Consider the following 144,179-nt stretch of genomic DNA (forward strand, 5'->3'; position numbering starts at 1 on the left):
GCGAATTAAGAAATAGTTTTGCGGGAATTTTTATCCGTTGTCGTAGAGATTTACAAAATGTATATTAATTTTGTGACGGTTTACAAACTACCGCTAAATAGCAGCGAAATGAAAACGATGGCCGTTTTGTGGTGGTTAGAAACTGTTCGTACCCTGTCCCAACGATAAAGGCCCAGGTCCAAATAAAAGGCCTAATCTGAAGGATTAAGCCTAGCTAAGTACCGACCTTCACATAAGAAGTCGGTATCAACCACGACTTGGTCTGAAGAAGTCGGATGTGAGATTAGCTGGCAGATAAATACTCATTCGAATGAGTAACCGCCCCTGAAATCTCTCTAACCACTTCATAAAGCCATATCTTAACCTCCCCAAGATAATGGGGGCGGTTAACACCCTAAAGATACGGCACTACTTCAACGGTGGTTATTGGCTCACCACTATAAATACACTGACACCCCTCAGGTATCTCTAAGCCCAATACTCTCTAGACCTGCTCACACTCTTGCTAACTTAGGCATCGGAGTGTCTTTGCAGGTACCACCCCCCATTCACCCACGTATACAAGTCGGAAGAAGGCTCCAGCGTGCAAACCAACCCGGAGCTCACCATTCGTGGACGATTGGACCATCCCACACCATCTGTTCTATTGATCTCCGGTTACCCACCGTAACATTGGCGCCGTTGCCGGGGACCCGAGAGATCATCCATTGATGGCGGACAGATCCCACGAAGAAGGCCATGTGGAAACAGATTCCGAACAAGAGAATCTGGACATGAGTAATAACGATGCGGATCTAGCCCTACAACAGGAAGTTAATAATCAACATAGAGAAGGCACCTCCGGAGTGAAGAACCCGAAGGTAAATTCCTCAGATGGGCGCGAATCAGAAAAAGGCGGACCATCCCACGTAGCTGAACTAATGGGATTAGTCCACAGCCGCCTGGAACAATTAGAGCAAGAGCGGGAGAAGCAAAAGGAAACGGAAAAGTACCTCAAAGAGGAGATGGAGCGGCGAAAAGAGTTAGAAAGAAAACTCTTACAGCTAGAATCTTCCCTCAAGAATCACAACTCCTGCGACGAACAAGAAGAACAACTCTTGGGCGGAGACGATCCTTTCAGCGAGGACATAATGAGGGCAAAAGTTCCGAGAAACTTCAAAAGCCCTGACATGGACCTCTACGATGGAACCTCGGACCCAAAGCATCATCTAAGCAACTTTAAAAGTTGGATGTATCTAGCTGATGCTTCCGACGCTACTCGATGCAAAGCTTTCCCGACCACTTTGTCGAAAGCAGCAATGAAGTGGTTCGATAGCCTTCCCCCGAGATCAATCACTAGCTTTGAAGACCTCTCAAGGAAGTTTTTGATGAGGTTCTCAATTCAGAAAGACAAGGTAAAACATGCACCGAGCCTCCTGGGAATAAAACAGGAGGTCGGGGAGTCTTTACGAGCCTATATGGAAAGGTTCAACAAAGCATGTTTGGAGATCCAAGACCTGCCCACAGAGGCAGTCATAATGGGGCTAGTCAATGGGCTCAGAGAAGGTCCCTTCTCACAGTCCATATCTAAAAGGCACCCCGTTTCTCTAAGTGATGTACAAGAAAGGGCTGAAAAGTACATCAATATGGAAGAGAACGCCAAATTAAGGGACCTGAGCTGGCGACCTGGACCCCCTCCCTCAACTAAGGAGAGGGAAAGGGAAGCCAAGAAAAAGGAAGAACTCGGTCTCGAAAGGCCCAGAAAATATCACTCTTATACTCCTCTAAAAACTTCTATAGTGGACGTATACAGAGAGATTTGCCACACCGAAAGGCTGCCACCCCCTAGACCTATTAAAAATAAAAAAGGGGGGAGTCGCAGCGATTATTGCGAGTACCATAAAATATATGGTCACTCCACTAACGACTGTTACGACCTTAAGAATGTGATAGAAAAGCTGGCTAGAGAAGGTCGGCTTGATAGATATCTCATGGAAAGGTCGGACAGTCACGGAAAGAGAAAGCGAGATGATATGGATAGAAGAGATCCACCACCACAAACCCCAGAAAGGCATATCCATATGATCTCAGGAGGATTTGCGGGAGGAGGACTCACCAAATCTTCTCGCAAAAGGCATCTCAAAAGAGTCTATCAAGTCGGGGAAGAGTCACCCGACCTCCCCACTATTTCGTTCACAAAAGAAGATGGGCAAGGGATAACCCCCGGGCATGATGATCCCGTGGTGATAACTATGATCCTAGCCAATGCCCATCTCCACCGAACTCTCGTGGACCAAGGAAGCTCGGCGGATATTCTCTTCAAACCTGCTTTCGACAAGCTAGGATTAGATGAGAAAGAATTGAGAGCCTACCCCGACACCCTATATGGATTAGGGAACACGCCAATAAAACCACTAGGATTTTTACCCCTTCACACCACTTTCGGGAAAGGGGAAAAATCAAAGACTCTGAGTATAGACTTCATAGTCATTGATGAAGGGTCAACCTATAATGCCTTAATTGGCAGGACTACCCTTAATCGGCTCGGAGCAGTGGTATCCACTCCCCACCTCTGCATGAAATTTCCAACCTCAGCGGGAATAGCAACGGTGAGAGGAGACCAAAAATTGGCGAGGAAATGCTACAATGAAAGCCTAAATCTGAGAGGAAAGGGCAAATAAGTCCACACTATAGAGCTCAGTGGCGCAAGGGCCAGAGAAGAGCTACGACCTCAACCGGGAGGAAAAACCGAGGAGATACAAGTCGGTGGGGAGGAAGGAAAAAACACTAACATAGGAGCCAACCTAGGGGAAACCCTAAAACAAGGGTTGGCTGAACTCCTAAGAGCTAATTCCGACCTCTTCGCATGGAAGGCTTCCGACATGCCCGGGATTGATCCCGAGCTCATGTCCCACAGGCTCTCGGTTTACTCAGGATCCCGACCGGTACAACAAAGAAGACGCAAGCTCGGCATGAAACGAGCCCTAATAGTAGAAGAGCAAGTACAGGCGCTCCTGGAAGCCGGCTTTATTAGAGAGGTCAAGTACCCAACATGGCTAGCCAATGTAGTGCTGGTCAAAAAACAGAATGGTAAATGGAGAATGTGCGTCGACTATACCGACTTGAATAAGGCATGTCCTAAGGACCCTTATCCCTTACCAAGTATTGATACCCTGGTGGACTCCAGCTCGGGGTACCAATACTTATCATTCATGGACGCCTACTCGGGATATAATCAAATCCCGATGTACGAACCCGACCAGGAGAAAACATCATTCATCACACCCAGAGCCAACTATTGCTACGTGGTCATGCCATTCGGATTAAAGAATGCAGGAGCCACATATCAAAGGTTGATGAATAAAGTGTTTTCTCCCCACCTAGGGAGCCTAATGGAAGTATACGTCGACGACATGCTAGTAAAAACCAAGGATAAAGTCGACCTCTTATCCGACCTCTCACAAGTCTTTGACACCATAAGGATGCGCGGGATGAGACTAAATCCTGCAAAGTGCGCCTTCGCGGTTGAAGCAGGAAAATTTCTAGGATTTATGCTAACACAAAGAGGGATTGAGGCCAATCCCGATAAATGTAGAGCCATCCTAGAAATGAAAAGTCCGACTTGTTTGAGAGAGGTCCAGCAGCTCAATGGCCGACTTGCAGCCCTCTCCAGATTTTTGGCAGGATCGGCAATAAAATCCCTTCCATTATTTTCCTTATTAAAGAAGGGATGCCCATTCGAATGGACTCCGGAATACGAGGAGGCGTTCCAAGAGTTTAAAAGGTTTTTAAGCCAACCTCCTATCTTATCCCGACCAGTACCTGGAAAAGACATCGTTCTGTACTTATCCGTAGCAAACAGGGCTGTCTCGTCAGCCCTGATAAAAGAAGACGAGGTCGGACAACACCCGGTCTACTTCATCAGTAAGGTCCTACAAGGCCCTGAACTAAGGTACCACAAACTAGAAAAGTTTGCCTACTCCTTAGTGATAGCCTCACGAAGGCTACGACCTTACTTTCAAGCGCACACAATCAGAGTCCGTACGAACCAACCCATGAAGCAAATCCTCCAAAAGACGGATGTTGCAGGGAGAATGGTTCAATGGGCAATAGAGCTTTTCGAATTCGATTTGAGATACGAAACTCGGACAGCAATTAAAGCCCAATGTCTCGCCGACTTCGTGGCAGAATATGCAGGGGATCAAGAGGACAAGCCGACTACATGGGAACTCTATGTAGACGGATCCTCCAACAAAACAGGAAGCGGTGCAGGCATAATATTAGTAGATGAAAGAGGAACCCAAATAGAGGTTTCCTTAAAATTTGAATTTCTGGCTTCAAATAATCAGGCAGAGTATGAAGCCTTGATAGCCGGACTAAAATTGGCAGAAGAAGTCGGTGCTGCAAAAGTGATGATATATAGCGACTCACAAGTGGTGACCTCCCAAATAAGCGGAGAATATCAGGCAAAGGACCCTAACATGAAAAGGTACTTGGAAAAAACCTTGGAGCACCTTGGGCGCTTTGCAGAAACCGAGGTCAAACACATAACTCGGGATCTAAATAGCAGAGCGGATGCCCTATCCAAGTTAGCAAGCACCAAACCAGGAGGAAACAACAGAAGCCTGATTCAAGAAACCCTCCAAGAGCCCTCGGTAACAAAAACAGAAGATAAACAAGAAGTACTTGAGGTAGTCGGTTTAAACCTCGGATGGATGAATCCCTTAGTCGAATACTTGAAATTCGACATCCTCCCTAAGGAGGAGAAAGAAGCTAAAAAGATCCGAAGGGAAGCACAACATTACACTTTGGTGAGAAATGTCCTCTACAGAAGAGGGATATCAACACCATTGTTGAAGTGCGTACCGACCTCAAGAACCGCCGAGGTGCTGGAGGAAGTACATAGCGGGATCTGCGGAAATCATCTCGGAGCAAGATCACTAGCCAGAAAAGTGATCCGAGCCGGATTCTACTGGCCGACCTTGCAAAAAGATGCCACAGAATTTGTGAAAAAGTGTCAGCCGTGCCAGATGCATGCAAATTTCCACGTGGCTCCCCCAGAAGAGCTCATTAGTATCACTTCTCCATGGCCTTTTGCAAAATGGGGAATGGATTTGTTAGGTCCTTTTCCCCAAGCGCCAGGACAAGTCAAATACTTGATTGTGGGAATAGATTACTTCACAAAGTGGATAGAAGCAGAACCATTAGCTACTATCACCGCCCAAAGAAGTCGCAGATTCCTTTACAAAAATATCATCACAGGATATGAGATACCTTATTCCATTACCACGGATAATGGAACCCAATTCACCGACGCTACCTTCAGAAGCCTAGTAGCCAGCATGAAAATTAAACATCAGTTCACCTCGGTAGAACACCCACAAGCCAATGGGCAAGCCGAGGCAGCCAACAAAGTCATACTAGCAGGACTAAAGAAGAGACTACAGGAAGCAAAGGGAGCTTGGGCTGAAGAGCTCCCTCAGGTGCTATGGGCTTATAGGACAACCCCCAATCCGCCACAGGAGAAACACCTTTCCGACTAGTCTATGGTGTAGAAGCCATGATTCCGATAGAAATCAATGAGCAAAGCCCAAGGGTGATTCTCCACGATGAGGTCGGAAATGTGCGGGGACACAAAGAGGAGCTCGACTTGCTCCTCGAAATCCGAGAAGATGCTCAGATAAGAGAAGCAGCATTGAAACAAAGGATGACTACCAGGTACAACAAGAAAGTCATTCGAAGAACATTTGCCTCGGATGACTTGGTCCTAATCAGAAACGACATAGGAGTCAACAAATCAGGAGAAGGAAAGCTCGCCGCAAATTGGAAGGGACCATACAAAATCAAGGAAGTGCTAGGGAAGGGTTATTATAAAGTAACCGACCTGAACGGCACTGAGCTACCAAGGTCGTGGCATGCTTGTAATATGAAAAGGTACTACAGTTAAAAGCGAACTCTACTCCCTGATGTACTCTTTTCCTAACTTCATGATTTTTTCCCAAAAGGGTTTTTTTTTTCTGGAGAAGGGTTTTTAACGAGGCATCATAGTAGAGGCTAAGGGAAAATAGGCTATCAAGACCCTTAGTAGCAAGAAGGTACCTCCCCGATTAATAAAGATCTTTTTTATTTTTTCTCTTATAATATCCTTCTTTATTTTTCTAAGTCTTTCTACGAAACGCGCCGACTTAAGCTCGACAAAACGTGAAAATCCCATGAACCGACCTAAATGGTCGTCAGGATAAAACGACGAGGTACAAGTCGGCGTAAAGAGGTTGTATAAGTTGATCGTGAAAAACTCGGGAACAATCCGACTCCTAAGTCGAAATGAGAACCCGAGTAAAACAAGCTTGGAAACATTCCGAGTAGACGAAAAACGCATCACAAAAATAACCTAAGTCATAAAAACTCACTGAAGCAAAGTTGAGTATAAAGGATAATAAAAAGAGATTGGAAAACCTGAGAAAAGTTTAAAGGCTGCACAAAAGCCCTTAAACGAAAAGGCCCGAGAAAAAAAAAAAACGATACAAGCCAACAAAAAGGTTTTCAGAAAAAGGGTTTTGAAATATCGAAATTAGAAAAGCATACACGCACAAGGTAACTTAGGACCCCTATCCAAAAAGGGGCATTTATTTTTCTACACCCTTATTCAAAAGGGCACTTGTCAGAAATATTTTTGCTTACGGCCTTAAAAGGCCAAGAGAAATTGTTCACACAACCACCAAACAACACATAAATAAGTTTAAAAAGGGGGGACCCACAAGCCGAGCCCCCATATAGCCATGAAAAATAAAGTCATTTTTTCAGAGGAGTAGACGGATCACCACCACCAGAGTCAGGAGGAGCGCCACCGGAACCAGGAAGAGAAGCTGAAGAGGAAGTCGGATGAATGACGGAAGAACTCGGAGCATCTTTGGAGCGAGGAGGAGACTCTATGATCCTCTGCCCCCGAGTCTTCAACTCGGATTCAGAAACAATTTTGGGGACAGGAGGATCTACAACGGCGCCGTCAATGACAACTTTGTCAGGATGTAAAGGAGACAGATCCAAGTCAGGAGCAATAACTCTGACCTGCTCCAGAAAAATCCGCCAAGATTCCTCGGCGCCATCGGCAATGGAGTCCTCTAACTCCTCATACGCTTTCCGAGAATTAAACAGGTCAGTTTTCACGGACACAAGATCCTTGAATAAGCTCTGATAGCTAGCCTGTGCCGTCTTCCTCAATTCCGTCTCCATGTTACATTGGGCTTGCAAAGCTTTCCCTTTCTCCCGGAGGGTGTCTCTCTCCTCCTTTAACTTGGCGATCTCCTTTTTCAACTCTCCCTCCTGCTCTTGATATACACGGAGCCTCCCTTCCAGCTCCTCGACCCTCGAGGTCGCCCCTAAAGAGCTGAGAGGAGCCCTATCAAAAATATCTAAGAGCTTGCCGCAGACCCCCGCCGCCTTAAGGCTCTCCTCGACCATGGTGGTAAGGTGGCTCCGAACAGACATATCATCCATGCCTATACGGGCATAAGGATAGATATTCTTTCGGACGAAGGCAAGAGCATCCGCCTTAACCTCCCCAGAAGAGCCAGACTCTAAAAGCTTGCGCTTCTTGGGATCGGGAGAAGGTCAGACGACGGAGGACGGCTGAGAAGGAGTTGAAGAGGAAATCACCATAGGATTGGAAAGAGTTCCAACATTACGAGGAGGAGGAGGAGGAGAGATAACCCTGGCACCACCAGATCGAGCGCGAGACTTAGCTTTAGCCTCCTGGACCCTTTGAAAAGATTCTTGAGCGTTTGTCTTTGCCATTTCTGAAAAAGAAAACAACAAGCTAAAGGATCAAACAAAGTCGGAATATTAGGTTAACAAGTCGGGAATTCAGCATACTATAAAAAACTACCTAGCTGAGATTGGACAAAGGTCGGAGACCCTTGGAGAAATTTTTTAGTATCCAAATAGGGGGCCCTCCCCCACACTTCTCGGAGGAACCCCACGACGGCAGCCTCTACCTCATCCAGGTCATCTAAACTATATTTCTCGCAAGGGGAGGCCTCCAGCTAGTATAAAGGAAAGCAAGGAAAAGATTTCTCATCCAAGAAAAAGGGATGGTGACCCTCTACAGCTTGCACTTTGAAGAAGAAATTTTTAAAATCATGAAAAGATTCATCAAAAAGGGAAAAAATCCTCCGACCTTGTATGGCTCGGAAGGAAACCCATTGTTGTTTATTATTCAGCCCACTAAAAGGTTTGGTCATATGAAAAAGATGGAAAAAGATTTTTAAAGAAGTCGGGAAATCCAGAGCATGGCTAATAAATTGATAAATTTTCAAGAAACCCCAGGAGTTGGGATGAAGCTGGGTAGGGGCAACGCGACAATGCTGCAAAACAGACATCTCAAAATCTGAAAAGGGCAGAAAGACGCCCAGTCGGGTGATCATGCACTCATACATAAAGAAGAAGTGGGGGGCCGTTTCATTGGCTCTCCCATGACAAACCCGGTCCTCTAAACCGGGAACAAGCAACTCGTATTTAGGCTCATCTTCCTCCGAAGTACAGAGCCGATGATGGGTGCGAAGGTGAGTAATAAACTCCGCATCCACCAAAGGCTCCTCCCCCAGAACTGTAACGTCAACCCAATCTACGGAGGCCATTTTTCTTTCTCTAAAGGAAAATGAAGGAAACCTACAAAGGGAAAAAGAAAAAGAAAAAATCAAAAAGGTCTCTAGAGAGAAGAAAAGGAGCCGAGCAAAAATCTACAAAACTATCCCTCTACAAAATCAAGTCATACAAAGAAGAAGAAAGAAACTAACCTCTTTTTGAAAATAAAGAAGCAGAAGTCTCCGGAAGTATAGTACGTACAAACACAGCACGAACAAAGAAAGAGGAAGTTTGAAAGATTGCAGAAACGGAAAAAGGAAAGAGAGGGAAAGTACTTATAAACATGCTAAGGGGCATAATGGTAAAAGCGGAGCAGTCATTAATGAGATTGCATCGTTACTAAAGCCCTCAATGCTTCCCTAACGGACACGACACTTGAATTGACGTAACTGTCAGAAACAAAGGGTCGCGAAAATCACGTCGGTTTATAGGACCCATGTTCTCTCCAAATAAGTCGGCTACGAACCCGAGTTAAATACTTGAACCCAAACTCTAAAGAGACTTTGGGCTCAAGTAGGGGTACTGTTCGTACCCTGGCCCAACGATAAAGGCCCAGGTCTAAATAAAAGGCCTAATCTGAAGGATTAAGCCTAGCTAAGTACCGACCTTCACATAAGAAGTCGGTATCAACCACGACTTGGTCTGAAGAAGTCGGATGTGAGATTAGCTGGCAGATAAATACTCATTCGAATGAGTAACCGCCCCTGAAATCTCTCTAACCACTTCATAAAGCCATATCTTAACCTCCCCAAGATAATGGGGGCGGTTAACACCCTAAAGATACGGCACTACTTCAACGGTGGTTATTGGCTCACCACTATAAATACACTGACACCCCTCAGGTATCTCTAAGCCCAATACTCTCTAGACCTGCTCACACTCTTGCTAACTTAGGCATCGGAGTGTCTTTGCAGGTACCACCCCCCATTCACCCACGTATACAAGTCGGAAGAAGGCTCCAGCGTGCAAACCAACCCGGAGCTCACCATTCGTGGACGATTGGACCATCCCACACCATCTGTTCTATTGATCTCCGGTTACCCACCGTAACAGAAACTATCGTCAAATTTCAGATTCCCATTAAAGTTTTAGTTTTTTTAGGTTTAATTACTCTATTGGTCTTTATAGTTTCGTAAAATTTTCAATTAGGTCCTTATACTTTTTTTTCTTTTAATTGAGTCCTTGCGCCAAAATTTGTTTTTAATTGGGTCCTTATATTTTTTTCCTTTTATTTAGGTCCTTATACTAATTCTTTTTTTTTAGTTGGGTCCTATAAAATTAAGTCAATTACTACTAAGAGAGACTTAATTGAAAAAAAAATTAGTACAGGGACCCAATTAAAAAGAAAAAAAGTATAGGGACCTAATTAAAAATTTCAGGAAACTATAGGGACCAACAAAATAATTAAACCTTTTTTTATTATTTTGCCTCTTTTATAGCTATATGTTTATTCAACTTTTATTTATTAGTTACTGGTTAATTTAAAGAACTTCTAACCAAATAAAACAACAAAATAACATAACAAACCAAATTATATATATGAAAACATAACATATATAATGTGATTGTCATAAGTGCATCGTTCAATATAAAGAGTAGAATTCGATAATTTCAAGAAAATAAACTTAAAACACTAAAACAATTTAAATTCAATAGTATTCTAATAACATTGACTGAAAGTCATTGTTTTTGTTGCGGGTCATAATTGCCAGAAAAAAATGGCCTTGCGTGCGATAAGGTTGGTGTACTGCCCAAATAATCCAGCTCTACAGCAACATCAGCGGGCAAGTTGTCTCCTTGCTGTCGGATTAGATATTCCAAAAGCTTCTCTATCGAATGTCTCGTCACATTCTCTTTTGCTACCTTAGCCTTTAATCTTGCAATCGTCCTTTGATACTCTTTAGTTGGCACACCAAAATCCGACAGTTGTGCAGCAGCGTTACCAAAAATTTGGGTGGTACATGGTCCAACATTTAATGTATGAACTCGTCCTGGATGCTCCTTTCCAAAAACTTGTACTAGTGAATCATTTGGTAAAAGGTGCTTAGAGAATTCATCTCGTCTTTCAATATTCGCAATTGCTTCCTACAGATATACAAAAAAATGAGCTATCATAATTTAAAATTAGCACGATATATATAATAAGCTAAGTTTAAAATTTTCAAACATTACTTACATCAATAAGTATCAGCATGGATATACGAGCTATTTTTTATGAGTGTTGATCCACAACTTTTCTCTACTAACGAGCCTTTCTCGTACTTTCTCCTATAATATTGATATCGACACAATTATATAAATAACAACATCATATTCAGAAAAATTAAACAAAAACTTAGAATAAAGCGTTTAGGACGATTCTAAATTAAAAATTACATCAGGGACGATTTCGATTCTGACTATCAACGTTAGGAATCAAAATAATACTTATCCCTAATAATTTATTATTACTTCATCTTTTGTTCTTGCCAATGTTTTAGAGCTCTCAGTGTGTAAAGTTGCTTACTCAAATTAATTTTTGAAAAATAATTTTTATTTTTCAAATTAATTTATTAATTTTATAACTAATTAATAATCTATTTTATTATTTAAAACTAATTTAATTTATTAATCAAAATCAGGTTTAGTTTCTTTGTTAATCTTAACCATGTGCAAACTTATATATTAATAACAAGCTTGAAAAGTAATTATATTTATAAATTTTATTTTAATATAAATATTATTATATTTTGAAATTTTTTATTACTCCAATTTTTTTTTTTTAATTTTGCCACCAATAACATGATGACCTATCATAACAATTATTTTGTGACATGTAATATTAATGTGTTATGTCATTATGTAACGTAATATGTTATCATCTATGTAAAAAAAATAATTTGAGCTACAGTTATATATTTGATCGTTAATGTGATTAACAAAAGTTTTGAAAGACTAATTTGAAAATGAGGTTTTGAATATTTATCCAAATAAAATTTGAATGATTATTCTAATAGTACTCTCGTTGCATTGGGTTTGCCAAATAAACTGAAGCCTAAGAGTCCATCCTAAAAAAATACGTGATCACTTAAATGAAGGCATTCTCATTCATTAAAGCGAAAAGAAGAAGAAAGGGTAGGGTTACATTATATTCTTTCTTAGGTCTATATATAAATACATCCCAAGTTACCAACTTATTTTCATTCTTAATCACCCAAGAAAATGTATGGATCACCATCATCATCACCATCAATCAAAAGTTATAGAGGAATTAGCGGTGCGTCAAGCATTGAACTCAACCCTAACACTTCCAAATACACCATCACATTACGTGGAGCTGAAATTGAAACCACAGTCACCGACAAATCAACCGTTGTAGATCAATGGGTTCAAGACATGAACGCTCTATATGCAACAAATTCATCCATTGTTGTTGGCGTAGATGTTGAACGGTGTGCAATAAGAAACAAATCCGCAACATTGAATCTTTGCATTAATAAGAAGTGCCTTATCGTGCAGCTCTTCTACATTGACAATTTGCCTGTTTCTCTCAAGAACTTTCTCATGAACCCTAATTTCTTTTTTGCGGGGTTCGAGTTTGCTAATGATATTCCTAATATTAAAAAAGAGTATGGTCTCAATTTCTGTGTGCATGCCGATATTAAGAAGCTTGCCTTGGAAAAATGTCGCAACTGGTGGTCGGATCCGCCGAGTTTGAAGGATATAGCTGAGCATGTAGTTCGTTTGGAAATGAAGAAGCCTAAGCTTGTGAGTTTGAGTAATTGGGGAGCTAGGGTTTTGAGCATTGAACAAGTTGAGTATGGATGCATTGATGCCTTTGTTTGTTCTAAGATTGGTCACGTGCTCCTCAGGGATGATTGATCACTTGATCTTGATGATGCATGCTTAATTATTTTGTGCTATTGGGTTCTTTATTTTGTGTCCTTATTAATGATAATAGTATTCACTAGTGGAGTGATTAAGAAAAAAATGGTGGTAGATTTTGCTTATGTTATTAATCTTGATTAGGTTGTTTTGGTTCTTAGTACAAGTCTTTGTTTTGTTTAGAGATTGTGAAAAAGATCAATTAGAATCATCTTACTTTTGGAAGTGAATATATAAACTTATGCTTTTTATAATTGAATGGGTTTAGCTTATATATATTTTAAGTATTATTGTAAGCAATTATTTTTTATTTTTTATTCTAATAAATATAAAATAAATGCAACTTTAAAATTTGTATGTTTTTTATAAAGAAAACACTGGAGAGAGATCAGGATTTAATATTTTATTATTTTTTATTTAAAAGTATAAGTTAAAATATTTAACTAAAAAAATTGACTTAACTAAAAAGTGATGACTAAAAATAAAAAGTGATGACTAAAAATAATAAATGATAAAGGTTTTTTAATATATATATATATTAACTAATTAATAACTTTAATCTGTCTTTGAGAAAAAATAAATATAAGTTTGGATATATTTATTATATATCTGTAGATCCGAATCAGACGAGATTAAATATGATAAACACAAATCATGTAGTGATATACTTTGCTAGACCCAAATAGTTACTTTAAAAAATAAAATGAAATTACACATATTCTACTCTATCTCTTTGCATTGGGTTTTGCCAAAGAAAACTTGGAACAATAAGAGTCCAACCTAGAAAAATACATCATCCCTTAAATGAACATACATGCACTCAATCTCGGTCATAAAAACAAGAAGAAAAGGTAGGGTTAAAGTTATCAAGAAGGAATGCATCTCTCAATTTCTTTTAACAATTGAAAAAATAAGGTATGATCTTTTATAGTTAATTTTATGTGAGACAAAAAATAAATATAATAAAAAAATAATAAAAAATTAAAAATTACATTTTTTTACATTGTTAATTTTTTTTTAACAATTGAAAAGATACATTATTTTCATCCTTATCTTCACACTTTACATTCTTTCTTAAGTCTATAAATACATCCCAACAAGTTACCAAACTTTTTTCATCCTTATCCACCACCAATCTCCCTAGATATCTTATTGTCTCTTGTTTTTCGTTTTCATAACAAAATGTTTGGATCATCATCATCATCATCAACAATCCCTAAACTTGGAATTAGTGGTGCCTCCACCATTTTATTCAACCCTGACACTTCCAAGTACACCATCAACTTTGACGGAAAAGCAATTGAGACCACAGTCACTGACAAAGCCAACATTGTAGATCAATGGGTTCAAGAAATCGACATTCTATACGCAGGAAAATCATCCGTTGTCGTCGGCTTAGACGTTGAATGGAGACCACATGCGATTTCATATTTAAGCAACAAATCCGCAACATTGCAACTTTGCATAGATGACAAGTGCCTTATCGTGCAGCTCTTCTACATTGATAATTTGCCTCTTTCTCTCAAAAACTTCCTTATGAACCCTAATTTCACTTTTGTGGGAATTGAGGTTGGTGATGATATTTCTAAGCTTAGAAATGAGTATGGTCTCAATTGTGGTCGGCATGCGGATATTAGAGAGCTTGCAATGCAGAAATGGCCCGGCCGGTTTCGCCGGCCGGGGTTGAAGGATCTAGCTAAGGATTTGGTGGGTTTGAATATGAGGAAGCCTAAGCATGTGAGTATGAGCAATTGGGAAGATAGGGTTTTGAGAATTGAGCAAGTTGAGTATGGTTGCATTGATGCCTATGCTTCTTACAAGATTGGTCACAGTCTTCTCAATTAGGACTTGTATATTTAGTTATTTTATGTGGTTTTTAATGTTTTTAGTTATTGGTTATTACTAGTTAAGTAGTACTTATTAGTGAAGTAGTGATGAAGAAAAGTAGTTGTTGATTTTGTTTTTATTTTTAATATTAATTAGCTTGTTTAGGTTCTTAGTAAAAGTCTTTGAATGTTTTGTTTGTAGTAGGTTGATCTTGTCCGTCCATGTTATTACTCAATGGTTTAATAGTTTAATGTTTTGAGAGTAAATATGATCCTATTTATAATAAGGAAAAGTATAGGATACCAATATATTATCTATCAATTTATTATCAATAATTATTAATTATTATATTTTAAACACATATATAAAGAGACATATTCAAAAAATATATCTATAAAGACACTTCTATAAAGACATTTTTATTAGACACATCTACGAAGACACTTCCATTAAATACTCTTATAAATAAGAGTTGGCAGATGTTAGTGGTAACATAGCGGAATTATTATAATAAACTATTTGGAGTAATATTATTTTAGGAGTTTTTATTTGTTATTAGATATTTGTTTAACTTTGCATATCATCGTTTCCTCCCCTATCTTTCACTTATGGGATACATATGTTGGTCAGCAGAGAAAAATATATAAGGTTTAAATTAAATTAAAAAATAATCTATCATTGATGAGCAAGTTGATGAGTATGGATGCATGGATGATGAGTATGTTTCTTACAAGATTGGTCACAAGCTTCTCAGGGATAGTTGATCATGATGATGCATGTTTATAGTTTACGGTGTTTTTGGTATTAATTAGTTATTACTAGTAAAGTAGTGTACTTATTAATAATAATGGATTGATGAAGAAAAATGGTTTTTGATATTGTTTGTTTTTAATGTTACTTACATAAGGTTGGTCTTGTTCCTTCTATATGTTACTTAAGGGTTCCAATATTTTGAGTGATTATATAGTACTAGTTACAATTAATTATTTGGAGTAATATTATTTTTCGAATTTTTTTTTTTGTTAAATATATTAACTTTGCACATCATCATTTCCATCCTTTATTTAAAGCTTTTTAATTTTGGTGTTTTTTTTCTATTATTGTATTTTTTTATGTGAAGTCCATAAATCATAGAAGAGTTATCAAAATTAACTACCAATATAAAATACAGACAGATTTACAGACGGATTTAGTCTTTATTACAGACGAATTTTTGGTTACCGACGAAATTATCGACAGATTTTGTCCCTCTGTAAAAGTTCCGTCGGAAATTATTTACTGACAGATTTTTTTTCCGTCGGAAAATTACAGACAGATTTTTAGCAGTTACCGACGAATTTTCCCTCTGTAAATTTTCTATCAATTTTCCAAAGGCGACGAACTTTCCGACGGATTTTCCGTCTGTAATTACAGACGAATTTTCTGTCTGTAATTACAGACAAATTTTCCGACAGATTTTCCGTTTGTAATTACAAACAGATTTTTCGACATTTTCCATCTGTAATTTGAACTTTGAAAAATCATCCCACGTTCTGATTACAGACAGAAAATCCGTCTGTAAATCCGTCAGTAAGATAAAATAGAATTTTTTTTTAGATTTTTCCATTGCAAAATGAATACTTTAAATTTATTTTCTAAATTTACTCCATCAAACACTGTAAATTGAAAAAAAAAAGCCTAAAATCACATAAATAAACATAATATTCATTACATGATACCTATAAAATTGGATGTTATTTTTCAACATCATTGGCCAATATCTCATTGTCTTAATAAAAAGATACCCAAAAAAATAAGATGATCATCCCAATGTTACATAAATGTCATAAATTACACTTAGCACTTAAAGATAGGATAATCTAAAATATTAATAGATAACTAAGTTGCATTGGTAGCATCAAACTCCATATTGAAAGTTAATTTTGATATCTCCTGACTGAAATAGAATTAAAACCCAAATTAGAATTGGAATGCTTGAAATAGAATTAGAAGAAGAAGAAGAAGAAGAGAATCCCACCTAGTATGCAGGCAAAAATACAAACAGATAGAGGACATCCATTATATTAGCCAGACATTTCTACCATTATTTACAGGAACTCATACCCTTGATTATATAGAGATCTAACAAAAAGAAAATTGCACAATTGCAGCAAATTCACTATAAACTAAATTCAAATGGTTCCAGAGCAAATTATAATTAGCTTTCAATTCTAATTGTTCCAGAGCAAATTCGCTAAATGAAGCCAATTCTTGAAGCTACATTCTTTAGCCTGCACGAATAAGCAAATAATATTTTGAAGTTTTGGCTAAAAATTAAGGAATGCTAAAAATGAGATAAGTTTTGGCTAATTTTTAATATAAAGAAAATCAAAACAAACCAGATATTCCAACTACTTAAGGAGCACTGCAGCTTCAGCTCTCTTTTGTATTGATTCAGAATTTGAAAATAGCTTCCCCTAGTTAGAGGGGGAAAAGTCAAATTGTAGCATCAATTATCCTTTCCAGTAAAACATTAGAGATTTTAAGTTAATTGTAATTTATATACTTTTAAGTCTTAGCCATGTTTAGAAGGATAGCTAATGTCAGCTAATCCTATTGAATATTATTAGTCAGTAAAATGGTAGTTGGTCACTAAATAAGACAGCATATAGCAATTCAACAAGGGCATTATATATGTCAATGTATAAGCTGATAAGGGAGGCAGAGAAACACAAATTAACACTTAAATAAAGCAAATTATAGAGGTATAGAAGATCAAACTAAGTCACAAGAGTAACAAAATAGATAAATGCATCTAAGATGGACCCAGACTTGTTTTGCTTGAAATATACCAGTGTATTTTGATGGTGCAGCAAAATCCTTGCGTAGTAAAGCCCATGAAGATGTGGGCTCTAGTTGAACCTATCATTGTCAATGAATATGAATATTGAATAAAACATCATTTTTTGAGGGAAATAAAATAAACTTGAAAGGATGCAACGACAAAAGAATAACTTGTAATAAGCCTTCTTTATTTCCTGTTGTCATGTTGTTCTCTCTACACCAAGTACTTAAGAACAAAGAAGCAACAGGTCAGTGTCCAAAATATCAGTGCTCTTTGCGCATTGATACAAATCAAGAAATGGAAACGGGTAATGTCATATACTCATATCTCAAAGAGTAGATGATCACCTAAGTCTTGATTAAAAACTCGCATCTGCAAGAAAAAAGCTATTTAAAACAGAAAAGCATTCAAGGAATATTTTATTTATTATTAATTATAAGTTTATAACTAGCATGCCAGAAAAGAAAATGTCCTTAACACCAAAGTTGACATAAAAAATCTTAACTCAATGCATCAAATTGATCTATATTTTCAGTCTTCATAGGAAAATCATTCTATATGTTAAAGACACAAGTAAAAGAATAAATAAATCATTAAGAGCTTGAAGAAGAAAAAACTGACCTCCAATTAAATCACAATCCTAGGATTTATCAATCCCAGCTACTGCATGCATCATCAAATTTCTTCAAAATTCAAACAAAAATATGGATCATTGTAATTGTTATCTCCTGCTGCTACTATTTCATGTTTCAATGACAGGAAAGCATTATTATATATATAAGACCTAAAGTAGTAGTACTCTTTACTACAATGTTATCCATACTGTATGAAAATTGGAAAAAACCTCACAGCAAGCTAGCTTAGCATATAATAATAATAATATTGAATTTAGCATATAAATACAATAATAATAACAAAACAAAACCAGGGCACACATATATATATTTATAGGCATTCCTTGCTGGGTACATATGATAAACATTCTCTGTGGACTTGACTAAATTAATAATGTTAAGACAACACAACCACCTTACTCAGAATCCAAAGTACCAGAGACAACTCAAAGGCAAAAAGAGTATGGAGCAATCCTCTGTCAAGTGTAAATCCATAGAGCGTTATTCCCCCTTTGTTGTGCTGCAAGTATGTCACTGCAAAGAAAAATAATGGGACTAACATAAGCATCATAGAGCAAGAGGTTTCAATCTCTTTTTGAATGACATTCATATTTTTTGGACCAAACATGACTTTTGTCTTTATCATGTTCAGCTTCAGCATGTATTGCCAGCTAAACATTATTTCTTATGTAGGATTTTCAAACTTGCATATCTAAACAAATTATTTTCATAGAGATGGACTTATTGTATAAATTGCATGCCTGTAATGTGCACATTATGAAAACATGCACAAATAATCCAGCATAATCACTCAGTTATTAACAAGTGCCATCTTGTGGCTATTGCCACTATCCCTTGAGCTCTGTGTGTGATTCTTGCAGCACCCACCAGGCACAGCATGAACCCACTCAACTGCACTGCTGAACATATCTACATATATATATATATATATATATATATATATATATATATATATATATATATATAAAGTTAGGAATTCAAATTCAAGTCCATCTTTGATGAATAGATAAATAATAGAATGGTTATTACCAGAAGATCTCCAGAATTGAAGAAGGTCTTGTCAGATATAGAAGCAAGAACGAGCAAGAGAGCACCCAACTGGCTAACAGTGATGGTGACCAAGCAGCCAATGATGAAGAACCTGTATCTATGGCTTGTGAGCCACAACTGCTTCCTGATCCTCACATGTTCCCCGAATATGAGACTGGCGTCGGAGCTGCATCCTTCAAAGAGCTTGTGAACCCCTTCAAACCTCAGCCTCTGGAGCTCGCAGGTGAGTCTAAAGAGCACACAGAGCACCAAGAACACCAGTGTTCTGTAATATCATGTTAGAATATACAATGTTATCCATACTTAATTTATTGCCTAATGCTTGAACAATATCTCATTCAGATTATTCTCCTCTATAACATGGCATTTTGATGGTTCTTAAACACATCAATTAACCTGATTACATAATCCAGAGCAGAAAAAAGGCAAAGGATTTCACATCAAAATAGCAAACATCACCGGATTATTAAAAACTGAAATACATGCAAAGAAGAACATGAAGAAAACTCCATCAGCAGAGAACATACTAAGAAGATCAATAATCTTTTTACCTCTGAGAAAAATTAAACTTTATACGTTAGAAATGAAAATTCAAGAAATTAAAAGCCTGAAAAAACAAAAACTGAAAAGAAGAAAGCAAAGTAAGTTTATGTGCTAGGTTCTTACTTGCAATCAGCAGCAATTGCAGCCAAACCATCAGTGCTGAAACCATCACAATTTTGAAGGGAAATAGCTTTGAAGTTTGGAAAAGAGCGCACCAAGAACTTCAAACTCTCATCAATAACAGTCATCCTCTTAAGCCTAAGCTCTTCAAGAAAAAGGTACTTTTCAGCAAACACCACAAGCCAAAAGTGAATATCAACACCCCAATTTGCAGGAACCAAGTTGAAATCAGAGAAACGTGGCTTCCCTTTCAGTGTAACACTTCTTATGTTCGGGAACCTTTGGGTTAAGATCTCAGGGGACACAGAGTAGCAGTTACCTATGAACACGTTCCTCCTTGACCATCTCTCAGCGTTGTACCACTCCTTGCAAACCAGTGACACAGAGCTTTTGTCCTTTCTTGATTTCAGCATCCCAATAACACGCTCAAGAACCTCATTTGGAAAACACGATGAACCTCTTAGAAGGATCACTATCACACTGCAGCAAGAAGTAGCAGCAAAGAAAAAAGATAGTGCAGTGAAAGGAAACACTAAAAATTGAAAAATCATGAGGAAAAAAGTTTCAACAACAAATTTTAAATCAAACTAATTACTAAAATCAGAAAAAAACAAATCTAACTAAACCTAATCTAATCAAAACCTAAAAATCCACTATTCAGAACACAAATCTAACTAAACTAATTACTAAAATTAAACTAATTAAACAAAATTGATTGAACTTAACAGAAATTAAAAGAATTTTGAAACCAAAACCTGGAAGCATTGACTGGAGGAGATGATGGCTGCGGCGCTAAGAAGATATGCGAGCCAGAACTGAGTGGGGATAAAAGGAGAGAGAGAGAGGCGCGGCGGTGGTGGGGACAGACGTTGCTGCGGGTGGCGCCGGCGTGCTGGAGCTCACCTGAGACAAAGAGAATAGGAGCTTGAGCTTGATTTGTTCTGCGAACGAGAAAGAACGAGAGAGACAGGGGCTGTGTTCTACTGGTTCAGTGTTTAAAAGAGAGGAGAAGAAGAAGGTAGATGCGGTGGTTAGGGTGGCGGCGGTGGCGCTGTGAGTGAGGAAAGGAGAAGAAGAAGCTCATGCGTGCGACGGAGAAGTTCCTTGAAGGAGAGAGGAACAACTCTGATCTCTGATATTTTGTGTGTGTAAAAGGAGCTCGATAGGGTGGTAATAAGATTAGGGTTACCTAAATATTTCTGACGAAAAATTTAAATTACAGACGGATTTTCCGTCTGTAATAATTTAATAAAACGCAGCATTCAGTCTATTTAATTACAGACGGATTTTTCGTCTGTAATTATTTCTCACGAAAAAAAATTAATTTTACCGATAGAATTATCGACTGATTCTGTTTTCTGTTTGTAATTTATGCTAATTCATTTTTTTTGTTTTCCAACAAAAAATCTCTCTGAAATTCCGTCTGTATTTTCGTGGGATAAAATCCGTCGAAAATATCCGTCTGTAATAACTAGTTTTCTAGTAGTACATACTAGAATACAAATACATGTTAAAAATAAATTAAACTATACATGATATATTTATACACAAATACATTGGTGGCTGATTTTAGTATATAATTTTAGTATATAAATAGCATTTTTTTATTAGAGAATTAGATTTGTAATTTTCAGTTTTGTTAAAAAAGAAGTAATTCTAAGGGTCAAATTTGTTTTTTATTTTTAAATTTGTTTAATCATATCAATTTGATCTTTAGTTTTATATTTATTAAAAAAAATTAAAATAAAAAATGAGAGTTCAATTTGTTATTTAAAATAAAAAAAAATCATATAAAAAAGTACACTAATTAACCGTTACACTGAAATACATAATCTTCTTCCATTTCTAAAAAAATTAACCTCTATTTATTCGATGAATTTTTGTTTTATTTCATTTGTTACTATATCACTTTTTGGTAAATTTTTAAATCAATATATTTAAGTGTATATATATACTACTTAAATTGTAATTTTTAATCAACAATATCATTTATTAATTTAAAATATTAAAATTACTACTAGCTAATTCAAATTATTTTTATTCTTTAGCATTTAGTAAAATCATAATTTTAATTATTTTATGGTTTTAATTAATATGTATTTTAAGGACATATATTAATATTACTATAAATTAAAATTTCTTGAATATTTTACTTTAACAAATACAAATAATGCTTTAAAATTTTTATATTTTTTATAAAAACTTTTTCTATAAGTAACATTAATATGTACTTTTAAGATCATTTTAGAAAAAATATAGATTTAAATCTATTTTGCTATGGGTCAGATTTAAGAATAATAGACCACTTAACTTATTTCTATGCCGATCCTAATAATTCTGATGAGTTAATTAAAGATATTTTAATAAATGATTTTAGAATGAAGTCACTCAGTGTTAACATTATTTTTTATAAGATGCTACTTTTCACTTTTATAATGGTGTATAATATTATTTTTATTCTTAAAAAATAATTTAAGGAAAAGTTTAGGAAACCAGCAATTTTATTGAATTTTGGCCAGCATGTAACCAGCAGAGAAAGGTGAACCATTTGATGAAATCTCACACCAATCTCACACCATTAAATCATTATTGATGACTATTTGATGGCTATTAATCACAAAAGTTGCTGCCCCTAACATTGCTCAAAATTATCATTAAAAATCGATTCATCTTATAACTATAAGAAAAATTTGATTGACAAAAATATTCTCACATTACATTAAATTTATGTTACTACATAATTTTTAAATTATCCTTTAATTTCCTGATTTTCGACATCCCTTTAAAACTCACTATAACTCTACAATATTAAAAAACTATTCAATCCTAGATTACTGCAATAAATTGGGATCGAAATCCTAAGAGTCGATCCTAGAAAAATACATAATCACTTAAATGAAGATACATGCATTAATTCTCAGTCATAAATATAAAAAGAAGAAGAAAGGGTAGGATTACATAATTACATTATATTCCTTGTTAAGTCTATAAATAGTTAAATACATCTCAAGTAACCGAGTTATTTTCATTCTTAATAATCGCTTTATATATCTATTTGTTTTCTCTCGTTGTTCATATCCATTAGGAAAATGTCTGGATCATCATCACCACCATCATCATCATCAATCCGTAAGTATAATGGAATTAGCGGTGCATCAACCGTTTCATTCAACCCTGACACTTCCAAATACACAATCAAATTTGATGGAAAAGAAATTGTAACCACAGTCACTGACAAAGCCACCATTGTGGAACAATGGATTCAAGACATCAATGCTATATATGAAGCAAATTCATCCGTTATCGTTGGCATAGATGTTGAACGGGGACTGGTGAGTGGAATAGGCAGCAAATCCGCAACATTGCATCTCTGCATTGATAACAAGTGCCTTATCTTACAACTCCTCCACATTGACAATTTGCCTCTTTCTCTCAAGTACTTTCTCACGAACCCTAATTTCTTTTTTGTGGGTTTTGGGGTTGATAGAGTTATTTCGATGATAAAAACTGACTATGGTCTCAAGTGCGGTGTGCATGCCGATATTATGGAGCTTGCCAAAGAAAAATGGCCCTACCAGTATAATATCCGGTCGGGGTTGAAGGATCTAGCTATCAATGTGGTTGGTTTGAAGATGAAGAAGCCTAAGCTTGTGAGTTTGAGCAACTGGGAAGTTAGGGTTTTGAGCGTTGAGCAAGTTGAGTATGGATGCATTCATGCCTATGTTTCTTACAAGATTGGTCACAAGCTTCTCATGGATGATTGATCACTTGATCTTGATTATGCATATTTAATTAGTTTTTTGCCATTGCATATATATGTCAGAGCAATTGGAAATCTAGGGTTTTGAGCATTGAACAAGTTGAGTATGCTTGCGTTGATGCCTATGGTTCTTACAAGATTGGTCACAAGCTTCTCAAAAATGGTTGATTGATGATGCATGTGTTAGTTAGTTTGTGGTGTTGTTGGGTTAGTTCTTGTGTAGGTAGTTCATGTGGCTCTTAATCTTAGTTATTAATTACTAGTGGAGTGATGAAGAAAGATGGTGGTTTGTTTTTTTAGTTAGCTTGTTAATTTGTATCTTAGTATGTAGTTCTAGCTTCTAGCTAGCTAGGTTAATTAAGGGCTTAATACTTTAATGTTCTGAGAGTAATTATGGTACTAGTTATTATAATTAAGTATTCTTGGACGAGTTAATATATAATTTTGGAGATGTTTTCCGTTATATATTTAACTTTGCAAATACTGATAAGCAGATAAAAATAATTATTAGCTATGATTAAATTAAATTTAAAACATAATCCCAAATGAATGTGTGAATCCTATATCTAATTAATGATACAAAAAAGTCTAAAATATTGTAACTGCTTAAACACAACCACGAAGATCATGTAGTCCATGAATGAAAGACAAGCTCATTGTTGTTTCATATTTATGACCTAATAATCATACACCAACTTGATTGCCATATATACTTCAACGTCCAATGCCAATTAACTTGAGCTATAACAGCAAACAATTGAGATCATACTCATTTCTAATCTTAGAAATATCATCACCCACCTCAACCCCAACAAAAGTGAAATTAGGGTTCATGAGGAAGTTCTTGAGAGAAAGTGTCAAATTGTCAATGTAGAAGAGTTGCAAGATAAGACACTTTTCATCAATGCAAAGTTGCAATGTTGCGGATTTGTTGTTGTCCATGTAGCGAGAATAATTTGGCCTCCATTCAACATCTAATCCAACAACAACTACGGTTGATTTTCCAGCATATAAAGAACATTGATTTCTTCAATCCATTGATCTACAACAATGCCTTTGTTTGTAACCGTTGTTTCAATTGCTTTTCCACCAAAGTTGATTGTGTATTTGGATCGGAAGCACCACTATTATTACTACTACTACGTACTATTGCCAAATCTATGGATCCTTGATGATGATCTATACATTTTTCATATGTAAAAGAAAATGATGAGACAGAGTTTGGTAGATCAAACTAGCTAGAATGAATGTGATTTGCAACCGAGTATTCATCAAGTCGAAAGTCCAATGATCATTTTTTTGTTTGTGTTTTGGTCTAATTAATTAATAAAAAAATGTTATTTGTACACTAAAATTAGTCATTAATATATTTATATATAAATATATGTATAATTTAATTTATTTTTAATATATATTTATATTTCAATATATATTTTATATTGGTGGTTTTAATATTAACTATAGTGAATATATCCATCGTCATTTAATAAGTAATGATGCATTTTTTTAGGATGGACTTTTAGTGTTTCCAATTTCATTCTTATGCCAATTTATGAAGCATGGAACACTAAAAGGATATAAAAATAAAAAATTATATTTAACAGATAAATATAAATAAAAATATTATGTCTTCACTCAATAATAATAGCAAACAAAAAATTTCAAAACCAATATGATGTCGGAAAAAATTTAAAAGATTTGTATAATAAATTTTGAATATAAAAAATTAGAATAATAAAAATTGTGACCAGTGACTATTCCGTTAAGAGTTATAGATCTTTATTAACATTATTTTATTCATGAATTAACATGATTTAATTGCATAATTTTTTCCCTCTCGCCTGCCCCTCTCTCTCTTATGTGGCTTTGTTCACATGTAAAATTTTTTTAATAATTTTTTTTATATTTTCCCATAAACTAATTTATGTTGATATATACTAATTTTATTAAATAATAAATAATAAAAAAATTTAAATTACTAGCAATTTTAGTTGAAAAAGTCTAGAAGACCAGCAATTTTATTGAATTTTGGCCAGCATGTAACTAACAAAAAAAGAAAAGGTGAGTTAACGGATGAAATCTCACACCAATCTCACATCATTAAATCATCATTGATGGCTATTTGATAACTACCAATCACAAAAATTGCTGTCCCTAGCATTGCTCATTTTAATTTAATAAACAATATTGACAAGAAAAAATTACAATTTAAGTAGTATATATACACTTACATATATTGATTTAAAAATGCACCAAAAAGTGATAGCAACAAGTGAAATAAAGCAAAAAAAACTGATAGAATAAATAGAGGGTGGAAATGATGCTATGCAAAGTTAATATATCTAACAAAAAACTCCAAAAATAATATTACTCCAAATAATTACTCTCAAAATATTAAAACATTAATCCCTTAATAAGTAACATATAGAAGGAACAAGTAGACAAACCTACTAATAAAACATTCAAAGACATGTACAGATGTACTACGAACCAAAACTAGGTTCTATATAAAAAAAAAAAAAAACTAGGTAAGTAAGATTAAAAACAACACAAATTAAATAAACAAGAACTAATAACCCAATAACACCAGAAACCATAAACATGCATCATCATGATCAACAATCCCAGAGAAGCTTGTAACCAACCTTCCAAGAAACATAGGCACCAATGCATGCATACTCAACTTGCTCAACGCTCAAAACTCTAACATCCCAATTACTCAAACTCACAAGCTTAGGCTTCTTCATACTTAAACCAAGCACACTGCTACATAGATCCTCCAAACCCAGCAGATTCCACCGGTCAGGCCATTTTTGAATGGCAAGTTCCTTAATATCGGCATGAACACTACCCGAACTGAGACCACCATACTCATCATGAATCCTAGAAATATTTTTAGCAATCAAAATGCCCACAAAAAAGAAATTAGGTTTGATGAAAAAGTTCTTGAGAGAAAGAGGCAATTCGCCAATGTATAAAAGTTGAACGATAAGGCACTTCGAATCAACGCAAAGATGCAATGTTGCGGATCTGTTCTTCCTTGCAGACCGTTCAACATTTAGGCCAACGATAACGGATTCATTTGCTGGATATAGATCATTGATGCCTTGAACCCATTGATCTACAACGGTGGCATTGTCAGTCACTGTTGTTTCAATTTGTTTCCAATCAAAGTTGACAGTGTACTTCGAAGTGTCGGTGCAGAAGGAAACGATTGAAGCACCGCTGATTCCTTTGTAATTACGGATTGTTGATGATCCGACCATTTTTCTGATGTAAAAGTAAAACTGGAGAAAACAAGAAGATATAAGCGTAGTTTAATTATTTCGTGGGGATTAAACAACGAAAATTATTTGGCAACCAACTTGGGAAGCATTTATAGAGACTTAAAAGAAAGAATATAGTGTAACATAATGAATGTTATAATACTCCCTTGTGTTTGGAATTTTGAAACTCTTTTACATTATCAATATTATAATCTGTGGTAGGCACAATTTTTTAACAGATATTCTATTAAGGAAAAATATACATTATCAATATATTATTTGTCAACTTATTGCCAATAATAATTAATTATTATATTTTTAAAATATGTATAAAGAGATACATCCAGAAAAAATATATCTATAAAGACACTTTCATTAGATACAGACATAAAAAATATATTTTTATTAGACACATCCACAAAGACACTTCCATTAAACATAATCATAAATAAGAGACGGCAGAAGTTGGCAGTTGCTAACGTAGCGGGATTGTTCTATTAATAGAGCCTTTATTATATGGCCAATTCTATGGTGCCTATGAATTGGTGCCTAAATTTTGCCTAACTTACTTTTGTAGTAAGTTTTGATTTTTTAAAAATTATTTATTTATATATCTTTTAAATTAAATATTATTTTTTAACCTATTTTAGTAACCAGACAACATCTTTTAGGCATCATAACATTCACCTTATTATATATTGATAACATCATCAAACAATTAATGCCAACAAATTATATTTTTTAAAAAAATTAATATTTAAAAAATTAACACTAACATAAAATTATACTTTTAAATAAAAATCATAAAATCATCATAAAATATTAATCTCTCATCTTTACTTATTAAGCAACGTTTTTTTTAATTAGTGTTTTATTATTGTTAATGTTTTTATTGAAATAAAATAAAAAAAATTATTATTTTCCATAACAATTTTTTATTTTTATTTTTAAGATTTATTTTGTTTTAGAATTTCATAAACTCATTATAGTACGATCTATATCGTACTGGTATATTTTTATTTTTATTTAATCTAATTTTATTAACATAATTTAAAATTTTAAATTATAAAATTTTTAAATTAAAAGTTAAATAAATATAATTTCATTAATAACTTAATTTAATTTAATAAAAAAAACATATTCATATTATTATATTATTATATTTATATGATTAATTATATTTATTCGATTTAAAAAAATAACTATATAAAATTGTTAATTATATTTATATGATTAATTATATTTATTCATAAATTATGTCTCCCTTTTCATTTTGAGAAAGACAAAACTAACCCTTTACTCTTCTTCCACCTTTCCGTCTCCCTCCTCTTCTCCAGCCTCTCTCTCACACCTTCATTTTTCCCTCCTCCACCGCACCCCTCCTTCCACTCCAATTCCACCTCCGACCACCTCTCCTTTCACCTCCCAATTTCGATTCAATGACCAAAAACACAAGGGGTTGAAGGGAAGAAGGAGTTGGAGAAACTGCGGGCGAAAGAGAACATTCGATGAAAGTTCATCGCTTTGGAAAAGTTCATAGATGTCGATGCGGCTGAGTGGCGGTGATGCTGGCGATGAAGAAGGTCCAAACCCATGCGTTTTTTACTGAAAAAAAGTTCTCGGAACTATGCTGAGATTTTCACTGAATAAAAGCTCCCAGATCTGTTGTGTCGACCTTTGAGACGGCCTCCAACACCGTCACATTTGGCTTTTCCACCTTCCCAGATCTGTTGCGTGGATCAAATAGGAGCATCGTTGAATCTTTGTTCCACCACCCTTCACGCCTCAACAGAGAGAAAGACAATACAATAGAGAGACCACAAAAGAGATATCACATTGCGAGGAGCAAGAAAGGGGTTGAGGAAGAGCGAGGCGGCGAAGTATGACACGGCTGCTGCCATCGTTGTTAGAAGATGTTATCAACGAGCTGCTTCATTCGTGTCCGTTGTTGTTGTTTGCCGTCTCAAATTCGGCCTCCATTTTGCTTCATTTTGCTTTTACCTTTTTTCTGCTTCATTTTACTTTTGCTTCATTCTGCTTCAGTTTCATTTTGTTTTTGCTTCATTATACTTCTGTTTTTACTTCTGTTTTTGAATTGGTTTTACTTCTGCTCAATGATTATGTTAAACAAAATTGATTGTGTTAAAAAATTATGATTATGAGTTCTGATTATGTGTTGTTTGTATTATGTCATGACAAAATTTCTATTTTTGATCATCCTAAAAATTAATTATGGCAAAAATTTTAGTTTTGAATTTGTGTTGTATAATCATTTCTGCCATGAAAGAATGGAGCTTGTTGGTAGAAGTAGGATGGAGACAGAAAAAGAGGGCGAGAAGATGATGGAGGTGAGGGTGAAAGAAAGAAGAGAAGGGGTAAGGGTAAATTAGTAAATTTATATTTTATAAACATTTTTTTAACTTTTACCGTTAATAAGGACTTAATCAAAAAAATTAATATGGTACAGGGGCCAATTAAAAGGAAAAAAAGTATAGGGATCTAATTGAAAATTTCGTGAAATTATAGGGACAAACAGAGTAATTATACCTAAAATAAATTATGTACTGTTATACGATATCGCGGTTTATATTAACATGTTTAATATCACTAAATATAATGTGGTGGTAATATCATTACACGTAATTAAAGCATATTCTTAACAATTTATGTCAGAATATTACGAGTGTGTTTGGTAAACGCGTTGGGAAGAAGAGAAGCGCTTTTGATCTTTTTGAAAATTTCACTTTTATGTTTGGCCATTTTTATCTTTTTGAACGCAAAATTGATTTTGCCTCTAAACACACGTTCAGGGGAAACTAAAATTTGTAGCTTCTGCATTGCACATTTTGTAAAAATTAGTAAAGCTAATTTTAGAAAATAAATAAATAAATAAAAACTAAATAAAATGAAAGGTAATAAACAATCCTAGTTTATAACCGTAGGATTTTAATGGTTGAAAAAGAGAAGAATTATATAGCTCTAATTGACAGATGGTTCATATTGAATAGGCTCACCTATAAATTGAGCTTTTCTTTAATTCATTTCAATCAAGTCATTCAGATAGAATAACATAATATTTCTTTGAGTAATTTTCTCCAATATATGTAGAGAGAAGTGTGTTCTCCTTTTGTCAATAGAGAGTGTTATTGTAGTCTTCTCCTTGTGATAGAGAGAAGTTGTAATTCTCAAAGAAAGTTATTCAATTGTTTCCATATTTTATACAAATTTCTAATTTTTTATCTCTATATTTTGTTGTGTCATTTGTCTGGTCCAAAGGTTGTTGATTATTTTTTTCGCTGCGAGTTACCGTCTAAAAAAAATGACAGCAAAGTATGAAATTCCAAAATTCAGTGGGAGTAATTTTTCCATATGGAAATTAAAGATAAAAGCCATTATGAGAAAAGACAATTACGTGACAGCAATTGAAGGTAGACCCACTGGAATTACAGATGAAAAATGGAAGGAGATGGACAACAATGCTGTTGCAAACTTACACTTGGCACTAGCTGACTCAGTTTTATCAAATGTAGCAGAGAGAAAAATAGCAAAGGAAATTTGGGATGCTCTCACCAAATTATATGAAGTCAAGTCACTTCACAACAAGATATTCTTGAAGAGAAGACTTTATACTCTTCGAATGAGTGAATCCACATTGACAATGGATCACATAAACAATCTAAATACGCTATTTTCCCAACTCTCATCGTTGGAATATACCATGGCGGAAAACGAACGTGCAGAGCTCTTACTTCAAAGTCTATCAAATTTATATGCTTCTATGTGGATGACAGCAATGCAAGAAGAAATTGAGGCATTACATAGGAACCATACCTGGAAACTTGTTGAACTTCCAGTAGGTCGAAAAGCCATTGGTAACAAATGGGTTTACAAGATCAAACGAGATAGTAATGATCAGGTGGAACGATATCGTGCAAGATTGGTTGTCAAGAGATATGCTCAGAAAGAAGGTGTTGACTTCAATGAAATATTTTCTCCAGTGGTGAGATTAACTGCTATTAGAGTAGTTTTGGCTATGTGTGCTGCATTTGATTTACATCTAGAGCAATTAGATGTAAAGACTGCTTTTCTTCATGGAGAACTTGAAGAAGAGATATATATGCTCTAACTAGAAGGTTTTGAAGAACAAGGAAAAGAAAACTTGGTTTGCAGGTTAACTAAATCTATGTATGGTCTAAAGCAGGCGCCAAGGTGTTGGTACAAGAGATTTGATTCTTTCATTATTAGCCTTGGATACAATAGACTTAGTTCAGATCATTGTACCTATTACAAGAGGTCTGGTGATAATAATTTCATTATTCTGCTATTGTATGTGGATGACATGTTGGTGGTAGGTCCCAACAAAGATCAAATCCAAGAATTGAAGGCACAGTTGGCTAGGAAGTTTGATATGAAAGACTTGGGACTAGCAAACAATATTTTAGGGATGCAAATTCATCGAGACAAAAAGGATAGGAAGATTTGGCTATCGCAAAAGAATTATTTGAAGAAGATCTTGCAATGCTTCAACATGCAAGAATGTAAACCAATTTCAACCCACTTCCTATGAATTTTAAATTATCCTCAAGTGTGTGCCCTAGTAGTGAAGCATAGAGGATGGAATTGTCTCGAGTTCCGTATGCATCAGCAGTGGGAAGCCTTATGTATGCCATGATCTGTACAAGGCCAGATATTGCTCAAGCAGTTGCGGAGGTAAGTCGATTTATGGCAGATCCGGGTAAAGAGCATTGGAATGTTGTTAAGAAGATTTTGAGATACATCAAAGGGACCTCGAATGTTGCATTATATTTTGGAGGATCGGAATTCATTGTCAATGGATATGTCGACTCAGACATTGCAGGTGATCTTGATAAACAAAAATCTACTACAGGCTATGTATTTACACTTGCATGAGGAGCTGTGAGCTGGCTATCTAAATTACAGACTGTTGTAGCTTTATCTACTACCGAAGCTAAATATATAGCTGCTACACAAGCATGCAAGGAAGCTATTTGAATCCAAAGCTTGATAGAAGAATTCAGACACAAACAACAGAAGATTTTTGTGTATTGTGACAGTCAGAGTGCCTTGCACATTGCAAAGAATTTTGCCTTTCATTCAAGAACAAAACACATTGGAGTATAATATCACTTTGTTCGAGAAGTAGTAGAAGAAGGAAGTGTTGATATGCAGAAGATTCACACTAAAGATAACCTAGCAGATGCCATGACAAAACCAATCAACACAGAAAAGTTTGAATGGTGTAGATCCTCATACGGCCTATGGAATACATGAGCAACATGAATTTTGAAAATTTATCAAAATTAGCTTTAAGTGGGAGATTGTAAAAATTAGTAAAGCTAATTTTAGAAAATAAATAAATAAATAAAAACTAAATAAAATGAAAGGTAATAAACAATCCTAGTTTATAACCGTAGGATTTTAATGGTTGAAAAAGAGAAGAATTATATACCTCTAATTGACAGATGGTTGATATTGAAGAGACTCACCTATAAATTGAGCTTTTCTTTAATTCATTTCAATCAAGTCATTTAGATAGAATAACATAATATTTCTTTGAGTAGTTTTCTCCTATATATGTAGAGAGAAGTGTGTTCTCCTTTTGTCAAGAGAGAGTGTTATTGTAGTCTCCTTGTGATAGAGAGAAGTTGTAATGCTCAAAGAAAGTTATTCAATTCATCAATTGTTTCCATATTTTATACAAATTTCTAATTTTTCATCTCTATATTTTGCTGTGTCATTTGTCTGGTACCTAACACGTTTATGGTTGCTTATTATCCTTGAAAAATTAGGTGAAAATTTTATTTCTTTGTTACCAATCCTACCCTTCATTTTATTCTATAAAATGGATACTAGTAACTATTACCTTCACAATAATTCTTTGTAGTTCTTTCTACTTCTACATAGTTATTTGTTTCAATTTTTTTTCATTAAAATAGTTCAGATTTATTTATTTACTAGCAAATTGAATATTTTAATTTTTTATTATTTTTAGTACTTATTTTTATATTTTAATTTTTCATTTTTTATTATATTTTTTTAATTATATTTTTTATTATATTTTTTATTTATATGATAAATATTTTTATATTATTTATGCAGTGTTCTGATTTTTCATGTTATGTTTTTATGAGTTTTTTATCATTTACTATACTATTTTTAATATGTATATTTTTTATGAAATATTTTTTTATTTTTGTTTGACTTTGTTCATATAATTTTTTATTTATTTTATTGTATTTCTTTTATTTATATGACAAATGTTGTTAATTTTTCTATGATATTTTTATTTTTTTTGTTCATATGAATTCTTTTTTTCTATCCTTTACTGCATTGTATTTATGTTGTGTATGAAATTTTTTTATTTGATTTTATTCATATGAATTTTATTTATTTTTTATTGTATTTTTGTTCATATGATATATGTTGTTGATTTTATGAAATTTTTATTATTTTTTATCTGTATGATTTTTTTTATTCTTTGATGTACTCTATTTTTATTTTGTATTAATTTTTTTTATTTTTTATTCTGACTTTGTAAAATTTGTAATTGTAATTATTATATACTACGTTTATTATCAAAATTTTGTATAATATAAATTATAATCCTATAAAAAAGGACAAAATAAACAAAAAATTTTAATTATAAGTAACAATAAAGCCATAAATAATAAAAATTTATAGTCCAAAATAATACTAAATTAAATAGTGCTAACAGTGCTAAAAAAATTATAGAATATTTTTTTTGTTTGATATTATAAAATTTATAATACTCTCTTTCATATTTTTATTTTTTATTGTATTTATTTTATTTATATGATAAATATTTTTATATTATTTTTGTTAGTATTCTGATTTTGTATATATATATATATATAAATTATTTAAATTGATGTCTCTTTTAATAAATTTTCATCTAAAAGTAATTTTGAGTAGTATATTGCAAACAATGTTTATTTTACTACAATCAATTTTAATATAAAGATTGCCAAACATAAATCACATTAATCCAAACTTATTTTTCATCAAAATCAATTTTACAAAATCAATTTTATGCAAACTCCCATTTACAAACTGTAATCCAAACACACACTACCAAAGACGAATTTACTCAGCACTTAGTGGGTGAATTTAGAAAAATTAATTAGTAGTTCTTAGTAAATTGTCTAATTTGCCCCACCATCTAATTCATTTTGACCCCACTCCTCACCCTTCAAATCCCTAATAAGCTAATCCTTCTCCTTCTCTTTTTCAATTTTGTTCTTCTGCTCCAGCCTCCAACTTCAGCTTGACCGCTTCCAAACTCCAACCCTCAGTTACTGTCGTCTCCCGCCACTCGCTCACTCCATTTAGTCTTTCTCCTGCGTCGGCTTCGTCAGTTTCTCATTGCATTGCAGCGTGCCCGCGTCTGGTTCTGGCGCTGCGTTCCTTCAGCGTCTGGTGTATGGTGAGGTCGTCTTCTTCCTTTTCTTCTTCCTCGGTCTTCACAGTTGTAAGCCTTAAATCCTCGTCTGGTTTTGTCTTCTCATTCCTTCGACGTGTAGATCTGGTTCTGTCTTCAGCAGTTCAGGGTGTGCGGAGTGTCGCTGGTTCTGCCGCTGGGTGCCGCCGTGCCGCTAGTTCTGCCGCTGGTACCTGGGTCTTGGTTGCCGCTGGTTTTGCCGTTGGGTACCCTGCTTCATTCAGTTTTTATTCTCATTTGCTGCATTGTTATTAATTTGATATAGTTCATTAATTTGATATAGTTCATTAATTCATTCAATTTGATATAGTTAATTAATTTGTTTTGATGTGATTGAATTTATTCTGATGTAAATCATGTAATTGTGTTCTAATAGACTGATAGAGTTCTAAACTTCTAATATAATAGAGTTTTGATGATATAATTGTGTTTTGATGGAAGAATTGTTTTGATGTAATTGTGTTCTGATGTAATTGGCTTGACATTTTTCTATAATAGAAGAATTATTTTGAAAATAGAGAAACACAAATCTAGGAACTTATGATATGAATAAGAATGAGAGGGGAATGAGGAGATTATGATATGAATGTTAAAAAGGATGATGATTTAGAAGCTTACAGTACATAGCTTTCAGTTTCTATAGCAAGCACTTTAAAGTACATTCTGATCATTCATTCCTAGCTTCCAAAGTATGAACTCTATACATCAAAGCTCTGCCATATACAATTGGCTACTGGCAAAGAAACCAGAATTTGTACCTTCAAATCTCTATTAGGATAATTAATGCAAATTATGGACTTGCGTTTTAATTTCCTTTAACTTGTGTTATATATAAGAGTAAAGTATCATTTTTGTCTCCAACGTTTGGGGTAAGTTCTATTTGTGTTTCTAACGTTTAAATCGTTCTATTTGTATCCATAACGTTTATAAAAGTGATTCAATGTTATCCTACTATCAATTATACTAACAAATCAGATTATATTTTTTAATTATTCTCACTTGGATGTATTCATTCTCAATTAGGTCTCACTTGGATGTGTTCGATTTTAATATTATACCCACTATTTGTGTTTAGATTCAATTATGTCCCTAAAAAAGTGAATTATGTAAATGTTGTAGTAATTAGTTTCAACTTTTGATGAGCTATTTTTCAGAGTGGATCATCGATTCTATCCCAAATATTTGTATTCTAACTTCAAGAAGAGATTTTTAAAACTCAAACTAAAGCGTTCATGATGTGTAATTAATGGCAGGATAACATTGAATTACTTTTACAAACGTTAGGGGTACAAATAAGATGATTTAAACGTTAAAGACACAAATAGGATTTATCCAAACGTTGGGGACAAAAATGATACTTTACTCTACATGTAATATCCCCATTTGAATATCTTTCTTCATTGTACTTTTGTGGTATTCAATTATGATGAATTTATGATGTATTTATAATATGCTAGCTTCAAATATTTCTAATAAATTAAAGCTATATACTATTATATTCTTATTTTAATGGATCTTTTATATGAATATATTAAGCAATTCATCATGTAAGAATATATTATCAGTATAAACTCTCAATATATATATATACACACGTCACTGATATAGCTTACATTAATTTTATTAATTGATAAAAAATATTTTGGGAGTTACTAATGAATTATCTCAAGCGTTACAAAAAATATCAAGATATTGTAAATGCTATGACATTGATTAAAGTGTTTAAGCAACGGTTGTAACTATAAGAGATGATAGTTGATATCTTTTAATTGACGAAGTCTCATTGTTTTGTGACAAATATAATATTACTGTTCAAAAAATAGATGATATATTTGTGTCACAAGAAAGATCAAGATACAAAGCTCAAAAGATCTCAAATTTACATCATTTTCAAGTTGAGATATTCTATCAAGTGGTTGATAGACAACTTCAAATACTCAACATCCTTTTTACAGAGGTGAATACTAAATTACTTCTTTATATAGCTTGTCCGAATCCAAGACACTTATTTCTTGTGTTTGATACTTCTTTATATAGCTTGTCCGAATCCAAGACGCTCATTTCTTATAATTGATAAGGAGAAGTTAATCCAGTTAGTTCAATTATATTCCAGAAAAATAGAATTTTAAATTATTTATTATTTAAATTATTATTTTATTATTTTAATTTGTTAGTTAAATAATTTGAGGAATAATTATATTTTATAATACTATATATAATTATATAAATTATTATTATACTATATATATATTTTGTCTCCACGGATAAAATTTTTTGAATCCGTCACTGCATACTACATCAACTTACTGTTAATAAAAAAAAAAAAGAGAAACTAACATTTATTAGGGTTATCAACTTAGAAAAATAGTAAATAGTAAAAATAAATATACTTTGCAAGATCAAATAGTTACTTAAAAAAAATAAAATGAAATTACATTTATTCTACTCTATCTCTTTACATTGGGTTTGCCAACGAAACTCGAACCACTAAGAGTCCATCCTAAAAAAATAATACATGATCCCTTAAATGAACATACATGCACTCTCGGTCATAAAAACAAGAAGAAAAAGTAGGTTTAGGATTACATTATATTCTTTCTTAAGTCTATAAATAGATCCCATGTTACCAAATTATTTTCGTCCCTAACCACCAAACTCCTTAGATATCTTGTTGTGTTGGCTCTCATTTTTCATTTACACAAGAAAATGCTTGGACCGTCATCATCATCATCAGCAATTCCTAAACATGGAATTAGTGGTGCCCTAAACATTTGGACTTACTCCAGTTGATAACTTCAATTTGTGTCTTTACGACATATATATGTTGGCTAAATAATAATAAATAAATAAAATTCCAAATTAATAAATTCATTATTGGCGAGGGAACCAAATGATGAGACATTTTTCTTAGGTAAAAGAAAATGATGAGACAAAAATTGGTGGATCAAACTAGCTAGAATGAATGTAAAGAGATTTGATAAAATGTGATGTATATTTATATAGACGGATCAAATAATAATATAATAACGTTTTTCCTTTCTTGTTTTGTCCTACTTAATAGTGAGCATATCAATGGTCATTCAATAAGTGATGATGCATTTTTCTAGGATGTAGACTTTTAGTGTTCCCAATTTCGTTGTTATGCCCAATGAAAGTGCATTTGTTGCTTAAGTAATGAGATGATAGGGAGTACTATCTATCCTTTCCTATTATTAATATATGTTTCTTTTAAAAAGAATTTTGTTCAATTTTTTATAATTATTAATATGGATTAACTATTCTTCCCTATCTTCAAGTGAATGTATACAATTGTATTTTTAATTATTTTATAGATTTAATTAATTTGTATCTTATATAAATATTAAGATTATTATAAATAAAAATTTTTAAACATGTAACTTTAATTAATACAAATAATGCACTGAAAATTTAAAATTTACATGTTTTCTATAAAAAAAATTATTAATAATCTTAACATGTATAAATCTTAAAATTAAAGATAGATTTAGATCTATTTTACTATAAATCAAATCAGAATAAATGACCACCTAATCTCTTTCTATATTCCTTATAATTATAAGTTAAATAAAAATATTTTAATAAATAATTTTAGAACGAAGTCACCGAAGATTAACATTATTTCTTATAAGATGTGCTACTTGTCACTTTTATATCCAGTCTCTGGCGACAGGCCGTGCGCTGCCAAAGTTTTCTTTGTCTTCGAAGGTGGGATTTACTGTTAGTGGCGGTGGTGATGTTGGTAAAAAAAGTGATGAAATTGATAGAAAAAAATAAAGAAAAAGTTGAGATTTGAAAAAGGGCTATTGAGATTAGGATTAAGAAAAATGTAATTTAGAATTTTTAGGCGATTTTCAGTGTTTAAATAATTTTGCCGAATTATGGTTTGTGAGTAGATTAGTAGTTTCTTTTTTAATATGATAGATTTATTCTATAGCTTGGTAAAAATAATAAGGTGAAAACTCAGTTGCAGTCGACTTCACGTGAAGTTGATAGCGGAGAGTCGTTAAATAAAAATTTAGTCAAATTAGTCAAATCATCAAACGGCTTTCAATTATTAATTTCACGTGAAGTCGATTGCACCTAAATTTTTACCAAATAATAAACACTCAAAATAGTAAATAATAAAAGTAAACCCAAATAATTACTTTAATTTTAAAAAATAAAATGAAATTTCATTGAAAAATACATCATCACTCAACAGGAAGAAAAAAGGGTAGGGTTAATTGTGTCAATAAAAGAAGTGTTAGGGTTAGGGTTACATTACATTCTTTCTTTTAAGTCTATAAATACATCCCAAGTTACCAAATTAATTTTCATCCCTAACCACCAAACTCTTTAGTTATCTTCCTTTTTTCCCTCTTTTTTTCATTTATATAAGAATCATGTTTAGGTCATCATCATCATCATCAATCCATAAACATGGAATCAGTGGTGCCACAACCGTTTCATTCAACCCTGACACTTCCAAATACACTATCAACTTTGATGGAAAAGCAATTGAAACCACAGTCACTGACAAATCCACCATTGTAGATCAATGGGTTCGAGAAATCAACATTTTATATGCAGGAAAATCATTCGTCGTCGTCGGCTTAGATGTTGAATGGAGACCAACTGGGATTCCATATTTGAGCAACAAATCCGCCACATTGCAACTTTGCATTGATGACAAGTGCCTTATCTTGCAACTCTTCTACATTGACAATTTGCCTCTTTCTCTCAAGAACTTTCTCATGAACCCTAATTTCACTTTTGTGGGGGTTGATGTTGCTGATGATATTTCTAAGATTAGAAATGAGTATGGTCTTAAATGTCGTTCTCATGCTGATATTAGAGAGCTTTCAAATAAGAAATGGCCACTTAGGTATTATAGGAAGCCAGGGTTGAAGAGACTTGCTTGTGATTTGGTTGGTTTGAACATGTTGAAGCCTTTGCATATTTGTCAAAGCGATTGGGAATCTAGGGTTTTGAGCATTGAACAAGTTGAGTATGGTTGTATTGATGCCTATGCTTCTTACAAGATTGGCCACAAGCTTCTCAAGAGTGGTTGATCATCAGGATATGCATGTCTATAGTGTGGGGTGTTATTGGGCTATTAGTTAGTTTTTGTTTATTTTAAGTTATGTTGTTTTTAATGTTTATGGTTATTATTAGTTATTACTAGTAAAGTAGTACTTATTAGTGGAGTGATGAAGGAAAATAGCTGTTGATTTTGTTTCTGTTTTTATTTAATCTTTGAATGTTTTGTTTTTAGGTTGGTCTTGTTACTTCTATGCTACTTAATGGTTTATAATGTTTTAATGTTTTGACTTTTGAGAGTGATATAATTGGCTATTTGGAGTAATATTATTTTTGTAGTTTTTTTGTTATTTGATATATGTTTAGCATTGAATATGTGAATACAAAAGGATTAAATCAAATTAAAAAAAATCTATTATTATATCCACTTAAAATATCTATCCACATATTTAGTAAAATGAATATTTATAAAATTTTATTATATCTACTTAAATTCAATCTAAATTAAATAAATATTCATTTAAAAAAAAATAACCATGCAATTACATACCTAATAAAGTGAACATTCTGTAATAATTAATCAATTTTATACTAAACAGTCAAATAAAGAAGGAACAAAATACTGAGAAAAAAAACCTTGAGAAAAGTAAGGAAAGCATAAGATTAAATAAAAATATTTAAAAATTTATTTCGATAAACTTATCATGTGTCTTTGTTACATATGTTAAATAACATTGCGTTATAAAAAAACATAGACGCTACGTTTGATTAATGTATAAAAAGACATAAATACTGAAAACATAGATTAAAAAGACATAGACATAATATATATATATAAAAGACATATAAAATACTGAAAAGTCATTAATAGCTTCATTCTTTACCTTCATCACCACCGAAATTTTTATCTATCACCAAAAAATAAATAACAAAAAATTTCAATAATTTCAACAAAAAAATTTAACCATTAATAAGAAAAACTCTATTTAACAATCAACTCATCAACAACTCTATTTAAAAAAAAAGATTAAAAAATCTGCAAGAAGAGTGGACAAAGAGAAAGAGTGCGAGATGCAACAATAACAAATTTGAAGAAGAAGCTAGAAAAAGATAGGCAAGCTAGAAAAAGATAGGCGACAGTGGCGGATTTGTAAAAAAAAAGAAAAAACAGCAAATTTGAAAACATGAAAAGCGGATTTGGAGGTAACGACGGCATAGGGCGACGGCAGTGATTAAATGTTGAAGAACAAAGAAAAAGAGAAATGAGAGAAGGAAAGAGCCGACGGTTGTTTGGCCGGCGGAAAATAAAGAAAAAGGTGAAGGTGGTGGTTTGAGTGGGAGGAAGAAAAAGAAAAAGAAAATCTCATGGAGAGAGAGAGAGAAAGCGCAGAGCAAAGCGTGAAAAATGGAAAAAGATGAAAGAATATTATAAATGATAATTATGAATTTATAAATTTAAAATGAAAGTATAATTAAAATATAAATATAAAAGAATTGTGTCTATATCTAAAAATTTGTGTTTTACCTTTTAATTACTGTAATACAGAAATTTTATGTATTTGTATATTTTTTTAGGTGAAAAATCAGGTAAAGTCGACTTTACGCGAAGGAAAAAATGGAATGAATTGATTGCAAATTATTAAAAGATTTTATGATTTCCGCCTCCTCTAAAGAAGAACTTAATTGTCAAGAATTGTTCAAGGAATTGTATAGTTAACGGTTCCGTTTTGTCCTTTCATTATTGTGTTTGTCGATCAAAGTGCATATCTCTTTTTCAATAAAAAAGGGTATTCTCATATATATATATATATATATATATATATATATCGTTTTGGCGGCATGGCCGAGCGGTAAGGCGGGGGACTGCAAATCCTTTTTCCCCAGTTCAAATCCGGGTGTCGCCTGATCGACAAGAGAATTGAATTTTGACCTTTTAATTAAAAAAATGAGAGGAAAAACGAATTTATCTGTAATGTTTTCTGACTCTACTAGAAAGTTGATATCTGAGAGTCGTTAGATAAAATTTTAGTCATTTCAGCCAAATCATCTAACAGCTCTCAATATCAAATTCACGTGAAGTCGACTGCATCTGAGTTTTCACCATTTACTTATCCATCCGTATCTATTAAAAATGTGTATCTTAATAAATAAATAATAAATATATATTACTGTAACTATATCTATATCTATATCTCTTAAACCAAACAATATCTAAATCCTATATAATTTTGGCTTAAATGTTGAACGGTGTGCAAGGAACATAAAATCGACAACATTGCATCTTTGCATTGATAAGAAGGGATTTGAATATTTTAAAGTTTAAATTTTACTTTAGAAAGTAAAATGTGATTTTTCACCATTGATTTCATAGGTGGGACTAAGAATAAATATGAAAGAGAAACTATTTAAGGGTAAAAAATCACACTTTACTCTCTAAAGTAAAATTCAAACTTTAGAAGATCCAAATCCGATAAGAAGTGCCTTATCTTGCAACTCGTCTACATCGACAAATTGCCTCTTTCTCTCAAGAACTTTCTCATGAACTCTAATCTCCTTTTTCGTGGGATTTTTGGTTGTTCAAAATATTTCTAAGATTAATGATGAGTATGATCTCAATTGCGGTGGTGTTCATGCCGATATTAAAAAGCTTGCCATGGAAAAATGGCCTGGCTGGTGGAATTAGCCGGGTTGAAGAATATCTAGCTATAGATGTACTGATGTAGTTAGTTTGAGAGTCAATTTGAATAAACAACTTAACTAATAAGCTACTTTAAAAACAAAAAACTTAAAACAAAAGAATTTATATTCAAAGTAGTTTATAAATAAATTATTTTATATTTAAAATTTTATTATAGAAGTATTTATTTTAAAATTATTTTAATAAATAGAAATAATAAAATAATTTTTGAAAAAGAAAAAAGTAAATTTTTATTTTTTGAAAACCTTTAAATAATTTTTCAAAAAATTAAAAACATATTTAAAAAGTTGTACCAAAAAACATTAATATAATTTTTTTTAAGTTAAAAATTTAAAATATAACTTTTGAAGTTTTTCAAACCGACTCCGACTATAAAGAAGTTTAAGCTTGTGAGTTTGAGTAATTAGGAAATTAGGATTTTGAGCACTGATGACCAAGTTGAGTATGGATGCATTGATGCCTATGTTTCTTACAAGATTGGTCACAGGCTTCTCAGGGCTGGTTGATCATGATGATGCACGATTATGGTTTCTGGTGTTAATATATAGGTTATTACTTCTTGTTTATTTAATTCATGTGGTTTTTAATCTTTAGATATTGTTTTATATTTATTTATATTACTAGTAAAGTAGTGTACTCATTAATAATGGAGTGATGAAGAAACATGGTTGTTGATTTTGTTTGTTTTTAATCTTACCTAATTTTTGTTCTTAGTACAAGTCTTTGAATGTTTTATTATTAGGTCGGTCTTTTTTAATTTTTAACTTATAAAAAAGTATAGTATTAATATCTGGTATAATTTTTAAAATTAAATTAAAAATTTTTAAAAAATTATTTTAATGCTTATGAAGGAGTTAAAAAAAATAACTTTTCTTAAATAAAAAATATTTTTTCATTCTTCTCTTAAAATAAATATTTTTAGAATTAAAAATCAAAATATAAAATAACTTATTTATAAATTACTTTTAATATAAGTATTTATTGTTTAAGCTATTTTTAAAAAAATAACTTAATTAAACTGTTCATCCAAACTAAACCTAATAGCGTTCACTAGATTTACCACTATAACCGTTAATCCATTATAAAATTGAAAATAACAATGCTAGGAACCAAAAGAGTATTAGCAAAAAATCAGCCAAATATGTTTGGGTGAATCCAAAATCTCTACGAGTTAATATATATGGATGTTTCTTCTGCTAAGTATTAGAATGTTTCTTTTTCATACTAAATGGATGTTCTTTTATATATTTTTCGAATCTTTTTGTATTGCAAATGTGAATGTCTTTATTTCTTTAAAAATTTCATATATTTTTTTGATTTTATAAATATTTAAATATTTTTGCTAAAATATAAGCTTGATATTTCTTTTGTTAAATATTAGGATGTTCTTTTTTCATATTAAATGAATTTTTTTATAATTCTGTAATTGTGTAGTTTGCAGTTTCTTTAATCTTCAAAATAGCACATAATATCCCAAAACGCAGAGAGCAACATCTGCAACAAATCCCTAATTACAAACATGTGTGTTGAATACAAAATAGGAACTCCATCATCCACCATCCTTCTCACGCGTATCCGCACCAATCCCATCTTCCTCCATCTTCTTCAAAACTCCGGCGACGGCAACCATGTCTCCAGCGTAGTAGTGTGCAATGAGGAAGTAGTTGTGTCCCGTCAGATCCAGATTCACGCCAAGCGTGGACATGAAATCCACCATGCGCCGCGCGTGGTCTATAGCTTTCTGGCGTGTTAGGATGTTCAGGACGGGGTAGAAGGTGGTTGTATTGGGGCGGCAGCCCCCGACGTTGGTACGTGCCATATATTCGATGGCGTGGAGCGCGTCATCGACGCGCTGGAGTTTGCGAGTGACGCCGCGGTTGAGGGTGGATAGGGTTTGAAGGAGGTGGTTGAGGAGGGAAGAGGAGAAAGCTTTGTCGGTAACGAAGTCGAAGGTGGACTTTATGTTGAAGCAGTTGTTTTGGATGCGCTTGTTGAAGGCGTCGTGGAGAGCATGGAAGTCGCCAGTGCTTCCAGCAGCATTGGTGAAAGAGAGAGGTCTGTGTGTGTGATTGTTGGAGGTGGGTAGGTTAATGTGAAAGAGAAGAGAAAGATTTTTATAGGTTTTAATTAGGTTTACTTAATCAATTTTAAATTTTTAAAATTTTTAAATTTTTAAATTTAAAATTAATAATTAATATAAATTAACGTAGTTTTGTTTTGTTTTTGGCTGATAACCTCTTAGTTCAATATATTTTCCCAATCGAAAAATAGCCGTGGCTCAACCAACCACCCTTAAATAGCCGCTGTTATCTACCACCTCTTTTGTAGTGTTAGTAAAATAGTAAAAATAAATATATTTTACAAGGCTCAAATAGTTACTTTAAAAGAATAATAATTAAAATGAAATCACATTTATTCTACTCTATCTCTTTGCATTGGTTTGGCAAAGAAACTCGGAACACTAAGAGTCCAACCCAGAAAAATACATGATCCCTTAAATGAACATACATGCACTCTATCTCGGTCATAAAAACAAGAAGAGAAGGTAGAGTTAAGGTTACATTACATTATTTCTTTAGTCTATAAATACATCCCAAGTTACCAAATTATTTTCATCCTTATCCACCACCAATCTCCCTAGATATCTTCTTATTGTCTCTTGTTTTTCATTTTCATAACAAAATGTTTGGATCATCATCATCATACTCATCAATCCCTAAACAAGGAATTAGTGGTGCCTCAACCGTTTCATTCAACAATGTCACTTCCAAATACACTATCAACTTTGATGGAAAAGCAATTGAAACCACAGTCACCGACATATCCACCATTGTAGATCGGTGGGTTAAAGAAATCATCATTTTATATGCAGGAAAATCATTCGTCGTAGTCGGCTTAGATGTTAAATGGAGGCCAAAATTTTCTCGCTACAAGAACAACAAAGCCGCAACATTGCAACTTTGCGTTGATGATAAGTGCCTTATCTTGCAACTCTTCCACATTTTGAAGTTGCCACGTTCACTCAAGAACTTCCTCATGAACCCTACTTTCACTTTTGTGGGTGATGAGGTTGCTGATGATATTTCTAAGATTAAAAATGAGTATGGTCTTAATTGTGGTTCTCATGCTGACATTAGAAAGCTTTTAATAAGTAAGAAATGGCCACTTTGCTATGGGATGTCATGGCTAGGGCTGAAGAAACTTGCTTCGGGTTTGTATGGTTTGAACATGTTGAGGCCTTTGCATATTTATGAAAGTGATTGGAGATCTAGGTTTTTGAGCATTGAACAAGTTGAGTATGCTAGCATTGATGCCTACGCTTATTACAAAATTGGCCACAAGCTTCTCAAGAATGGTCGATCATGATGCATGTCTATAATTTGTGGTGGGTGAAAACTCTCTTGTCAAGGATCTCAGATCATCAAACAGTTTTCGACTATCAACTTTATATGACTGCATCATTTAATCATTCTTTGCCTATTTAGCGTTATTGGGTTACTAATTAGTTTTGGTTTAGTTATGTTTATAGTTATTAATCATTACAAGTAGTACTTATTAGTGGAGCGATCGATGAAGAAAAATAGTTGATGATTTTGTTTCTGTTTTTAACCTTAATTAGCTCAATTTGGTTCTTACACTACCAGAAACACGGTGATTAGCCACGAAAAAAACCGTGGCTAAAATCAAGAAAAACCGTGGCAATCAAGTGTTAGCAACGAATGGGTATCCGTGGCTAACAAGGGCGACGCATTTTCAGTTAGCCACGGTTTTTGGCCTGTTAGCCACGGTTTTGTGACCCGTGGAGACATTTAAATAGCCACGGTTTTCACTATTTTAGCCACGTTCTAAACCGTGGCTAAATGACAATAATATAATCAACAAGTATAATTTTGCCACAATTTTGTCCGTGGCTAATATTGGTGGGCTGGGTTTTTTTGCCACAATTTTGCCCGTGGCTAATGTTAGTGGATTATTTAGCCATGGTTTTTTCCGTGGCTAATCATAAAAGATAAATTAAATATATATATATATATATATATATATATATATATATATATATATATATATATATATATATATAATAAAGATGCTACTTAGTACAAAATTATATCGTATAAAATTAAAAAAAATTAGCCAGTAGAATTCTTATTAATAAAAATATGAAATTTAAGTAATAATGTTGAAAAGCAAATATCCTGAACTAAATGAGTTTAAACTATTACAAAATCAAGTATCAGAATGCATCATTATTAGATCTCTAACGTCTTCATTGGAGTACCTACAAAAACATTCAAATAAGATTGTGTTATCTCTTAATTCATGAAAAAAAAATGTTCCAAGACATTATTTAAAATAATAGTTTAATGTAAAAAAAAGTAAAAATGCATACCCAATAAAACTGAGTTTTCATTTTCACAACATAAAACATATCATTAAACTCCTCATCAATCAATATATTATATATTGCTAGACTTATATCCTACTAAACAATTTTTAATTCAATTGTTTCATGTAAGTAAGTAAGATATCAGATTACAATCAAAATCATTTAGAGACAGAATTTAAAAATAAAATAGAAATGTATTAGCAATTAACAAGATCAATATTTTAGAGTAGAAAGTTGAACTTACCAGGTAAATATTGAGCATATCGAGCATGCGGATCTTCCAGTAAGTGTCCCTTGTTCCATGGCAACATGCATCCATTACTCTAAGTTACCATTGTTCACATATTCATCCATTAGTAGCTTAAATACTGAAACAAAAACAAATAAAAATGCTATTGATAATACAAAGAAATAGATACTATGTACTCAGGAATTGTGAGAGCATAGATAATAACTTAAAATGATTTACTTTGCTAAAAATAAATACCTGTTAACTCCCTCCAAGCAGGCACATAAGATGTTTATGTCTAACATGACCTATAGCCTCCACTTCAATTATGAATTCACTTTTCTTATTCTTTATTAAATAACTAGTGTTAAACCCGTGCGATGCACGGGCTTATATTTAAATTTAATAAATTAAATTAAAAATAATATTTTATAATCATATATTTTTTAAATTTAGTATAACACTATCATCATCGTTATATAATAAACGTGTTAAATATGTTATTTTATCTTTATTCAAAATAAAATATGAATAGAAGAGTTCGAAGTTTATAATATTCTTGAACCATAAGGAGGGAGATAAAAAAAATAAGAACATATATAACTGTAATAATAGCATGTTAATTTCACCCTAAATTTTATATCAAAAAGCTAATAAAAATTTATCAACAACCTAATATCTTACTAACTTCATTAGAAAATCATTGGATGTTGTGCTCCTTGTTACACATTTCATTTCAAATTTGAAAAAAGAGTTATAGATAAATTAGTTATATCTATAGTAAAGATTTGTACAAAAGTGTAAATCATAACATGCTATTAAAATGAAAATAATATTATTCTTACCTAAATATTATTAAAAACCTCTTTGAACACGACATTTGTTGTTGATGACTTTGGATTGCCGTCTTCGTTTAGAATTAAAACCCTGAGGCCACTGCGACTCTTAACTCTTGACAAAGCAACATAAAGTTGTCTATGGATGAACATTGATTTTGGCAAATAAAGCCGTACATGTGATAATGATTGATCCTGACTCATGTTAATGGTCATTGCAAATCATACTGTTAATGAAAATTGTCTCCGTTGGAACTTAAATGGCAATCCTGAATCTGAAGGGATCAAGTTCATTCTTGGAATGTACAATTTATCTCCAATATTTCTACCGGTCACTACCGTCGCTCCAATTACGTTGCTGCCAAGTTTGTTAACTATTAATCTTGTCCCGTTGCATAAACCTGAAGTCTGGTCTATGTTTCGCAGTAGCATTACAGCCACTCCTGGCTTCAAAGTCAACTTGTGATTGAGTAGTCCCGAACATTTGATGTCATTTAGAAACTCTGGTGTGAACCACTCTTGTTACATCTTCATTCTCATCAGCTTGACATGTTATATCAGAGCTCAAATACTCCTTTTCCATCCCTGGAAAGATTGTCAAGACAAAATCGTTTACCTTCTCGACACTCTTAAGTGTGGGTGTAAGAATTGCTCTACTCTGAAAATACCTGTAATCTGACATGTTTTGCAACAAATTTGGATATGCAAAGTCTACCAAATGAGAGAGAGGATCATCAGTAGTTGTAATCAATAGATCATTTGGAATTTCAACTTCTGATTCATCACCAACAACAGAGATAATATTTCCATTTCCAACATCAAGTATCCAATTAGCAAATATCTTCATTTCACCTTCATCTTGATCCAAAGAAGACATTAGAAGCCTCATATTCATATGCAGTTTCAGAACCTTACAAAATGACCACAGCTGGGATGAGTTAATAGCGGATGCTAATATATCGTGTCTACTTCCTTTCGGAATCACTGGAAGTATCTGTCTGAAATTACCTCCTAGAACAACAATCTTACCACCAAATGGTTTATGTGTCTTATGTTGATCGGTAACTGACATAAGATTCCTGAGCGTCCGATCAGGTGCTTCAAAACGGCAGTTGTACCTTCCCTCGCATACAACATATTGAGAACTCAAAATTGGATCCTGTTTTGGACTTCTCTAATCTCTCCTCGTACCATATCATGGCGTCGCAATGCCGACAAAAAATTCTGGGTCATCAATATCTATCACATCTAATAATCACCAAAATAATAAATTGTTTTAGTTATATCTGCAACAAATAATTTATATAAAAATATACCTTTCTTTCACCATGTTAAGTATAAAAATAATATTTATAAAAGATTACCGAAGAATGCAATTTATGGATTAAAAAGATGAGATCATATAATACAATTTCATTGTGCCAATCTCAAGATTTAAGTTTTACAATAAATCGATGTTCAAATACAAAAATTATAATATATAACCATATCTTAGTTTGAATTTTAAAACTTGAACACTAAATGATAATTTTTTGTTTATAAAAAGCATAACAATAGTAAATAATAAAGTGCTGATATTGCTACCTCTTAAATTACCTGTATTCTCAGCTACATCGAATATGGCTGGGTATTAAATTTGCACAGAATCATCTAAAATAGTCGTATTTTCAGTAATATTCTCAACTTCTTGAAAATTTTTTGAAAGATTTGTAGTCAATTCCTTCAAAAATGTTTCTCTTTGTATCAGGTGTCTTTTTTTTCAGCTATGCACACTTCTTCTAATTCTTTAGTATCTAAATTTGAATTAAATGTACTTGCTCCTGTAATCATTAGAGATAATACATCAAGTATTTTATATTATAAAAAAAGAAAAATGAATATATGTTAAATGTTTGAATCAGCTGAATTATGAATATATATTATGAAGGTAGTATTAAAGATAAAAAAAGTAAAATTTTAGTTTTGTGATAATTACAATTTATCATGTTTATCTTACCATGTCTCTTTTGAAATAGCATAGTCTTCATATTCAGTCTTACATCCCTTTGCAATCTAATTCGATTTGTGTACTCCAATGAATCTATAATAATTATTTAGCATATACCAATGATTATTTTTAATAGACCAATTAAAAAGTTAAATGTTTGGTCTTTAAATAATAAAACATATTAACATAGTAACTGGTAGATATTATTTGATGTTTGTTGAAGATGTTGTTGACTTGTCTGATGACATAGACTATCATATGCTTCATGTGTGATACCTGAATTACTAATATCACTAATATTAGAACATCATTTTTTTATCTACAGAGTGTAGATTAGTAATTGGAGACCTTGATCAATGTGGTGTTGAGTTATTACCTAATAAGATAACTCGAGATATTAGTTTTGAACATATTTTCTGTTAAAGTTTATAATTGAATAAATAGTAGGAAAATCAAAATACATAAAGTGCATGTACATTCCCATAAGCAAGTTCTAAAAAAAATCATACAAAAATAAAAATCTGTATTAATGCTATTTGTAATGTTCGACAACACCGATTGAAAATACACACCATTAGAACTATCACTCGAATTTCCTGTAATTTTTTCATAAACAAATTTAGTAACATATTACGAAGACAATGTAAATTAATAATTTATTACTTGTCAATAGCTAAATAATATATAAAAAATATTGTATTTTATGGGCTTTCATTCGACCAAAATACTCATGACATGTTAGTTATTTTGTATACCCAATAAAAACTAAATATATAGAACTGACATACTTAAAAATACCAAATAAAAAAATATATTATTCTAACCTAAAAACAAAAATGATAAAATAATTAATTTATTTTTTTATATGAAATCTACCTTGAATTGTGCTTTGCTTTGTATTTTCTTTGTCTTTTAATATCAATCTTCTCTTCAATATAATCTTACTTCTCTTTGGACTTCTTGTATCTTTCAATATATACCTAAAAATATCAAATAAATAAATTTTTTAACCAATTAAAAATGTATATACATTATACATAATACATTTTTATTATCAAATTTTTATATTATTAAAAAAATAAAGTAGTACACATATGACAGCGTCTGTTTTTGGTATATATGTCCATCAAAATATAGACACAGGAGTACACAGGAGTACATGTATGTTGTTTGTTTACTGAGACAAAAATATGAAAGACATAGTCGTACACAAATACCCATTAAAAACATGTATTTTGTGTCTCTCTAAAATGCGAAAACACTAATTTTTTTACAATTTTTTCTCATGTCTAACTTACCAAATAGAACATGAAATTAATGCCTTCTTATGTCTATGTAAAATTGCACAGATTTTATTTTCGATGGCTGCTTTAATTTCTTTTTTATTCTCATTTATTTAGTTACGTAAACATATTTTACAGAAAATAATATATATATTTTTTACAAAAGTATCTTTTTTCAAATAAATATAAGTTTAATCTCACGATCAATAAATTCAACTTATAGTTAAAGAGATTGAAAATGAAAAACTTATAAGTAAAAGGAGAGAAAAAGATAAAAGTACCTCTATTGTTATAATCTAAAAAATAACAATGTAAACGAAGTAAATAGAAAAAAAATTATAAATGTGACAAATAAAAAAATTTAAATTTAAAAATCAAAACGGCTAAGAAGCCACTTAATTAGGAATTAGTATTAGAGTTTTAAATTTCAAATTTTTAAATAGAATTTTCTAATTAGCTAGTGTAAATTTAAAATTTTTAAATAAACTTTTTTTAATTAAACGTTTGTTATTCATTAAGAATATAGGAATTTGTTAATTTAAAAATAATTTTTATTAGTTTCGTCATAAATAGTATCAATCCTATTATTTATCGATAAAAATAAATAAAATTAAATGTAATCTAAAAATTAATAACCTTATAAATTACGTAAATTTAGAAAAAATACTTAAAAAGAGAGAAAAAGATGAAAGTATTTCTACTGTGGAGAGACAATCTAAAAAGATAATAATAAAAATTTATAAATGTGGCAAGTAAAAAAATTTAAATTTAAAAATTGAAATGGTTAAAAACTTATTTAATTACAAATTAGTATTAGAAATTCAAATTTAAAATTTTTAAAATAGAATTTTCTAATTAGCTAGTATAAATTTTAAATTTTTAAATAAAATTTTCTAATCAAACGTCCGTTGTCCATTAGGAATATAGAAATTTGTTAATTTAAAAATAATTTTTATAGTTTTATCATAAACAATATTAACTTTATTATACTTTTTCTAAAATTTAAACAGTATTACATTTTTTAAAATAGTATAAATAATTTCACATCTTAATAAGACTGATAATTCTATTATTTTATTATAATCCTTTGTAATTAGTATAGTAACTTATAAATTATATAAATTTTTAAAAAATATTCTCAAACCCAATTGCTTACGTAAAAATTCAAAAAAAAAGTATATTTGAATTTAAATTTAAAATTATAAACATAATACTTTAATTAAAAATTATAATTAGATTTTTTTTAAATAAGTACACAATTAAAATTAATAACTAACTTAATTGTATCAACAATAATTCAAAGAAAAAATTTATAACTTTATGACATTAAATATTAAATTAAAAATTATCAGAATATCAACGGTGAGAATCAAATTAAAAATAAAATCACAAGTAATAACCAAATAACTTCAATTTATATTTAAAAAAATTCTAAATTCCAAACATAAAAATCGAAAAGAACAAAAAGAAAAATAATAACTCAAGAAAAGACAATGTTTCCACCAAAACAAACATATGTTTGGCATTATTCTATTAGATAGACTCTAAAAGAGATTCCAAAACATGTGCATCCAAATTCTCAAGTTTCTTTCTTAATCTTGATCTTCTTGCAAGTTGAAGTATCTCCTTCCACCTTCGAATCTTCCGACTCCGAGGATAGTCACTTAGTTGGTGTAATAGCACTTTCCAACAATTCAGATTCATCATTGGCCGCAACTTCAATGGAGAATTCAAGCAACAAATTCTGTACAAAAAACCACGTTAAATTAAAGACTTCTTTCTAACCTTTGATTTTATCTCACTAATATTTTTTGAATAAAATTAAGATCTAATTTTGAGAGAACAAACAAAAAAAATATTTTTTGAACAAATACCTTAGTACCTTCTACTTTCTCCCCTTCAATGATTGAGGATGTCTTTGAAATTAGAAACAAAGCACCGGTGTAGTCAATATCCTAAAATTATAATTAATTATTTTTTATAAATTAGATACTACTAATGACCAAGAAAGCAAAAAATAAATTAATTTTTAATAGAAGTACACTTATATATACTCACAATTTGAATAGGGTGAGCCTCTTTGAATTTATTTATGAGATCCACATTATTAGTCATCTTCTTAACTTTATAAGAAGGTGAAAAATATGAAATATCATATATTTGAACTTCAATAATGAAGAGAAAGATCTTATCAATTAGGTTGAGTAAAAGTGTAGGTGTATCTGATAGATCTCCTTTCTACAGGATAATACATAATATATTAATAATAAATAATATAAAAAGTACCAATAAAAATATCTTCACTAATGCTTTTAGAAATAAATATTGGTTAGATCTTACCAATAGGAGTGGATCAAGTATCTCTACACAGCTCTCTTCCAAAACTTGTTTTGCCTCATTGTCAAAGACTACATAACATCCACAGTTAGAATCATCAATGACACCAACCTTTATTCGATACCTGCTTAAAAAAGAAAATAACATAAGAAAAAGTTAAATATAGACTTATTTAATATCTAATCCAATGTACATAGACTTTAATTTAAATAAATAAATAAATAACCTTGGAGTCATGGATAAAAGGATATTAGTAGAAAACTCGCGTCTTCATCGAGTCAAACCATCTCAATTGAGTATGGCAATGGAGAATTTCCGTAACTTGATAGTGTCCATAACCATATCACTCGTATACGTACACACAAATTGTCGATTGTAGGATTGATGTTAGCAATTTTGTGAATATCAGCCAGTAGAATAAGTAGGGAGATTTTAGATATATGTAAAGAAAGGGATTGATGTACTTTAAATTGTGGTGCTTTACATCTCTCAGAACTTATCCTTTTATAGTTGCATCATAACTAAATTTTTTAAAATTTGGTTGACTTTAATTTAAAATTTAAAAAACAACAAACTAAGTTAAACAACCCAAATTTAAAATTTAAAAATAACAACTTAAATAAATAATAATTTAAAAATTCTAAACTAACGTAAATATTTATTTATTGTAATATTAGTATGTAACAACCGAAGAATAATTAACGTAAATTTTTTTAAAACTCTAAATTTCTTTAAAAGAATTTATGTAGCTACAATTTAAAAAAAAATCAACAAAATTTTAAAAAATTATGCTAAAAAGAATTAACAGATTTTAAAAAATAGTGTTAAAATATAAAAAATAACAATCTAAATAAAATTTAAAAAATAACAACTTAAATAAAATAATTTAAAATTTAAAAAATAACAACATAAGTAAAATAATCCAAACAAATAAAACAATTTAAAATTTTAAAAATAACAACCTAAGTAAAACAACCCAAACTTAAAATTTGAAAATAACAACCTGAGCAAATAATAATTTATAATTTATAAATATAAATCTAAAAATTTCTAGTAACGACACGTAAGCAAATAAACTCCCAGACTCAACGTATGAGCGCCACGTCAGCAAATGAGCTCCCCATTTGTATTACTATAAAGATAAAGATTTCAAATTTCAATCACACAACAACTTCGCTTTAATAATTGAAAGAAAACAGTCTCAACTACTGTCTAGTGTTATAATGAAAGAAAGGTTGAAAGAAGCAAATCAAATAAAGTATCCTTACAATTTTTTAAGAAGTTTTTTTTACTGCCACCTCATTTCTATTGATCAACGTATAGAATGCTTCTTACCATTCTTGGAAATTCCTTCTTCTTCATACATCAAACTAAAATCTCTCTCGTTTGAGATAGTTTGATCTACACTGATTAACATTATTATGATCACAAAATAACACTCATATAAAAAGAAATATTCACAAAGATTAGGCTCTTAAGTATATAAAAAATTACAATGTTTAAAGAATGGATGCTACCATAGTGATCTAAATGGTGGAACTTCTTCTTATGAAGTGGTTTAGAATATACAAAACTAAATGCATAAAGTTAGACTCAAAAATAAGAAACACAAGAAATGATAAGAAATGTAAATAATAACTCTTATTTGCTACCTTGCTATGGCTATGAGCATTACCAAAATAATGTTGATTTTAGGAATTTTAGCATATAAAGGAGAACTAAAGTTAATTAGGAATATAATTAATCACATTAGTACGTACTACTAAGTAGATAATTATATTTATGCATTTAAATTATACTTTATACAAAAAATTCATTCTCTATACCATCAAAAGGATAAATGAATAAAACATGCAAATCCAAGACAATGCATTCATCTCCACCAACAACAAGAAGAGAAAATTTAAATCGACCAGTATTTTAGAGAGGCAAGATTCAGAGCACTACCTCCAGAGAGAGTGACAGTGAAGGAGGTGCAATGAAGCAACCTAGGGTTCCTTCAAGTCTTCTTCGCGATTTGCCGTAGAATCGGATTCTACCGATTTTGCTTGCTTCTTCGGCGACTCGAACTGACGGTACTCGAACTGCTGCAAATCATGGTCCTTTCTCTTCCACAAAATGTCTAATGCGATCGTACTCAGAATTTAAACAGGAACGGATTGAGCATAACGGATTTACTCTGAAAGTTAGTTGCAGGAGCTAAGAAATTACGGATTTGGAGAAACTGAAGAGAATGTTATTAGCGAGAGGGATAGGTTGCATGTTATTAAACTTGAATCAATTATAGGAACTAACAAATAGGGAATTTGGAGAAAAAATAGTGCGAGGAAGTTATCGTAAAAACTGGGTGAGTGGGCTACTAGTTACATTTAACATTACCGCTAAAAATTCCATTTATCTTATTATAAATGTTAATTTGAATTTTGTTTAGTGAAGTAACTATCATTTTTAATTTAGAATAAAATTTAATTTTAATAAAAATATTAAATTATAAATTTTATAACTTTAAATTATATTTTAAAAATTTTACATACAAATTAGAATTTAAAATTTTGACCCGTTGGATTTAAAAAAAATGGCATCAATAAAAATTAAAATAAATAAACTTAAAACTTAAAAATTTGATACCTTTGAATTAAAAAAGAATAAAAATGTTGTACATAGTTAAAAAATGAACTTCCATAAAGTTTATTTTATTTTATTTTTTTATTAAATTAATAAAATGTTAATAAATAGATAGAATAATAAAATGTAGTTATAAAACTAATATTCTGAATTTTAAGAGTTAGAACTTTGTTCGTTAATATTGCACTAAATTAATAGTGAGTAATTAAATTAGTTATTATTCTAATCAATTATAATTAATATTTTTTATTTTTTAGAATTAGCTAGAGTTATTTTATTAAAGATAAATATGTACTTTTTTTTGTATTCTTTTGATACTTTTTTTATAATTTTAACATTTATTTTTAATTGAATCATTTTATTTTATTACTAAAGTCTCTAAATTAATGCATAATGTAAAATTGAACACTGAAACTGTATTTGGTCAGAAAGAATACGAATAAAAAAAAGTGACAACTAAAAAATATAAATAGTAAAATTGTATGTATATGAATTAGTCTTTTTTTTATTATATTACAATATGATTTTTATAAAGTAATGAACAATACAACCACACAAAAAAATTATTTTTAAATCAAGAAAGAAAAATTAAAAAAAGATTCGGAGATATGGCAGAGTATAATTTTTCGACGGTAGCACTAGAAAGGAAGAAGGGAGAAAAAATTAACAATTGAAGAATTGGAAAAGCCTGCATAAAAATTGAGAAAAAGTATAAACTGCATAAAAATATTTTGAAAGAGATGGAGAAAAACGCCAAATTAAAGACAATTTTGAAGTGAAAATCGTTTGAATTCATCACGGTGATCATTAGGTCTGTGGTAAATGAGGAAAGTCATCTCAAGTTAGCCACGAACAAATAAAACCGTCGAAAAAATCCACAAAATTTAGCCACGGAGATACAAGACGTTGCAAGTGATTATCACGATCATATAATTTGCCACTATTTTTTATTCGTGGGTATCTTTCCGTTGGTAATACCCGTATTTCTGATAGTGTTAGTACAAGTCTTTAATGTTTTGTTTCTAGGTTGGTCTTGCTCCTTCTAAGTTAATGGTTTAATATTTTAATGTTTTGAGAGTGATTATGATACTAGGTGTAATTAACTATTTGGAGTAATATTATGTTTGATTTTTTTTTGTTATTAGATATATGTTTCACTTTGCATATCATCATTTCCTCCCCTATCTTTCACTTGTGGGATTCATATGCTGATCAGCAGAGAAAAATATATAGAAGGATTAAATTAAATTAAAAAATTTAATCTATCATTGAATATGTAAATACTATCTTATCATACCAAAAAAAAATCTAAAAATACTTAAAACTGATTTACACAACCATGAAGATGACGTCATCCAATGAAAGACAAGGTCAAATATTGTTACACCTTTTTGACCTAAACCATCCACCAACTTTGATTGCCATACTTCATTCAACGTCCAATTCCAATCAACTTGAGCTATAAAATATACAAATTTTAATTATTAGAAGATGATAATGATATCAACACATGAACAATATAGAATTTCCAACAATTTTCTAATTTTTTAATGCATGGAAAAAAAATAAATTAATGAATAAAAATTCCAATACCAAATTGCAAAGGGAAGCAAAAATATTACAATGTTATTGCGCGGTTCTCCCCAATAAAATCCTTGGAGCACAACAGGAATGAGGTTGCAAGTGGCAATTATGTAAATCATTAGTGCATTCTTACCCATCCATTCTAGAAACCTAATCTTGTATCTATATCCACAAACATCAACCTACAACAGAGTTAAAAAAAAATTATTTATTTTATACTTTAAGAACACATGTTAAGTTTATAAATTAAATTTTTTTTATTAAAAATAAAAAAATTTCACTAATAATAACTAAAAAATTTAAAAGAGATGTTAACTAAATCTTTAAAATAACGGGTCAAATATAATTTGTATTCCCAAAATAAAAGCTTTTAACACATTTTTGGTTAGATCAAACTCAACATAAGTAATAATAAGAGCAAATTATGTATGTGTATATACTTAAGCTTTCGTTAATTACGTTTACTTAATTTTCAATTGCCCCTAAGTATGTAATCGATTATATTATATAAGGATTTTTTAATAAAATATTTATAGTTAAAATTATAATTAAGTTTGTATATTATACACATATCCATCAATTAGGTTTCGATCTTATAAGTACTATTGGATGATAAATTTTGTATTTTTCAAAACTTTTTGATAAATTAATATAGAAAATTGACCACGTGTTCTCCAATCCGAAATAATGATATATAAACATGTATGATGTATGTTCATTATTAATATTTGAATTTTGAAACAAGGAATCAATGTCAAACCATATAATATATTCCGGCTAAGAGGATACCAGCAGCTCCAGCAGTGACACACATATAACTAAGTGTGTAAAGAGGTTTGTTTATGTGCATTCCTGCAAGACAAGACTTATAAGATTAATTACAAATACAAATTAATTAAACAGAGACAATTTTAAAGTGTCTATATATTTAAATTAAATATATTCACAATAAAAATGGACTTCCTAACTTTTTATCCTTTTTTAAGATAAATTTTTTATTTGAATAAATTATTATATTAGTTCCAATGTTTAGACCAAATTTTATTTTAGTTATTAACTTTTCGAACGTTTTATTTTTATCTCAAAAATTTTTAAACAAGTTATTTACTATTGTTTTACTATTAAATTTGACACAAATAATTAATAGAATTAGTGATGTGAACATTAACAATATTATTAGTTAAGTCATATTGTTTTATTTCTGTATGTTAGAAAAAATAATAAAAGAATTTTTGTAACACTTTCTTTTCATTTTTTTAATAATCAATCATCAGTGCTTCAAAATTAAAGAAAAATTTTTTATATTAGTGATTATTAGTATGCTAATTTTACTTATATATTAAAATCGTATATTATTGATTCTTCGATATGTTAATTATTTGTGTCAAATTTAACGGTATGACAACATTGAATATATTTAAAATATTTTAAAATTGAAATAAAACATTTAAAATATTAAAAAATAAATTAAAATTTGACTCAAATATTGATATCAAAGTAGTACTTTATATCTTTCTTATTTTTATGCCACCTCACATTAAAAAAAATCGTAAATAAACCTAAATACAACTAAAACAAGTAAAGAATAATATGCTTACCAATCATGTCCAATATTAGCCCCAAAACTACAAGAAAACAAGTTAGTGACATCCACTGAAAAATTCTCACTCTATGGTCCTACATTCAGCATTGTGGAGATAAAACGAAGATTAATTAGAAGCTTTAACAATACATATGAATTAAAGATAAAGATATAATAATATGTGTACATGAAAAAAATGAGTGTCACCTTAAAATGAATTATAATATGCCCATAATGGAGGCCAACAAAGCAGGTTACAACAGCCATCAGAGAACTATAATTTCATACACACTAGTCAATAGTTATGTTAATAATTGTTTAAAAAATTCGAAAATATTTTTAATAGTAACTAATGATGCAAGATGCTTGTTTAATTATACTTTATTGACACTTAGTTTTATTGTTAAAATTACCGAACAATAACTGCTAAAGTATTGTCAATAAATTTTTATCTTTATTATTCAAATAAAAAATGTTATGTATACACTAAATTAACTATTAAAATCAATCACCATATATTTGTGTATTTGTATTACACAACATTCGGCAAATAGTGGTGAATATTTAGTGTTGGTTTTGTAAACCGCCGCTGATGTAGGACTTGCAGCAGTTTTGGGAGTGATTAGCTAAATGATTTTTTCTTTAAAAATGAATAATGATTTTTTAAAATAAATAAACCGTAGAAAATGTTTATTTCAATTGTAGCGTATTATAATGTTGAAATTGTAAATAAAATCAATTATATGGTTTACTACTAACCTCAAAAATCCTTCAGGATCAAAAGGAGCTTGACACCAAGAAGGAGCATTAGGAGGCAATGGTCCATAATTAGGAGAATTAATACTACATTCCTATAGAAAGATAGAAATAATTAACTAAGATAATTATTTATCAAAGAATAAGAATAACAAAAAGTAAACAACTAAAAAAGGTTATTTTATCAAAGAAAGAATATCCATACATGCTTCCTTGCATATATTGGTTTCTTGTACAAATGTTGTATACCTAAAATCTTTCGATCAATCATTCCAACAGCATTACAAGCTGGTCCTGTGTCACCCCTTACACCACATTTGACCTAGTAATAATTAAAAATAATGTTTTTATAATATTTTTTTATTTATAATATTTAGATAAATAATAACTTTTTTTAAGTTGTATCTAATAATGATACATGTAATCTTTAGGAAAAATATAATATTAATTATATCAATTAAAATGTCTTTTTTTTTATGAAAGTAATTTAGTGTACACATAATTTAGTTATATCAATTAATAATGTCTTTTTGTTTCTAATTTATATTATTTATTTTATGACTGATATTAAAAAAATAAAAGAAACAACGTTTTCCCCTAAAACCTTGAACTCTCTAAATTTATAATGAGAAAAACAAAAAAAAATTTGTAGGATTGCACTTACTAAATATGTCTTTGGAGGTACATTTGGAATTTGAAACTCCCAATCAGGAACATACAACCCATAAAGTAAGCAAAGATAAAATATACTAAGAAAGAACATCACAGCCCTGAAAAAAAAAAAAATAATAAATAATAATAATAATAATAATAGATAATTATGAGATATGCATTATTTTATACATAAAATTTCAGTATTATAATTTCTGTGCCCGTTGAAAAAGCAATGAAGTGGAAGTTTTTTTTCCTTATATTAAATTATTTTATATATGTAAAATAAGTATTTATTTTATAATTTAAATTTAAATTATCATTATTTCTGATACATTTTCTTATTAACCTTAACCATTAGAAACTATGTAACTTCATCAAATTTGAATTAATTAAGGAAACTAATAGTAAAGGGATAAAAAATGAAGGCTTACCCCTGGTATCTATACTTCCTTAATAAGGACAAAACTGAATTAACAGAATCATTACACTTCAACCAAATTTCACATAATGCCGCAACCAAATATGCTATAGCAATTCTCTGACATCAAATGAAGAAAATTAAGAGTAATGATTAATTTTTTATATTTTTGTAAAATAATATATACAACAGAAAATAATGGTAACATTTTAATTTGTGGGAATTATAACAAATGATATATAAATTGATCCACCACTACATATAAAAATATAAAATAAAAAAAATCGTTTTAAAAGGAGTACTATAAAAAATATATATATAAAGAGTAACAAGGATACCTGCCTGTAGTATTCCCATCCATCTTATTTGTTTTATATCCACTCCATATGTTAAATCATTGAGACCATGGATAAAACCTCCTGTGTATATATATAATATATTTGGTTTATTAATATATAAGCACATTGTTTTATGTCTTAAATAAATATTTATACCGAAGATTGTTGATTAAAATAACATATGAAATTAAATAAAATTGAATTACAGGATTCTTATACTTTTACAAAATTTTTATATTAGATAAAATTTTTCAATCAAATTCATCCTAACTACTTGTTAAAAAATGCAATTTCGTTTTGAAATATTAATTTTTTTTATTTATTGTAGAATGACTTATGAAATATTTTAAAAATAAATATTCTAGGATTATTGTTTTTTTTTTGAAAATTAATAATAACTAGCAAGTATCTAATTATAATTTTTTATTTAGTATATAGATCTAATTATAAGCTTTAAATATGCAAGCACCAATTAAAATTTTGGTAAAATTATCTACTAACATATTAAGTAAATTAAACTAATAATTGAAAATTTGGCATACACAATAAAAGGCTCAGTTAAGCACCTTGAAGAAAAACACCTATTGATAGAAGCTTAAGAGCTCGTAGAATTGCCTTTCTAGTTGCAATAATTCCAGAAGATAATCTCTGTTTGAAAATAAAGCTTGTTAAGCAAAATTGATCCAACGTTAGTTTATACAAAGTATGTTTATAAATATAATATACAAATAATTTAATTAGTTTGTGAAATTAAATTAAATATATAGATATATACCTTGTATGTGAGTGCAAGTGAGACGCCAACAATAAAAAGGAAAAATGGCATGACAAAATCTGCTAATGTTAAACCATTCCATGGCGAATGATTAATCCCTGGAAAGAGTCTACCAGCATGATCCACAAATATCATAAGCTGCATCCTCATAAAGCAATTGCATTATTAGGATAATAAGATTATATATATTTAAAAAAAACTTATTATAATTTCATTTGATGTAAAAAACACTCATTTCATACACTATTTGCATAAAAGTAGCATATTTTTTTCACACCTTAATTTTTTTATATAGCCCAATATACAATATAGTTTTTTTTATATATATTACGGTATTTTCTAACTCTAAAAATTATTTAAATAATATTACTAATTAATAAATTGTTACATATATAAATTAAAATTAGAATTTTTGATACTCATTTAGGTGAAAATTCAGGTGTAGTCGACTTCACGTGAAGTTAATACTTGAGAGCCGTTAGATGATTTGACTTATTTAACTAAATTTTCATCTAACGGCTCTCAGATATCAACTTTACGTTGAAGTCGACTTCACCTGAGTTTTCACCACTCATTTAAACTTACAAGTTAGTTGAACATTCAATTAAATATAAGTGTAATTAATAATTGGCAAATCATTTGAAACATCATCCTCTCCAAAATAAAAGTGTTCATATAGCAAATTAATAAACAAATAAGGCCAAAAAAAAGCATAAAGGACATAAAACACAATCTGAATGTTGAACATTTATCAATTTAAAAAAAAAACAAAATTGTATAAAAATAAATAAATAGAGGAAGAATGATACTTACAGTGACGGTAAGACCTCGAAAAATATCTAGTGAAACAAGACGATCATTTTTATTATTATTATTATCTTTTGCATTGGAAAATATAATGCCACGTCTTGATTCTGAGACTTGCAAATTAGCCATCTCTACATCACCATTTTCTTTGGCATCTTTCTTTGTTCTATTAATTGGATTGAGATGCATCCTTTCTTCATTCTCATCACATTCATCATAATTTCTGACACGCTCATAGCCAGAATTCTCCATCATGGTTTTCAATTTTTTATGGTAATTATTTCTCCAATTACCAAAAAATCATATCCAATTTCACAAAACTCCTTTTTTATCCTTTTTTTCCTTTGAAAATAAGAAGGAAAAAAAAAGAAATAAAAGTAAAAACTTGAAAGTGGGGTTTTATTTGTGTATTCTTCTACCTCCCCTTCCTTGAATTTCTTTCATTGTAAGATGAAATTTTTTTTTGGGAAGAATACAAATTCAATGCTAATTAGCATTCTTTGTTATTAGTCTTTCTTTTTTCTTAGCTTTCTTCTTGCTCTTACTTTAATTATCCCTTGGTTATTAGCATTCTTTGGAAGTCTTTCTTCTTTCTTTCTTGCTTACTTTAATTATCATCATTTTCTTCTCCATATTTCTAGGTAGTAAGATGGGGTTTAGAAAATTTTGATTTTTATTTAAAATCCGATTTGCATGGTGATGATATATAGGACTATATACAATGCCTTTCTCCATGTGAAATAATTATGAAAATTACACCTGGATTATTCACAAAGGCTTTGTACATTAAAAATTAACTATTAAATAAAGTACCCTATATTTTTAATCAACTATATATGTGGCATATACATTAAAATTAATTAGTAAAATTAATCGCTAATATAAAATATAAGTTAGAATAATCAAGGTTGCGAGAATCGGACCGATCAATAAACTGGTAAAGTCATTGATTCAATAATTTATTGGTTCGACCGAGATTCAATCGAAATTTAATCGTTTTAATTAAATATTAAATAAAATTATTAAAAAATTTATATATAATTTTAAATATATAAATTTAATAATTTCTAACTTAATAAAATTTAAAATTTCACAATTTTACATCATAAATTATTCATAATTTAATATTAAAAGTTCATAGCGAAAAACAACCATTTCCCCAAGACATGACCCAAATTACTTCCATTTACACAACAACATGCAATGATCACATCAATCAAAATCAAAATCAAAATCAAAGTTTTATTACTCAAGGAAAAGCATAGTTCACTTGAGCTGTAACTATTCATAACTAAATATGTATTAACAAACATGTTGAATAATGTGAAGTGCATGTAAAAGATCATCAGGAACAATAATAATAATAATAATAATAATAATAATAATAATAATAATAATAATAAGGAGGTGAACAGGATCAAGAAAGGGTTAGAGAGAACAAGGTCAGTTACTATTAGAATTAAATCAATGATTAATGTTCTAATTTGCACCCAGGTCAAAGACAGTGCCTTGCCACCTCTTTTTCCACTCAAGAAAGGAAGATTAGAGAGGTAAAAAAATAAAAGAAAGATTTTAGAGTATTCATAAGTTTGTTTAGTTTGATCCTCCTTATTAGTCCTCAGAGTTCTTCTCAAATAAATTTCTTTATTTGTTTTTATGATCAAACTATGCTTTCATGCTTATTAGGCTAGTTGTTAATTTGGGTGGATCTGAGGGATGTAGAATGTAAATTCTGACTTTTGTATAATCATATAGAATGTGCATTCTCTTGTGATGTCACTAGAGGCCAGAAATATTTGATGTTCTGCATGTGGGTAGCTAATTAAGAAAGAAGTGGGGTCATCTCATATAATGAATGTAGAATTTCTCAAATAAGTGAGTCCCACATGGCTGCTTGATCCATCAGCCTCAAAGATCTTATCAATCGACACAATATTAATGAGTGAGTAGTGCAACAATTCAGTTTCAGGAAAAAAGTATAGTTGAATAAAATTTAGCTCAGACTTATAGCAACACTTAAGTTCCATCGAGAAGCGTGGATTCCTCAACAAACAATAACCTTAGGAAAAAAAAGCATGAACAGAAAATCAGATTCCAATATAAATAATACCAAAATCATGAATCCAAAATAACCTCAGAAAATTATGAACAAATACCAAAATCATGAAGTAGTCCAATAAATCAGAAAATCATGAACATATACCAAAATCATGAAGTCCAACAAATCAAAAAATCATGAACAGAAAATCAGAAGGCGGCGAGGAGGAATAAGAGAGAATTACTTACTGGCAGCGAGCAACGGCGTCGACAGAAGAGGCGAGGTCGGCGATGACAAAGACGCAGTGGTCAAACCCGTCGCTACTGTGGCTGCGGGACGCGATGGCGGTGGGCTGCTCGATTGGTGGTGGTGGCTGCAATGGTTCAGAGAAGAGAGGAGAGATGAGTGTGAATTGGTGATTAGGGTTTAGTCGTTCAGACTTCAGCACTTCAGCGTTTAACCTTTTTTCTTTTCCTTTTTTTAAATTTTTATAGGCTAAACGACTACGTTTCAGAGGGTGTATTTTCGAACCGAAAATCCTCTAAAAAACCAGATGATTCTACCAATTTACCGATTAACCACTGATTCGATTGATTTTTTTATCGATTTTTTGTCAGACAGTTTATAGATTTATCCGAACCGGCTAAGTGATCGGTTCCCGATTAATTCGGTTGAACCGGCCGATCCGGTTCGATTTTCAAAATCATGGTTAGAATATAAAATATATATTAAAAATAAATTAAATAATACATATATTTAATATATAATAATTAATTTTAATGTATAAATAATATTTTTAATTTTAATTTTTAATTAAATAATTAATTAATAAAATAATTAAATGTGTTATAGTAAAATATTCACTACAATCGTCTTCTAATTTTGCATATCAAGAGTTGCTATTTATCCTCAATAAATAGTATTTAATAGATTTTAATTGAATAAGATTAAAGAACTATATATATATATATATATATATATATATATATATATATATATATATATATATATATATATATATATATATATTAGAATTAGAAATAACAAATAAAGATGGTGATTAAAAACTGAATTTACATCAAGAACTAAATTTTTTTAATTTTCAAAAAAATAATTTTAATAGTTATTTATTTTATTTTTACCGATAATAAAATAAAAGTAATCGTTAATATATTTATAGATAATTAAACATTAGTTAAATTATGTTTTATAATTAAAAAGTTTTAGCAATAATTATACAATTATTGATAATAATTTTTTTAATAATTTTAAATAGTATATAATTATTATTATAACATATAATAATAATTTTATATTATTTAATAATTTTAACAAGGTGTCCGAAATTTGCATTGTTAATTTTTCTTCATCAAATAGAGGTTTGGATGCGTCAATTATTTCTCCTATTTGGATATATATTCTGCTGAAATTTTAACGGTAGATATGTACTCATAATAATTCTCATTCATGTGGATGATGCGATCTCGGGATCTGAATTCTTAAGAATCCCAAAAAAAAAAAATCATATATAGTTCAAGATTTTTTTTCCCTCTCTCATCTTGTTGATATGTTAAGTTCCTATATATCTCTATCATATCACAAGCCTACTTTGGAGACTGTGTTATATGTATCTATATGGTACTGAAGATAATGTATAACATATAACGCCAATAATATCTGTCACAATAATACACCTCTCTTTTGTAGTATGTAATCATCGTGGCAGTGTTATTATCATTGTAGTGTGTTTCTTTGTTTTAAGAATACACAGAGTCAAAGAAAGAAGCAATGGATCAAAAGTTTAAAGTATCTTGTCGACGCACCGAACCACGTGATAGAACAACATTCGTGTCGTTATCTTATACGAGGAAATTAAAGTTCTAGCTCTTAGAGATATATACTAAATTTATTATCATTTAAATTTTAATTTATTTGTTTCGTTATAGAGTTAGGTTTAGTTTAAATTTTAAAAAGGATTTACTGATTAAATTTTAGAGATATACAATAAATTTATTATCATGACATAATATTATAATTTATATGACTAAAAATTTTAGAATACTATCTTAAATAATCTCAAATAATAAAAAAATTATACAAAATTTATGTAAATCTAAACATAAGCAAACTAAATTAAACTTAATTATAGTAGTGGGGATAGTGAGTAATAATCAACTAAGTATAAATCACTAATAAAACATTTTTTAGTAGCTGCCTACATTTATTATGTCATTTAGAAATCAAACTGATAATTTTTTTCTAATAGAAAAAAATTGTATTTTTTACTTTAAAAGATATAAAATGAGTAGTAATATTAGATTGTGTTTATTTTTTGAGATTTGAATTAAAATGGAGAGATTGAAACTGAGTATTGACATATTGTGTTTGTTGATAAAAAATTAGAACTAAAATTTTAATTTGGTCATAAAATTTTAGTCTCTTTAATACTTTTAAAAAGTAGGGATAGAGAAAATTAGATTTTTTAGAGATACAGATTGAAATTTTAATAGCATTTTTTTTAAAATATTTTCATTTAATTTTTTAAATTTTAAATTTATCCTTTAATATCTATTTTTATTTTAAACTAAACATGATAACGAGACATAACTTAATTAAGTATATTTTATACCAAATATAATATGGAGATTTAATTTAGTTTTTATTTTTTAGTTTTTATCTTTTCAATCTTTATCTCTCAATTTTTATCTTTTAATCTCTATCTCTTAATTTTAATTTCCCTTTTAAACATAATCTTAGAAAACCAATTTTTTTCAACCAATATTAATTAATTTTTTTTAAAAATATTTTATTTATCTTACATTCTAAATCATAAAATCTTAACATTGCTTTTAAATTGTAAATTGTAAATTTTAAATTTGACTAGTACTAACTAACTAAAAATTGGTTCGTTCTATTTTTTTTTATATAGAATATAAGCTAATTTTTTTATAAATGAATAAATGTGATGTGTTTTTTTTAGTGTAAAAATGAAAAATCTAAGGGCCAAATTTTATGATGGAATTTTATAGGTACACAAATCTGATTATCAAATTTGTAATTTTAAAATAATAATTTTTATAAATGATCCTCAAATTTTTTATTTTAAAAAATTAAAAATAAAAAGCGAATATACTCTAACGATTAGTATCCCAGCCTCTTGGATCTCACGCCATCTCCAATGGCGGCACATTAGCTAGCAATGATGATATATATAGTGCTTCATGATCATTACTGAGAAGGATGGAAGAAGAATAATAACATAATGGATCTAAATCATTATCATATGTGAGGAGAAAATTACTACCATATAACATAGATGATGTTACGTTTTTTGTTATATCTACCTTCGTAATCATATATACGTGAATATTATGGTAGCTAAGTGGTGTCTATTTATTAAAAAAAATTAAAAATTATTATTTAATTTAAAAATATAAGAATAAATAATTTTAAAAAAATTAAAATTTATTATAAAAAATAAATTAGATAAAATTTAAGTAAAAATTTATAGACATCATAAAATTAGCTATATATATAACATATAATGCTAATAATATTTGTCATCACAATAATATATCTTTTGATACATATTTTAAATGTTTGTAATATAAAAAATTTAAATATTATTTAAAAGATATTAATTTATATTTTTAGAATATTTTAATTTAATTTAATAAATAATTTTTTTTAATTTTTTTAAAAAATTTTAATATAAATAAATAAAATAAAATAATTCTCTTAATTATTATATCAAAAAATAAAATTAAAATAAAAAAATTTTAATCTTTTATCTTATTCTGAGTTACGTTCCGTATCACCTCTCTTTTCTGACAGTTATTATCATTATGATGTGTTTCTTTGAATTTTAAGGATACATACAAAGAAGCAAGGGATCAAAATTTTAAAATATCTTGCCATGCACCGAACCACATAATAGAGCAACATTTGTGTCGTTATCTTATTATATGCCGGGAAAGTTCTATTAGAGATATATAACAAATTTATTATCATTTAAATTTAAATTTATTTGTTTGGTTATAGAGTTAGGTTTAGTTTAAATTTTAAAAAGGATTATCTGATTAAATTTTAGAGATATACAATAAATTTATTATCATGACATAATATTATAATTTGTATGACTAAACATTTTTAGGATATTATTTTAATTAATTTCAACTAAAAAATTATAATTAAATAAAAAATTATATAAAATTTATGCAAATCTAAACATAAGCAAACTAAATTAAACTTAATTATAGTAGTGGTTGTGAGTAATAATTAATCATTAAAGTGTAAATCACTAATAAAACATTTTTAGCAGCTGCCCACATTTATTATGTCATTTAGAAATCAAACTGATAATTTTTTTCTAATAAAAAAATTATATATTTCGACTTTAAAAAATATAAAATGAGTAATATTAGACTGTGTTTATTTTTTGGGACTAGAATCAAGATTGAAAGACTAAAATTGAGTATTGATATATTGTGTTTGTTGGAACTAAAATTTTAATTCTAGTCATAAATTTTTAGTCTCTTAAGTACTTCGAAAAAAATAAACAAAAAACTCAAGAAATTGAATTTTTTAGAGATAACAATCGAAATTTTAATAGTATTTTATTTTTTAAAAAATATTCTCGTTTATCTTTTTAAATTCTAAATCTATCCCTTAATCTCTTTTTTTTATTTTAAACTAAATATGATAAGTGAGATATAACTTAATTAAATATATTTTACACCAAAAATATAATATAGAGATTTAATTTAATTTTTATCTTTCAGTCTCTATCTTTTAATTTTATCCGTCAGTCTTTATCTCCTAATCTCTATTTCTTAGTTTCAATCTCTCTTTAAAATATAATCTTAAAAAATCAACTTTTTCGGCCAACATTAACTAATTCTTTTAAAAAGTATTTTATTTATCTTACCTTCTAAATCATAAATTCTTAACATTATTTTTAAATTGTAAAACCTAAATTCTTAATTCACTAGTACTGGCTAACTAAAATTTTTTATAGAATATAAACTAATCTTTTTAGAGATGAATAAATATGATGTGATTTTTTTAGTGTAGAAATGAAAAATTTAAGGATCAAATTTTATGATAAAATTTTATAGGTACAAAAATTTTACTATTAGATCTGTGATTTTAAAATAATAAAATTTTATAAATAACGTTCCTCAATTTTTTATTTTAGCAAATAAAAAAAATTATAAACACAAATCTTATTCTCATATTTTTTGTATTTAAATTTGACTCTTAATTTTTTTTAATTGTCCTTCATAATTTCATAATACACCTCTCATTTTTATGATATAATATAATATATACGAGTTAAATTTCAATTTGGCCTCTAAAATTTTACCAGATACTCAAAATAACTCCCAAAATTTCGTTGGCCCCAATTAAAATCTTTAAATTTACAATTGTGACTCTAGCTTGCTCCTACGATCATTTCCGTTATCGGAATACTGATCTAGCGCAATTGCATGACATGATGGACACTACTTAAATGACGGTGCATTGGTTTCGCGCACAAACTCTTTTGGAAACCACGTAGTATAAGGATTTTTTTTATGTTTGGCAACTTATGATCGTCGTAGTAGAAAGAAAGAGAGTTTTAACCCACAAAAAACTAAAACGACGTGATTTCCCGCCATCGTTTAAATAGTGTCCATCGTATCATGCAATTGCATCAAATCAGTATTCTGGTGACGGAGATGATCGCAAAAACAAGTTGGCACCACAATTACAAATATACTTTAATATTAAAAATAAAAAGCAAATATATACTTTAATGATAAGTATCCCAGCCTCTTGGGTACTCACGCCATCTCCAATGGCGGCACTTATATATAGTGATTCATGATCATTATTGAGATGATGAATGGAAGAACAATAATAACGATAATGGATCCAAATCTATTATCATATGTGAGGAGAAAATTACTACCATATAACATAGATGATGCTATGTTTTTTATTATATCTACCTTCATAATCATCATACTACTACTATTGTTTTTTCATAAACTCAAAATTAGAAGAACCAAATTGAAGCTACCACCATGTCCACCAAAACTCCCTTTCATTGGAAACTACCATCAACTAGGAACACTTCCTCATCGCACTTTCCAATCTCTATCAAAAACCTATGGCCCTTTAATTTTGCTTTACCTAGGCCACCTTCGAGTTTTGGTAGTTTCGTCGGTCGAATTGGCGAAAGAAGTCATGCAAACAAACGATGTGGTTTTCGCTAACCGGCCGCACCATACGGCCACGAGGGTCTTGCTATATGGTTGCAAGGACATCGCATTCGAGTCCTACGGCGAAGCATGGAGACAGAAAAGAAAGATTTGTGTTCTTGAGTTGCTTAGCGCAAAAAAGGTTCAATTACTCCAATATATAAAAGAAGAAGAGGTTACAATATTGATTAATAAATTACGTGAATCTTGCATGAATATTAATAATAGTAGTTATAGTAATTCTACTAATTATGTAAACCTTAGTGAGATAATAATTACAACAACAAACAACATTGTAAGTAGGTGTATATTTGGTAGGAAGTACCATGATCTAGAAGGTAATAATAATAAGGATAATAAAAATAAAAATAAAAATAAAAATAATTTTAGGTTTGGTGAGATTGTGAGGAAGGTAATGAGTCATCTATTGGATTTAGGGGTTGGGGATCTTTTTCCAATGTTGGGTTGGGTTGATGTTCTAATAAGTGGAAGAGTTAAGAGGTATAGGGACACTTTTGAAGTGTTGGATGCTTTCTTTGATCATGTAATTGAGGAGCATAAGATGGCAAGCAAAGAGGATGATCATAATAATAAGATGAAAGATTTTGTGGACACTCTTCTTCAACATCAAAAGGCTATTATGGTTGACTTTGAGCTTGGTGATGATGATGTTAAGGCACTCATACTGGTATTTAATTTCTCTCTATCTCATATTTTCTGTATATATATCCACACTTGCCAAGATGACTGTAATTTTTGACAAAAAATTTGTTGAAAAATTGAATGTTTTTTACCAAATCTATAAATTGATTATCGAAAAAAAATTCGTCCGTAAATTATCTTCGTAAAAAATTCTTTAAAGAATATTATTAATAAAATTTGTACTAATAGATAAAATTTGTTGATAAATTTATCGATAATTCGTTATTTTCTGGTAATATCATGAAAATAATTGTTGGATTATTATGAAAAATGAAAAGATAATTTTCAACTATTAAATTAAATTGTATGATATAGATATTCATTAAAATCTCTAAAGAAAATTTCACTCCAATGATTATTATTTGTTATTATTATTTTCTAAATTATATCAATCTAGCAATTTTTGTTCTGACTTTTCAACATTAATATTTATTTTGTATATACTTATATATAGAATCCAAAAAATTACCTAAAAAATGAAAAATTGTTTCTTTTTTCACTTTTATTTGATTTTTCCTATTTGACTATATGCTTATACATATAAAATTAAATTAAATTTCAGGACATGTTTTTGGGAGGGAGTGACACAACTTCATCAACACTAGAATGGGCTTTCACAGAGCTAATGAGAAGCCCAATCAAAATGAAAAAGGCCCAAGAAGAGGTAAGAAGAGTTATTGGCAACAAATCAAAATTAGAAGAAAATGATATTAATCAAATGAATTACTTAAAATGTGTCATCAAAGAAACCCTAAGATTACATCCAGCTGCTCCTCTTTTGACTCCAAGAGAAACAACATGTAAAACCAAACTCCAAGGCTATGATATTCCTCAAAAAACAATGGTTTATGTTAATGTTTGGGCAATTCAAAGAGATCCTCAAATTTGGCAAGAACCTGATGAGTTTATACCTGAAAGATTTGAAGACAATGAGGTTAATTTCAATGGTAAATGCTTTGAATTTTTACCATTTGGTTCTGGAAGAAGAAAATGCCCTGGAATGACATTTGGACTTACTTCAGTTGAATATGTTCTTGCTAATCTTTTATGTTGGTTTGATTGGAAGCTACCAAATCAAAGTGGTGTACCTGGTCATGCCCTAGATATGTCTGAGACCTTTGGCCTCACTGTCAACAGGAAAGTTCCACTTTATCTTCAACCGATAATGCCGCGTTGCGATATTTAAAGTTGAAATACTTGCGTGTTCTTAAAATATATTGAGTTTTTTGTAAATTAGGTTAAAAAATATATGTTACTCTTTTTGTTTTTTGTTTTTAGTTAAGTGTATGTTGTATTTTAAATAATGTTGTTTTGTATTAAGAAAATGATTGAAATATATTAAAATAATAAAAGTTAAAAGATAATTTATTCTTGTTTGTTAATTATTTTGATAGGAATAATTATTCTACTAATCATTCACTATTCTTCGAATAAAATACTAATAATAATTAATTTAATTTTAATACACTATCAGTTTAAAACAATTTTATACGTACGTACATCTAATTATTAATTACATAATGTCATATCAACAAAAATAACATGTTTTTACATTAGACGTGCAAATGATTATTTAGAAAAATAAATATACAATTGAACTACTGTATATTTTATACTATCAATACATTAAATTATCCCGTTTTAACTTTTTATTTAAGAGGAGCGCAGCTCAGCTCCAAAGCAGAAAACACAAGGACAAGAGAAAAACATAAGCCCAAAAAAAAGGAGGAAAAGGAAAAGAAGGAAACAATCGTATTCTATAATCAACTCTAAGCACATGCAAACTTAATTATTTGTTGTTCCTCACTTTCCACATGCAAACTTATTTGTTGAAAACATCCAAGTGCATCACCCCGCCACACCCACTTAAGATTTCTATTAATAGTTCAAATTTAAGAGAGCAATCTATCAATCAACTTATTCACTTTTTAATAAAATTATAAAATTTATTAATTTATTTTTTATTTCTAATAACATGTCATTTTTTTTAAAAGTACATTTTCTTTTTCAAAACACATTAGCAGGGTCGGACATAAGGGGGCGAGTGGCGGCCTCGGCCCCCAACTTTTTTTAATAGTAATAAGTTATTGTGTATAATTTAATTTTCTTAAAAAATTATTTAGTATTTAATCTAATATAAATAAAAATTCAGTCTAATTTAAATATTAATGATTTTTAATATCTAAAAAGTAACAATATTAAAAAAATTGAAAAAGATATTATTATTAATATTTTTTAATTAAATAAAAATTTTCAAATCTCATAAATTGAATTTTTTTTGTGGCCGTTTTTTTATTCATTTGGTATTAATTCTCTCTGTTTCAACTGCTACAATTAAGAGATTCTTTTTAACTATGAATATTATGAAAAATAACTTAGAAAAAAAATAAAAGATGAATTTTTTGCTAATTGTCTTTTAATTATTATATTGTAACAAAAATTACTGAAAAATTTGACACAAATTCTATTATCGGTAAATTTTATGATACGAAGAATCAACCACTTCATTAGTAAAAAGTATACACATATTTTTTTACTTTAAAATATATTCTCTATCCGTATATTTTTGTAATATATTTTATATTATATAATTCTTTTTACATAATTTTTAATATTATATGTATTATTAGCCTCTCATAATATCATTATTTCTGAATCCGTCCCTGCACATTAGCATTCTCTAACAAAATTAGGCATTCAGTCTCATTCACAATTTACATAAAAAAAAAAAAATCAGACATCGGCCAAACACTATCGTACATTTTTTAAAAGAATTAAAATAACAATTTAAATTACTAACAGTCTTATTAAATATATGTGGCACATGATTTCTTCGTTTCATTAATTTACTAGCCCACTAAAATTTTTAAATAGTAATAATTGATTAAAGCTATGCATTATTTATCGCATGAAAACAAAAGTATTTCATATATATTGAAAATTAGTCACTAAATATATCTATCACTATGTTGTATATATTTATATATATAAAAATTTATATTTTTTTAACTAAATATTAGCTACTAGAATAATTAAATATATCATAGTTGATAAAATAATCATATTTATAATAGGCAAATAATCAAATTTATTTATTATTAAAATATTTTTATAAAATACTAAATACATATTTCTATATACAGTGGTTGACTAGTGGCTAACTTTTTATATACACAAAACATAATATTTAGAAAAGAATATTTCATACACTCTTAAAAAAGATAGTAACTTGACATTAGTAATACCATAAGTTTATTTTTTAAAGTCTCACATTCGTTAAAAAGAAAAAAACAAATATGTTTTATAAAGATGCGAATACTTTTCTTTTAAAAGCACATTTTAATGAGTAAGTATAAGAAATTTTGTTATCATGTCTACCATAAAAAACAAAATTATGAGGATCAAAATGTCAAAGCGGTCAACATCCACTAATGAATTGACTTGAATGTTAGGTATTTCAACATCATCTTGAGCATTATATTAATTAAGAGATGTCAACTTTGCATTGCTAGGCACACACAAAAACAACAAAATTACAATGGAATTTGTTCTATCATCAATTGTAGAGAAATTGCAACATCAACCAAATTCAGCACTCTCTACCATATGTTTCATAATCATAAGTATCTTGTGTATTGTTAAGTTCACAAGAAGAAACAAGAAGATCAATAACCTTCCACCATCTCCACCAAAGCTACCATTAATTGGAAACCTTCATCAACTAGGAACACTTCCACACCAATCTTTAAAGGCACTTTCTAAAAAATATGGCCCTCTTTTGTTGCTTCAATTAGGGCAAACTCAAGCCCTAGTTGTCTCTTCAGCAGAACTTGTTGAAGAAATAGCAAAATCACATGATGTTGCTTTCTCCAATAGAGCAAACAATAAAGCTGCAAGGGTTTTCTTCCATCAATGCAACGAGGTTGCTTTTGCACCCTATGGAGAGGAATGGAGAAAAAAAAGGAAGCTCTGTGTTCTTGAGCTTCTAAGCACAAATAGGGTAAGAGTTATGATACACAAAAACTTCATTCTTATTCAAAATATATTTATAATTATTTTATTTTATTTATATTTTATTTGTTACATATAAGAGAAACAAAAGAATACTTTGGTAATGTTATTACATCACTTTTTTTCAAAAACTTAAGCGGATAAAAAGATACATATGAATAGTTATCTCTTTAAGATGCTTCTTTATATATGAATCTCTTTTGAATTTACGTGAGTTTTGTTGTATAAGCTTTTTTTTATTAGTCTTATGTTAATTTTTTTTTTTAATAAGGACTGAACTCTAGACGTTTGAGTCATAGAAGTTCTCACGTTATATTATAAAATTATTTTTTTTAAAAGTTTAAGCTAATAGAAAAAGACATATAAATGATTATATTTCTAACACGTTATTTTATGCAAGAATCTCTTTCTTTATTTGCGTGAATTTTCACATAGGCTTTTTTTCAGGTCATATAAATTTTGATAATGTGATATCACAGACATAAAATTATCTCTCCAAAAAATTTTAATTAATAAAAAAAATACATAAACAATTATATTTTTAATACGTCCATATAAATTTTTTATTAAGATGTGTGTCAATTTTTTATATAAACTTTTTTTTGCTTTATTAGTGTTATAATTTTTTTATCTTTAAAGTTAATAAAGATCGAATTATAGAACTTTAAATAATTAAAGGTCTAATGTCATATTATGAATTTATTTTTTAAAAATTTTAATTAAGCTAAAATGAAGAAGTATATATCTAATTATATATCTAATATTTTATTCCATATATATATATATATATATATTCTTATTTGAATTCGTTTTTGTCAAACATAGGTAAAGTCCTTTCAACCCATTAGAGAAAATGAAGTATTAATGATGATTAATTCTATCCATGAAGTTTGTGCAAAAGGGTTGTCAGTGAATCTATCTAAGATGATTATTGCAACATCAACAAACATATCTAGTAGGTGCATTTTCGGGCAAAGGTTCGAAACCAGTGATGATGGTAGAAAAAGCATTGCTAAGGTTCTGAGAAAGATGATGTCACAATTAACAACACTTGGGGTTGGAGATTTGTTCCCTTCATTGGATTGGGTTGATGTTCTTACAGGTTTCATGTCAAGATTAAAAGTTACTTTTGCTGAATTAGATGCGTTTTTAGAAGAGGTTATTGAAGAGCATAAGAGAAAGAAAAATTGTGATGATAATAATAAAGATTTCGTTGATGTACTTCTTCAACTTCAAGAGAGGGACATGCTTGAGTTTGAGCTCAATGGAGATACCATGAAATCACTCCTCTTGGTTTGGTTTCAATTCTCTCTTTAGTATATATATATATATATATATATATATATATTTGTTTATACGTAGGGTAAAGTATATATATTTTTTGTCCTAAAGTTTGGCAAAAGTTTTAAAAATATCTTTAATTTTATTTTGTTTTAATTTTGTTTCAAAAGTTTTCGATTTATATCAAATATATCCTTGGAGGTAAATTTTCAAAAAATTTAAGACTAATATAACAATAATGTATGAAAATTATGCTTGATTTGCTTGTATTGAGGGGTTGTTTTTATGAAATTATTGTTGAATCGATCTTAAATTTTTTGAAAAATTAGCCGTTAGGAATATATTTGATGCAAATCCAAAATTTTTAGGATAAAATTAAAATAAATAAAATTTAAAAATATTTTTAAAATTTTTATCAAATTTTAAATACAAAAAATATACTTTACCCTTTACCCTTGTAAGTACGTAGAAATTTTTTTTATTATATATAGAATCTTGGCAAGGATTCCACGGCTTTGACATCATAATAAATACATTTGGACAAAGTAATAGAATCCTTACCGTCCATGATTTATGTGCTCCCCATCCCCCACAAATGAAATTATTTCTCATTCTAACATATTGTCTTTTTCCAAAATATGTTATCATTTTTCTTACAGAAAAATAATTATTAGATAAAAATAAAGTATGTATTAAGCACAGTTTAATTTGATATACACTATCAATGTAAGAGGTTTATTTGATCATTTAATCAATTCCATATGTTTAGATAATTTTTTAAATAATATATTTAAAAATTAATTACTTTTAATGATATATATTATAATATATCATTAAATGTATGTGTAAAATTATTTTAAATTTTTTTTATAGTTATTATTTTAGATTCTTAGTCTAGAAAAATTAAATTGTATATGCATGTCTACAAGAGGAAATAAACATTTTTAAGAAATTATTTTCAACGGTTACCATTATGTTCAATTTTTTTAATTGAGTAGTTTTAGCATTTAATTTTAATTTGTAAAAAAGTAGTTTTAAATGGTAAATCTCTCTAGCTACCCTGCCATAATTTACATATAAAAAAAAATAAAGAAGACAAATATGTAACCAAACATAGTTTAAGACAATCATGTAATATTAGGGGGCATTCATTTCATTTATTTGTCTGATTTACTCTAAAAGAATGCAAGGATTCTCAACAATGGTTAATTGGTCATGATTCTTTTATGATATTTTATTAATACTTGAAAATTATTTACTGTTTCAAATAAGTTTGAAATATTTATGTTAAGAATGAAAAAAGCTTAAATATTTAGTGATATAGTTTACATGATCAAATTATTATTATTATTATTATTATTATTATTATTATTATTATTATTATGTGAAGATAATTTACAGTAAACTAATTATGCATCTTTCTTAATTGTAGGATTTGTTTGTTGGGGGAAGTGACACTGTTTCAACAACTATTGAATGGGCCTTTGCAGAGCTTGCTAATAATCCAAAGATCATGAAGAAAGTTCAAGAAGAGGTAAGAAGAATTGTGGGTGAAAAATCCATGATAGAGGAAAATGATCTAAATCAAATGAAGTACATGAAGTGTGTAATCAAAGAAACTCTTAGATTACATCCACCAGGTCCACTTTTGATTCCAAGAGAAACAGCAAATAGTGTGGAAATAAAAGGGTACCACATTCCCAAAAAAGTAACCGTATATATAAATTCATATGCAATTCATAGAGATCCTAAATTATGGGACAATGCTGAAGAATTTATTCCTGAAAGATTTGAAGGTAACCAACAAGTTGATTATAAGGTGATAGATTTTCAATTGATCCCATTTGGTTTTGGGAGGAGGGGCTGTCCTGGAATTTCATTTGGGGTTGCTTCTTTTGAGTATATGATGGCTAATCTTCTCTATTGGTTTGATTGGAAGGTTCCTAATAATAATAATAATAATGGTGCATTGATAGATATGAGTGAGTTTAATGGGTTGAGCGTTACCAAGAAACAACCACTTTATTTGGAGCCAATGCCTTACTTAATTTGTTAAGGGTGGAAAGGAATTCAGGTGTGTTATTGACAATGTCAAAAAATTCTTATTTGATAATATGTTTTGTCTGTTGTGTTAGTATTTTATTTGCTTTGTTTTCTATTTTTGTATTTATAAGCACTTTGTGCTATGAACCTTCTTCCACTTGTAGCAAGAGCTTTTATCAAGTTTCTGCGAGATAAAAGCTTTTAAATAAAACTTGATATATTATTATTATTATTATTATTATTATTATTATAATTTTTATTATTATTATTATTAAGTACGATTTTGGTTTCTAAAGTATAGGTCAATTTTTTTTTTGTCTTCAATCTTTTTTTGCATACAAAATCATCTCTAAGTTTAATTTGGTTTTAAATAATCTTTTTATCAAAATTTTAAATTTTATTACCAAATTACCCCTAACTAAAAAAATTATAAAATAAAATAAAAAAAAACGGACGAGAAGGAGAAAGAGCGGAGAAGGGAAGAAGAAGAAGGGGGAAAGAAGGGGAAATTGAGGCAGCTTGCTCCCACTCTGGCGTGGTCTTCTCCCCCGGTTCCTCTTTCTGTCTTTGTCGTCCTTCTTCTTGGTAAACTCAACGGCGGCGGTTTGGCAACGGCATTAAAAACTCGGCGATGGCGCAGCGGCCCCCTTTTCCTTCTCCGATCTATTCTCCCTCTCTGCCTTTTCTCGCTGGTGCTCACGCTCTCTCCTTTCCTTCACGGTGCTCAAAAAGCGACTGCTCCACGCCGCTACTCCTTTCTAGGATTCCAATTCTGCTTCTTTTTTCTGATTTTGTTAATCACATTGTTTCTGATTCTGATTTCCTTAATTCATTGTTAATCACATTGTTTCCAATTTTGATTATGTTTCTAATTTTGTTAATCCATTATTCTGTTTCTTCTGCTTCTGTTTTTTATACTTTAGATTTTGCTTATGTTTGTGTTCCTATTTCCTTTTTAATTCTGCTTCTACTTCTGTTTTTAATTCTATTTCTGCTTCTATTTTTTCTGCTTTTGATGTTACTTTTATTTCTATTTCTGTGTTTTTTTTATGTCTATTACATTGTTTCTACTTCATTGTTGTTGTTGCTGAAAAAGAAGAAGAGAAGCTGTTGTGATGGAGAAGAATAATAGAAATTGAGTATTTTGGTCGGAAGAACGATTTTGTATGTAAAAAAGGGTTGGGGATGAAAAAATTTTCGACCTATACCTTAAGTACCAAAATTGTACTTAACCCTTATTATTGTTGTTGTTGTTGTTGTTGTTGGTTCTTTAGATGATGTTTTACTTTATCGCACTGATCATCGCAACTAACATTTTCATTTTCGCATCGGTTTAAGTCAAACTACCGCAAAATATCTACATATTTGTAGCACCTGCCGAAATTGTCGTAATAACTACTACTGCTAGTTTTTTGTTTACGACGGTTCCAGTTGATTGTCATAAAAAAAACTGTCACTATCTGTCAAACTTCTTGTAGTGACTTGTTATATATTTTTAAAAAAAATATTATATACATATTAAAATCGACCACTAAAATTAGTTATTATATATTTATGTATAAATATATATTTTATTTATTTATTTTTAAAGTATATCTTGTATCCTATTATTTTTTACTAATGATTAATTTTGATAATAATTTTAATGTACACCTAACATGGTTAATTTTTTAAATAACTATCCACTTGAAGAAAATGGTATATTTGAAATGTGGCGTTAGATTTTTGTGGTGTATGTATGGTGTACTTTAACTCAATAAAATATAATTTCACTTTCAGATATACTAACACTGTGTATTCTATGTATATATTCACATTGTAATATGTGAGGATTGCCCTATCCTAAAACCTCATCCACCCCCTCTCGTTCCCTCTTGGCCTCCACTCATTCTCCACTTGCTACAACTAACCATTGCAAATTGGGATCTCATGAACACAGACAAAAAGGATAACACCAATCTCAACATAAACCAACCAAGTTTATTGCAACGTTTAAAGTGCCCGTGGCACAATAGAGGACCATTGAAGTTCGCTGTCATACTATCGTACAAATTTATGTTAGTAGGTTATTAATTAAAATTTATTTATTCACATGTATGCTAATATATATAACTTATTTTTTTCGAAAATTTAAGATAATAACTTAAATTACTAACAGTCTTATTATATATATATATATATGGCACATCCTTTCTTCATTTATCTAATTTACTGCCCCACTAAGATTTTTAAATGGTAATAATTGATCAAATCTATGCATTATTTATCACATGAAAGAAAAAAGGTTTTATATACATTAAAAATTAATCGATAAATTAGACATTATGTATTTATATATTATTTTAATTAAATGATTAACTATTAAAATAATCAAATATATCATAACTAGTAAAATAATCAAATTTATAATAAATAAATTAAATAATTAAATTTGTAATTAAATAATCAAATTTAAAAGTAGGGATAAATATTGTTTTGGTCTCTAACGTTTAGAATCAGAATCAAAACCGTCACTCACGTAATTTTTTATTTAGAATCGTCTCAAATATTTTTATTTCATATTAAAATCATTATTTTTAATAAAAAATTTTAATTTTATTACTAAATTATCTCTATACTTTAATAAAAAAATTATAAATAAAAAAAAAGAACACGAGGGGAAGGGAAAAAGAAAAGGGAAAAGGAAGAGGAGGAAGGGGGAAGGAGAAGGGGGGAGGGGGAGGGGGACGGCGCCGGTGAAGCTTGGAGCCGATGTCGCCGTCGGGAATCAGAGCTCGCGAGGGAGAGAGGAGATGCGAGCCAGGGAGAGAGCTCGCTGTTGTGCTCCGCCACTGCAGCCGCTGCTACCGACCTCTCCGCTTGCCGCCTCACCTCGCCGCCTCGCCGCTGCACCGCCCCGTTTCTGCTTCTTGCTTCGGCCTCTGTTTTCTTCTTCTTCTTGCTTCAGCCTCTGTTTTTTGTTTCTGCTTGAGCTTCTGCTTCTTGTTTTTGCTTCTGTGTCTGCTTTTGTTTATGTTTTTATTTCTGCTTTTGCTTTTGTTATTTTTTTATTTCATTGTTGTTGTGTGTTTATTTTGTTGTTAAATTTAATGTTGTTATTTCTGAATTTGAATAATGTGTTATTGTTAATGTTCTTGAATCTGATTATTAGTATTTGGTGGGAATAAGGAAGATGGTGGTGGTGGTGGTGGTAAAGGTACTGGTGGTGGTGGTAAAGGTGATGGAGGGTATTTTTGTCCATAAAAAGTTAAAAGAACGACTTTTATATAAAACGATTTTTGTCCATAAATAGAATTTTTTTGAGTTTGTATGAATTTTTACATAAATTTTTTTGTCTCGTACTAAAATTATTTCTTTTGTAGTCAATAGGAATCGAAATCTAAACCTTTGAATCATATAAGTTTTGACATTGTGATACCATATATATAAAATCACATCTTTCAAAAGTTTAAACTAATAAAAAAATATACTTAAATTATCATATTTTTAATACACTCCTTGTACAAGAGTCTATTATTGGCATTTGTGTCAATTTTTTACAGTTTTTTATCTCATTTTATTAATCTAATATTAAAATTCTTTTTATATATCTTATTTAACTTATATTTTTATAGCAATTAGATATTTGTCGTTATTAATATAAGTTATAATGAAATGTAGACTTAAAACAACGGTTAAATTTTATTCGTATTGCTTCAAGGTCACAAATTTAAGCCGTAATAACTACTAATATAATTATTAAGTTAGAGTGTATACATTATATTCTTTGAGAATATATATATATATATATATATATATATATATATATATATATATATATATATATATATATATATATATATATTACTGTTGTTAAAAAAGTTTTTACCGGCAATTCTATAATTGTCACTAAAATTTTTAAAGGACAAAGTATAAGATAACGAATATTTAATTGCTAGTAAATATATTAGTAATTATTTTGCATTTTTTTAATTATCACTAAAAATAAAATAAATAATTATTAAAAATGATTCTTCTTATAGTATATATAAATAATTATATATCTAATAACATTATATTCAATATTTATAATCTTTTCTTTAAAAAAAATATTTATAATCTTATTCAAATTCGCATTTCTCAAACATATAGGTAAAGTCCTTTCAACCCATTAGAAAAAATGAAGTATCGATGATGATTAACTCCCTACATGAAGCTTGTGCAAAAGGATCCTCGGTAAATCTATCTAAGCTGATTATTACAACCTCAAACAACATATCTTGTAGATGCATTTTCGGGCTAAAGTTCGAAACTAGTGATGATGGTAGGAAAAGCATTGCTGAGGTTGTGAGGAAGATACAATTTTCAAAACTTGGGGTTGGAGATTTGTTCTCTTCATTGGATTGGGTTGATGTTCTTACAGGTTTCATGTCAAGAATAAAGATTATTTATGCCGAATTAGATGCATTCTTAGAAGAGGTTATTGAAGAGCATAAGAGAAAGAAGAAAAATTGTGATGATAATAATAAAGACTTTGTTGATGTGCTTCTTCAACTTCAAGAGAGGGACATGCCTGAGTTTGAGCTCACAAAAGATATCATGAAAGCACTCCTCTTGGTTTGATTTCAAATCTCTTACTTTTATTACCTTATTTATATCCCTTTAAAGTAGTCACTTTTTGAGTAAATTTTATTTGTTTATACAAAACAAAATAACCATTTTTTGATAATCCTATATAAAATTATGTATTAGAATTGAAATAAAGAAAAAGGAAGAATTAAAAATGCGAGATCTTAAAACATATCTCTCCGTAACACCAGTGATAAGTATTCTATGGTTCAAAACTTAGCAGGTCTATTGATCGAAATCAATCGTTTTTTTTCTGGATGCAATAATATTATTTTTCACATTTTTTCCGTTGTATATATATTATATAATATATAATAATATATAATATAATTAAGAATATAAAAATTCTTATATTCTAATCAGAAAAAATTTAATATAATAATCAAAGAAAGACTTCTTTAAGTTAATAGCAAAAATATTTGCTAACTAAAAAGTATTAACAAAAAATAGTCAAACTTTATTTTATATAATATTTATTAATAGTTACAATAATTAATGAATATTAAATAAAACAAATTTTGTCTTTTTCTTCTTCTTAACATATACAAATATATAAATAATTTGAAAATATTAATACTTGAAAGTTATTTATTATTTAAAATAACTTGCCACTATAAGAGAAACGATATTTAATAGCGGGAAATTACGGTGTCTCGCCAAACCGCCGCAAATTGATAGAGAATAAAAAGTGCTTAGATGCTTAATAATAAATATTATTATTATGTTAAAGATAATTTAGAATAAATTAGTTATGCATCTTCGTTAATTGTAGGATTTGTTTCTTGCGGGAAGTGACACTGTTTCAACAACTATTGAATGGGCCTTTGCAGAACTTGCTAATAATCCAGAGATCATGAAGAAAGTTCAAGAAGAGGTAAGAAGAATTGTGGGTGGAAAATCCATGATAGAAGAAAATGACTTAAATGAAATGAAGTACATGAAGTGTGTGATCAAAGAAACTCTTAGATTACATCCACCAGGTCCACTTTTGATTCCAAGAGAAACAGCAAATAGTGTGGAAATAAAAGGATACCACATTCCCAAAAAAGTAACCGTGTATATAAATTCATATGCTATTCATAGGGATCCTAAATTATGGGACAATGCTGAAGAGTTTATTCCTGAAAGATTTGAAGATAGCCAACAAGTTGATTATAAGGGAATAGATTTTCAATTTATCCCATTTGGTATTGGGAGAAGGGCTTGTCCTGGAATGTCATTTGGAGCTGCTTCTCTTGAGTATATGATGGCTAATCTTCTCTATTGGTTTGACTGGAAGGTTATTCCTAATAATGGTGCAATGATAGATATGAGTGAGTTGAATGGGTTGACCGTTATCAAGAAACAACCACTTTATTTGGAGCCAATGCCTTATTCAATTTGTTAAGCCCCCTAATTAAGGGTGGAAGGAATTCAAGTGTGTTATTGACAATGTCGAAAATTCTTTTGGTAATATGTTTTTGACTATTTTTCTGTTATGTACTTATGTGTTACTACTATTTTATTTGCTTTTTGTTTTGTATGTTTCTATTTGTAAGCACTTTGTGTTGTGAATCTTATGAAACTACTCTTCTATCTTAGTTTATGATAACAATAAAGAAGTCTTGTGACTCATAATTCAGCCCAACAGAATACATAAATTCAATTACAATTTTAGTTTTTATTATTTTATCTTATCTTTATTTTCTTTTATCTCTTATAAGACAATGCTCTATATATATTTAATTTTACCTTCATAGTTTACAATTCAATTCAATTAATCCACAATCAATAAAATTTTTTTATCTATTCTTTTCCTATTCTTTCACAATTTTATCAAATCTTCTTCCACTTGTAGCAAGAGCTTTTATCAAATATAGAGAAAAAGCTTGTGAATAAAGCTTGCAAACGAGGAGAAGCTCTCTACATAGAACTTTTTATTTTTTGTGGACAATTTTAACCCCGAATTAAATTTCAGACAGCTCTATTCCTCATCAATGGCGGGAGGTGTTCAACCAGAACATGATTAAATCTGTATGCTATATCTAGTAATCCAAGGTCACATCATATTGTTTGCACTTATTCTAGGTCCATTGGAGTTTATCATTTCCATCCTTGTTCAGCTGTACAGAGAGTATACGAGCATTGATGTCAGGGAAAAACACTGCCTCAACTAAAGTCATATTCCTTCTTCAATCTTCTGTAAATAAATCTTTAACCAAACTTATGCCTATTAATGAACTGTTGTTGTTGCTTATATGAAATGGGTAAGGAGGAAGTAGCCAAGATTCTTGCCAAATAAGCACATTTTCACCAGAACCTATACTCCATTGCATGCCATTCTCAATCACTTTTCTCCTTTCTCATAGTCATTAAATAGTGATAGGATTTTTATGCAAGCTTTCTCATTAGCTTTTCCGAATATGATAGAATCCTCAGCAAATAAAAGATGATTGACTGTAGGATATTGACTGTAAATAAAATATGGTTAAAAGCCTTAAGCAGTCTACCTCTACCAACAAAAATTATAGACCACCTTAAACACATCACCACCAATAATATTTTAATAGTATTAAAAAAATTGTACTACTATAAAATATCATCTCAAGTGCACTCTGAAGACAAACACTGAATGTGACCCTCTTGATTTTTTTTTATAGAGATCAATCTTATTAACCTACAGTTTATAAAAGCTATAACCGAAGGCCTAAAATCTTCAAACATCGCTATTAGAGGATGAAAAGATTCCTTTAAAATAATTTTTCGTTACTAAAGCAGTACTTTGTGGGTTCGAGACCATTTCACCGTCATTTTCAATTAGCCTCCCAAATTTTGTTTTTTCAATTTTTAAATTGAAATTTCTGACGAAAGAATTTAGTGTTACTATCTCTTTTTTTCAACCACTTACACCTAGATTTTCCTTCTAAAAAGTAAAAACTCTCTTCTCTTAATAGACCCTCTTCTAGTCTCTTCTCCAATTCCAGCACCTCCTCACCACCATTATTCCGGTGACCCGTAACTATTCCAATTTAAGATTTAAATTATCAATTTTCTTCCTTGAGTTGGATTTATTTTGCTAATGTCATTGCACTGAACGGTGCTTGTAACACTTTAATTTTTGAGCCAACAAATACGCAAGTGCAAGTGATCCATGAATTTTCATACTCCCATGCCTCCATAATCAGTCCCCTTATTTCATCCATACCACGCCATTTCGCTTGAAATTAAATTTGAATCTTTGTTCGTTAATTTTTTTATCGTTGTAGTTTTGTACTCCCCCTCCACACCAAATCAGCAAAAAAAAATCTAATATTTTTTTATTATTAATTCAAATTGATATTTTTGTTGGTATAAGATGAAAATACATTAAATTCAACTCAAAATCTTAAAGTAATAAATTAACGAGTCTCTCGTTTTATAAACTCCTTACTCTTTTTTACTTTTTTAAATGTGAGACTAATTTCATACACTCCTCACACTTGCAACATTAACAATCTCCTTCTCAAGTGTGAGTCTCCACATCAAGAAGCATCAACTCTCCTCTAACTCTTCCACCACATATGAGTATTCATCTGTCACACTGCTGCAGCACACTTTGAATACTCTTTAAACTAGACCGATTAATTCATTGGCTCTTATACTACTTGTTGGGCCACTGTAAGAAGCTCTCAACCACCGAAAAAATTTCGAAAAAGAATCAAGTGAGAGAATATAAAATTAAAAGACACCACATCCAACTCAAAACTTTAAGATAGTAAATTAATGAGTCCCTTATCTTATAAACTCCTCACTCTTTCTTACTTTTTTTTAATGTGAAACTAATTTCATACGCTTCTCACACTTACAACATTAACAATCCTATCATCACTGAGTCTATCAATTGGTTGTCATTAATAAATCCATCGAAATTTGCAATTGAAGCATATGACCTCGTAAGTTCCCCTTCATTTTCTTCGTAACGTTTAATAGCATTGAAGTCTTCTAGTATGAGAAATCTTCCTTCGAATTGCCGAAACCAAGGGAAAAGCTCTTGAAATGTTGGATCCTAATCTGCTCATTTGTACTCAAATACACACCCACCAGTCCCACAAACAATGTTCTTATTCTCATTTTTAACTGAAGTAATTATTATTTTAAAAAATAAAAAAAATACATGAAATCAAATATAACTTCTTAATATTTAAAAATATAAAATAATAATTATTAAATAATATTTAAATTTTTCATATCACAAACATTTAAAACATGTATCACATAATTTTATTACAAAATTAAAAATATATTTTATTCTTTTTATTTTTATTTAACAATTACAATAATTTAAAAAGTATTTATATAATTTATTATATTAGATTAAAAATTAAAAAATATCCTATATAAAACCTCATCCACTCCCTCTAATTCCCTCCAGGACTCCACTACTTATTCCCCACTTGGCACGATATAAACCAACCAAGTTAATTCTCATTTTGACACCATACAATATACACAGCACGTTTTTTATTTTTTATTTTTTGGAGATGTACACAGCACGTTTAAAATACACCGTACCATATAATAATATACACCATACGTACAATAGATGACCATCATTGATAGTTCGCTGTCATACTATCGTACAAATCTATGTGCAAATGATTTCTTCATTTCTTTAATTTACTGCCCACTAAGATTTTTAATGGTAATAATTGATCAAATCTATGCATCTTTTATCACATGAAAGCAAAAATATTTCGTATAAAATTAAAATTAAACGATAAATCAATCATCATTATGTATTATGTATTTATATATTAATTTATATATTATTTTAGTTAAATAATTAACTACTAGAATAATCAAACATGTTATAACAAGTAGAATAATTAAATTTATAATAGACAAATTAAATCATCAAATTTATTTATAATAATATATTAAAATATTTTTTAAGATATCAAATACATTTTTTTAGTCATAAAAATACATTTTTTATACACAATAATTAATAAATAGTTAATTTTTTATATCTACCTAATATAATTGCATATAAAATAATTCACAAATTTTATCTAACAATTTTATAATTTACAAGAAAACATTTCTTAATATAATACTTTCTAAATATAACATGATTTATGTATTTATTGTGGCTTAAAGTCTTGAAAAAGATAATAGCTTAACATTAATAATACCACACACGAATTATTTCAACACCATCTTGAGCATTATATTAATCAAGAGACCTCAACTTTTCAAAGTACCGCCCCTACTTTGCATTTCTTGCACACACAAAAACAAAAAAAATTAAATGGAAGTTGCTCTATCAATTGTAGAGAAATTGCAACATCAACCAAATTCAACCCTCTCTACCATATGTTTCATAATCATAACCATTTTGTGTGTCCTTATTAATAAGTTCACAAGAAGAAACAACAAGTTCAATAAACTTCCACCATCTCCACCAAAGCTACCAATAATTGGAAACCTTCATCAACTAGGAACACTTCCACACCAATCCTTAAAAGCACTTTCTGACAAATATGGCCCTATTTTGTTGCTTCAATTAGGGCAAACTAAAGCACTAGTTGTGTCTTCAGCAGATATTGTTGAAGAAATAGTGAAAACACATGATGTTGCTTTCTCCAATAGAGCAAACACTAAAGCTGCCAAGGTATTATTCTATCAATGCAAGGAGATTGCTTTTGCACCCTATGGAGAGGAATGGAGAAACAAAAGGAAGCTCTGTGTTCTTGAGCTTCTAAACACAAATAGGGTAAGAATTTTGATAAACAAAAGGAATGGGCCTTTGCAGAACTTGCTAATAATCCAAAGATCATGAAGAAAGTTCAAGAAGAGGTAAGAAGAATTGTGGGTGGAAAATCCAAGATAGAAGAAAATGACCTAAATCAAATGAAGTACATGAAGTGTGTAATCAAAGAAACTCTTAGATTACATCCACCAGGTCCATTTTTGATTCCAAGAGAAACATTAAATAGTGTGGAAATAAAAGGGTACCACATTCCCAAAAAAGTAACTGTATATATAAATTTATATGCGATTCATAGGGATCCTAAATTATGGGACAATGCTGAAGAATTTATTCCTGAAAGATTTGAAGGTGCCCAACAAGTTGATTATAAGGTAAAAGATTTTCAATTGATCCCATTTGGTTTTGGGAGGAGGCGTTGTCCTGGAATTTCATTTGGGGTTGCTTCAGTTGAGTATATGATGGCTAATCTTCTCTGTTGGTTTGATTGGAAGGTTCCTAATAATAATAATAGTGCAATGATAGATATGAGTGAGATGAGTGGGTTGAACGTTACCAAAAAACAACCACTTTATTTGAAGCCAACACCTTATTTAATTTGTTAAGGAATGAATGATCAAATTCGATCTCTCTGAAAAATTATCTATTCTTTAAATTTATTCTCGAAAGATTTATTTTAATTTTTTATCCTTCAAAAAGTTTAAGTTAGTGACATTAATCTTTCTATCACTTCCGTTGTTAATGATATAAAAATTTATTAATGTAACATGTTAAATGACATCATATTGACTAGAATACATATTTGTCAGTTTTAATTGACTCCAAACATAATAAATTTATAAAATTATATTAAATAAATTCTAAATTAAAGAGAATTTGGAGATATTAAAATTGCTCAATTTAAAATTGATTTCATATAATTTTATATATATATATATATATATATATATATATATATTTTGTAGTGTCACTTAACATTTACGTTAGTAAATTTTATCATCGTTAATGTGACCAACTTAAAATTTTTAAAAGATAAATTAAATTAAAAAAATTCTTTCAAAAATTAATTTAAATAATAAATAATTTTTTAAAAACAAATTTATTATTCATTTGTTAAGTTTTTTCCTCAAGGGTGGAAAGGAATTCAAACGTGTTATTGACAATGTCAGCAAATTATTTCTCTGGGAATGATCATGAGAGTAGTATTTCCTTTAAATGGCAATTTAATTTACTTTTCGTCGTATAGATTTTTTATTTTTGGAAATATATTTTTGGTTTTATGCGTTACTGTTTCGTATGTTTTATGGTGAATGTTATGGTATTTATCATATTGTACCTAAATTACTAAAAAGAGTAAACAAATAATATTTAATAAATTTTACATAATTTACTTTTAAATTTAAACATTTTATTTTTTTCTTTAAAAGATAAGTTAGGCAATTTAGACACCATAACAAAGACACTATAGAACTTACCATGTTTTATATTTGTAAGTACTATAGTAGGATATCCTATGAACTTTCTCTTACTTGTACTCAGGGACAAATCTAAAGAAAGTAAGTAGTGGTCTTGACTCCTCTAAAATTTTAATAAATTACACTTATATACGAAATATGTGTTTAAAAAATAAAAACATATTATGTAATTTAATAGTTTTAATTTATATGTATTATTTTTTATTATATAATAAATTTATATTTTAATTATTTAATTTATTAATATTTTTGACTTGACTAATTTAATATCAAATTATCAAGTCTTTGTATTTTTTAAATTATTTTTGTATAATAATTTTTATATTTATCTTTAACAAACATTTATTTTTTTATATTAATATATTTAACATTTATATTATTATATTAATAATGACTTAAGTAGTTATATTTTGATAATCACATTATGTACTTTAGATATTTTTAAAATATTTATTTTTCTTCTAAATTTATGTTGTTAAAAGAAAAAATTTTATAAAGATATCTTATATTCTATATTCTATAAAGATACTATATCTTTTAAATAATTAATAATTTATAATTTATTTTCAAGTTTTTTAAAATTTTTGAAAGAATTCATTTTAATTAATATGTGATAATTTTTAACTAAACATGCTATAACTTATTGGTATTTTATAATTTTATAATGTACTATTGATATTGTTATATTTCTTTTATATGATATTAAAAATAAAATTGTGAACAAAAATTTATAATTATATATATAGATAAATGTTTTAAAAAACTAACTCTAATAACTATATGTTAATTATTTTTATGGAATGAAAAAAATTATTTAAAATTCGGCCCTTTTATATTAAAATTTCTAGATCCGTCCCTACTTATATTCGAGAGCTTTTAGTAATAGAAAAACCTTATAAAGTTTTTTTAGTGACTAAAAGCTTGTAAAGTTTGACATATTATTATTATTATTATTATTATTATTATTATTATTATTATTATTATTATTACAAAAAATAACTATCCACCTAAAGAAAATGGTATATTTGAAATAATGTGGCCTTTAGTTTTTGTGGTGTATATGTATGGTGTGCTTTAACTCAAAGAAACCTACTTTCAGCATCTTTTAAGATATCCTGTGAATAGTTTGTAAGATTTGAATAGTAATAAATTAAATAAATAAATAAATAAATAAATAAAAAGACACTTAATAATATGACAAACCAAAAATTAATTCATGATAGATTGAAGTAGTTGGTCAATTTTTTTTAATTTATTTGAATGTTTGCATAAATTTACTTTTTTTGTTTTATCATATGCTATTTTTTGGAAAGATAATAGGAATTAAATTTTAGACTTTTCAATCATAAAAATTTTTATGTTATTATAATGAAATTATTTTTTTTTAATTTAAACTGATATTAAAAAATATGTAAATAATTATATTTTTAATAATAACATATATGTATAGTTTGAAATTTTAAGATAAGCTTGTAGTTGCAGTTATATTATGAATCTTATTACATGAAAATATTAGAGATATAACCATTAGCTAGTGCTACCTTCTCCTATCAGTTTAAGTTTTTGGGATGAGTAATTTCATAATATGATATCAGAACACTATGTCCGAAAGGTCAAGAGTTCGATACTTGGTGAATTCCAAAAAGTGAAAAAATAGCAAATCAAGCAAACCCAAAAAAAGAACCTCTTGCTTGAGGAAAAATATTAGAGATATAATCATTAGTGTTACCTTCTCCTATCAGCTTAAGCTTTTGATATGAGTGATTTCATATTAGAAAAATGATATAACAATGTTCTCATTCTTATTTTTAATTGAAGCAATTATTATTTTAGAAAACATAAAAAAAATACATGAAATTAAATGTGACCTTCTAATACTTAAAAATATAAATTAATAACTATTAAATAATATTTAAATTTTGTATAACACAAAAATTTAAAATTCATATTACATGATTTTATCACGAAATCAAAAAAATATATTTTCATTTCTCTTATTTTTATTTGACAGCAACAATAATTTAAAAAATATTTATATAGCATATTGTATTAAATTAAAAAATAAAAAATATCTTAAACCTCTTAATATAAAACCCGCTCTATTAATTAAATAAATAAAATAAAATTAAATATTCTAACATTTAAAAATATAAACTAATAATTGCTAAATAATGCTTACATCTCTTATATCACGAACCACATAAAATTGAATCCACAATAACCACATGTACACAACAATCTGCTCTCTCCACCAATAGTCAAAATCATTATCCCAAAAGTGTCTATTCTCAATTTCTCATACATAATAAAATTATACGAAAAATATAGAAAAGAGGAAGAATGAATGATCAATTGTGTATATTCTATTACTTTTTTTTTAATAAAATATACTATCAGATATACGATACATACTATGTGCTCTATGTATATATTCACATTACAAACCAACAATATAAACCAACCAAGTTTATTGTCATTTTGACACCATACAATATACACAGCATCTTTAAAATGATTGTGGCACAATAGATGATGACAATTGAAGTTCGCTGTCACACCATCGGACAAATTTATGTTAGTTGGTTATTAATTAATTTTTATTGGTTCACATGTATACTAATATATATAACATACTTTTTTTTGAAAAATTAAGATAATAATTTAAATTACTAACAGTCTTATTAAATATATGTGGCACAAGATTTCTTCATTTCTTTAATTTGCTGTCCCACTAAGATTTTTAAATGGTAATAATTGATCAAATCTATGCATTATTGATCACATGAAAGCAAAAATATTTCATATAAATTTAAAATTAAACGATAAATCAATCAACATGCATTATGTATTATATATATTTATATATTAATTTATATATTATTTTAATTAAATAATTAATTACTAGAATAACCAAACATGTTATGACTAGTAGAATAATTAAATTTATAATAGACAAATTAAATTATCAAATTATTTATAATAATATTTTAAAATATTTTTTAAAAATATCAAGTACATTTTTTAGTCATAAAAAATTACCTAAAAAATACTTTTTTTAGACACAGTAATTAATAAATAGTTAATTTTTTATATCTACATCATATAATTGCATATAAAATAATTCACAAATTTTATCTAACAATTTTATAATTTACAAGAAAACATTTCTTAATATAATACTTTCTAAATATAACATGATTTATGTATTTATTGTGGCTTAAAGTCTTGAAAAAGATAATAGCTTAACATTAATAATACCACACACGAATTATTTCAACACCATCTTGAGCATTATATTAATCAAGAGACCTCAACTTTTCAAAGTACCGCCCCTACTTTGCATTTCTTGCACACACAAAAACAAAAAAAATTAAATGGAAGTTGCTCTATCAATTGTAGAGAAATTGCAACATCAACCAAATTCAACCCTCTCTACCATATGTTTCATAATCATAACCATTTTGTGTGTCCTTATTAATAAGTTCACAAGAAGAAACAACAAGTTCAATAAACTTCCACCATCTCCACCAAAGCTACCAATAATTGGAAACCTTCATCAACTAGGAACACTTCCACACCAATCCTTAAAAGCACTTTCTGACAAATATGGCCCTATTTTGTTGCTTCAATTAGGGCAAACTAAAGCACTAGTTGTGTCTTCAGCAGATATTGTTGAAGAAATAGTGAAAACACATGATGTTGCTTTCTCCAATAGAGCAAACACTAAAGCTGCCAAGGTATTATTCTATCAATGCAAGGAGATTGCTTTTGCACCCTATGGAGAGGAATGGAGAAACAAAAGGAAGCTCTGTGTTCTTGAGCTTCTAAACACAAATAGGGTAAGAATTTTGATAAACAAAAGCTTCATTCTTATTCAAAATATATTCATCATAATTATTTGACTTTATATATATTTTATTTCTTACATATAAGAGAAACAAAAGAATATTTAAAAAAAGTCATGAAACGAGTTTTTTCAAAAAATTAAGTTAATAAGAAACAAAAGTTTTTTTTTAATTTTTTTATAGGCTTTCTTTCTTTTTTATTGATCTTATGTGCTGGAATTATTTTTTTTGAGATTAACAATAATTGAACTTTAAACTTTTAAAACGCATAAAAATTTTAATATCATTATATCATGGAATTATTTTTTCTAAAATTTTAAGTTAATAGGAATAGACAAATAAATGTATATTTTTAAAATTTTTTCATATAAGAACCTTTTTTAGAATTTGTATAAATTTTTATATAATTTTTTTTTATCTTACAATGAAATTATTTATGTTGCGGTCAATAAGGATTAAAATCTATAACTTTTGAATCATATAAATTTTAATATCATAATACCACATGCATACATAAAACTATTTTTTTCAAAAACTTAAAGATTTTAAAAAGAGATATATGAATAATTATATGTCTAATATTATATATCCCTTGTGCAAGAGTTTAGAGTAAACACCCAATCCGGTCTTTGTCCATTTTCACAAAGGACAAAGGGATCTCTGTCAAAAAAAAAAAGGGACACTTCGACTCTCAACCTTTTTATTTTGGGACAATATGATCCCTCTGTTAAAAAAATTATTTAAATAATAATAAAAATTGGTTTTGTGGGAGTTTTATTTGTATTTTGTGGGGGTTTTAAACCTTCACAAAATTATTTTCAATAATATAGCTAATTACTACCACTACTACCACTACCTTCTTCATTCTCATTATTATGGCTTCTACTTCTATTATTTTTATTGATTTATCATTATCATTATCTCCTCTACCGTCATTATCACTAATACCAATATTATCAACATTAAAGTTCTCTTTTTTCATTTTTTATTCGATGTTATTTTTTTCTTTTAAAAAGTATTTGTACTACAATTACTATTTTTTTGTGGCATCATTTTTATTGATAATTTTTTTTCACTTAACCACCATTGGTGAAGAAATTTTTCAAAAACAAACTTATAATTACAATATATATATTAAAAAGTTTTTTATAGATAATTGTATTATAATTGTCGCTAAAATTTTTTAGTGACAGTATAAGACAACTAATGTCTAATTGTTAGTAAATATATTAACTACAATTTTTATTGTCGCTAAATAAAATGACCCTAAAAATGATTTTTATAGTAGTGTATATAAATAATTATATATTTAATAAGATTGTATTTAATATTTATATTCATATCCAAATTCTCATTTCTCAAACATATAGGTGAAGTCCTTTCATCCCGTTAGAACAAATGAAGTATCAACAATGATTAACTCCATACATGAAGCTTGTGCAAAAGGGTCATCAGTGAATCTCTCTAAGCTGATTATTGTAACCTCAAGCAACATATCTTATAGGTGCATTTTCGGGCTAAGGTTCGAAACTAGTGATGATGGTCAGAAAAGCATTGCTGAGGTTGTGAGGAAGATGATGTCACAATTTTTAAAATTTGGGGTTGGAGATTTGTTCCCTTCATTGGATTGGGTTGATGTTCTTACAGGTTTCATGTCAAGATTAAAGGTTACTTTTGCTGAATTAGATGAGTTCTTAGAAGAAGTCATTGAAGAGCATAAGAGAAAGAAAAGAGATGAGAATAATAAAGACTTTGTTGATATACTTCTTCAACTTCAAGAGAGGGACATGCTTGACTTTGAGCTCAATGGAGATACCATGAAAGCACTCCTCTTGGTTTGATTTCAATTATCTCTTACTTTTATTACCATATATATCCCTTTATAAAGTAATCACCCTTTTAAGTAAATATTATTTATTTCTTCATACAAATATAGAATCTTGGCAAGGATTCTATGACAATTAGTAAAGAAAGAGAAGAAAAGGAGCAGAGGATTGAAGACACTTTGTTATTGAAGAAACATACTAACATATCTATAATCTTGAGTGAATAATAATTGTGTACTCTTACAGTACTTCCTCTACATGTATATACTAACACTTAGTGTTATTAACAGATAAAGATTCCCAAGATTAATTACACCTAACACTATGACTAAGTCACTGCAGTCTCTGACTATTTGACTGCAGTTACACTATGACTTCCATTGCATATTTTGATTGAGATATCATTGATCTCCATGTGGTAAGTATGTAGCTTCTAATCCCAAAAAGAAATTGAATCTGCCTAAATCCTTCAAAGAGAATACTTTGTGTAATTGAGAGATTAGATGCTGTATTTCTTGATTGTTGTTTCCTGTTACAATAATATATCATCTACATATACTAATAGGTAGATCATATTAGTGGAGTTATGCTTAACAAATAAAGATACATCAAATTTAGTGTTTGAAATCCAAATGCTCGAAAAGTGGCTGTCAAGGGCTTGAAACAAGCTCTAAGAGGTTGTTTCAAGCCATAGATAGCCTTGTTCAGTTTACAAACAAGTGAAATATTCTTGGTGTTGTATCCTTGGGGTTGGGCCATGTAAACAATTTCTTGGAGATTGCCATTCAAAAAGGCATTGTCGAAGTCAAACTGTCTCAACGGCCAGCCCAGAGATACTCTCACAGTGGTTGGTCTAAGAACTGTTGAGTATATTTGTTCATAATCCACCCCTTCAACCTAGTGAAATCCCTTGCCATCCAACCTGGCTTTATATACCTCATGATTTCATCTTTTTGTTCTTTTTGATAGCTGGAGATGGTGGTCTGTCCTCATACCAGATAAAAAATAGTAGAGTCAGTAGCATTGAGAGTAGGAGTTGATATGGAAATTTAAACTCATAAAAAATAACATGTCTTGACAAGTACACCTTCCCAGTTTTAGCATGCACTTGTACCCTTACCCTTTGTGGTTTGAATCATAACCAAGAAATAAGCATTTCACTTTTATAATCAAATTTTACTTTATTACAAGGTCTAAGAAATGGAAAGCAAGCCAAAAACTTTATCTGGTTTTTGATTAAACAATAATTCAAAAGGACTTTTGTCTTCCAAAACTGCAGTAGGTAATCTGTTAGGTACCGTTTGTTTTGCAGTATTAGGACAGAGACTGAGAGATTGAGACACAGTATCATGTTTGTTGGCTCAGAGACTGGTACTAAAGTTTCTGTCTCTGTTCCCAAAATTTCAGTATTTCAATGCCTCCAAAATGTAGGGACACAGGGGACTGATATTTTTAGAAACAAAGACTGAAACTTTAATAACATTTTATACCTAAAATACTCTCATTTTAATTAATTAATTCCAATTTTATCCTTTGTGTAAATTAAATTAGAATTTTATTCTTGTTTCAATTTTTGTCTCTCACTTGGCACCAAACAGAATACTAAAACTTATTTCAGTCTCTGTCTCTTAGTCTCTGTCTCTCAGTCTCAGTCTTTCAGTATCTGTCTCTCCACCAAACGCTACCTTAATGATGTATATTAATTATTAAGGTAAGCAAGGCATCCTCCCAAAATTGCATTGGGAGGGAGGCTGTGGCAAGGAGGGAAAGCCCCATCTCAGTGAGTGTGTGCACAAGCTTGTCTATGTTGGATACCTTCATGTGTAAGAAAATCAGTAAATGCTTTAGATAGAAATTCACCCCTTTTATCAGTTTCCATTAATTTCTTATAATTTGAAATGCTATGAGTGCCTGTGATTTATTAACCACAAGATAAATGCTAGTAAACTTGCTAAAGGCATCAACAAAGCTTAAGTAATACCTAAAACCATTTCTAGAGTTAATCGAGGCTGGTCCCCAAATGTCTCCAAATACAATTTGTTTGTGTTTCTGAAAAATGTAATCTCTGCATTTTAGCTAAGGGACATATTGTAGGGAATTAGATTTTGATATTGATAAACAACATTTATTCATAACATCTTTTGTGCCATAAGACTGGATTATTGTTTGAATTACAAGAATTGGATGTAACATTCAAGATGGGCGTGGCTGAATTGAAACTTGTGTTTATAGCTAGATTGATTACGATGAGGAGAAACAAAATCAGAGGTATAAGAGGAAGTAGATTCATGAACACTCAAATTGCAGATTAAGGCAGTTTTGTTAGAAACAGGTCTAGGAACTTTGAGATTGTCAAAGCCATATATTCTGTTCTTACAGTATATATACTAACACTTAATCCTATTAATAGATAAAGATTCTCAAGATTAATTACACCTAACACTATGACTAAGTTATTTATTGTTTAAAATAACTTTGAAATATTTATGTTAAGACTGAAAAACTGCTTAAATGCTTAATTATTATTATTCAATAAATTGATTATGCATCTTCCTTAATTGTAGGACCTGTTAGTTGCAGGAAGTGACAGTATTTCATCAACTATTGAATGGGCCTTTGCAGAACTTGCTAACAGTCCAAAGGTCATGAAGAAAGTACAAGAAGAGGTAAGAAGAATTGTGGGTGGAAAATCCATGATAGAGGAAAATGATCTAAATCAAATGAACTACATGAAGTGTGTAATTAAAGAAACTCTTAGATTACATCCACCAGGTCCATTTTTAATTCCAAGAGAGACAGCAAATAGTGTGGAAATAAAAGGGTATCACATTCCCAAAAAAGTAACAGTATATATAAATTCATATGCAATTCATAGAGATCCTAAATTATGGGACAATGCTGAAGAGTTTATTCCTGAAAGATTTGAAGGCAACCAACAAATTGATTACAAGGTGATAGATTCTCAATTTATTCCATTTGGTATTGGGAGAAGGGGTTGTCCTGGAATGTCATTTGGAGTTGCTTCTCTTGAGTATGTGATTGCTAATCTTCTTTATTGGTTTGATTGGAATGTTCCTAATAATAATAATAGTGCATTGATAGATATGAGTGAGATAAGTGGGTTGAACATTAGCAAGAAACAACCACTTTATTTGAAGCCAATACCTTACCAACCAAATTCTTTCTCTCAGACTGTATCATGAGATTTCTTATTTGGAAATATGCTTTTTGTTTTATGTGTTACTGTTTTCTTTGCTTTCTTTTCTATGTTTTTTATTTGTTTTATGTATCACAATATTGTATCCTATCAACTTTCTCTCACTTGTACTCCACAGCTTTTACCAACTATTTAGATAAAACTTGTAAAGCTCCACATATTATTATTATTATTATTATTATTATTATTATTATTATTATTATTATTATTATTATTATTATTATGTAGTGTTACTAAATTATGTTTCCGTCTAGTATTTTTATTTTTTTCTGTAAAAAAAAATACAAAATATATTAATTTAGTGTCTTAAAACACAATATTTTTATTTATAAATATTTAAAAAAAATTAAACTTATAATAATAACTATATAAATTTATATCTCTAACAATGACATATATGTATATGTTAAGTTTAAAGAACTAACAAAAAAATTAATTGATGATAACTAAATATTATTAGTGAATTAATAACCTGATTAAGTGTAATTTAATTTACTTAATGGCGCAGAAAATTAATCCAAAGCATTAAGTTCAATTGGATTCAAAGTCCATTTCACTCATTGACAAACCCCAATTTGACGGTTTGTTTTGTATTAAGTTTAGAGTGTCTTGATAACCTTTTGTCACATTTAGCCTATGAATTAGCATGGTTTTGTTATCTCTCCCATATTCGTGCTTAAGTGTAAAAACGTGCTTTTTGAGCCTTATTTTGATGAATTCTAGTTTCTCTTTGATTCCATAAGATGCCTTGATGTGTTTGCTAGTAATTCCAGGATTGAAATAGGCTAGGCATGGATCAAAGGAAGCAAGGAAGGAAGCATGCAAGTGGAGAGAAGCACAAAAAGCCAAAGAGCTGATCTCGGCCAAGCACGCGTACGCGCACAAGGCGCTCGCGCGCACATCGCAGAATTAGCCAGGGACGCGCACACGTACTGTGCGCGCACGCGTCGTGGTCCGCACGTGATTTTTTTATTGCAACACGTGCCTGGCGATTTTTGGAAGGTTTCAGCAACCAACTTTGGCGCCAAAATGCATATAAGAGCCAAGGATTGAAGGGGATTGACACACATTCACACCCATAGACTAATTAGGGGATTATTAGATAGATAGTTAGTTTTAGAAGTAGTTTCTAGAGAGAGAAGCTCTCACTTCTCTCTAGAATTAGGATTAGGTTTAGGTTAATCTCTTTTCTTAGATCTAGATTTAATTCATGCTTTGATTCAATTTTCCTTTATCAATTCTTAATCTTCTCATCTCTCTCTTTCTAGTTATGTGCTTTCATAATTGTAATTCTTCATTTTATTTTGGATAGATTGTTGTTCCTTAGTTTTCTTCCAATAATGCAATTTGAGGTAATTCATGATAGTTGTGATTTCCTTGCTTGTTGTTGTTAATTCTTTGCAATAATTGTAGTTATATTCTATTCTTGTTATCAATTTACTATGCTTTTCTTTCATGCCTCCCAAGTGTTTGATGAAATGCTTGGTAGAAATTTAGTGTAGCTTTTGTTCCTCTTGCCTTTGGTTGAGTAATTAGTGACTCTTGAGTTATCTAATCCTTTTGTTGATTGATAATTGGAAGTTGCTAATTGATTTGAATACCTCTAAAGCTAATCTTTCCTTTAGGAGTTGATTAGGACTTGAGGAATCAAATTGATTCATCCACTTGACTTTCCTCCATGGTTAGAGGTTAACTAGGTGGGAGTAATGGATAATTTGTTATCATAATTGAGGAGGATAACTAGGATAGAACTTCTAGTTCTCATGTCTTGCCAAGAGTTTTATTAGTTGTTAGTTTATTTTCTTTGCCATTTATATTTCTTGTCTAAAATCTTAAAAACCCCAAATATAACTCACAACCAATAACAAGACACTTTATTGTAAATCCTAGGGAGAACGACCCGAGGTTTAAATACTTCGGTTTATAGATTTTAGGGGTTTGTACTTGTGACAACAAATTTTTGTACGAAAGGATTATTGCTTGGTTTAGAAACTATACTTTACAACGAGATTTTATTTGAGAAATTCTAAACCGTCAAAAATCCAATCGTCAAAATGGCGCCGTTGCCGGGGAATGCGCATGAGTGCCATGTTTTTGGTTAATGTAAATATGTGAATATTGTGAATATGTTTGTCTTTTGTTTGTTTGTTAGTTTTTGTTAGTTTTAAGATCTCTATCGGTTTTGTTTCTATTTGCCACTATGAATTCTCGTCCTTGTGGTTTTGGATATGACTATGACTACTTTGTAGGCGATGAAAACTTGAATGATGGCTCACATTATGGGATAGATGAATTCTCAGGAAGGGAGCCATATCCATATGAGCAATCACCATGGCAACCTTCCCCTTCAAGTTACTATGATGGTAATCCCTCCTATAATGCATATCATTCCTATGGATATGATGAATCTTATCATGGTTATACCGCTCAACCACCATCATTCTACACACCATATTCTCAACCCACACCTTATTTCCACCAATTGCCTACATATGATCCAAATCTATATTCCCCCTACGCATACCCTTGTGACGATTATGAACAAGCAACCCTTGAATCACCACCACTCCAACATCTTTACCTTCCAACCCAACCCCCCATGAATGATACACTTGATATCATTCTTCAAGAGCAAGAAGAACTCCAAACCGCCTTCACTAGTTTCACCTCTACCCTCCAAGAATTTACGTCCCGTATAATTCCACCATCTACCAATAACCAAAACAACTTCCTACCTCAAAGCTTTGATGAATCCCCTTTCCAACCATATCATGAATTCCCCTCTCCACCACAAACCTCCATGGAAGCATATCAATGTCCATTAATCCAAGAGCAATATGATCCTACTTATGTTAGTAAAGCGGAACAAGAATTGATGGATCGTTTCAAGGAAGAAATGGATCGACTTCAAGCAACCATCCGTCAAAAGATAGATTCTTGGGATTCATATCACAACCGAAATGAGTTCACGGATGATTGTGAGAAAGCAACCAAAGAAGGAGGTATGAGGGAGACTTTAGAATCTCAAGTTGAGCGCAAAGAATTGGAGTATGTATTGCAACAAGCGGAGGAAATGAAGATTGTTGAAAATAAAGAGGTGGAAGAAGACCTAGAGGAGGTTGAACAAGAAGGAAGTTCCATCAACGAAAATAACTCTACATCAAGTGACAATGGTGATCTTGTTGAAGCTTCCCTCATCGAATGTGAAATCAATGTTGAGGAGGGTGCGCAACCTCCAACACATGACTTGATCAATAATAAAGGTTTGAAGGAAGTTAGCAAACAAGAAGAATTTAAAGAAAGTTATCAAAAGATGGAAATCATCATGGAGGAGCCAAAGGAAGTGGAACCTACAATGTCAAGACCATTGGATATCTTCCTTGCTAAGTCGCCGTCCCCATCACAAATTGAGTGGGTAATCATCTCATCCTTTAATTTTCTTGGCCCATATCAATATGCATTGTTAGAAACGGACGGCCAACTTAGAGCTCTTTGTGGGCTAGAGAGTAAGAACGGATTAGATGTCGGTGGACAATTTGAATCAAGGTGCATAAAGGATGGAATATCAAACTTTGAATCTCAAAGGTGGAGTGAAGCCAAATTCAATGGGATTAGGATGATGAGTATGAGTTATAAGGAGAATTCAATAAGTTTGTTACCCTATTGGAAGCATGAAGATCAAGAAGAAAAGGAGTTAACAAATAAAGTATGGGACCCCGGAACATACATAGACCACTATCAACTCAGGGGCCTTGTTACTTGCTTAGGCCCCCTTGAAGGCCTTGTACGTTTAAATTGGGATCCCAGAGGCTATTGGAAGTGCAAACACTGGTGGGGATTCGAAGAAGAGTTTAAGCATAAGCCACCCTAGCAAGGACTCTACCAAATGTCCAACTTAAGAACTTTAACTAAAAGTGCTAGGTGGGAGACACCCCACCATGGTAAACTCTTTCCACTCTCTTCTAACCTTGTTTAATAAGTGATTTGAGTTACCATTGTAGGTAGGTCTGCATATCATAATTAGCTTGTTTGTATACATTAGTAGTTAGAATATTAACATGTATGTTGTGATTAGTAGAAATAGAATAAATCTCAAAACCAACTTGCATTTTAGAAAGTGTAGGTTTTTGACTAAATAAGGAGTTGTAGGCACCATGGGGAGTCTTTGGGCAAGTAGAGCTTTTAGGCATTATCCTCTTCAAAAAAAAAAAAAAGAGAGAGGGGGTGGACGCGCGCGCACGCTGCACGCGCACGCGTCCATGAGCGGATACATCATCACCCATATTCCAGAGAGTTGGGCCTCTCCTAGGCCAGCGTTATGCCTCGAGCCCAATTCACTCCACGCTGACGCGCATTACGTGCGTGCGCGTCAATACAACTATAGGGAAAAAGCACGCGTACGCGCACCAGCCGCGTACGCGTCGAATTGCTGCTGCAAAATCTTGCGCCAAGCCCCAGAGAGTTAAGCCAGCTCTGAGCCATCCTTAAGCCCCTGGCCCAATTCAACGCGCGCGGACGCGTACGTGCCGCGTACGCGCAGGCCTACGTAGTGCAACCTCCAGGCCATTGACCAGAGAGTTAGGCCTCATATGGGCCAACCTTAAGCCTCCAGCCCAACTCCTTGCACGCGTGAGCGCACGGTACGCGGACGCGTCTCTGCCTATTTTGATCTTCCGCGCCTAAGCGCGCTGTACGTGCACGCGTAGGTCCCTAGTTTCATCAATGCACGCGGACGCGCAAGGTGCGCGCCCGCGTCGTTTCAAAAAGATGATAACCTAATGCGCAACGAGCATTGCGCAGTCGCGCCCTTCTTCCCCCCAACCATCCTCTTCTCCTCCCTTGCCGCAACCACCTTCATCACCGCCGACGGTTGCGCCGCCATCACCGGCCACCCTCCCTCTCATCCTTCTTCTTCTCCCTGTCACCACCTCCCCGATCCTCAGGGTTAACATCGTGGACGATGCTTAATCTTAAGTGTGGGGAGGTAGCCGGTGGCATCATTAGATACCGGTGAACATTTTGGCCACTTTGCTAGCTATCTTACTTTGCACACCCTTTGTAGATATTTGATGTATTTTGAGTTTATTTTGGATACTTTTACTGCTTGATACTTTTACTACTTATTTTGGATTTATTTTGGATTTTAGATACTTTGATGCTTATGGATATCCTTAGATGTTTTAGATGATAGATTTCATACTCTTACTTTTAGTTGAATTTTTCTTTATACATTTTTACATATCTTTCTTTTTAATTCGTGGTTGTGATTAGAAATCATACTTTGACTTGCAAACACTTAGTCACCCTTTTCGCATAAGAAATTGGTTTTAAGTGAAAAGGAAATGGTGAACTAAGAAAATTTTTGAATTCTTCAATCACAACAATGCTTAGTCAAATATTGAAATTTTCCAAGAAGTTTAAATATAGGGCATCAACCCAATTGATTGAAAGAAAATTTCTAATGGAACTTGTTTGAATTTCATACGTTGTGAATCATGTATTGAACTAAGAACACAAGCTTGTGAGACTTGAGCCTATTGATGTGGTTACATTTTATAACCACTTATTTTCCATTCTTGTGTGAAATTGCTCTCTTTCTATGATTGTGACCCTTGATTTGCTTGATTCTATATGTCCATTTATTTCTTGTATTTATGCATTTGTATGATTGAGGCCATTACTTCATTAGCCACTTACCCAAATAGCCAACCTTTTATTCTCCATTGTTAGCCAATTTTGAGCCTATGCTTAACCAACTTATTCTCAATATTAGCACATTACAAGCCCAAGGCGGAAAACCAATAAAAGTCCTTGTTTGGATCTTTGATTAGCCTAGGCTAGTGAGAGTGTTTATTATTCAAAGTTGGTGAGGCTTGGGAACATTGGATGGGATAAAAGGGGTAGTACACTTTCATGTTTAGGAATTGGGTACATACTCATGTATTGATTAAATGAATAGACCTTATGCATTGATGTTCTTGTATATAGTTTGATAAAAGAAAAAGAAATGAAAAGAAAAAAAAAGAGAAATAAAAGTGAAAATGAGAAAAACAAAAGAAAAGAAAAGAAAACAATTGTATATGGAAAAGAAGAAAAAAATAATAAAAAGGGGACAAAATGCCCCAAAGTGAGTTCAATAAAAGAGAATCAATGCATAAGTGTTATGAATCAAATAAGGATGCATGAATATGTAAGAAAAAGTGAAGAATGAGTAGTTAGAGTAGTTTGAACTTGTATAGGTCATTATATAGTTAGGTGGGGAAGTCTATGCTAATCAAAGATTCAAATCCTAGTCCACTTAACCATAAATGATCCTACCTTGACCCTAACCCCATTACAACCTAAATGAAAGACCTCATGATGAATGTATGCATGCATTGAATAAATGTTGATTGTTAGAAGAAAATCAAATTTTGGAAAGCTTGATTAGAAGAGAATTGAGTGAATTGACCTTTAAACACTTGAGTGAATAGAGCGGATACACATATCCGGTGAGGGTTCAAAAGTTCAATCACATGTGTTCACCCATATTATCTATATTCTTGCAAGTCTAAATTCTTTTTGACAATTCAATACAATTGTGGTTTGGAATTAATTCCTATTACCTAGCCCTTGTGCTTACACATGCTCTCTTGGCAATTTGATATGTTTGAATTAAGCATTTGCATTTGCTTTAGGTAGTTGCATTTAGATAGGACCCATATAGTTTAGTTGCATTTAATAAATGTCATAACCCTTAGTTCCTTCTTAATTTAGCATGAGGACATGCTAAGGCTTAAGTGTGGGGAGGTTGACAAACCCCAATTTGACGGTTTGTTTTGTATTAAGTTTAGAGTGTCTTGATAACCTTTTGTCACATTTAGCCTATGAATTAGCATGGTTTTGTTATCTCTCCCATATTCGTGCTTAAGTGTAAAAACATGCTTTTTGAGCCTTATTTTGATGAATTCTAGTTTCTCTTTGATTCCATAAGATGCCTTGATGTGTTTGCTAGTAATTCCAGGATTGAAATAGGCTAGGCATGGATCAAAGGAAGCAAGGAAGGAAGCATGCAAGTGGAGAGAAGCACAAAAAGCCAAAGAGCTGATCTCGGCCAAGCACGCGTACGCGCACAAGGCGCTCGCGCGCACATCGCAGAATTAGCCAGGGACGCGCACGCGTCGTGGTCCGCACGTGATTTTTTTATTGCAACACGTGCCTGGCGATTTTTGGAAGGTTTCAGCAACCAACTTTGGCGCCAAAATGCATATAAGAGCCAAGGATTGAAGGGGATTGACACACATTCACACCCATAGACTAATTAGGGGATTATTAGATAGATAGTTAGTTTTAGAAGTAGTTTCTAGAGAGAGAAGCTCTCACTTCTCTCTAGAATTAGGATTAGGTTTAGGTTAATCTCTTTTCTTAGATCTAGATTTAATTCATGCTTTGATTCAATTTTCCTTTATCAATTTTTAATCTTCTCATCTCTCTCTTTCTAGTTATGTGCTTTCATAATTGTAATTCTTCATTTTATTTTGGATAGATTGTTGTTCCTTAGTTTTCTTCCAATAATGCAATTTGAGGTAATTCATGATAGTTGTGATTTCCTTGCTTGTTGTTGTTAATTCTTTGCAATAATTGTAGTTATATTCTATTCTTGTTATCAATTTACTATGCTTTTCTTTCATGCCTCCCAAGTGTTTGATGAAATGCTTGGTAGGAATTTAGTGTAGCTTTTGTTCCTCTTGGCTTTGGTTGAGTAATTAGTGACTCTTGAGTTATCTAATCCTTTTGTTGATTGATAATTGGAAGTTGCTAATTGATTTGAATACCTCTAAAGCTAATCTTTCCTTTAGGAGTTGATTAGGACTTGAGGAATCAAATTGATTCATCCACTTGACTTTCCTCCATGGTTAGAGGTTAACTAGGTGGGAGTAATGGATAATTTGTTATCATAATTGAGGAGGATAACTAGGATAGGACTTCTAGTTCTCATGTCTTGCCAAGAGTTTTATTAGTTGTTAGTTTATTTTCTTTGCCATTTATATTTCTTGTCTAAAATCTTAAAAACCCCAAATATAACTCACAACCAATAACAAGACACTTTATTGTAAATCCTAGGGAGAACGACCCGAGGTTTAAATACTTCGGTTTATAGATTTTAGGTGTTTGTACTTGTGACAAACAAATTTTTGTACGAAAGGATTATTGCTTGGTTTAGAAACTATACTTTACAACGAGATTTTATTTGAGAAATTCTAAACCGTCAAAAATCCAATCGTCACTCATTCAAAGGAATAATAGCGACTAAATCTCCATTTTGGTCCCTGAGATTCACGTGATTACTCATTTTGATTTCTGAAATTTAAAATTATCTATATTGGTCATCTAGATTCAAGTTCGGACACCAATGTGGTCCCTCAACTCTTTTTGGCAATGATTAGACAAACGGAATGTTAAGATGGCATCTTCCAAGCCACGCTAGAGGATGACTAAACGACTTCGTTTACCCTTGGCACCTAAACAAGTCAGAAATGTTGTCGCTTTGTATATGAAGGGAGAAGAAACGATGGAGACCCAAAAGAAAATATTCTTTTTCTTCTCTACCTCCACTATTCTTTATTTTTGACTTGTTTAGGCGCCAAGAGTAAACGACGTCGTTTACTCATCATCCAGCGTGGCAGAGAGGGTGCCATCTTAGTACTCCGTTTGCCTAATCATCGCCGAAAAGATTCGATGGGCCATATTGGTGCCCGAATTTGAATCTGAAGGACTAGTAATGGTAATTTTGAATTTCGGAGACCAAATTGAGTAATCGCGTGAATCTCAGAGGTCAAAATGGGGATTTAGTCAATAATAGCTCATCTCCAAAGGAGAAGGAAAGAAAGAATCTTGGCTGGCCCAATAATAAACTAATAAAGTCCAAAAGATAAAAAAAAATCTGGATGACTAGTATGAAAAGACAAATTTGGACCAAGTAGAAGCAAAGGATCCAGTAGGTGATCTAAGTCCATTTACTCAACTTGGTTTCTAAGATTGACAACTCCATTTATATTACCAACGCAAGTTGGCACAGATGGATGAGGGTTTGTGTCTCTTAATCATCTTTCCTGGGTTTGATACTCATTGGAGGATGAGAATAGAGCTTGCTTGCTTGAGAAGGTCGCCCACTTTGTGTGCCTTTATAGTACTTGAAAAATATGTGAGAAATATGTGAGTGTATATTGTTAGGGATGACAATATCACTCGAACCTACGGGTACCTACCCCATTCCTATCCGTTTGGGGCGGGTAATTATCCGCCTCGCACCAGGGCGAATTCTTGGAAGGGGTAGGACGGAGTCGAGTTTAGGTAATACCCGTCCCACTATATATATAATATATATAATTTTAATATATAATATGTATAATATATGTAAAATAATTAGTAAATAGTTAATAATATTGTATCATATTTAAATTTTTAGTTTAATTTATGTCATGTATGTGATGATGGTTATATAAATTTTAAAATTTAATTTTATTTATTGGATTTTAATAATTATAAGAACATATAGGGGCGGAGCGGATTAGGGTTCAACGTTTTACTATCCATAAATAAAAGCGACACGGATTTTGTGCAAGTTATTATATGGCGGGGCAGGATCGGATAGAGCAAAAACCCGTCTCTACCCGCCCCATTATCACCCCTATATATTGTACTTAAAATTAAAAATTATTCAATTTACCTAAAAAAAACTAAAAATAAGCCATCAAAACTAAATTCTCTCTTCTTTATATTAAATAATTTAATATATTAAATTATATTATAATTTAACAATTCTTAAATATCAATAATATCAACTTTTGTAATCACCGTTCTTTATTAGAGATATGAGATAAGTTACTTTCTTGACTTTTTGTTCCTTATATTATTTATTGGCTTTTGCAATCTAGTGACTTACAGGTGTATTTTTCTAACATTTTATTGTGTTACTGTTATTACTTTATTATTAGATCATATGTTATGTTTGATAGAATTTTGTTCTCACTATGCTCCTTTCTTAATATTATATGATTTATATATACCTACTTTATTATGTTATTTTGTCTTTAATTTTCTTTTTTTTTTTTATCTAAATGGCTCAACCAAAACTTATATGTATTTTAATCATTTTATTTCTTTTATATTTGTGAATATTATTAAATGACATGAATTATATGATTTATATTTGATTTGAATATATTTAGTAAAAGTTTAATTTTATCTATTATTATTATTTATGTGTATCTTATGATATACGGTATATAAAATACAATATACGATATAAAAAATAGGATCAAAATATTTTAAAATAAAAAAATTAATAAAATAATAAATTAATTATTCATAAATTAAAATAATAGAATACATATTTTTAGATATTATAAATTTAATATTAATTAAACTCTTAGACAAAGTTAGATATTTGGTCTCAATCAAATTATAATAAAAAAAAAATTAAAATAACTCCTAAATGGATATGTGAGTCATCATCCACCACCCACCCTTATTGAGGTTTATTGTGGTTTTGACACCATGGCATATAAGAAACATTTAAAATATAGAAATGTTACATACTTAATAAATATTATTATTTTTTATTAGTATTTAGTTAATAATAATTTATACTTATATTTATAAATATTTTATACAAAAAAATATATAATTTATATTTATATTTTTTTAAAATTTATATATATAAATTAATAAAATTTATTTATTAAAAATAATTTAATATTTATATTAATTAAATAATTACTAAAAATACTAAAACTAGAGAGCTTGAATCACAAACCATCCGTCAGCCATGGATTCGTATGTTGAAAACTTGAAATCAGTTTGTCATCAAGTATCACACATTTTTTTTTGTTTTATTAAACTAAGTATTTTTTTATCAACGAACTATGTTTTAAATGGTATAATTTTTTCATACTTACCTAAAAATCGTAAATTCGAACTCATTTCTAATTTAAAAAAATTAAACATTTTTGTTTTTATCATAATAGGCTCTTCTTCATTTTTAAACATCAACTATATTAAGTATATATACCAAAATTAGTTACTAAAATTAATTATTAATATAAAATATACATAAAAATATAAAATACATACTAAAAGTAAATTAAATTACTAATGTATATATTTATATACAAATACTTAATAACTGATTTTAGTGATTAATTTTAATATATAAATAATATTTTGTTAAAACATTAGAAGACACAATATAGTTTTAAATTGGTATTATTGTAAAAAAAAAAACACAATCAGTCAACAAAAAATTAGTTCGTTTGAAAATTCAGGAGCTACATATTTAAAATTCAAAATTTACGTATCTAAAATTTATCTTAGTTTGTTATTAATTAAGTTTTAATTGTTTACATGTATGCTAATATATATAACATCTTTTAAAAGAATTAAATAATAAATTAAATTACTAACAGTCCTATGTCGAACACATGATTTCCATTTCTTTTATCTACTGGCCCACTAAAATTTTTAAATAGTGATAATTGATCAAATCTATAGTCACCAAAAAAAAATTTGATCAAATCTATGCGGTGTTTATTACATGTTATCAAATCGGTTATTATAAACAATGAAAACAAGTTATGATTGGTTATTATATATTTGTGTATATTTATATATTAATTTATATATTTTTTTAATTAAATAATTATTTACTAACATATTTAACTTTCTCATAATAGAATATATATTTAAATCAACAATAATAATAAACAAATAATTAAACTTTTGTACTGTTATATTAATTTTTTTATAATATATAAAATGCATATTTTTATATGCAATGACTAATTGATAATTAATTTTAGTTTATGTATAAGATGTTGTATATAAAATTATTCATAATATTTTTATCTAAAAATTTAATAATTTAAAAAAAATTTTATAATATAATATCAAAATTTTTATCTAAGATTATTCCACACGTTTATTTCAACACCTTGAGCATTATATACTAATTAAGAGCTTTCAATATTTTGAAAACTACACCTGATCTGCATTAATTACTATTTGCTAGGCATACAAAAAAAAAATTACAATGGAACTTGTTCTATCATCAATTCTAGAGAAATTGCAACATCAACCAAATTCATCAACCCTCTCTACCATATGTTTCATAATCATAAGCATCTTGTGTATTCTTAGGTTCACAAGAAGAAACAACAAGTTCAATAACCTTCCACCATCTCCACCAAAGCTACCATTAATTGGAAACCTTCATCAACTAGGAACACTTCCACACCAATCTTTAAAGGCACTTTCTCACAAATATGGCCCTCTTTTGTTGCTTCAATTAGGGCAAACTCAAGCCCTAGTTGTCTCTTCATCAGATCTTGTTGAAGAGATAGTGAAAACACATGATGTTGCTTTCTCCAATAGAGCAAATACTAAAGCTTCAAAGGTATTCTTCTATCAATGCAAGGAGATTGGTTTTGCACCCTATGGAGAGGAATGGAGAAGGAAAAGGAAGTTGTGTGTTCTTGAGCTTCTAAGCACAAATAGGGTAAGAATGATGATGCATAAAAACTTTATTCTTATTCAAAACAAAAATTCATAATTATTTGATTTTATTTGTTACGTATAAGAGAAATAAAATATATTGGTAATAACAAGGTAAAATTATTCTTTTATAGATAGAAGAGCAAACTTCTATGAGTACTAGTAATATATTTATATCATTTTGATTATCTTGCTTAAAAACTTACATGAATCATAATTATTCTTTGGTTGAAGAGTATGTAAAATGTGAAGGCTCACATGGGAGAAGAGAATATCAAGCATGTCTTATAAAAGTGTGAAAAATTTTTTCTTGTAATGAATGTGTGAGAGTTTTGCCTTCATTTTTATCGTCAAAAACAAAAATTATTAGGGATCACAAATATTAAAATAGACAATATACACTAATAAGTAGGTTAGATAGTTAGGCTATATTTAAAAGGGAGACTATTAAAAGATAAAAATTAAAAGATAGAAACTAAATTAAATTTATATATTATATTTAGTATAAAGTGTATATAATTAAATTATATTTTAGTATTTTATTTAATTTAAAATAAATATAGAAACAAGTAAAATTATTTAAATATTTTATTAATTAAAAAAATAAAAAAATAAAGAGAAAGACAGAAAAGCTAAAAAAGAAAGAAAGAAAACAAAGAGGATAGAGTAGTGAGTTATTAGGCTGTATTTGATTTATGTATGGGTGAAGACATAGACACAAATACATAAATATTGAAGACATATATAAGGAGACACAAAATTTTTACTTTGTTTGGTAACTATGCACAAGACAGAACATAAATTACAAATATTAATATTATTCTTATCTCCAAAAAAAAAAAATTACCATAGTTACTACTATTAAGAATAAAAGTAAAAAAACTTATGTCTTAACTTTTGTGTCTTAGTGTCTCAATAAAATAGCAGTACACAAATTTTATGTATTTGTGTATCAATGTGTATGACCGTGTCTTTACTTACTTTATGTATTTAAAATTTAGTGAGTGTGTCACTGTTTCTCAAAATTTAGTGGACACACCCACTAAACAAACGTGCCTTAGATAACAATTAATTATAAGTATTTTTTGGATACTGTATATTGTGTTTTTCATATACATATCTTTATTAATTAAATATTAATTGTCATGATGATTAAAATTATTGTATTCAAAATTTATATTGGTATTCATATTTCTATTTTTCAAACATAGGTAAAGTCGTTTCAACCCATTAGAGAAAATGAAGTATTAATGATGATTAATTCTATACATGAAGCTTGTACAAAAGGATCGTCAGTGAATCTATCTAAGATGATTGCTGCAACATCAATGAACATATCTAGTAGGTGCATTTTCGGACTAAGGTTCGAAACAAGTGATGATGGTAGAAAAAGCATTGTGGAGGTTGTGAGGAAGATGATGACACAATTATCAAAACTTGGGGTTGGAGATTTGTTCCCTTCATTGGATTGGGTTGATGTTCTTACAGGTTTCACGTCAAGATTAAAGGTTATTCATGCTGATTTTGATACGTTCTTAGAAGAGATTATTGAAGAACATAAGAGAAAGAAGAGAAATTGTGATGATAATAATAAAGACTTTGTTGATGTACTTCTTCAACTTCAAGAGAGGGACATGCTTGAGTTTGAGCTCAATGGAGATACCATGAAAGCACTCCTTGTGGTTTTATTTCAATTCTCTTCCTTTAATAATAATAATAATAATAAATACAGTGAAGCTCTTTTAGGCAAAGTAATAAAATCCTTACCATCTAACAATAAATTAAAAAAATGATTATTCATTGATATATTTTAAAAAAATATTTAATTTTTTTATTACTTATTTCATTGACAATATATATCAACTAGATAAGATTGTAGTACTATTTGAATAATCGATTTAGCAAATAAAACTGATATAATTTTTTATGTTTTAGATCAAATTAATTTAATTTTTACTTTCATTTTAATTCAATTTTATTTAAATTATTATCATTTGTATTATATCGATCTAAATTTATTTTCTAAATCAATTCGTTTCAAATATTTATGTCAAGAGTTACAAAAAAACTTAAATGCTCAATGATATATAGTTCTGCATGATCAAATTATTATTATTATTATTATTATTCACAATAATTATGCATCTTCCATAATTGTAGGATATGTTTGTTGCGGGAAGTGACACTGTTTCAACAACTATTGAATGGGTCTTTGCAGAACTTGCTAATAATCCAAAGACCATGAAAAAAATACAAGAAGAGGTAAGAAGAATTGTGGGTGGAAAATCCATGATAGAAGAAAATGACCTAAATCAAATGAAGTACATGAAGTGTGTAATCAAAGAAACTCTTAGATTACATCCACCAGGTCCACTTTTGATTCCAAGAGAAACAGCAAATAGTGTGGAAATAAAAGGGTACCACATTCCCAAAAAAGTAACCGTGTATATAAATTCATATGCAATTCATAGAGACCCTAAATTATGGGACAATGCTGAAGAGTTTATTCCTGAAAGATTTGAAGGTACCCAACAAGCTGATTATAAGGGAATAGGTTTTCAATTGATCCCATTTGGAATTGGGAGAAGGGCTTGTCCCGGAGTTTCATTTGCAGTTGCTTCTCTTGAGTATGTGATGGCTAATCTTCTCTATTTATTTGATTGGAAGGTTCCTAATAATAATGGTGCATTGATAGATATGAGTGAGTTGAGTGGGTTAACCATTAGCAAAAAACATCCACTTTATTTAGAGCCAATGCCTTACTTAATTTGTTGAGATTATTGCCATTTTACTTTGTTTAGTTTCTTGTGTACTTGTTTTATTTTTCAATAATAATTATCCATAAAGTGATCAAACGAGATCTATATATAAACAGTTTTTCTGTAGATATGATATATGATAAAGTTCAATGACATCGTTTGATTCATGTAGTCGACCCCACCTAATAATACGAGGCTTTTTTATTGTTGTTGTTGTTGTAACTATCCACTTATATAAAATGGTGTATGAAATGTGAGCATAAGTTATTGTGGTGTATGTATATATAGTGTGCTTAAACTCAAAGAAACATATACTTTGAGCATCTTTTATGATTGTAGTCTAAATTTTATTTGAAGTATATTTTTTAAAATGAATATTTTCTTTTAAGATAATTTGGAAATATAGTTTGTAAGATTTGAGAGTGAATAGAAAATAAAAAAATAAAAAATTAAAAGACACATTTTATCGGGTTGGATAGAACATGAAAGTCCAATAATCCCACTACATTAGCATTCTCTTTATATATATTATTTGACGCCAGTATTTTATTAACAATTAATACACGTTTTCTTTTTTCTTAATTAAAAAATATTTTTAATGCATAATTAATTAATAACAATTGTATTTTATTATAAAAATTATTTAGTCAAAAAATAGTGTTATTGAAAGTATAATATTTTCCATACTCAAATTATGCCTTTCAAAAGGGCTCAATATTCCTTCTGACCAAAGAAAAATCATTACGTGGAGTGCAGAAAATAGTGACGATTTTTTAAAAATTAAATCGCTACAAATAGACCAACGATATTTTTGGTGATTGTCATCATTTAAGATGCCGAATAATGTATTTACAATAGTTTTTAACAATTGCTAATATATCAGAATAGTTTATTAATTCATTTTTATAGTATATAACTTAAAATTCGTCACTTTATTGCGACGACGGCTATCTGCAAAACATAAAAAAAATTATTCTTTTATTTGTGACAGCTTGTAACTGCCATTAAATTTGCCTTTGAAACTACACCGCAGACCGTTGTTATTTTGCAGCACTAGTTAATTGTGGAAGTCTCTAATTATTCACTATTTTTTATTTGTTATCGTTTTAAAAAAATATTATTATTGTAATTTTTCCTTACATTTTTAAGATATATTTTCTAATTTTAAAAATTTGTAATTTTTTCTTCTAGTCATTTAAATTGATAGCAAACTCATAAACAAATAAATGTGAAATAAATATATATTTCTACATATTTAAATACCAATAAGTATATATATAATTAAGAGTTGTTCCTAGTTAAATAATTTATATATATATATTTTAAATGGAATAAAATCCAATTCTAATATCTATTTTTTACTTTGTCAATCTTTAAAAATTCCATTCATGTAGCAATATCTAGTAGTAGAACTCTACCTTACCCTTAAATTATATATCTCAAAGCATTTTCCACCATCAAAGCGATTTTGTTGAGTTACGTTGAATTCTTTGTTTTCCTTAATTAGGATATGAGCTTTTGTTCAGTTTCGTTGAAAAAATTGCTCATGAAAATGTTTTGATTAATCAAAGGTATTGTTATATCTTTGTTTTTTTTATAGGAATTTTTCAGTTGTATTTTATAGTCACTATAAAAAAAAGTTTAAAATGACATTTATATTACGGCATTTTTTGTAGTTGTCATAAATGATTTAAATTTTGTGGCGGTTTTTTGTAATTCTGGCGGGTTTGAACCGCCATTAACATTAGCTATATTTAAAATGCACAAATCGACCAAACCCTCATTTCAAAAATGCTACCCTATATCACTGTATTCGAGCAAAATGTTGAAACACTACGCGATCTCCTCCTGTGTTCTCCTTCGACGGCAATCTTCTCCGGCAATATCTCTTCCAGCGACGATCTGCTCCAACAGCGATCTCCTCCGACGACGTCTAGTCCAGCGACAATCTCCTCCTGCGACGTCTGCTCCAGCGACGATCTCCCTCCTCCGACGTCTCCTCCAGTGATGATCTCCTCCGGTTTTCTCCTTGTCGTCCTTTGTGTCTTCTCTGTCAAATCTTCAGTGTCTCCCTTTTGTTCTGGATCGACAGGTCAGCTTGCTACTTTTTCACATTCTAGGGTTCAAAAGTACGAATTATTTCTCTGCTTTGCTAGATTTTTTGCTAGTTCGATTGAAACATGAGAGTGCGTGAATACGTGGATATAAATTTCTTGTGATTTTTGTTATTATTCACTTGGTACTGGTTTTTAAGCTTTTTTGAATTTGTTATTATTGGAGAATAGTGAAACTGTGTATTTTGATTTTCTTTTTTTTTTCAATGTGATGTGAGGTTTTGGTAGTGTGTTTGTGTTTTAGCTTGTAAATACTAAGTGGAGTATGTGAGAATGGCGCAAGAAAGTAAAAAAGTTTTGGTGTCACTTATAAACGATGTATTGGATCAGGTAAAGATTGAAGCTTGTAAGCTGGAGCTTGAAGCTTCACTGTTTGTCTTGCGTGCTGTTTTGGATGATATATTATCATTATTTTAAGAAAAGTCTCAAAGAAAAGGAATAAAGGTGATACATATATCATATGCTATGTTTTATCATGGTAGAAATTTTTCAATATCTAGTAATATTGATCTGATTTATATATATAACTTGCATAGTTGGCAACTTATGTATCAGATGAGGTTCCTGAGCTGTTAATAGATGATGTAGGAAGGTTTTGGCAAATAATTACCAGTCTCATGGGTAATTCAATAAGGTAAATCTAAAATTGAAGTATATGGTATATTTGTAAAGCAAGTATGATGAAAAGTGATTATGCAATTGTGTAAAGCAAGTCTTGTACTTTTAATTACATCTAAATAGGTTTAGTTGATTTCATATTTAGGTCTAATGCATCTTTTTTATTTTTGATTTCCAATTTAGTCTAGTTGCCCTTTTTGTTCAAATGTGCTTCTCTTGACTCAGGTCAGATGAAGAAGTTGGTCCATTGTCTCCTTTATTTGTTAGTATTGCTGCTACGGCTTTTCATGCCTTTTGATACTAAAGGTATGTTTTGCTTGTTATAGAAAATGTTTAAAATCTTGTGAATTATGAACTTCTTCTTTTGTTTACTCTTTAATAACATGTTGATGCATTAGCAGAAATCAGAACAAGCCATTAGTTGTTTAAAAGAAGAATAAGATTGAAAGAAACTCTGATGTGAAATAATATTCTATGCATAATTATTGTTATTATAGGGATTAATGATGTGAAATATACGTGAGCTCTCACAATGATGAATGGGGATAGGATATTATTGTTATTACTAAAATAATAATAATAATAATTGTTGTTGTTGTTGTTTTGCTCTCTTTTTAGTTAGTTAATTAATATAATATGAGTTTTATACGAATTTTTCTTATAAATTGTAATTTGACAATAATATTTTGATCTATTTAATTTTTTTTTTTTGTAAAAAAAAATTAATTTGCATATATACAATTACTTGAGAAAAAAAATTCACAAAATTACTATTACGTCTATAAAATTATCATTTGAAAGAGGTAATTATAATTTTTTTTATAGTTTCTTTTAGAATATTATTTAAATATTTGTTTAATTTCTAATTTGTATATACAAGAATAAATTTTATACATATTTGATATATTATATACTCAAAATAATTGTGGTAGGTTGTTGATTCACTCCTAACAGTTTTCTTTCTAGATATAGGTGTGTGGCAACTCTATTAAAATATCAAATTACCATAGCCATGTATTGCTTCAAATAAAACTTAATTAGCCTTCTCCAAGTCAATTATCTGAATCAGGATTATTCCTAGACATCCAAAATTATGCCAGCTCCTTGAACATTGCATTTCTTTGCCAGTTACTCCATAGACTATAGAATTAATAAAAATTATTTTTATCATTCTCGCTCCTCTACTCATTCAAATTTTATTGATTAATTTAATTAGATTTTATTAAAAAAAATTTGTACGTGTAATTTTTTTAATATATATAGTAAACTATATTATAAAATTATTAAAATTTATTTTTTTATTCTTAATTAGTTATTAATATTCAAACAAAAATATATAAAACTTTGATATATGCATATATAAAACTTTGATGATCGAATACTTTCAAATTCAGTTTTTTATCCTTTTTTATTGTGTTCATAATTATATTTTTTATTGTAAGAATTTGATCAAAAGAATGAGATTCCATCACCAACAAAGTTAAGAAGTAAGTTTTCTGGAGCTAGCGAACAACAAAGAAGCATAATCTTGCATGATAAAAATTTCATGTATTAAGAATTTTATATATATATATATAGTAGGATGAATATCGAAAAATGTTATCTTTGATATTTTGTTTTTGAATTATGATTTTTGATTTTCGGAGACCATATATGAATTAAAAATCTTGTTATGATGTTTGATTTAAAGTTATGCCTTTTGGTTATAACGAGATTTTAAAATTTGAGTTCTAAAAATGTCATTTTAAATAAGTAGTTTCAATCTCATTTTAAAAAGTATAAAATTGTCATCATATTTAAGTAAAAACAACGGCTAAAAATTGTCATTTTAAATAAAAACGATGCCATTATATCCTGATAAAAACGGCGGTTAGAAATGCCATTTTAAACGAAAAGGATGCCATTAAACACAGGTAAAAACGACAATTAGAAATGTCATTTTAAACAAAAAGGATGCCATTAAACCCAAATAAAAATGACGGTTAGAAACCGTCATTTTAAACAAAAATGATACCATTAAACTTTGGTAAAAACGGCAGTTAACAACCGCTATTTTAACCGTCACAAAACTTTCGTATTATTCACAGGTAATTATGACGGTTTTTTAAAAACTGCCGTAATAACCAGAATGACGCCCAAAATACCAATGTTTTTTAGTAATAATAGCAGTTCAAATCACCGTAATTTCTAAAAGGAAATGTCATTTTAACTTTTTTTTGTAGTGAGTTGTCTCTTCCTTTAAAGGATGCTGAGAGTAATGAGATTAGAATACAAATGATTTTTAAAATTTTGATGGATAAATAAGACTTGTTATTATCAAGTTTTGTGATTATTTTCATCCAAGTTTAATTTATCTCCGATACGATTGAAAAGTCACTGATAAAAAAGCTAAATTGGTATGACAATCATTGATGGAATGAAATTAGTGACATTAGTGATATTATTAGTATAAAGGTATTCGAATCTTTAAAGATTGATAGAAAAGTAAATAAATTGCTGTTAAGTATGAAAGAGTTCGGGCGTTGAATGTCAATTTTTGAATTCGAACTCTTTTATACTTGACAAATAAACTGGGAAATTAATAATATAGGAAAGTTATCACGTATTCTTGTGTACGATTGCGAAATTTCATGTTTTTGTGTACTATTAAGTTTTCAGTAATATTTTTGTCTTTTAGCGAGCTTTGAAATTACTATATTAACCTTTGAAGTAGATATAAAATTATTCAATTGGTCAGTTAAGAATAGTTCACACTCCAAATATTTATGGCTTAATTAGTGGTCTAATTTTTGACTCAGTCAAAGTGTATAAGAGTAACTAAGTAGGTGATGGAACGGCTCCTCATTTGCAATACACAGTATTTAAAAATATTTTGATTTTTATGTAAATTTAAAAAACAATTATTTTACATATTAATATTATAGAGCAATAACTAAATATGTTAAAAAACTAATGCTGATAAAATTAAACAATTTGTTAATAGGAAGAAAATTAAGTATAATTAGAGTAGATATTTATACAATATACAAAAAAAATTCTATTTAATCTATATTTATAAAATCTTTTAAGTTTATTCTTTATTAATTTATTTAATTTGTATTAATTTTATTTTATTACAAAAATATTCTTGAATAATTATTGGAGATAAAAGATAAAAAAATATAATTATAAAAAAATGGTGTTAAAATTTAAATATGACTATATATATATTTCTCAAAATTATTTTTTCTTTGTACTTTTTTTCTTTATTTGTCTTGTTAGTTTACTATTATGTTATTGTTTTAAATTATAGAGTAAAGTATCGTTTTTTTCCCTAATGTTTGGGGTAAGTTCTAAAGTTGTCCCTAACATTTCAATCGTTCTATTTAAGTTCCTAACATTTTAAAATTGACTCAATGTTGTCCTATCGTTAGGGATCCGTTAACAGAATTGATGGCGGGACAAAATTGAGATGATTTTAAAACGTTAGGGACTTAAATAGGACGAGAACGTTGGGAACAAAAACGATACATAAAAATAAATTTTAATTTAATTTTATCTTTCAATAATATTAATTTTTTACTGTACATAGTATTCAATTATTTTTTAATTACATCTAAGTAATTACACTTAATCACATTATTTTTATTTTAAATAAATTTATTTTTTTATAATTTTAAAGAATTTTGATACATTAAAGACAAAAGATATAATTTATATTTTATTGTATATATATTATTATTTTTTTCTGCAAATTTATATACTAGTCATTTTACAAACATTTCATGATAAGTAAACATCTTTAAAAGTAAAATTATAAAAAAAAGTTAATTTATTTAGAATGAAAGTAATATGATTAAGTGTAATTTATTTAAATGTGATTAAAAAATAATTGAATACTATGTAGAGTAAAAAATTGATATTATTGAAAGATTAAATTAAAATTTATTTCTATGTATCGTTTTTGTCCCCAATATTTTTGTCCTATTTAAGTCCCTAACGTTTCAAAATCGTCTCAATTTTGTCCCGTCGTCAATTCTGTTAACGGATCCCTAACGGCAGGACAACATTGAGTCAATTTTAAAACGTTAGGGATTTAAATAGGACGATTAAAACGTTAGAGACAACTTTAAAACTTTCCCCAAACATTAGAATAACAACAATACTTTAATCTAAATTATAATATGAAATTAAGTGTTGTCTTTTTAAAAAATAATATTTAAACTATATTCTCTTATTAAGTTGTTTTAGTTCTTTTGTATTTTTAAATTTGTTAATTTTTTTATATATTTCTTGTTACTTATTAGTATATCCATATATATGACTATGAGAGATTATAGGGTATCAACAACTTTTAGTATTTTTTATTATTTAATCAGTATAATTATTAAATTATTTTTAATAAATAAATTTTATTAATTTATGTATATAAATTCTAAAAAATATAAATACAAATAATATTAATTTATGTGTGCAAAATTCTAATAAATAAGAGAAGAAATATTCCAATTTTAGTTATTTTATTTATAATTATGCTATTGTATAATGTAACATGGTGATTTTATTAATTATATATAAAATTTTAATATAGGTTATATCTTTTTAATAATTATCAAAATATATTTATAAAATAAATAATATATCTTTAATAATTATTTAAAAACATCTATGCAACAAACATCATAAACATCATATCCATATATATGAGAAATGATAATACCACTCTCAAATTAATAAGTAATAACACTACTTTTTATTTAATTATACTTTTTTATTTTATCTTCTTTTAAATATATGTCCGATAATTATTCAAAAATATTTATATAATAAAATAAAATTAATACAAATTAAATAAATTAATAAATAATAAAATTTTAAAATTTTAAAATATGAATTGAATATATTTTTTGAGAGTTAGATAAAGACCCCTAAAACATTTTTTTTAAAGATGTTTTTCAGTAATTAAAATTTAATATATATAATCAATTAAATTATGTTATTTTTGTCAAAATTAGGCTAGACAAATTGATTCAACCAAAAAAATGGTGAATCAAATCTTGAACTGGTCTAAATTAATATTATTTTTTAATAAAAAATGACTACAATACCCTTATTATAGAGAATGATTAAAATACTCTTATTTTATATATATATATATATATATATATTAATTTTAAAAATTCTAAATCTTAACCCTACAATAGAAAAATAAAGGACTAAAATTTAGGATTTTTAAAATTAATATATATAATAAAAATATTTTAGTTATTTTTTATAATAGGGTATTGTAGTCATTTTCTATAAAAAATAATATTAATTTAGACCAATTCAAAATTTGATTCACCATTTTTCAGTCAAATCAATTTATCTAGCCTAATTTTAACAAAAATAACACCATTTAATCAATTATATGTGTTAAATTTTAATTATTAAAAAACATCTTTATAAAAAGACATTTTCAGCGTCTTTATCTGAATGGCTCCCATATTTTTTTGTACATAGCATGAATATCTATCCTAATTATACTTAATTTTGTCTTTATTAAAAATTCATTTAACTTTATCCGTATTAATTTCTTAATATATTCAATTACTTTTCTGTAATAATATTAAAATGTAAAATAATTATTTTTAAATTTATATGAAAATCAAAATGTTTTTAAAAGTTCTATATTATAATAAAAATGTTGAGCTGTTTCATCATTTATCCGTGTAGCTAATATTTTTTCATAAAAATTTTTTATATCATGGCATCATACAAAATTTCGAGCTAATTTCCATTGAAAACAACAAAAATGTAATTAAAAGGCCTAATATTATATCAGCTTAGCTTACATACAAGTCAGTAAAATATCTTTAAATAGAGTTACTTTTCAACCGGCTTGGACAAGCAATAGAATTTTGAACCATTATAAACTGATCAAAGTATGAATCGGTTGCATACTCAGCATGGATTCTTGCAGGTGCTGTCTACGTTAAGAATTTTCCATCAATCTAAGCCATTTATATTTTTTAAAAGTATATCTAAAAGGTTTAAAATAGTGGAATCAAGTGTTCCGATCAAATACAACGAAACACCTGAACATCTTCCCCATAATATAAAAAGAAATAGAGTGAAATCATCAAGTGTAAAACTTTTCTAAATAAACACCATTCTCTATTTGCTTTTTGAATTTTGATGGTCTCTCTCCTATTTCAAAATACGGATTAGGTGATGACATGACGTGGTTGTCTATAATGATTTTATATTATTTTTAGCTCCCAATTATTATTGTAAAAACTAAACATTTATTGAAACATGATCTTCATTTTCTTATATTACTTTAGAAATCCTCATGTATCGCGAGTCTGTCAACCTTTTCTAATAATTTTACTAACAAAAATATTATTAAAATCTCATCTGATCCGAATTTAATTATTTTAATGCTGTTTTAATTTATCAATCATACTGTTAATTTTGACTATTGTGTGATTATTAAAGATATAATTATTTATATATTTTTATTTATTAATTTAAATTTTAGAATAATGAGTAATTTCATGATAATATGTATTTATTTTATTGGTAGTATTACTTGATGAGTAAATATTACTATCGTGAATACATGCATGATTGATTCATCCACTAGTGAGGTTTCTTATAGGCATAGCACCTCCTAGACTACATCATTCTGCTTAATAAATTGGTTATGTTAGAAAAATAATAACAATGTGTTAATAATCAATAAAATAAAAATTTGACACATCTAAAAATTAAAAATTATATATTCAAATTTTAAAATTACACATAAAAAATTATATTAGTTGATTATTGATTAATTTTTATTATTTCTCCTTATTATACCATTATTTAATATTATACCAGCTGTTCAATAGTATTAATTTTAATTTTAATTTACATACTGTAATGATGTATTATAGAATAAAAAAGCAATTATTAAGAAGCAATAATAATAATAATAATAATAATAATAATAATAATAATAATAATAATAATAATAATAATAATAATAATAATAATAATAATAATAATAAATTGAAAACAACAATGAATTAAAACTACTATTAAAAAAAGGCTATAGTGTATGTAGTGTTTAATATAATAGACCGACACTTTTGTATAGAAAGCGACAGAATACACCTAATTTAGAATATCATATTTTTTTAATGAAAGTTTTATTTATCATATATTAATGAAAGAAATTCGATATAATGTAGCGAAACTTTTGTCGTGCAAAAGTAGTAGTGTAGTTAAATGGGATTAGTTAATGTCTTAATAAATAAAACGCAGTAGGGAGCAAATAAAGCAAAGGAAGCTATAGCACTCTGCACTCGAGATAGCTAACTAGGAAAAAGGATAAATACATATTTAACCAATTTTTTTAGACACGTAGATGGCTAATTAAAATTAATTTTTTTTATAACATTTTGAACATTATAAAAATGAAACACACAAGTAATTAATTTTGTTGAGACATATAAGTTCTTCTTCTGGTAGTCAAAAGAAGAGGATTTATAAATATTTAATAATTTTAGTTAATAATTTATTTGTCTTTATAAAAAATAGTCATTTGTTCTTTATTCCGTTTAGAAAAATTAGAGAACTAACTAAAGTGCCAACTAACTCTAACCAACTATAATGTAAACCGTAACAAAAAATTCTAATAATACAAAAAAACACCTCTAAACCTATAATTAACTCTAAAATAAAAAAAATAAAATAAAATAACCGCACACTCCATCTTTTTTTTATCTTTCACTCTCACTCACATCGTTCATTCTGATGTCTTCCTCTCCCACCATAGCATCTTTCATCGCAATTCACAGCGCTGCCAATCATCGTAATGTCCTCCTTCACAATTCGTCACACCTAGCCACTGCAGCGCCCTCCCTCACTACAAGGTCCTCCCTCACACTTCGCAGTGCCACCAATCGTTGTAGCACTCTCTCCCTCGCGATTTGTCGCATCCAAGACTATCGCAATGCCCTTCCTTGCGATTCGCAGCGCTACCGACCGGTACCGCCGCAACACCCTACCCCTTGCGATTCGTCGCGCCTAGAACCACCTCATTATCCTCTTCCTTGTGATTCACACCGCCGCTGACCACTATAGCATTCTCTTGCAGTGCTTTTCTGTTTTTATTTTTTTGAATTTTTTTTCTTTAACTATTTTTTAGATGTTTCGTTTCAAGTAAATAGATGTTTCTTTTACAGAATTTTTAGATATTTCTTTCCATGATTTTTTATGTGGGTTATTGGATGTGTTAAGTTTTGGGATATTTTATTTTAGGGATGTATTCCTTTTTTTGAATTTTTTAATTATTTTTTCGAAGATTTTTTTTATTAAATGGATGTTTCTTTTTATATAAATGAATGATTTTTTATGTAAATTACTAGATGTTTCTTTTTTAAGTTTTGGAATGTTTCTTTTCGAAAGAGAACGCGACAGCACACATTTTTTAAAATTTAAAAAGTTGACTCAAGTTAACTAATACTCTAGTTGGTTACCTAAAAAAATTGTTATTATTTTTATAACCATTGCTTGCTAATATTCATGACTTATTATTTTTTTGAGCAAGATATAAAATAGGTTAATCTATCAGAAACATTTCTGATTAATTTTTATGAAATTATTATATAAATATTTACTCAAAATGAATTATTTATTCAAATTCATTGTACATCGAAGAAATGAGAAATCTATACGTTTTTAGAAAGAAAAAAAACTATAAGTTTTGGATTTTCTCAGTCAATAATTTTTGTCAGAGTGCTTTTTCAAATCAGAGAACCATGTGATTCACGAAACATAATAAAAAAAAAAAAACTTATTTTCTTCCTTTTATTTTATTTTTTTAATTCAGCAGTAATAATTGATCTTTATAACTTATAATATAAGTCCCCAATATGGCAACACCGCAAGTTGATCCAATCTTAGCTTGACTCTTGAGCCTTATATATTAATTCAAGAAATCCCAAGATTTTCAAGTACAACTTGCATTTCTATATTTATATATACACACACAAAAGCAACCAAAAAATAAAAATAAAAATAGAAATGTCTCTTGTTCGATCAATTCAGGAGAAATTACAACATCAACCACATTCAATAACCCTATCTACCATATGTTTCATAATCATAACGATTTTGTGTATTGTTAAGTTCACAAGAAGAAACAACAAGTTCAATAACCTTCCACCATCTCCACCAAAGTTACCAATAATTGGAAACCTTCATCAACTAGGAACACTTCCACACCAATCCTTAAAGGAACTTGCTAACAAATATGGCCCTCTTTTGTTGCTTCAATTAGGGCAAACTCAAGCCCTAGTTGTCTCTTCAGCGGAACTTGTTGAAGAAATAGCAAAATCACATGATATTGCTTTCTCCAATAGAGCAAACACTAAAGCTGCAAAGATTTTCTTCTATCAATGCAAGGAAGTTGGTTTTGCACCCTATGGAGAAGAGTGGAGAATGAAAAGGAAGCTATGTGTTCTTGAGCTTCTAAGCACAAATAGGGTAAGAGCTATAATGAACAAATACTTTATTTTTACTTAGGTTGCCAAAAATATAATAATTTATCTGTTTTCTTTTTCTTTTAGTTTAAACTTTTGAGATAAATAACTATATAACATATATAATATCAAAATTTTTAAAATTAAAAGATTTATAATTTTAAAGTAAGATGAGTAAAGAAAATAAAATATTTATATAAAATAACAATTCATATATATCTTTTTATTAGTTTAACTCTTTAGGACAAATAACTTTATAATATAGTATTAGAATTTTTATAATAAAAAATATAGAATATAGTCTTTACTGTCTTAATTCTAAAAAAATAATTTTAGCATGTAGACAAATAAAAAGAAAAAAAATATTTATGCAAAATTTATTACAAACACTAATTTAAAAAGAAATTCTTACGTAGGTAAAGAGGCATGTTAGAGATATAATTATTTGTATAATTTATTTTATTCATTTAAACTCTTAAAAAATAACATTTTGATATACATATGTGTATTTTTACAGAATATTCAAAATAAAAAGAGTAAACTTGATTTTATCGTTTAAATTATTGAGAAAAATAATTTTTTGATATACGTATTTGTATCATTATAAAATATGTAAAAATAAAAGAAGTAAACAACATAAGAATAAAAATATGTGGTTGTAAATATTAATTTCTTAACCTCATCAAATATGTGTCCTTGGAATATATATGAGTATTCTTGCATTGGATATACTATATTCAATCTTAGTATTTGTATTTATCCAATATAGGTAAGGTCATTTCAGCCAATTAGAAAAGATGAAGTATCAATGATGATTAACACCATATGTGAAGCTTGTGCAAAAGGATCTATTGTGAATCTATCTAAGATGATTATTACAACCGCAAACAACATATCTTCAAGGTGCATTTTTGGAAGAAGTTCTGATGGTAGAAAAGGCATTGGAGAAGTAGTGAGAAAGATGATGTCACAATTAACAACACTTGGGATTGGAGATTTGTTTCCTTCATTGAATTGGGTTGATGTTCTTACCGGTTTCAACTCAAGATTAAAGGTTACTTTTGCTGAATTAGATGCGTTTCTGGAAGAGGTTATTGAAGAGCATAAGAGAAAGAAAAAGGACAAAAATATTATTAATGATAGTTCTTATGATAATAAAGACTTTGTTGATATATTTCTTCAACTTCAAGAAAAAAACATGCTTGAATTTGAGCTCACCGGAGATACCATCAGAGGAATCCTTATGGTATGATTTTCAACTCTCTCTTACTTTATCATATCTTACTTAAAGTTTAAAGTATATTTTTTGTGTAAATAATATTTAAGTTTTCTACAAGAATTTAATTTATAAAATTATATATATATATATATATATTATTAAAAATAATTAACTTTTTGTATAAATCATCGAAATATATTAATTTAATTGAGTAATTATATAAAATATTTTATATTATCAGTATATTAAAATTAAATTTTTATTTACACATAAAAATTTTTAAAATATTTTTTAATTAATTTCTCTCTCCTAAACCCAACTCATTGGTTCATTAGAATATTATGTTTTATATCTTTTTCTCTTTATCATGTGCATGCTTACATGATTGCATTTCTTTTTCACCCAAATAATAAAATTACGGGTAAAGTATATTTTTTGTCTCTTAAATTTGATAAAAATTTTAAAAATACCCCTAAATTTTATTTTGTTTTAATTTTGTTTCATAAGTTTTCGATTTGCATCAAATATACCTATGACGGTTAATTTTTCAAAAAATTTAAGACTAATTCGACAACAATTTTATAAGAACAACCCTCGACACAAGCAAATCAAGCATAATTTTTATGCATTATTGTTAGATTGGTATTAAAGCCATTGAGGGATATTTGATGCAAATCGAAAACTTTTGGGACAAAATTAAAACAAAATAAAATTTTGGGGTATTTTTAAACTTTGGCCAAACTTCAACGACAAAAAATATACTTTACCCTAAAATTATTCATCATTCTAAAATTATTTCTTGCTTTTTCCAAATTAAAGTATATTAAAATTTTTGAGCATTTATAATATAGACTAATTATTATGATGCATATTAAAAAAAATTCTAAAATTGTAGGACATGTTTGTGGGAGGGAGTGACACAGTTTCAACAACTCTTGAATGGGCTTTTTCCGAACTTGCTAAGAACCCAAAATGCATGAAGAAAGCCCAAGAAGAGGTAAGAAGAATTGTGGATGGAAAATCCAAGATAGAGGAAAACCATCTAAACCAAATGAATTACATGAAATGTGTACTCAAAGAAACCCTAAGATAGCAGCCGAGGCTTGGGTTGGATGGTCACTTTGTGTGCCTCCCATAGAGCTGCACCGGGTTCAAGTCCTCATGGAGGAATATAGAACCATTTAAGTGTACTCCCATGTAGTGTGTGTGAGTGTGTTGTGTGGGTGTGTAATACATAGGTGTATGGATGTAATGCCTAGGATTGGGGTTGTCCAATCCACTTGACCAAAAAAAAAAAAAAAAAAAGAAACCCTAAGATTACATCCACCAGTTCCACTTTTGGTCCCTAGAGAAACATCAACAAGTGTGAAACTCAATGGCTACAACATTCCCAACAAAACAACCGTGTATGTGAATTCATATGCAATTCATAGGGACCCTAAATTATGGGAAAATGCTGAAGAGTTTATTCCTGAAAGATTTGAAGGTAATAATGATGATCAACAAGTTGATTATAAGGTAATAGATTTTCAATTAATCCCATTTGGTATTGGAAGAAGGGGTTGTCCTGGAGTTTCATTTGGGATTGCATCAGCTGAATATTTGATGGCTAATCTTTTATATTGGTTTGATTGGAAGGTTCCTAATAATAATAGTAATGGTGATGATGATTTTGAAATGGACATGAGTGAGTTAAGTGGAATGACAGTCACCAAGAAACAACCACTTTATCTTCAGCCAATACTTTACTCATTTCATTCTAAATCTTGATATGGAGAGTGGACTAGCTACTAGCTAGTATTAATTTAAAAGAAAAAGATAAATAAATTCTTGATTTCTTAATTTAAAGATACATGAGTTTTTGACTAATTAAAAATACAAAAACATTTTTCACGTTTTAAAATACAAGATATTTAAAATAGATCTTTTGATGGACTTATTTAGATGTCTCGTTTTTTAAAAAGTAAATAACGTTTTTTGTATTTTTAATTAGTCAAAAACTTATTTGACTTCGAGATAAAAGATCAATGGTTTATTTATCGTTTTCTCTTAGTTCAAATATAAGGTAAAAGAAAAAAAAATGTAATCACCTAATATTTTTATCTTGATATATTGTATGGTGTTACTTTTTTTTTTTCCCTTCTCATATTGTCTCTGTTCTACTTTTTTTTATTTTAAATAATTATTTTGTTAATAAATGTTATAATTATAAACAATTAATGTATTTAGGCTCGATCCTAGTTCGATCTTGTGATACGTACCTTGATGAACTTTGTAATTGCAATTTGAGCTTTGAAGTCCATTTTCTGCCATGAATATTGGTCTTGATGAATTTCAAGATAAATTGGAAGGAAATTAAAGTGCATATTATTGCAAATGCAAAAATGTTATTTACTAATAGTACAATAATTATAAAAGGCAATTATGTTGTTTATTTATACTAAATAAATTTTTGTAAATATATAAAAAATATTTATTTATTTATTTTACTAACCTAAAATTACTTTGTTTTAATAATAAAATTTTAAAATTTTATTTTTTGAAAAATTAAATAAACTAATTCAATTCTATCCAAACCATTTGAATTGGATTAAATTTAAAAATAAAATTAATCTGCTCTAAGCAATAAATTATATATTGTTTTAAATTGGATTAATATTTTTTTTAAATTGATCTAAACCGCGCCGCAAATATATTGTTTATTATACACGTTTATTAAATATAAGGATAAATTAATTAATAAACATGTATCGTTACCAAATAATGACCTCTCTGATCAAACAAATCTTCCCTAGATTCTCTTGCCCAATTATATTACTAATCTACCCCAATAACAACTAAGGCCCGGTTATGTTCAGTGTATGACCATGCGCAACCATTACAAAAATTCATTCCCATTGTTAATATTCAATAATATAATAACGTGGTCTTCTCTACAATCCATTAATAAATCTATCTTGTCTCTTTCGAATATTTTATTTCATTTCTTTTAAGAGAAATTGTATTATATCCAACATAATTTAATGGTAAAATATTAAGGTTTCTTTCGTGAACGTGTTACAAACTTATTAAGAATTGACTTGTTCAGAGTAGTTGAAAAATCACGACAAATATAAGAATAAAGAATTAAAAATATAATTATTTACTCATTTTTCTTATCAATTTAATTTTTTAAAATAAATATTTTTTATAACCTAAAATCAGAATTCAAACAAAAGAAACGGAAGAGCAAAACAAATAAACCTACATAAAATTTACCAAATAAAAAAAGAGACATCCTCAGCTTAACTAAATTTTTAGGACAAATAATTTCTATGCTGAACCTCATGTAACAAATTTAAAATATACGATTCTTTTTTTATATAATATTTCTCGTAAATGTATTCATATTTTTCTGCTCTCAAAAGCAGCAAGAATTTAAAATTTCTGTGGTTGCAAAAGTGTTTTTTCCCATGCGCTTCCACCTTCAACTATTAATTGCTAATACTTATGAATTTTAATTTAGTTAATATGTGTCATAAAATTCCATTTGATTAGTGAATACATCTACCTAAAATATATAGATACAATGATATATGTTTATCATGTAATTGTTGAGCGACAAATTTTTTAATAATACGGTGCCATACAAATTGATACAAAATACACAAAATTTTAGTATATTTTGATAAATTGGAACACAAAAATTAAAATGAGATATATCTTTTTGATAATTTTAATTTATTCTCATTTTATTTTCTTATTTTTCAAGTTTGTCATTCTATTTTCTTCTCGTTCACACCCTTCTTATCTCTTCTTCCCACCATTCTTTCCCATCTCCTTTCACTGCCAACCAAACTTCCTCTATCGAAGAAGACACAAAAGACATTGGAGTGAATCTGCAGCTACATCACTGATGATACGATTAGTATTAGGCTAGTTTAATTAAAAATTATATTATAAATAAAAATATAATGTAATAATGTAAGATAGGCATAATGTAATAGGAATTTTTTTTTTGCCCTAATTCTAGAAATTTTTCTCCTATTCTTTCTGATTATCTCTAATTCTCTCTATTATTAATACAAATTCGTATCGATTGCCTTCTAAATTGTCATAGCATCTCCACCTCCCCTTCTTAATCATTTTTGTTATTTGGCCTTCTTTATTTTGTCTTCTCTTTTTTGTTTCTACTTCTGTCTTATTTTAGATCTATATTGTTAATTTTTGTATAGAACCTCCACTATTATGTTTCATTTCCATCTCTATTCTTTTTTTTCTGTCCCTTTCTCGATTTTTTTATTTTTTAAATAAAGTTTTATTTTTTCTTTTTTTATTAATCTTTGGTTTTTTTAATATTATTGAATTTTTTGTTGATATTATTATAATTTTTTGATATCTGGATTATTACATTTTGGTTATGAATAGTGGTAGAAGAGAAAAGTAGGTAGTGGTAGATGAAAAGTTTGCATAGTAATAAGGGTAGATGATCAGGGCATTATAGATTTTTTAGAATCTTATGTACTTTATATATTTGTTTTATCTCACACTATACGCCAATCAAACAAAAAATTAAAAAATATAAAATTTAAGTTTTAATAGATTTATTATATATTTATTAAAATAAAAAAAATTTATACTAATAATGATTTTATTATGTACTTTTAAAATATATATTAGCTAAACTCAATACTTATTATTACATATTACAAGAGGTATATATTATTAAAATTTTTCGTTGACTTTTTTTGCTACTGTTTCTCGTTGACTTGCTTCAAGTGTTCAAGCAATATGGGTGTCTATCTATAAATAAATAAATATATGAGAACTCCAAGAAACCCAAACTAAACAGCAATGAATTTTCTACTAAAACAATCGGCTTATTATTATGAGCCAAATCCAACTCTTTGCTTAACAATTTTTGGGTTCATAAGCATCTTTCTAGTGCTTAAGATCACAAGAAGAAATTACAAGCCAAATAATAATAAAAATCTTCCACCATCACCACCAAAGCTTCCCTTCATTGGAAACCTTCATCAATTTGGAACACTGCCACACCGATCCTTCCATGAACTCTCAAACAAGCATGGCCCTCTCATGTTCCTTCAATTGGGACAAACACCAGCCATTGTGGTTTCTTCGGCCGAGGTGGCCGAAGAAATCATCAAGAAACATGATATTGCTTTCTCCAACAAGCCCCAAACAACATCTGGAAAAATCATTCTCTATGGATGCTCCGATGTCGTTTTCGCACCCTATGGCGAAGAATGGAGACAAAAAAGAAAAATTTGTGTTCTCGAACTTTTAAGCCTCAAAAGAGTGAAGTCTTTTAAATACATTCGTGAAGAAGAGATTATGGAATTGGTTGGTACCTATGATTTACAAATACTTTTAATATATGTTATTCATGCTTTGGATTTGCATTTATATATTTTTTTAGTTATTACTTTTTGATAAGATTTTTTTTATTATATATTACTCAGTCTAGAAATTTAATTTTTGCCGAGTATCTTGTATGCTAGGACTAATTATATTTAAAAAATTTAAGATGAAAAACTAAAATTTAATTTTGTCCATAATAGTTAATATTCTCTACTTATTCAATAACTTTTTATATATTTATTTTTATGTTTGAGATTTAATAATTTATGTATACTTTTATATCAATTTAAATTTTTGTAAAATTAGTTTTATAATATAATATTAAAATTTCTATTACAAAAAAATTTAGAATTCGATCTTAATATATTGAAAAATTTTTTAGCATAAAACATATTGTATCTAATACTGGTTATATAGGTTGATACCATACGTGCAAGGAAAGGATTTTCTATAAATATTAGTGAGTTGATAATTGCAACATCAAACAACATAGTGTCAAGATGTGTTCTTGGACAAAAGTATGATAATCCAGATGGTAGTGGCAGCTTTGGAGAGCTTGGAAGGAAGATGATGAGAGAATTGGCTGCTTTTAGTGTGGGAGATTTCTTCCCTTTCTTGGGTTGGCTTGATTTTCTCACTGGCCAAATACAAGAATTCAAGGCCACTTTTCATGCATTAGATGCTTTCTTTGATAAGGTGATTGAAGAACATAGGAGGAAAATGATGAAGAAAGAGGATGTTAAAAAGGGTCAATTAGACAAGATGGATTTTGTTGATATACTACTCCAAGTTCAAAAAGATGGTGTGCATGACTTTCAACTCACCAATGATAATCTCAAAGCAATCTTAGTGGTTAGTTTCTCTCAATTGCTTCTTTATACAATATAATATATAAAGAGGAGTGATAGGACCAGTACTTTTGTTCAATTTTGACCAATACTTAACCATTAAAAAGAAATTAAATGATTCTACACCATTAGATGCAATCTCCACTATTAAAAACATCATTGATGGCTAATTGATGATTAAAAATTACAAAATCTGCTAATCCCCTAAACTTTCTCATATATAAATATTAAAATAAATAATATTTTATATATTTAAATTTTGAATTTTATTATAATTTATATATATTTATTTAATTATTATTGAGTTAATAATCATACCAATAACTCATCATTAAACCAGTGGTTCAATACCTCAATAACTTGATTGGGTCACTAAAATTTAAAATTATCATGAAATCATTTTTCTTAAAAATTTAAGCTGATAGAAAAAGATATATAAATAGTTATGTTTCTAATACACTCATTTACATAAGTGTCTTTTTTGCGTTTGTATAAATTTTTATATAATTTTTTTTTAATAATTTATGTTATGCTATTTTTTTTTTGAATTGAAGTTCAACGAAAATTGAACTCTAAACTTTTTAGTCATAAAAATTCTGATAAAATATCATAAAATCACTTCTCTCAATAACTAAATAAATAAATAAAAACACATAAATAATTATATCTCTCCTAAAAGTTATGAACACTAACTAGCAAAACATTAATCAATTATTTTGCGTTTTTGTAATTTCATGAAGGACATGTTTGCTGGAGCGAGTGACACTACTTCAACACTTTTGGAATGGACATTAGCAGAACTGATTAAGAATCCAAACACCATGAAGAAAGTTCAAGAAGAAGTAAGAAAAGTTGTTGGGTGCAAATCAAAAATAGATGAAATTGATGTTAATCAAATGGAGTACCTAAAATGTGTAATAAAAGAGACTTTAAGGTTGCATCCACCAGCTCCTTTCTTAACACCTAGAGAAACCCTAAGTGATGTGAAGCTAAAAGGGTTTGATATTCCATCAAAAACAAGAGTATTTATAAATGCATGGGCAATTCAAAGGGACCCAAAAATTTGGAAGAACCCTGAAGAGTTCATTCCTGAAAGATTTGAGGAAAACCAAGTTGATTTTCTAAGACAAGATTTTCATTATGTCCCCTTTGGTTTTGGAAGGAGAGGATGTGCTGGAATTTCATTGGCACTTGCTTCTACTGAAGTCATTCTTGCTAATCTCCTATATTGGTTTAATTGGAAACTACCTAATAATAGTGTAGGTGTGACTATGAAAGATATTGACATGAGTGAGACTTATGGGCTCACTGTAACCAAGAAAGTGCCACTATATCTTGAACCTACATTATACATTATACAATAAGAGATAAACTTGCCTAGGTAACTAGTTAATGTGATGTGAATGTTATTAGCAAGTTAATGATTGAAATTAAAGATTGATGAAATATATATGAAGTGTGTTAGTTGGGTGTGCTAGGTTTGGTTTTCTTCTTGTACAAGCATATATATAATTGATGAGATCATTTTGAGTATTATTTCTGAATTTATTTTGTAGAAATAGCATCTTAAAAAAAACTAAAGTATATTTTTTGTCTTTAAAATTTGTCAAAAATTTAAAAAATATCTCTAAATTTTATTTTGTTTTAATTTTGTTCCTGAAATTTTCGATTTGCATCAAATATATCTTTGACAGCTAAATTTTTAAAAAGTTTAACACTAATTCAGTAATAATGCATAACAACTATGTCTGATTTAATTTGCTTGTATTAAAAATTGTTTTTGTAAAATTATTACTAAATTAATCCTAAATTTTTTTAAAAATTAACCATCGATGCAATTCAAAAATCTTTAGAATAAAATTTAAAATTATTTTTAATAAATTTTAAGAATAAAAAATATATTTTATAACTATAGATGAGAGTTGCCATTTGGTACCAAATATTAAATAAGATTTGACAAGTAGCTAGGAAAGGTACATCAAATTCTCATATTAGCTATCTCGAGAACTGTTGAACTTTCTTCTGTTTAAACAAATGAAATTATGATTCTCTTATATATATATGATATTAAGCACTCATTATATGTATAAAAATTTGAGTTTTGAGACCATTAAATACCTCAAGTGGTAAATGGATATATAGCTTAATGTGTAATCCTTCTTGGATGAAACTTCTCATCAACATATTTTATATGTTTTCAATAGCTACCTAGATGTCTACATTATGTTATATTACTTGGCTATAAAGGGATTTTCTACTATATTATTATACAATCTTTTGGATTTAAGAGCATACAAATCAAACCCCTCAATCTTCTTCACACGTTTTACAACTACATTAACTACGGGTGTTTATATACAGGTGAATTAGGTTAGATTTAAGTAAATTTGGATCCAATCTTAAAAAGATATTAAGTTTATTTTGATCTAATTCAAAATAATTTGAGATCGATTTAATGTAAAATTAGTATATACAAATTTTTAAAAATTAAATTTAATAAATATTATATTATATTTATATCAAAATAAATTATTTTAAAATAAAAATAATACCGTATATTATAAAAAATATTAATTGAAATATTACTAGTTTTATTCTAAAAAATATATATTTATATTATAAAAGAAACAAGTCAGACCAGGTGATTCGAAACATAACTCGAATCCAACCTTAAAATAACATCGGATAGAAATTGCATACCTGAATTCAACAAAATATATCTCGGACCGAATTTTGAACCAAACCAAATCTTAAACACTCCTAACATACCGGACCAAAAAAAAAAAAAAAACACTCCTAACATTAATTACTTATATTTTTATTTATGTAGATAATATATTAATCACAAGCAATAATAATTTAATTGAAATACAATCTAGTTTAAATAAATTACACTTAATATTTTTGTTAAAAGAGCTTGGAGATCTCAATTAATTTTCAGGTATTTAAGCCACTAAACACTCAAAATCATTAATATCTTTAAATCAGTCCAAATACATACTTCTTGCTAGAGCTGGAATGCAAGAGTCAAAATTCTTGCAAACTCCTATGGTCAATACCTTAAGACTCATTGCACATTCTGGACATTCCTTTGAAGACCCTACTTGATATAGATCAATTGTGGGAAGACTTCAATATATAACTGTTATTAGAACACTGAATAGTTGTGTAGAGAGTTTTAAGATACTTAACTAGTACTGCATGTGTTAAACTTCAGTTCTTTAAATATGTTGACTTAAGACTTGCTGTCTTTTCATATTCAAATTGTGCCAGTGACTTGGATGATCGCAAGTCAACTACTGGATATTGTGTCTACTGTGGTTCGAATTTCGTTTCTTGAAAATGTTAACATTGCAAGTGTGAGGAATGCATGAAGTTAGTTTCACATAAAAAAAGTAAAAAAGAGTGAGAAGTATATAAAATGAGAGACCCATTAATTTATTACTTTAAAATTTTAGTGTATTTTTATCTTATATTTTATCACTTGATTCCTCTCCAAAGTGCAACAAACAAACCACTCTCTCAACAATTGAAAAACTTAAAAACAAATTTAGATTGGCTTTACACTCCACATGAATTTGTGGGATCTGAGTTCAAGATCAATTCTTGAAGCTCAACAGATCCTGTTATAACCACTTCGAATTAGATATTAGGAGTTGGTTTAAGTTCAGTGTACTTATCATATATAAATACCAATGTCTTGCATCATAAGACTCAATCAATTAATAACAAAGTAAAGCATAGTTTTTCAGTTTTAGTTTTCTGCATAATTCTTTCTTCTCTTTTATTTTTCTCTGTCAAGTTACCTTCAAGTCACAATCTTCACATTTAGTATTCTTTTCTTGTGAAAACAATCAAAAATATCATTTTTCACATTTATATTATATGCCACATAAATAAAGAGAGTAAAAATATTTCTATCTAGATACTATAATCTTTATTTCACATCATTTAACCATAAAAAATTATCTTTATTGTTTCCACATGTAATAATAAGGACAATATTCAAAATTTTGCCCATAGTCCTTCTAGAAAAATAAAAACAAAGAGTCCATATTTTATCTATTCATTCATTATTATCACTACAAGAAAGTATTAGAATTTCGACCGATTTTAGCGACCGAAAATATTGGTTACTAATAGCAATTAATTTAGCGACCGATATAAAATTTTTAAGACCAAAAAAATACCAGTCGCTAAATTACATTCAGCAACCAATAAGGTTTTAATACAACCACAATAAAGCTGGTAACTAAAATTAGTCGCTATTATTTTAGCAACCGATTTTGCAACTGATAGTGTAATAGGATGAACAATTATTTGGTCGCTAATTCGATCGCTAAAATACTGGTCGCTAAATCAGTTGCTAATTGTTAAGTTGGCGACTGTCGCTAAAATCGGTTGCTATTTTCTAATTTAGCGACCAAACCAAAGGAATGAATGTCCTTGGAACTCTTGGTTGTAAAATCAGTCACTATTTTTTAATTTAGCGACCGATTTTGCAACCGATCAATCGATAAATAAAATGAAACTTAGTTAGTTGCTAATTTTGTCGCTAAAGTTGTGGTCACTAAATCGGTTGCTAATTTTTAAGTTAGCGACCGATTTTATAAACTAATCGGTAGCTAATTAGAAAAAAAGATATTATCTAAATTATTTTCACTAACCCTAACAACTCACCCCTACCATTCTCATCTTTTCCAATTAGATACTATTCTCATCTTCTCCGAGCGTCATTGTCGTCTTCTTTGCCGCCGTCTTTTGCATCTCGTTGTCATCTCCTGAAGTCCCGTCAACATCGTCTTTTGCGGCCTCGGCGTTGTCTTCTGAGGTCTCATCACCGTCTTCTTCTGCAGTCTCAGTGTCGTCGCCTTATTCGTCAAGATCTCAGCACCGCCTTTTGTCTTCTGATACCTCGGTTCCGTTTTCGTCATCTTCAAGCAGGTAACTTCCTAATCGCCGATTCTAATCCATTCTGTTAGGTTTGATTTTTTCCCCTCTGGTTAGGGGTTTTAGTGATGTGCTTCGTTGAATTTGCTTGTTGATCTGTTGCTTTATCTGCCTTGATTTTTTTTTTCGTTAATTTTGGGAGATTAACTTGTTTTTGATATGGTGTTGATGGTTTTGTGCATTGCGAGGGTGTGAATTTTCCATTGATGGTATTTTGCATTGAAGTAGCATTTTTTTTATTAGCATTCTTTTTTTTTCTGTCTTTACATTTGATATATGTTCAATTTATTTTTAATTTATCATTGTAAATGTGAAGTTGCTGATTTTAGGAAATTCAGCTTCCAATATGGGAATATGGAGATTGTTGGTGCTGCTAATTCTCACTGTTATTCATGTTCTGTTCTCCAAGTTTAGTAGTATGTTGAACTGAGCAACTAAAAATGTGTGATTCATTAAGACCATGAAAAATGCTACTTATTTGAGCCTTCTAATATTGTGTAAAAGAAAAACTCAACTGTAGAAGATAAATTTTAAAATGAAATGGTGATGAGAAAATAAAAGAAAATCCATTCTAGTATAGGAATTATGTTCTGTTTATAGAAAAATTTTTTGTAGTTAAGTTAAAGGAGTCAACCTTAGTCCCGTAGTCCTGTTCTACTATTCTCATTGAATATGTAATTATGAATTGAATTGTTTGTGATTTGCTGTTGTAAAATAATTTCGTGACGATGAAGTAACCTTGTTCTTAGGAATTGGACAACATGTTAATTAAATCTCTTCAAGCATAGAAGAGAGAAGCTTGATCCTCCATATCATGGATGAAATATTCCTTGCATGAACAAAGTGAGACTTCTCCATTGAACTAAGTTCATTAGCAATGTTAACCAATGAAACTAGCAGAGACTTAGTGGAACCATCCATTGTGGCAACTGTTACAATATGATCAAGACTTTTTGTTTATTCTTATAGTGAATTAAATTGACTTTCTGTTTTGAATTGAATTTCTCTTAGATAATAATGCCACTTAAACCGTTGTGAAATAGTTGTGCATTCAAAATTGGTTCAACAAGAGATAATAATACTACTACTTATTTATTGTTGAATACAAATCATATGTTTCTTTTTTCATTCTTTATTTTTTATCAATAAATCCTTAAGGAATCTTATTGTAGTAGCATATACTATTTTATCTTGATCTCAATTCTATTAGTCACGAATTGTTTTATTTGTTAATTTCTTAAACCCAATTTTAGTTGTTAGTTAGTGTAAGAATCTTGATGCTATTCAAGCTATAATATGTGTTTTCTCATTGAGTTATTAGATTTTTTCTTCATTTGAGTTTAGGGTAATACTATGGTGTTGAAGGAAAAATTTTTTAGCAGGTGCTGAAATTAGGTGGCGTTGTAGAGAAGTTTACACGTGTATTTATTGCCTTCAAGATCTCGACAAATTTTGTAGAGTGCCCAGAAATTGATGGAAGATGAGTTAATTAGATATTATTTGATTTTGTTAATGATGATGATTAGGTTGTTGGACTTTTTTTGAAAGTCTAATAAATATTTGATAAGTAATATATTGAGCTTTTTTTGGGAGTCTAATAAATATTTGGTAAGTAATATATTACGGATTTAAAAAAGATTGGGTGTTGTGATAAAAATTGTACAGCCCAATAAAATGAATAATGATAATAATAGTACAGTAATTATAAATAATTTATTGGTACCCAAAAAAAATCAAGTCCCAAATAAAGTGTAGGAGGTGTTGTGTTGGTGGTGGTGACATATACGTTCCTATGCTTACTCTTATTATTAGGTTTGATTAGAAATCAAACACAACTATCTTAAAATGTAGGAGTCCACCACCCTACAAATAACAATAATAATGTATTTTCGTTATTTATACGATATTTAGAGTTAATTGCATGTTATACAGGTTAAATATTTTAGGTTATGTATGTAGTTTTTAAATTTTAAAAAAATATGCAAAATTATTTTTTTATTTTATTTTAAATGTGAAAATAGCTACACCTTTTAATTAATTTTTTAAAATGTTTATTTTAATTAAAATAAATGTGTAAATTATGCATAGATTTTTTCTTCTAATCTTTTTTAAATATCCCACTTTAACAAATGATATAAAAAGACATGTATATAAGCTAGGTTTACAAACATCGTTACCTCATGTATGTTTTTTTTATTAAAAATAGGGACGCTCGAACGTACGACCTTTTAGGTTAGTATAAAAATACTATACTATTTAAATTATAACTCATTAGACTACTTCATGTATGTTAATTGTTTGTTTTAGGTATGAATAATGTATGAAAATATATTTTATGAAATTAGATTACTCATAATTTATTTAGTATTGTTTTATTCAGTACTATTTTAGATTATAAATGTTACTTTGATATGACTCTATTATTAATTATAGTTAATTTTTTATTTATTTTATTCTTTTTAATAGGATGAATAATTTATATTTTAAAAAAATTATAATGATAAACGTAATATACAACTATCACAATTACAAATTTTAATAGAGGTAAACAAATAATAAAAAAAAGTTTGTACACAGCAAAAATAAAGTACAACAAAAAAAATAGAAGACAAGAATTCAATTTATTTAGAACTTTATTTCTTTTTTAGGTACCAATAAATTATATATAACCAGTGTGATTATTTTTTATCATTATTTATTTTATCAGGCTAACAACACCCAATCATTTTTGGACCTATAATACATTACAGATCAAATATTTTTTGGACTCCCAAAAAAATTCAACAACTTAATCATCATCATTAACAAAATCAAATGACATCTAATTAATTGACCTCTTCCATCAATTTCTGGATACAGTGCAAGATTTGTCGGGACCTTAAAGACAATAAATACATGCGTAAATTTTTTTATTGCGCCACTTAATTTCAGCACCTGTTGAAAAATTTTTCCTTCAGCACCATAACATTATCCGTTTTGAGTTTATGATAGATTGAATTTTATTTTGATACGTCTTTCTACAATTTGAATTATTTTTCATTATATAAAAATGTTATTATTTCTTACCTTCACAATGATTGTGTATTCTTGCATAACTTTATATGAACAATTTTAAGTCGGTGATATTCAAGTAATCTAAAACAGAGCTTTAATTTTTGTTGTATATTGACTTCTACAATTTTAAGAAGCAAGTTTTAATTTGTGTAGCCTATTTTTATTTTTATTTTTTTCAATTGGTATTTGTGTTCAATTAAGCAAGCTAGTTATTTGTATTTCTTTTTGCATCCTATTATGTAATCTTATTTATCGTAGGATTATTCATGGATGCAGATTATATTAATGGTGATGGAAATGATCTTAATTCTAGAATGAATGAATGATGAATATGTTGTATCTTTCAAATAACTCAACAAATCATTTTTTCATGACATATAGTTTAAGGAGTTCTAGTGTTCTATCTTTTGTTGTTATGCTATGCAGCCTTTATCAGGAAACTATTTGACCAGAAAGATTCAACTACTTCTGACCATTGAGAATGAAGTACTTTGTTTCATTCTAAAATAATGTGTTTTTATTTTGTGTCTCAGATGTACAGAAATTAGGCGAAGAATGATTCGCTCGTCGCTATAAGATGATGAACGTATGTTTGAAGAGTGATTATTTTATTGTAGTTGTGACACTAGTTAGTTAATAGATTTTAAATGATGTAATTAGTAATTTGAGAGTATTTCTTACTTATTATTGTATGTTGTCGTCTATGATATTGAATTGATGAGTTATTTTGATTATTGTTTAAGTGTGTTATGTTATTGGAGATATATCTTATATAGGTTGGGTTATGTGTTAAGGTGTAGGTTTTCTATTAATGATTTTTCAGTATTTGATGGCCTAGATATAAAAAATTAGTAAAGAATTAGGATCAGCCATAGAAATGGTTACTAACATGTTTGGTTGTTAATTAGCGACCGATTTAGCAACTTAAATGTTGGTTGCTAAAATACAGGTCCCCATTTAGCGATTGAATAAGAGACTGAAACGCTGATCGCAAATTAACGACTAATTTAGCGACCGATTTAGCAACTGAAAAGTTGGTTGTTATTTAGCGACCGATTTATTCAGAGACTGATTTAGCGATGGAAAATTTGATCACCATTTAACGACCAATTTTGTTAGCAACCGATTTAGCGACTGATACTCTTTGATGAGGGTTTGGTAGCTTTGTTAATAAATCGGTCGCTAAATTTAGCGATCGAAGTTGGTTGCTATTTTCTTATTAGCGACCACCCAAATCGGTCGCTAAATTAGACACTATTCTAGTAATTTCTTGTAATGTATATTTAAATGTGTAAAGTATGTTTTTTATCCTCAAAATTTATCAAAAATTTTACAAATACCTCCAAGATTTATTTTGTTATAATTTTGTTCTTAAAATTTTTTATTTGCATCAAATATACTCCTAACAGTTAAATTTTTAAAAATTTTAGGATCAATCTAGTAACAATACATGACAATTATGTCTGATATACTTGTGTTGAAAGTTGTTCTTGTAAAATTATTGTTGAATTAATCCTAAACTTTTTGGAAGATTAGTCGGCAAGAGAATATTTTAATACAAATAGAAAATTTTTGAAACAAAATTGAAATAAAATAAAATTTAAGAGTATTTTTAAAATTTTTAACAAATTTTGCGTAATGAATAAAAAATATACTTTATCCTATTTGAATCATGCCATGAAATTATTTTTCTCAAAAACTTAAATTGATAAAAAAACGTCTATGAATAATTATATCTCTAACACTCCTCTTATACAATTTTTTTTTTTCAGATTTGTATGAATTTTTTAGTAAGTTATCTTTTCTCATTTTATCTTCTTTATCCTGAATTTTTTCTTGTAACAAATATTGAATTCTAAATATTTAAATTATGAAAATTTTAATATTA

At 29.2% G+C, this 144,179-nt stretch overlaps 15 protein-coding genes, 1 non-coding gene and 1 pseudogene across 67 annotated transcripts; 12 read left to right on the top strand and 5 right to left on the bottom strand.

Moving 5' to 3' along the window:
• Positions 1-11,823: 11,823 nt before the first annotated feature.
• On the top strand, positions 11,824-12,483 carry LOC112776706 (3'-5' exonuclease-like). The gene has a single exon (XM_025820935.1). It carries the CDS (start codon positions 11,824-11,826, stop codon positions 12,481-12,483), a length of 660 nt encoding a protein of 219 aa, XP_025676720.1.
• Positions 12,484-13,668: 1,185 nt separating this feature from the next.
• On the top strand, positions 13,669-14,331 carry LOC112776710 (3'-5' exonuclease). Its single transcript, XM_025820946.1, has one exon. The coding sequence runs from the start codon at positions 13,669-13,671 to the stop codon at positions 14,329-14,331; it is 663 nt and encodes a 220-aa protein (XP_025676731.1).
• Positions 14,332-15,975: 1,644 nt separating this feature from the next.
• LOC112790422 (protein TRANSPORT INHIBITOR RESPONSE 1) lies at positions 15,976-20,652 on the bottom strand. 50 transcript variants are annotated; one of them, XR_011879877.1, is made up of 10 exons: positions 20,241-20,649; positions 19,489-19,965; positions 18,802-19,087; positions 18,513-18,681; positions 18,172-18,285; positions 17,759-17,820; positions 17,308-17,509; positions 17,145-17,214; positions 16,692-16,769; positions 16,337-16,583 (listed from the first exon to the last, which is right to left on the bottom strand). XR_011879877.1 is itself a non-coding variant. In XM_029297037.2 (5 exons), the coding sequence occupies exons 2-4, from the start codon at positions 19,896-19,898 to the stop codon at positions 18,559-18,561; spliced, it is 819 nt and encodes a 272-aa protein (XP_029152870.1). In that variant the 5' UTR covers positions 19,899-19,965; positions 20,241-20,649; the 3' UTR covers positions 15,976-18,285; positions 18,513-18,558. The 50 variants fall into 50 exon arrangements, 4 of the variants coding, with proteins under 4 accessions (XP_029152870.1, XP_029152872.1, XP_072089032.1 ...); XR_011879876.1 differs by lacking the exons at positions 16,337-16,583; positions 16,692-16,769 and adding an exon at positions 15,976-16,249; XR_011879878.1 differs by lacking the exons at positions 16,337-16,583; positions 16,692-16,769 and adding an exon at positions 15,976-16,249 and having other exon boundaries at positions 17,308-17,362; positions 18,167-18,285.
• A 1,922-nt stretch (positions 20,653-22,574) lies between these two features.
• Positions 22,575-23,249, top strand: LOC112776719 (uncharacterized). Its single transcript, XM_025820957.1, has one exon. The coding sequence runs from the start codon at positions 22,575-22,577 to the stop codon at positions 23,247-23,249; it is 675 nt and encodes a 224-aa protein (XP_025676742.1).
• Positions 23,250-25,860: 2,611 nt separating this feature from the next.
• Positions 25,861-26,511, bottom strand: LOC112776727 (3'-5' exonuclease-like). Its single transcript, XM_025820963.1, has one exon. It carries the CDS (start codon positions 26,509-26,511, stop codon positions 25,861-25,863), a length of 651 nt encoding a protein of 216 aa, XP_025676748.1.
• A 14,353-nt stretch (positions 26,512-40,864) lies between these two features.
• On the top strand, positions 40,865-40,935 carry TRNAC-GCA (transfer RNA cysteine (anticodon GCA)). The gene has a single exon. It is a non-coding gene; the product is annotated as a tRNA-Cys (tRNA).
• A 2,343-nt stretch (positions 40,936-43,278) lies between these two features.
• LOC112776735 (pentatricopeptide repeat-containing protein At3g56030, mitochondrial-like) lies at positions 43,279-44,257 on the bottom strand. Its single transcript, XM_025820973.1, has 2 exons — positions 44,238-44,257; positions 43,279-43,786 (listed from the first exon to the last, which is right to left on the bottom strand). Exons 1-2 carry the CDS (start codon positions 44,255-44,257, stop codon positions 43,279-43,281), a joined length of 528 nt encoding a protein of 175 aa, XP_025676758.1.
• Positions 44,258-44,411: 154 nt separating this feature from the next.
• On the top strand, positions 44,412-45,095 carry LOC112776745 (3'-5' exonuclease-like). The gene has a single exon (XM_025820983.1). It carries the CDS (start codon positions 44,412-44,414, stop codon positions 45,093-45,095), a length of 684 nt encoding a protein of 227 aa, XP_025676768.1.
• A 6,628-nt stretch (positions 45,096-51,723) lies between these two features.
• Positions 51,724-53,899, bottom strand: LOC140182630 (uncharacterized). The gene is made up of 4 exons (XM_072229798.1): positions 52,792-53,899; positions 52,510-52,689; positions 52,326-52,406; positions 51,724-52,195 (listed from the first exon to the last, which is right to left on the bottom strand). The coding sequence occupies exons 1-4, from the start codon at positions 52,933-52,935 to the stop codon at positions 52,112-52,114; spliced, it is 489 nt and encodes a 162-aa protein (XP_072085899.1). The 5' UTR covers positions 52,936-53,899; the 3' UTR covers positions 51,724-52,111.
• A 2,752-nt stretch (positions 53,900-56,651) lies between these two features.
• LOC112790424 (uncharacterized) lies at positions 56,652-64,807 on the bottom strand. The gene is made up of 13 exons (XM_025832829.3): positions 64,614-64,807; positions 61,521-61,658; positions 61,312-61,393; positions 60,750-60,826; positions 60,421-60,527; positions 60,000-60,105; positions 59,541-59,657; positions 59,339-59,430; positions 58,787-58,853; positions 58,596-58,674; positions 57,758-57,849; positions 57,036-57,179; positions 56,652-56,872 (listed from the first exon to the last, which is right to left on the bottom strand). The coding sequence occupies exons 2-13, from the start codon at positions 61,653-61,655 to the stop codon at positions 56,846-56,848; spliced, it is 1,125 nt and encodes a 374-aa protein (XP_025688614.1). The 5' UTR covers positions 61,656-61,658; positions 64,614-64,807; the 3' UTR covers positions 56,652-56,845.
• A 5,349-nt stretch (positions 64,808-70,156) lies between these two features.
• Positions 70,157-72,680, top strand: LOC112790425 (phenylacetaldehyde oxime monooxygenase CYP71AN24). Its single transcript, XM_025832830.3, has 2 exons — positions 70,157-71,298; positions 71,875-72,680. The coding sequence occupies exons 1-2, from the start codon at positions 70,231-70,233 to the stop codon at positions 72,496-72,498; spliced, it is 1,692 nt and encodes a 563-aa protein (XP_025688615.1). The 5' UTR covers positions 70,157-70,230; the 3' UTR covers positions 72,499-72,680.
• A 2,155-nt stretch (positions 72,681-74,835) lies between these two features.
• On the top strand, positions 74,836-84,869 carry LOC112770358 (phenylacetaldehyde oxime monooxygenase CYP71AN24). 2 transcript variants are annotated; one of them, XM_072227048.1, is made up of 3 exons: positions 74,836-75,312; positions 82,779-83,243; positions 84,028-84,869. In XM_072227048.1, the coding sequence occupies exons 1-3, from the start codon at positions 74,851-74,853 to the stop codon at positions 84,640-84,642; spliced, it is 1,542 nt and encodes a 513-aa protein (XP_072083149.1). In that variant the 5' UTR covers positions 74,836-74,850; the 3' UTR covers positions 84,643-84,869. The 2 variants fall into 2 exon arrangements, with proteins under 2 accessions (XP_072083149.1, XP_025670513.1); XM_025814728.3 differs by lacking the exons at positions 82,779-83,243; positions 84,028-84,869 and adding exons at positions 76,149-76,616; positions 78,037-78,876.
• A 3,655-nt stretch (positions 84,870-88,524) lies between these two features.
• LOC112776753 (phenylacetaldehyde oxime monooxygenase CYP71AN24) lies at positions 88,525-89,638 on the top strand. Its single transcript, XM_072231923.1, has 2 exons — positions 88,525-88,887; positions 88,989-89,638. The coding sequence occupies exons 1-2, from the start codon at positions 88,525-88,527 to the stop codon at positions 89,586-89,588; spliced, it is 963 nt and encodes a 320-aa protein (XP_072088024.1). The 3' UTR covers positions 89,589-89,638.
• Positions 89,639-93,732: 4,094 nt separating this feature from the next.
• LOC112790427 (cytochrome P450 71A1) lies at positions 93,733-99,365 on the top strand. The gene is made up of 3 exons (XM_025832832.3): positions 93,733-94,297; positions 95,674-96,138; positions 98,694-99,365. Exons 1-3 carry the CDS (start codon positions 93,833-93,835, stop codon positions 99,330-99,332), a joined length of 1,569 nt encoding a protein of 522 aa, XP_025688617.1. The 5' UTR covers positions 93,733-93,832; the 3' UTR covers positions 99,333-99,365.
• An 11,997-nt stretch (positions 99,366-111,362) lies between these two features.
• On the top strand, positions 111,363-114,840 carry LOC112790428 (cytochrome P450 71A1-like). Of its 2 annotated transcripts, none has more exons than XM_025832833.3 (3): positions 111,363-111,881; positions 113,089-113,559; positions 114,038-114,840. In XM_025832833.3, exons 1-3 carry the CDS (start codon positions 111,417-111,419, stop codon positions 114,650-114,652), a joined length of 1,551 nt encoding a protein of 516 aa, XP_025688618.1. In that variant the 5' UTR covers positions 111,363-111,416; the 3' UTR covers positions 114,653-114,840. The 2 variants fall into 2 exon arrangements, with proteins under 2 accessions (XP_025688618.1, XP_072089035.1); XM_072232934.1 differs by having other exon boundaries at positions 113,089-113,385.
• Positions 114,841-126,273: 11,433 nt separating this feature from the next.
• Positions 126,274-129,954, top strand: LOC112790429 (cytochrome P450 71A1-like; annotated as a pseudogene).
• Positions 129,955-132,850: 2,896 nt separating this feature from the next.
• On the top strand, positions 132,851-135,823 carry LOC112790430 (phenylacetaldehyde oxime monooxygenase CYP71AN24). The gene is made up of 3 exons (XM_025832836.3): positions 132,851-133,421; positions 133,857-134,291; positions 135,028-135,823. The coding sequence occupies exons 1-3, from the start codon at positions 132,912-132,914 to the stop codon at positions 135,649-135,651; spliced, it is 1,569 nt and encodes a 522-aa protein (XP_025688621.1). The 5' UTR covers positions 132,851-132,911; the 3' UTR covers positions 135,652-135,823.
• Positions 135,824-144,179: the final 8,356 nt, after the last annotated feature.

The sequence above is a fragment of the Arachis hypogaea genome, chromosome 3, assembly GCF_003086295.3.
Source record: "Arachis hypogaea cultivar Tifrunner chromosome 3, arahy.Tifrunner.gnm2.J5K5, whole genome shotgun sequence".
Lineage (NCBI taxonomy): Eukaryota > Viridiplantae > Streptophyta > Magnoliopsida > Fabales > Fabaceae > Arachis > Arachis hypogaea.

Coding starts and splice junctions, on each gene's coding strand:
- LOC112776706 (XM_025820935.1), top strand. CDS start 11,824: ATGTATGGATCACCATCATCATCACCATCAATCAAAAGTTATAGAGGA.
- LOC112776710 (XM_025820946.1), top strand. CDS start 13,669: ATGTTTGGATCATCATCATCATCATCAACAATCCCTAAACTTGGAATT.
- LOC112790422 (XM_072232931.1), bottom strand. CDS start 20,036: ATGATTTTTCAATTTTTAGTGTTTCCTTTCACTGCACTATCTTTTTTC. Junction 19,088..19,488: donor GCAATTGCTGCTGATTGCAA/GTAAGAACCTAG, acceptor ATGATATTACAG/AACACTGGTGTTCTTGGTGC. Junction 18,682..18,801: donor TCAATTCTGGAGATCTTCTG/GTAATAACCATT, acceptor ATATATATGTAG/ATATGTTCAGCAGTGCAGTT.
- LOC112776719 (XM_025820957.1), top strand. CDS start 22,575: ATGTCTGGATCATCATCACCACCATCATCATCATCAATCCGTAAGTAT.
- LOC112776727 (XM_025820963.1), bottom strand. CDS start 26,511: ATGGTCGGATCATCAACAATCCGTAATTACAAAGGAATCAGCGGTGCT.
- LOC112776735 (XM_025820973.1), bottom strand. CDS start 44,257: ATGACCGAGATAGAGTGCAT. Junction 43,787..44,237: donor ATGACCGAGATAGAGTGCAT/GTATGTTCATTT, acceptor TCACACACACAG/ACCTCTCTCTTTCACCAATG.
- LOC112776745 (XM_025820983.1), top strand. CDS start 44,412: ATGTTTGGATCATCATCATCATACTCATCAATCCCTAAACAAGGAATT.
- LOC140182630 (XM_072229798.1), bottom strand. CDS start 52,935: ATGTTATTTTCTTTTTTAAGCAGGTATCGAATAAAGGTTGGTGTCATT. Junction 52,407..52,509: donor AGGCTCACCCTATTCAAATT/GTGAGTATATAT, acceptor TTATAATTTTAG/GATATTGACTACACCGGTGC. Junction 52,196..52,325: donor AGAAAGTAGAAGGTACTAAG/GTATTTGTTCAA, acceptor TTTTTTGTACAG/AATTTGTTGCTTGAATTCTC.
- LOC112790424 (XM_025832829.3), bottom strand. CDS start 61,655: ATGATATTTGTGGATCATGCTGGTAGACTCTTTCCAGGGATTAATCAT. Junction 58,675..58,786: donor ATATTATAATTCATTTTAAG/GTGACACTCATT, acceptor TGCTGAATGTAG/GACCATAGAGTGAGAATTTT. Junction 57,850..58,595: donor GCTAATATTGGACATGATTG/GTAAGCATATTA, acceptor CTTGTCTTGCAG/GAATGCACATAAACAAACCT.
- LOC112790425 (XM_025832830.3), top strand. CDS start 70,231: ATGATCATTATTGAGATGATGAATGGAAGAACAATAATAACGATAATG. Junction 71,299..71,874: donor ATGTTAAGGCACTCATACTG/GTATTTAATTTC, acceptor ATTAAATTTCAG/GACATGTTTTTGGGAGGGAG.
- LOC112770358 (XM_025814728.3), top strand. CDS start 74,851: ATGGAATTTGTTCTATCATCAATTGTAGAGAAATTGCAACATCAACCA. Junction 75,313..76,148: donor AGCTTCTAAGCACAAATAGG/GTAAGAGTTATG, acceptor TGTCAAACATAG/GTAAAGTCCTTTCAACCCAT. Junction 76,617..78,036: donor CCATGAAATCACTCCTCTTG/GTTTGGTTTCAA, acceptor TCTTAATTGTAG/GATTTGTTTGTTGGGGGAAG.
- LOC112776753 (XM_072231923.1), top strand. CDS start 88,525: ATGGAAGTTGCTCTATCAATTGTAGAGAAATTGCAACATCAACCAAAT. Junction 88,888..88,988: donor CAAACACTAAAGCTGCCAAG/GTATTATTCTAT, acceptor AAACACAAATAG/GGTAAGAATTTTGATAAACA.
- LOC112790427 (XM_025832832.3), top strand. CDS start 93,833: ATGGAAGTTGCTCTATCAATTGTAGAGAAATTGCAACATCAACCAAAT. Junction 94,298..95,673: donor AGCTTCTAAACACAAATAGG/GTAAGAATTTTG, acceptor TCAAACATATAG/GTGAAGTCCTTTCATCCCGT. Junction 96,139..98,693: donor CCATGAAAGCACTCCTCTTG/GTTTGATTTCAA, acceptor CCTTAATTGTAG/GACCTGTTAGTTGCAGGAAG.
- LOC112790428 (XM_025832833.3), top strand. CDS start 111,417: ATGGAACTTGTTCTATCATCAATTCTAGAGAAATTGCAACATCAACCA. Junction 111,882..113,088: donor AGCTTCTAAGCACAAATAGG/GTAAGAATGATG, acceptor TTTCAAACATAG/GTAAAGTCGTTTCAACCCAT. Junction 113,560..114,037: donor CCATGAAAGCACTCCTTGTG/GTTTTATTTCAA, acceptor CCATAATTGTAG/GATATGTTTGTTGCGGGAAG.
- LOC112790430 (XM_025832836.3), top strand. CDS start 132,912: ATGAATTTTCTACTAAAACAATCGGCTTATTATTATGAGCCAAATCCA. Junction 133,422..133,856: donor AAGAAGAGATTATGGAATTG/GTTGGTACCTAT, acceptor CTGGTTATATAG/GTTGATACCATACGTGCAAG. Junction 134,292..135,027: donor ATCTCAAAGCAATCTTAGTG/GTTAGTTTCTCT, acceptor AATTTCATGAAG/GACATGTTTGCTGGAGCGAG.